The sequence below is a fragment of the Neolamprologus brichardi genome, chromosome 1 (genome assembly GCF_056152115.1).
Source record: "Neolamprologus brichardi isolate AB-2024 chromosome 1, ASM5615211v1, whole genome shotgun sequence".
Classification (NCBI taxonomy): Eukaryota; Metazoa; Chordata; class Actinopteri; order Cichliformes; family Cichlidae; genus Neolamprologus; species Neolamprologus brichardi.
Genome location: NC_142104.1, coordinates 20,629,188 through 20,751,083, shown reverse-complemented (window position 1 = coordinate 20,751,083; position 121,896 = coordinate 20,629,188). Strand labels below are relative to the sequence as shown.

At 39.6% G+C, this 121,896-nt stretch overlaps 4 protein-coding genes across 7 annotated transcripts; 3 read left to right on the top strand and 1 right to left on the bottom strand.

Moving 5' to 3' along the window:
* The first annotated feature begins 333 nt into the window (after positions 1-333).
* On the top strand, positions 334-8,272 carry copb1 (COPI coat complex subunit beta 1). The gene is made up of 22 exons (XM_006780194.3): positions 334-489; positions 1,480-1,632; positions 2,041-2,270; positions 2,405-2,574; positions 2,656-2,770; positions 2,887-2,979; positions 3,075-3,212; positions 3,353-3,472; positions 3,671-3,778; positions 3,895-4,041; positions 4,171-4,316; positions 4,475-4,571; positions 4,656-4,816; positions 4,922-5,042; positions 5,142-5,369; positions 5,849-6,028; positions 6,364-6,508; positions 6,614-6,733; positions 6,846-6,991; positions 7,156-7,245; positions 7,530-7,685; positions 8,021-8,272. The coding sequence occupies exons 2-22, from the start codon at positions 1,542-1,544 to the stop codon at positions 8,078-8,080; spliced, it is 2,862 nt and encodes a 953-aa protein (XP_006780257.1). The 5' UTR covers positions 334-489; positions 1,480-1,541; the 3' UTR covers positions 8,081-8,272.
* Positions 8,273-10,969: 2,697 nt separating this feature from the next.
* On the top strand, positions 10,970-39,029 carry rras2 (RAS related 2). Its single transcript, XM_006780193.2, has 6 exons — positions 10,970-11,492; positions 33,324-33,411; positions 33,622-33,724; positions 35,256-35,364; positions 36,947-37,065; positions 38,398-39,029. Exons 1-6 carry the CDS (start codon positions 11,391-11,393, stop codon positions 38,483-38,485), a joined length of 609 nt encoding a protein of 202 aa, XP_006780256.1. The 5' UTR covers positions 10,970-11,390; the 3' UTR covers positions 38,486-39,029.
* Positions 39,030-41,863: 2,834 nt separating this feature from the next.
* On the top strand, positions 41,864-102,818 carry tub (TUB bipartite transcription factor). Of its 4 annotated transcripts, none has more exons than XM_006780190.3 (12): positions 41,864-42,069; positions 82,587-82,638; positions 87,092-87,254; positions 89,710-89,847; positions 91,857-92,009; positions 92,841-92,962; positions 94,656-94,847; positions 95,027-95,139; positions 98,127-98,241; positions 99,027-99,125; positions 99,254-99,425; positions 100,360-102,818. In XM_006780190.3, exons 1-12 carry the CDS (start codon positions 42,014-42,016, stop codon positions 100,491-100,493), a joined length of 1,509 nt encoding a protein of 502 aa, XP_006780253.1. In that variant the 5' UTR covers positions 41,864-42,013; the 3' UTR covers positions 100,494-102,818. The 4 variants fall into 4 exon arrangements, with proteins under 4 accessions (XP_006780253.1, XP_035762317.1, XP_006780254.1 ...); XM_035906424.2 differs by having other exon boundaries at positions 91,854-92,009; XM_006780191.3 differs by lacking the exon at positions 41,864-42,069 and adding an exon at positions 72,160-72,846 and having other exon boundaries at positions 91,854-92,009.
* Positions 102,819-104,342: 1,524 nt separating this feature from the next.
* On the bottom strand, positions 104,343-108,938 carry ric3a (RIC3 acetylcholine receptor chaperone a). The gene is made up of 6 exons (XM_006780516.3): positions 108,744-108,938; positions 106,442-106,659; positions 106,246-106,321; positions 105,897-105,993; positions 105,457-105,614; positions 104,343-105,294 (listed from the first exon to the last, which is right to left on the bottom strand). Exons 1-6 carry the CDS (start codon positions 108,859-108,861, stop codon positions 104,513-104,515), a joined length of 1,449 nt encoding a protein of 482 aa, XP_006780579.2. The 5' UTR covers positions 108,862-108,938; the 3' UTR covers positions 104,343-104,512.
* Positions 108,939-121,896: the final 12,958 nt, after the last annotated feature.

Below are 121,896 nucleotides of genomic sequence, written 5' to 3'. Positions count from 1 at the left end.
TTATTTATTCATTGTGTTGTTTTAGTTTAATTTTAGTTAACTATAATGCCTGACTTACTTACAAAACAGCTTAAAAAAGTAAAAGTATCTGAACCATAGAAACAAGGTGACAGACAACATACATAACAATATATTCATTTTAAGTTGGCAGTAAAAGATTAACGGCCATTCTCGTGTTATTTTTAAGCAGAAAGAGAGGACCAGATTGTTAGATTTTCTTTTTGTTTACTGATAGATTTTCTTTTTTATTTATTTTTTATTTATTTTATTTTATTGCGTTTGTGTTGCACAGGCGTTTGGTTTGAGCCTTCTGGTGCACGGTAGCAGTGATGTGGCTCTCGGTAAAGTAATCTTCCACGTCACTAGGAAGTAGTGCAGAGCCGAGGGAGTGAGAGCTCGCCTGCGGGAGCTTTTGAGAAATTTTACAGATGTAAATATCTCAAACTGCACATCGAAGGTCACCTGGGAGGATAATAGTCCTGCAGATAGGTAGGTTTTGGGACTTATTTTTAACCAACATGAATGACATTTGTTTCGCTGTCTGGTGGTAACTCATAAGCTCGTTAGCTAACGTTACTGTCCTCCATTTCATTGCTAACCGAAGCAAAAGCTAAACTCCTGTCAGCTAATTCTTGATAGTCAGCAGTTGGTTCTGTGTTTTAACATAGAAAAAAACAGCTTTGGGGACAACTAACTAATAAAAATGAGCAAAACCTTGCTATTTTAGCATTTTTGTCTTTACGCATGTAACGCCATTTAGCCTGTTAGAAAGCGTATTAGCTGCGTGTCACTATTTTTTGACTTGTTAGCTTATGCTGTTTTGTGATGAAGGCAGCCAAGATTCTCCGTAAAAAGCAGCTAAAAACTTTGATCTGACTTTACTTTTGAGAAGTAATTGTCGTTTTCAGGTTTAATCCAGACGTAGACTGAACACCAATCACCTGGTTCTCCAGGTTTTAGATAGTAGTATGTTTCGCAATTCAGTTGTATCTCTATAGCTAAATTTTAAAGCAACAGAAGTTAGCACAAATTGCTTTACTGACACACTCATTTGGTAATACAGTGCAGCTGAGCTATTAAGGGACTGGACTGATGTGCTGTAGTTTCTGAATATCTACAAGAGAAATTCTAGGACAAATTTATCCTACCACAGATTACCAGGGAAATGCTATTTGGAAACAGAAAAAAATGTGTACAAAAAGACGACAACTTGATCTGACTAACTCAAACTACCACAGCTTTTATTTCAGATATAGATCAATTATAAGTATAGGACTTTATCAAATTGTGTGTATAAAATGTATGTGCTTTTATCTTGTGTGGAAACATGTTGATGTTCATAGTTAGCATAAACAAAGAGGAAGAACTGGCAAACGTATTCCATGAGATTAGGTTAGTTTTGACTTCACTGAGATTTTTGCACCAGTGTAAATGTTTTCTCCATCACTGACAAAATCTGTTCTTTTTCTGTTTTCATAGGTATTATCCAGTGAGCAACATACATTTGGATTCTTCTAATCTGATACAAGCACAGCAGCAAAATGACGGCTGCAGAGAACGTTTGTTACACTCTGATCAATGTTGCCTCGGACTCGGAGCCCCCTTCTGAAGTCAGCCTAAAGGCAGATCTAGGTAACCATTTGCTGTAAAGTTTAATAACTTACCTCAATATACAGTACAAAGGGAAAATAGCCTTTGTCCACTTTTTTCTCCATCTTAATGCATTTGTGATGTATGAGTGTTATTTTTATAGGCCATTATACAATGTCTGGTTTACGGGAAAAACAGTTCAAATCTTTTTTTTTATAGATTCATTTTGATTCAAAGAAGCATTGTTGATGTATGAAATCAAGCTTTGATCAGGATTGGTTTAACTGTTTTTGCATTAACATGCAAATAAGTCAGTGTCGTTTGGGGGGAAAACCTCACAACGTCCTTTGAGAGATTTTGGTGAAGTTTAGTATCAGATGAATTTAATTAGATGAAGACTAGTTTAAATAATAACTGATTGATATGCTAAATATAATAATCTTTCTTTAGAAAAGGGAGAGATCAAGGCCAAGACTGAAGCCTTGAAGAAGGTCATCATCATGATCCTGAATGGCGAGAAGTTGCCGGGACTGCTGATGACTATAATCCGTTTTGTGCTGCCGCTTCAAGACCACACCATCAAGAAGCTGCTGCTGGTTTTCTGGGAGATTGTTCCCAAAACAACTCCTGATGGCAAACTCCTTCAGGAGATGATCCTGGTCTGTGATGCCTACAGGAAGGTAATTTAAGTGTCTAAATATACACATCAGGTTACACTATTTATTACAGCATAACTATAGCAATGGGGGAAAACTAAAGGTTAAAAAAAAAATCAGTTCAGCAATTCTAATTTTAAATATTTCTTCTATTTCAGGACCTGCAGCATCCCAATGAGTTCATCCGTGGCTCCACTCTGCGTTTCCTGTGCAAGCTGAAGGAGTCTGAGTTGCTTGAGCCTCTCATGCCAGCGATCCGGGCCTGCCTGGAGCACCGCCACAGTTACGTGCGCCGTAACGCTGTCCTGGCCATTTACACAATCTACAGGTACTAGCTGCTAAATATTATAAAGTATAAATTTTGAACTGTATTCATCATGAACAACAACCAGCTCTGTTTGTTTTGTAGGAACTTTGAACATCTCATCCCAGATGCTCCAGAGCTGATCCATGATTTCCTGGTCAATGAGAAAGATGCCAGCTGTAAGAGAAATGCTTTCATGATGCTGATTCATGCAGACCAGGTCTGTAGCATATTGTCTGTTCTTTTCTTACTGTTTCTGCTTTTACTGTTAGTCATACAGTAAATATGCCAAAGGTCTATCTCACACCTTGTCATTCATGCATTTATATGTTGCAGGATCGAGCTCTGGACTACCTCAGCACATGTATTGACCAAGTTCACACTTTTGGAGACATCCTCCAGCTGGTTATTGTGGAGCTGATTTACAAAGTGAGTCACAGTTTGTGGTGGTCATATCTAAACCTTTTAGCACAATGGATGATTTCACATCTAAGTTCTTGTTTTTCTTTTTTCCCCTCTGTTAGGTTTGCCATGCTAACCCTTCTGAGCGTGCCCGTTTTATCCGTTGCATTTACAACCTGCTGCAGTCTTCCAGCCCGGCGGTTAAGTATGAGGCTGCTGGCACTCTTGTAACACTCTCCAGCGCTCCCACAGCCATTAAGGTACGTCATCAGTGTTTCAGTGGTTGTGTGTATGTCTTGTATCATTTATACAGTGATTTATACATTGTATTACGTTTAGATAGATGGATGTCTTTGCTTTATTAAAGCCTGTATGCATTCTGTGCTTTGTTGGACTCTAGGCTGCTGCCCAGTGCTACATTGATTTGATCATCAAGGAGAGCGACAATAATGTGAAACTGATTGTTCTTGATCGTCTCATCGAACTGAAGGAGCATCCCACTCATGAGCGTGTGCTCCAGGTACGTCTCATAATGGCTTTTATTAGTTTTTCTAGCACTTAACAAATAAAGTTGTTAGTGGCTCTTTCACTACAGAAACCATAAAAGGAAAGGAAGTCTTTTTGAGATCATAAAACTTATTAGAAAATATACAAAAATTGTTATGTGTCAGTACCAACTGTGTTAAAAATTGGGTCTCACTAATACTTTTTCATCCAGGACCTTGTGATGGACATCCTGCGTGTTCTAAGCACTCCTGACCTGGAAGTCAGAAAGAAGACCTTACAGCTGGCACTGGACCTTGTTTCATCCCGTAATGTAGAAGAGGTCTGTTGACATTTGCAGCTTTTGTGTATTTTTGTTGTTGCTTTTTTTGTTCTTGCATTGACACCTTGAAAAACTGGAATACAGTGTTAAAGTAGTGACTTCTGTCTGGCTGCTAGTTGGTGATTGTTTTGAAGAAAGAGGTGATCAAAACAAACAACGTAACAGAGCATGAAGACACTGATAAGTACAGGCAGCTCTTGGTGCGCACCCTCCACTCATGTAGCGTGCGTTTTCCTGACATGGCAGCCAATGTCATACCTGTGGTGAGTTTTCTCTTATTTCCTTTTAAGATTCTCGTGATAACTTTAGATTTCTAAATATACATTTTTATCATAAACGGTCTTTAAAATAAAACATTTTCTAAACATTTTCTATATGTTGATGTTTTACAGCTGATGGAATTCTTGAGTGACACTAATGAGGCAGCTGCTGCCGATGTGCTGGAGTTTGTGCGGGAAGCCATTCAGAGGTTTGACAACTTGAGACCCCTGATCATCGAGAAGATGCTGGAAGTCTTTCATGCCATCAGAACTGTCAAGTAAGTAATCCTGATGAGTCTAAAGAGCAGATGAAAGTCAATTCGTGGTTAAGAAACCATTGTTTAGGCTGTGCTTGCTAAAGGGAAATCACTACTTACTCTTTGATTGTGTAGCACTGTAATTGTTTATAAACTTCATCACAATTGTCCTGTTTCAGGATTTACAGGGGGGCACTGTGGATCTTAGGAGAATACTGCAGCACCAAGGAAGACATCCAGAGTGTGATGACAGAAGTCCGCAGGTCCTTGGGAGAGGTATGTTTGTTCATTGTTGTCAGAATTACAAGTAACGCACGCTGTTTTGATTAAAACGTTTATAATTGTCTCTCCCCGGGACAGATCCCAATTGTGGAGAATGAGATTAAGAAGGAGACCGGTGAGGTGAAGCCAGAGGATGAAGTGAGCGCAGCTCCAGCTCAGAAACTTGTGACAGAAATGGGCACTTATGTGACACAGAGTGCCCTCAGCTCCTCCAGGCCTTCAAAGAAGGAGGAAGACAGGTAAACACTGGACATCATGGAGGAAAAGCATTTCGCTAACACCATATACCCTTCATTGTGCTGAATTTTCCATCCACCTCGCTCATTAATAATTTGTTGTTTTAGACCTCCACTCAGAGGCTTCCTAATGGATGGAGACTTCTATGTGGCAGCTTCTTTGGCCACAACGCTAACCAAAGTGGCTTTGCGCTATGTTGCTCTTGTTCAAGATAAAAAGAAGCAAAATGTAAGTTGTTCTTCCTTCATTTCAATAAAAGCACTTTTAATTATTTTCCCCATCCTTTGCTTCCTCTGACCCCCTGCTGTTTTGGTGCCCCCCTTGCAGTCTTTTGTTGCAGAGGCCATGCTGATCATGGTCACTGTGCTGCACCTGGGTAAGTGCTCTCTGCCCAAGAAGCCAATTACAGACGACGATGTGGATCGCATCTCACTGTGCCTGAAGGTCCTGTCAGAGTGTTCACCACTTATGAATGACATTTTCAACAAGGAGTGTCGCAGATCCCTGTCACACATGCTGGCTGTCAGGCTGGAGGAAGAGAAGCTGTCACAGAAGGTAATGAAAGTTGACAAAACTCACCAACCTCGTTACACAGAAAATTAGCAAATTTTTGGTGCCAAATTTAATATGAAACTTGTTTATATAAATATGTTTATAAGCCAACTTTTGTTTTCAAGAGCCCATACCCTGATAGGTCTAAGGAGGAGTGTAGTAATATCACACCCCTAGATGATCATTTAAACCTGTTGTGTATATACATAAGACTGATGGAAAACTTTTTTTTTGTTATAGTGCACCAGTTTCTCTTGACAGCAGCATTGTCTCTGTCTTTCCAGTTTCTCTTAGTTCTGCACAATAACATCTGTTTTTATTCTTTTTCTGTTGAACAACTGTTTCTTATGTCTTTTTTGTAACTTGCTATGCTGTGTTATTTTCACTATACTAGACTACATTATAGATACTTTTGTTGTTGTTCCATTGGGGTTGTTATTTCCTCCAAAAATAACCACATGTGTTTCTTCTTTTGACTACAGAAAGAGTCTGAGAAACGCAATGTAACGGTCCAGGCCGACGATCCAATATCCTTCATGCAGCTCACGGCCAAAAATGAGATGACTTCCAAGGAGGACCAGTTCCAGCTCAGCCTGCTGGCTGCTATGGGCAACACTCAGAGGAAGGAGGCCGCCGATCCTCTGGCATCGAAACTCAACAAGGTGCACCATACTTAACCCCTAAAAGCTTTTCCATAAAAGGAAACTAGAAATTAATGTGAGAGATAATGTTGCAGTAGTGCTTTTGAACAGAAAAAGAGGGAAAGGGAATGATTATTGCTGTTTGCGTGCATTTCAAGTTTACGGCTAAGTCTAACTTATTTACTGTTCATATTATTTCATATTATTGGCAACACGGCAGCAACTGCTGCTGAAGCCCTTGTTGTGCACATGCTTTGCTTTTAATAGGTTATTAAAAGATAATAAACTAGTGTATAGGGAGTATTTGTACTAGGTTGTTTATTAATCATTAAATGAATGCATTTTGTCCAACTTAGGTGACCCAGCTGACAGGCTTCTCAGATCCAGTCTATGCTGAAGCCTACGTTCATGTGAACCAGTATGACATTGTGTTGGATGTGCTGGTGGTCAATCAGACCAGTGATACTCTTCAGAACTGCACACTTGAGCTGGCCACTTTAGGTTAGTGTAGTTTTTTCAACCTCTGTGAAAAGATGTTTTTTCTCTCATTTAAGCTGCACACATTTGGGTTTCTACTATAATGTAATTCAACTTTCTGTCCTGCAGGCGATCTTAAGTTGGTTGAGAAGCCTTCACCTTTAACTCTGGCACCTCATGATTTTGCTAACATCAAGGCCAATGTGAAGGTGGCATCTACAGAGAATGGCATTATATTTGGAAACATCGGTAAAATAATTTTTGACTATTTTTAGCGTCACATCTCAAGTCACACCTTTTTTTCTTTTCTAAATGCATTTTTTTAAATTAATTGTGGGGATGTCTGGATTCTTCTTTTCAGTCTACGATGTGTCAGGAGCTGCTAGCGACAGAAACTGCGTTGTCCTCAGCGACATCCATATTGACATCATGGACTACATCCAGCCAGCCTCCTGCACTGATGCAGAATTCAGACAGATGTGGGCAGAGTTTGAGTGGGAAAACAAGGTAAACTTAAGGGGTTAAAACACATTCCTGAAAGCTGACTGGTTTTGCAAAAAGTTGGACATGTTAAAAGTTTTCTCTCTCATTCTCTCTCTCTTTTTTTAAATGGGTTTAGTTGATGTACATTCAACTAACACTGAGCACTGATTGTCCTTTCTTTATTGTAGGTGACAGTGAACACCAACATCACTGAGCTGAACGAGTATCTCCAGCATATCCTCAAGTCCACCAACATGAAGTGTTTGACTCCTGAAAAGGTTGGTATGAGAACATTTTGTAAACCACAGACTAAGGAAAGTAAACAACCTTTTAAATCTTGGCAGCTTTCCCAAATACAAATAACAAGGGTAATTAAAATTTTTGGCACCAGTGCACATCGGAAAGAATCATTAGCAGCCGTATAGCAGGATACTTTCTTGTGCTGACTATATAAAGAATATATGTAAACATAAGACATGCCAGTGCTTCCTTATAAGATGAATGTGCAGATACTGTGATGTTGTTTGTTGTTCTTAACCGACGTTCTTCTCTCATAAACAAGGCTCTGTCTGGCTTCTGTGGCTTCATGGCGGCCAACCTTTATGCTCGTTCTATCTTTGGAGAAGATGCCCTGGCTAATGTCAGCATTGAGAAGCCTTTCCATCTGGGGCCCGATGCACCTGTCAATGGACACATACGCATTAGAGCTAAAAGTCAGGTAGGTCACAGCTGCCACACCGTGAACTCTTAAGAATCTGAGAGGTAAAGGCTAGGTGGACTTTATTTCCCCTCAGTGAAGCAATGCATCCATTTGTAAAAATATCACATGACTGATTTGATTTGAAATAGCTGATCAGTTCTGCAAGTATTTGCACAGTGACACAGTTTTTGCCTCTCTAAAGTACCCCAAGTGTGGACTTTCATCCTTAAATGCACGCATTTAACAAAAAATTTGCATTTATTAATCTCCAAATGCAGATGGATTTCACTGAATTTCAGATATGCTAATGTGTAGCATGTGTCGCAGCTAACAGTCCTTCATTTGTTCCACAGGGGATGGCCCTGAGTCTGGGTGACAAGATCAACCTCTCCCAAAAAAAGGCAAATGTCTGAAACAGCTGCTGTTCTGTGTCACCTAACTTACTCTTTGATCATCGTCATAGCAGATATGAACTATTATATGGTCAGTTACTTCTGTGCTCTATATTTTTTAACATCACCTCTTTCTGAAAACTACATCTCAGCAATGTGCTTTCGCTGTCCTGTTTCATTTTCAATAAATGTATTGAAATAATGTCCAAAAGATGCTCTGTGGTGTTTTCATTGAGTTAAGAGCCTTTTTTTCTTATTAAAACCTCATTATTTTTAATCAGTGTTTCTTTTCTTTCTTTCTTTCTTTCTTTTTTTTTCAAAATAGTGCAATTTACAAATGAAACTTAAGACAGTATATGCAAAAGAAAGGGAATTCAAGTTCAATTCAGTAAGAAAAGGTTAAAAAAAAATCCTCTAGTACCACCCAGAACCACTAAGGTTCATAATGAATTTGATATTCTTAAAGGTATAAGACGGAAAAACATCCAAACTAAACCAATGATCATTAAATAAGTGTTTGCACCCTTTTTGTAGGGTCAGTATAAGGCTTCCTGGGGTGACTGTTGATGAGATTTGGTGCTTTATAAATAAAATTGAATTGAATTTTGGAGATGGCAGGGTGGAGCAGTGGTTAGTAATAGGTTTGAATCAGCTGGCTGGAGCCTTTCATTGTAAAGTGTCTAGATTCTAAATTGGGCATAGGTGTGAGTATGGCTGGTTGTCTGCTTGTCCCTGTGTTATCCCTGTGACAGATTAGCAACCTGTGCAGGGTGCACCCCACCCACTGTGACAGCTGGGAGCATCTCCAGCACAACGGTAACCCAGAAATGTCGTTGGACTGTATGCCTTCTTTTGGAAAGTATGGAAAGTTGTGCTGTACCTGCCTTAATGTGCATGACAGTAGATGTTTAGTAATAATCTTTAAAGAAGCTGTTACAATTACCTAAAGGACGTTGTGCCCCAAAGTGAAGAGAGTGTCTAGCTTGTGATGGTAGCTCTGGGATCTAATTAGAATTCCTCAGATTCCTTCCGTAATATCTCCCACAGTGGGGTAACTGATTGGAATTTGTACCGCCAGTACCTCTAAACTGACGACATCACCTTGAAAATGTCTGTCTACATGCATAACCTGGGCAAGAACATAAATTCTTTTAACCTCAGGTAATATATTGCCAAGATTTGAATTGAACTCTCTGAGCCATCTGCAAGTTTCACTGTCAGCGTGATAATGAGATGGAGATAGATTAATGCTGGCACAGGCCTCCATATTCCACTCGCCCTCCAGTTTATTATTTATGAGTAAAGGGATATTTCTGGGAGTAGGCCAGATTAAAGGGTCACCACCCCAGTCATACATTTACAGTATCTGTAAAAATCTCCCCCCAGGGTTTTTAGATAAAGGCTGAAAGGTGGCGTTGAGGTCAGACCTTCAACTGTGAAAATAAACAGCCAACTCCAACTGCCGTGTGCACAGCACAGACTGTCTGGTTCGGGTATAGTTATTATGAGAATCACAGCTACACCTTCTAACACGAGGCATGACTTTAGCATTGTGCTTTTGGGTGATTTTCTTGCTTTGCCACATCAATATGTAGACACAAAGTGTTCATGCTAAACACAGGATCACTGTCACAATTCCTCCAAATTTTAAGAAGGTTTGGGTGATATAATATTTTGTATTTTAAAACCACTTGGGTACGACTGAAACTTTGACAGCACTCACCATGTAAACCATTTGGAGGAAGTCTTGATGCATGCTCAATCATCCAGGAAAGTAAATCTCCAAAAGTTGATTCTGGTTATCTGGACGTAGCGTTTTGTGGGAGAAACGTTTCGTCACTCATCCAAGTGACTTCTTCAGTCTCAGCTGACTGCAGGTTTCCCCAATCTTATAAACAGTACATTTGCATAATGACTTCAGTGGGCTGGTTTCAGTCATTATGCAAATGTACGTTTATAAGATTGGGGAAACCTGCAGTCAGCTGAGACTGAAGAAGTCACTTGGATGAGTGACGAAACGTTTCTCCCACAAAACGCTACGTCCAGATGAACAGAATCAACTTTTGGAGATTTGGAGGGAGTTTTTTTTAAGGCCCCGCGTTTTCTCTTTTTTGACACCGGGTGGCGCCACGGGTCCCAAAGCAATGTGGTGTTTTATGTTTTGTTTTTGTTGTTGTTTTTTTAATGCAGTTAAACATTGGATTTAACACGAAGTGAGACACGATTTACGCGCTGACAACACAAGTCGGGACCTTTGCGCAATGAAATAAAAGGTTGTAATTTAGACGAACTGGTATGAGTCCATTTCAACAAGGGAAAAAACAAAAAGAAAACACAAATCACAGTCCACCACTTTCAATTTCCACCTGCGTGATGAGTTATGACGCCGCATATAAAGTGCACACGTGCGCATTTTATCGCAAATTGCGGAGCAGCAGCAGGCGTGTGTGCAGCAAGCAGAAATACTCCTGCAAACATCACTTTTACTGCATTTTCTCCGTTTGCTTTATCTGTCCACAAAATCTATTTTTCCCCACTATGCTGGAAAAGTTTTTTAAAAAAATAATTGAATATTAAAATAAGTGAAATCTATCTAAAATTGGATGTAGCGCACAGCACAAATAAAATGTTTAAATCCGACTAAGCTGTGGAAATATTGTAGATAACATATCAAGAAACGTCACCCTGAGTTTTTTTTTAATTTTTTTTTACAGTTTTTATTTTTTTATTCATTGGACTGAAAAGTAAAGAAACTAGTAACTTCCAGCATGTTTAAACCATATTTACGACGGCCACGGGTCGCGTTATCACTGCGTAATTGGCTGTAATTACAGCGAGCAGACAGCGCAGAGCCATTTGAGGACAGGAATGTGACTGCAGGGTGCATGATATTAGTGTCAGGGCAGAGCTGCAGAGTGGGTTGAGGTCTACTTGCGTCGGTGTGTGTGTGCAGGAGGGTGTTGAAGCAGTTTGCAGACTGCCTCTAGAAACAGCCCCTAGCGTCAGACATCAGTATTAGCCTGGCTGATTACTCTTAACTATCGGATCAGCATCTTGAACGGTGCAGTGTTGGCGAGCCCGAAACGCGGTCAGGCGTATGGACAGGCGGTGGTAGCTCCGATCGGGATCCCTCTTCGTTTACATCCCTACAACTAAATAAAAAAAGAAAGGGGGGCTGCTGCACAGGCGAGACTGTTTCGGCACGTAGCTGGCCTCTGTATCTGCGTTCCGGTGCCTCCAACTACGAGGGCCTCTTCAGTTTACAGGGGGAAAAGTGGGTGTTTGCTGCTTCACTGGTGTTTCGGCAGCGGCAGCGGCGGCGGTGTCCTCGATGGCAGGCTGGAAGGACGGCTCGGTGCAGGAGAAGTATCGCCTGGTTGTGGTCGGAGGAGGTGGCGTCGGGAAATCAGCCCTGACTATCCAGTTTATCCAGGTCAGTAGCGGTAAACCTTGCAGTTGAAGCGAATGTAAGCCTCGCTCTGATTTCCACGCTCGCCCGAAAAAACACGGCCAAACAAGGAGGGAGAGGCCGGACACGGGTATCCGTCCGTAAACGGACACCGGGGTCTGTTTTTCCTCACTACTTTGCCGAGGCCTGCGACTGTCGGACGGATGGGGAGGTTTTAGTGCGAGATATGGAGAATTAAACGTCTGTCACTTTAATGCGACGATTTCCGAGAGGACCACTTCCACTTTGCAGTTTGTACAGCCGCTAGTCATAAGAGAAAGGAAAGTGGGTCTTTGGAGCTTAAAGAGTTGTCCTATTTTCTTGTACCTAAGTTTCCCTGCAAAGTAAAGCAGCGGATTTAGAGTTCGTGCTAAGTTGTTAGAAGTCCTGTGATTTTCTTTGAGAGGGGGTGCACTGGCCCACCAAGCCACACAATGTAATACTTCAAATAGAAGGATGCAAAAGCTGTACAAAGTTGGTACATTGGTGTCTCTCTGTGTCACTCTCAAGAGGGAAAAGTGCGTTTGAGTTCTTTTTAAGTGCCACCAAAACGGATCCTCCAGATCTCACTGGAAATATGTGAACTAGACAGAGAAAATCCGTTCAGGTTGGGTGACTGTAAAATAAGCAGCAGCTGCACAAAATGTCCATTGAGAGATGATTAACTTTTGTGCTCTGATGCAGAGTCTCACCAAGTCTGCTGGTTAACCTCGTTTCAAGCTGAAACCAAAGGCAAGCAAGCGCACTAATATAGATAATCTATAGAAATGAAAGGTTGCTTCCACCACTCTTAATCAGTTTTACAGCAGCCTGCTTGAAGAAAACTTGCTGGGTGTCACATATAAAAGGCATGTAAACAGTTTACCTCCCTGTAAAGCCTGGTTGCATTCCAGCACAGTGCAGACACTGCTCTGACCTTCCAGGCTTTCATAATCGCCATTTAGGAGAGGGCCCAAACACACACACACACACACACACACTGTAAGAAAGAGATGACATTCTTTGCCCTTTGCCTTGTGTGTGTGTGTGTGTGTCCCCACCATGGTGTCACTGTGTTACTGATGCTTGCTCTGGATTGCAAGAGACAAGACAGGCAGGCAGCTGTGTGTCTCCACACTGACAGACAATAGTTGGGGGGGTGGATTGTGAAGCTTGTGAGCAAATGTGTGTGTTGGGTGGGTGGGGGAGAGTTGTATCCTAATGAGGGTTCAAAAAGCTCATTAACTGCATACCAAGTAGGAAGGGATCAGATAGACCTGAACTGGGTGGAAACACTTGAGATGTTATGGTAACACCACTGGAATAACGCTGATAATGTCATTGTGAGTTTTCTCATTTGTAGTTTTGCTTGTCATATGTAATAATCGTTTAAAGCGTGCTTCATATATGCACTAGGTGGGCCTGGATTTAGTAATAAAGTTTTCTCTAAGGTCTCACAGACTCATTTTCAAATCAGCTAACTGACTGCTGACTGAGGATTTTGCTTGGATGTCCCCTTTTATATGTATCTTGTACTCAGCAGCTCCCTCACTTAATCACAGCGTGTGTTTTTCTTACTGCCGGCTTGCACGTCTTGTGCCGTGATGGTGATAGAAATAGTAGGTGGAGAACTGACAAACTCTTCAGAGGTTTCAAGAAGTCGCCTGCTGTGCTGTGTTGGGGTGGACCTGACAGCTGGTTGTGAAGTCGAGGCGATACTCAGAACTATGCTGAGTGTTGTGAGTTTGAGGGTGTGTGTGTGTGGTGGTGGGGGTGGAGGGGTCAGAGGGTGTCTGAGTCAGCCTGGATGGGTTAATGGTCACGGAGCATGTGGAATTTGGCCCTTTGGCAGAGGAAGTCCCTCTACTGCTGCTCTTAGGACCTCCTAGTTCTGTATGGAAAAACATGACCTGCTTCCTGAATCACTGGAATTCTGTGCACGTGTGCGTTTGTGTGTGTGTGTGTGTGTGTGTGTTAGTTGTCACTTTGACTAGTACTAATTTTAGTTTTATGTGTTTTACCAAAAACATAAAATACTCGATGAAGTGACTGCAAGTGTCTCAAGTCTCAATATATCCCAAATACCCTTCTTTGGTTAGATTTCTCTTTAGCAAACGCTCTTTTTCCACTAATAGATTTTTCCTACATTGCTCGTTATTGTGCTTTTAATCACCTTTATGGTATGAAATATTGCTCATAGTTTTAGCCTCAGCTGCTGGTGAAACAGGTTAACGTCATTTATTATCTTGTCAGTAACCCTCTGAGGTCAGAGTCGTCATCAGTGACAACTCCAACCCTAACCCTGACCCACATCCTGTACTATCAGAACTTTTTGTTCTACGGTTTCAAAAAACAATTGTTCCCTCAAGTGTTTGGAATTGGGGAACAAAAAAAAAGTTTGGATTTCTTTAGAAAAGTGCGGTGGGTTATGGTTAGGATTGGGAGTCATCACAGATTAAGACTGTGACTAGAAGATCTACTTCTAATAAACCAGTAACAATGAGATATTTAAGGTATTTTGTTATCTACTTCCATTGGATCCATATATCTAGATCATCCTCTTGTGGCATCACAGTTTAGAATTTTGTTTGTGTGCTGAAATGTTTGTCGTTGTTGTTCGTGTGTTGGGGTGGCTGTGGGTGACCACAATGCACCAGCACAGTAGGCATTTTTAAAAGCACTTCGTCAATGTGGCCAATCATCTGATGCCAGCTTTTTTAGTTATTCCGCGAGCACATTTTAATCACTTGCTAGTCCTAAGGTGTATTAGCTAATGTTGATCTTGAGGTTCCCGAGCAGCTAAAATAAAAGACTTCTTGGGGAGTCAGAACATGAAAGATGATGTCGCTAGCAATAACAAAGAGTGGCAGGTCCCTGGCTGCTGGCCACCCTAATGCCAAGCATTAGACTCAAGTTGAAATAGCGTTAGGATGACATAACATTGAGTCATCTGACAAAAGTTGTTGAACACTGCGTGTTGTTTAATGTGACGTCTGCGGGGCAGGAAGCATCCCAAGTAAGGGAAAAGATGACTCACATTAGCCATGTGAGCACTGCATGTGGGTTGCGTCTGTGCCTTTTTTGTGCCTGAAATAATGGTATATTAGAAACCCTTCTCAATTTACTCTGGGTTACCAGAGAAGCCGCCAGCATGAGACAGCTCTAGAAATGTTGAGGTGAAGCGTGGTGTTGTTTTCTCACATGCTTGCTAATATTAGCATGATGGCAGCCCCTGGCCATGGAGATTCATAAATGAGAGCAAAACATCCTGACTGATCAAGTCCAGACAGATTAGCTGAGGATTTATGTAGACCTCAGCTGGATTTACAGCTAAAGCACGTGTTCTCCCAGTTTCTTTAATACACACCCTCATTACATGCATCTCTCATAACTTCTAAAATGGATTTGATTAGTCAGATATGAAAACTTTCAGGAGACATGTTGCCAAAAGTAGCAGCTCAGTAGAAAAAAAAGGCTGGATTATGAGGGCAGCAGCCCTGGTTGAGCATGTGGAGGCAGGATATGGCTGTAATAGTAGTGTTTGAGTAGAAATGTGGAGGGTGCCGTTTCAGAAACAGCCACAGGTGTCTGGGCAATGGCTTTGCAACAATGTTTTGGTGAATGTGTGTTTGATGTCTAGTTTTGAGAGATTGTTTTATGTATTTCCACACAGTGCATGCTCTCAGCCCATTTTTAAATACGGGCGGTTTGTAGCTTTTTGTAGGGCTTAGTCATATGCCAAATACCATACCAATGAGTGCAAACAGCTCCATTCACTGGATATTCTGACTGGTGTTTTTTCTTTTACAAGGAAGTTTATGTCTTTTCGTTATGTCTCATGCAAGCTGAGGATTATATTTGCTTTCAGATGCAGACACGGACACCTGCAGACACCAGACGAGTAGTTATTTCTGTCTGCTTTTTCAAAGACCGCTTGAAATTTGCCTAATAAACTCCACTCGGCTTTGCTTTTATGAACTTTGGGATGGCTCCATAGGCAGAGCCGGTCATCTATCAATTGAATAATCGATAGGTCAGCGGTTTGATACCCGGCTGCTCCAGTCTAGACAATTAAGTATCTATAGGCAATAAAGTGCTGTAAGTGTGCATGATTGCATTGGCTTGTGGTAAAAAGTTCTTTGACTGCTTAGTTAAAGTAAAAAAGCACTTTATACAGGGAAAGTATAACATTCTGCTAAAACTGACCAGTATAACAGTAAACTCATTTTAAGTGTAGGATGTGGCAGATGTGTGTGTGGGGGTAGGTGAGGAGAATAACTGTTTGTTTAACACTATTGAGTGGTCACACCTTGGCTTCTCACAGAGTAGAGCCTCAGCGAGAGCAAATAAGCCCCTCAGTAACTTTCACCATAGACTCAATATTGAGTCATCTTATGTCACCCACTGGTTTGAGATGGCATTTTGGCTGTTGGAGTCTCCATTTCGGAGCTTGAAGTGGACATATTAATAGAAGAAGATTGTGATAACTTGCTAGCTTGGTTAGCAAAGCTAGAGGTGGGAATTACTAAAACCTGCCATAAGAATGTTGCAATCTGTTCAGTCTCCTTGCGATCAAAAGTAGTCATGAGTGTTCAACACGCAGAAGGTCTGGGCAACCGTTTAGTCACTACAAGTTGGAATTGTTTCTCCAGCCTCCGGATGATGCCTCTTATTTTTAAAACCAAATAGAAATGTGTATAAAATATTAGCAAAAGAAAATTTATCAGAAAATGACGGACTTCAAATTTCACACAGCACTATCCCTCAGAAGTTTAATTGTAAACAATTGCCATAGACCTACTGTTTTTGCGAGCGGTTTCACAGCCTGTTTGTCTATGAATCATCAATCAAACAGACAATATTTGTGTTGTGTAAACAGCAGGCTGTGTGCACTCTATATCATAGCTAGCTGGAAAGAAAAAAGAATTAATAGTGGGTAGTTGTCATTCTGGTGGCTTACTGAGAGTCAGATTACTATAAGCGCTCAGTGCTACACTCACATCAATACCTGTTTCATGTTTATGAGTTCCAGTAAGATTTAGACTGCTGGGTTTAAAGCAACAGTTTCCTTTCCACCTTCTCTGCTGTATTTGAATCTTTTGGTGCTATGTTATTCTCAGTCTTTATCACTTTTCCACTCAAATTCTCTGTTAACACTTTCCACTTGCTTGGGGTCGTTCTGTAAAGATGGCAGATTTCATGTTTTTTAAGGACAGTGGAGCAATTCTAATATGGCACCATAGCCAGATGTGCTCAGGTTCTTCCAGTGTAACTTCATCCGCTGCCCCTTGCTGATCTTAAGCGGTCAATTTGTATTCTGCACTGCCGCTCTCCTTCACTCATGTGAAAACAATATGCAAGTCTACATACTTAATTATACGTCTTAATGTATCTCACTTCAGTGAATATTAAACTCTATCCAGGTATAACCTGTAAGGCATACAGTTAATTCATAAATGCTTTTTTTTATGTGACCAGCCAAGTATGAATTCAGGAAATCATGTCATTTGTGCCTTTGTAGCGCTGCAAGAACACAAGTTGTAGTGCATAGAGAAAACATAACTGTACACATGAATGCCAGAGGTTCTTTGACACAGAGAAACATCAGTTGTTGTTGCAGTGCACTGTTGTATGTCAGTACATGCTGGATCGGCATATGTTTACTGATGCTCACCGATGGCTGAGCGTCAAGCTGCAAATTTGTGCTGTCCGATTTGTCTTTGTGTCGTAGGCTGCTATGAGTATTTCAACATCAAGATCCCCTAAGTAAGACTTTAAATGCAGGGGATGAACGCAATCCCATTGCTGAGGTAATTTAGCTGTATCTGGCAAAATGCCTAGCAACACACCAAAGGAATGTACACGAGAAGAAGTTCAGGATCCATAAAGACACTCCCACCCATCTGGGAAAGCTCAAGAGACTAGTAGGTCATTCCCTTTGCTCCACGCTAATGAGAACCTAATGACTATCCAGGGAGGAAGACCACTGTTAATCAGTAAAAATTAAATGGGCATCACAGTCATTAATGCATTGTGCAAAACAATAGGAGTAACCTCTATTTTTTGCACTTATACACTTTTGTTTTATTGTCAGGAAAGACCTGTTGTCAGTTACAATAACAATAACAGGAGTACATTTACATACATGGGTCACACACATAGTTTACAGCCATGTTAGTTTTCTCTAGCTCAGGTTTTTGTGGGCTTTATCTTTTTAACACATGCTGGCTGGAATCCACGTCCTCATGTTCCACACATCGATATCCCCGAACAATGGGCATCACTTATCTTCAGTGGAAAGTGTGCTTCCTCATTCTGCATGCTTCTTCTGTATATAGTATGTGTTTGTTATAAAGTGCTTCTCTGTTCTCGTTGATTGTGTGACATCGAATTACTGCTCAGTCAAAGAAGAACTTTGTCTCAGGGCCGCACATATGATGCGAGTTCAAGAAAAATGCTAGCATTCTCTTACCTAACCGAGATCAGTCACACCCTGAGTCATTTGTTGCCTTGAATGTGAGAGTAACGGAGTAAATCTGCGTAAGAAGCGCTGCTGAAGGTCTCAGTGAAACGAAATCAACAGAATATGTTACATTGTGCCGATAATGTGGGAAAAAACGTTGCGTCAGTGATCTAATCTTTATTAAGCGGCTCAATGTATCTATTTGGAAGTACCTGTTTTGCACACAGTTTTTAGTTGGAGGCAAAGGTGTGATTTAAAATGTTCCACAAAAGGCAACACAGATTTGAGATCAAATAACACAGTTCTTCTTTCTGTCTCCCTCAGTATGTCCGTTTCTCTGTAGCAGCAACAAGCAAGAACCAAACCATAAATCCCATTAATGTGGAAACTAACAAAAGAGCTATACATACATACATACATACAAGATTTTTAAAATGATATTGGAAAAGAGAAATTATGGGGGAATTAGTTATAAACTCCAACAATGTAATTCATAAAATAGCATGCAATTATTGTTATGGTCACATTAGGAAAAACAGCGGTTGGAGACGGCAGCATGACCAAAGTTATTGTGATCGTACGCAGTGGATGCTGCCTCTGAAATGGTCACTTCAGAGTTGTGCAGTTACCATCTCATTACCTTTTTATTGAAAAGGTAATAAGATGGACTCAGTCTTCTCTCAGTTTGTGATTGAATGAAGTCAAGTTGACAATTATATGCAGTCTTTTTGTGAAAATATAAAGATTAACGTCAATTTGATTGAATTCAGTTTTTTTAATATGCAACATCACAACAACGGACGCCTCAGTTTGCTTTATATTGTAAGGTAAACCCCAACAATTAGACAAACCCTATGAGCAACCACTTGGTGCGACAGTGGGAAGGAAAAACTAGGAAGAAACTTCTGTCAGAAACAAGTTCAGGGAAGGGCAGCCATCTGACACGACAGATTTGGGTTGAGGGGAGAAAGACAGGACAAAGCTGCAACTAACTGTGAATGATTGTGATAAAAATGCAAAAGTCGCAAATTTGTTGCCATCTGCGTACAGAGAAAGCTACATTAAAAGTAACTACTTCCATTCAGAGTCCAGCCAGAATCTTATACATTTGAAACAGAAATTCCTTGACTGGAAGTGATTTGAATGGCAGTTTAACTATAAAATGACATAGGCACCCAGAAACCTTGATTTAGGTATGGGCATACAGATAGAATGCAACCAGGTTGCCACCAGCTGAGTCGAGTCCCCAGTTACAAAGAGATGCATTGCAGATGAGTTTCACTCATCAGCACAGACTGACTTAGACTCGTTGCAAATTGTTGGCAAGTTTGATAATGATTGCTGTCAATCCACGAAGAACCACGATTGTTTGGAAACATTTTGCCCATCTAACTTCTGGGCAACCAGTTTGCCACTGTAACTACTTGCAGCTGGTTGCCGAATATGACAACTGAATGCAATCACTGAGCAACCAATTTTTCCTACTCACAAGGATGTTACTGCCCTGTCACACAGACTTAGTGAACAATTAGTGACACCTGGTCACCACAGGTCACTAGGGAAAAGTTGCTGACCACTTTGGTTGGTTGCTGGTAGTGGCCGGCTTAAAAAAGGATTTATGATGCTGGACCAAAAACCACCTGGCTACTGCTTTTGTTGCTCGCAGATTGCCAAGGTTTTCCATAGTTTGTGACTTATCTGCTGGTGGCATAACTGTGGAAAACAGTGTTCAACTTCAAAGTACAAGTTGTGCTGTTTGAAATGTGTTGCCTGAAGCTTTTCCTTTGAAGGCAAACATTCCGGTTTGTGTCACACGCTTCCAAGGTTTACTTCTGCTCAGTGGTTAGTTGCCAAGTGTTTCCAAACAAATTGCTGGTTTCCATGCAAACTACAGGTGACCAATTGCCAACCAGTTGTGGACTTCACATTTTTCCCTAGCAGTTAGAGGTTGCCAGGGGGTTGCTGACTAGTCTCTTACTATAAAGACACACTTGAGTTTGCGCCACTGTCCTGATGTCTAGTTTGTTAACTCCACCACTACAGTCAGGGCAACATCTATTATGAATATCTTCAAGAATTTAAAAAGTACCAGACGACAAACCAGCTTTCAAGTGCATGATGATTTCATGGTTAAAAAAAGGATAATTTGCTGTTTTGAATGGTGATAATTACACTATATAGTGACAAATAGTCCAAAAATGCAGCATAATGTTCAAAAATGTCAAGGAGGGTAGGATCAAGCAGGTGACAGCTATGATTACTGTTGACAAATCATTACTAATAATGAAAGCAAGTAGGAGTTAGAAAACACGTCAGCGTAATTTGCAGGGTGTAAATATGAAATCAGAACAAAGTTTGGCTGAACAAAGTAACTTCTCCATGCAGAATGCATTATTAGTATTTCCACTGTCTGTAGGCCGGGCATCAAGCTGGTGTAGGACGTGTGCAACGAGCCATTCACACATCATCACCAGCAGTGCCATAAATGACAGTCATTTAAAAACAGCTAATGTTGGTATGTTGGCAACCATGTCCACCCCCATGGACTTTGCGAGTAAACGCTCGGAACATTGTCTCCGATTTCACCTCAAAGTTAGTTTCCTTTGTTAGGCTTACAGTTTTAACGCCGAGAGATCTGAGCAAACAGAACCCACCTGCAGCCTTATCTCAAGTTTGTAATGATGACAAAAAGGCTCGTGCGTCCAAGTTTTGCTCGGTGTGATTCTAGTTTTTTTTTTTCATTTTCAAACTGTATTCAGTTTAGGGCTGTGCGATATGACCAAAATTTCATATCCCGATATAAGACATCTATCGCCGATAACAATATAAATCACAAAAATTTAACATTTTCTGTAAATTCTGTGAATCTACGTGTTTCCAGCTGGGCGTCGTGTACCTGGAGTCAAGTGTTTTAACCGATGCCTGAAACTATATATTTTTAGACATAAGTTTTAACGGCCGCCGTTTTCTTTGTAAGTATTTATTATATGGCGTGCTGCGGGAAAAAGCCTGTTCTAATGTTTGAGTCTAAGGTTTATTTTTTAGCACCTGACGGCTCTTTTTTGCTTCTCATCCGTCAATACTCTGCATACTATTTCACGGGATTTAGTTTATTTTGAAAAGTCTCAACAGGATCTTGAGCTTTATTGTGAAAGGTTTATGTGGAAAATAAGCGGATACGCGATGGTTTTACCGTCGATTTTGCTAATGACAACACATAAAAACAGGTGCTTGTCCGTCTGTTATGTGGTTATATTAAATATAAGAGAAAGAGAGAACTTTAGGAAATTAATATAGCCACTACAGTGACCATCAAAACAAAAAAAATATTGCGGTAAACAGTTTATTTTGCGACAAGATGAAACAAACGATAGCATAAAATGAAACGATAGACGTTTTTATATCGTCATCCGATATAAATCGTTATATTGAACAGCCCTAATTCAGTTGTTTACTTCCTTGATTTATTACCATTTTTAAAATTGCATTTGCGGTTGTCATATTGATTGAAAAGCTGCATCGTTTCCAGGTTTTATTTCTACAGTACTGAAGATCATTAAGACAACATTCACTCTTAACTTTATATCATAAGATGTTAACTGAATTTTTTCTTATTTTTCATGCAATGTAATATCATTGTATAAAGCCAACAAGTGACGGATATGATGTGGAACTAGAAATCGCAGTTTTCCTTTTTCAGTTTGGTCCAAGCCTAAATTTTCTACAAAACATGCAGTTATCCATGTATATTTTGTTGGATGTCCTTCTAATAGCGGAAAAAAATTGAAATATACTCCCTTGTTTTCTAGTCGAAGCCCCTCACATAGTCAGACAGACAGAGAGGACGGCGGGTTCGTCCGTGTTGTTTTTGGCTATTGTTCTGTATTCACACATCTGTCTGTTTCAGAATAACTACTCACAGTATCAGGTCTCACATCTCAGAGTCATATAACAACAGCTCTGGCTATGGGAAACCAACATGCAGGCTGCTTATTTTAGCATCCCACTCCACCACACCTTTTAACATTTAGCATTTCAAAGGTAAGTCATCTTTTTTATGATAGGCTTATATTTATTAATGGTGCTACAGATGATTCTGCTGACTTTTAAATAGTAAGCAGTGTTGATTTCATTATTGGCGTGACTAGTTACACGGCTAATTGAAGCGTCTTTTGTTGTTTGCCAAAATTGGGGGAGACATTTTTCTGAACCTTAGTCAACAGAGCGCTCTGAATGGTTCTTTTTATGTCCGTGTGCTTGTCGCTGATGCCGTGCTCTGAACTGCCTGCCAGGCAGCTGGTGGACATTTGGCACATCTCGAGCAGACAGTGTCCAGAAGCCTGTGGGGCACCTGCTGTCCATCAGGGGGAGGTGAGGCACGGAATGAGACAACCACTCAACAGGTGACGGTATAGCACTACTCACTGTCCAAATGTGTCTGCGACAATGGCCAATTGGGCCTCGTGTTCTTTCCCCCACTGATAAAATGCAAGTGGACGATCAGAGAGCGTCAGGTATGCGCGTAGATACACTCAGGAATATCTGAATTTGGTTTGCGACGCAGCTGTTGTGTGACTGCTGCACTGATCTGACACACAGCAACTGTATGCGACCGTGTGCGCGACACCAGTTGGTGTCGACTAACCCGAATTTTTATTTGGCACACACCAGTGCGCACAAAGTCAACAGCTGTGTAAAAAAAAGCGTGCTTAGTATGTCTAACCAAAACATTGTCGTCTCACAGGCAAGCATCTTTGGATTTTAGTTAACGAATGTGACACTCTGCCCCCTGCACACAAAAAAGACAACCGCCGTTTTGATTTTAATGATGGCACTTTGAAATATACAGTGTCAGTTGAACAAAAAAAGAAAGAAAAATCACTATGGGAGGAGTTACCAACATAAATGGCTAAAAAGGTGCAGAATTCATCATTTTGCCTTCATAAAACACTGTCTTCTAATAGCATGGTGATACTGTGACTTCTGTGCTGCTCCTGCGGTTATGGTTATAGGCAAGCATGCATATATCGTGGTCACACTGCTTGACATTTTGCCCCCTTTATGTATATATATATATATATATATATATATATATATATATATATATATATATATATATATATATATATATATAACAAGTTATTGTCAGATACACAATTGTTGATTCTGATACGGTGGTTAGGGTGACAAGATCAACAGAGAGGAAGCGGGAGAAGGTGAAGCGCAGATCCATTAGGACTTATTTATAAGAAGGCGCCTGTTGGAGTAATAACTTTTCTGCTGCCTGTGATGTAGGGCTGCTGGTTTAAAAGCACACGGCACTAATGCTGCGGCGTCTGACATGATGCCAGTCAGTGGACCCATTTCCTGTGACATATCACCCCATGCTAGCAATTATGGTCTCCAGCAGAGCACACCATTGCAGAAATACACACTAAGCGCTCGTCCCAGTAGGGAGAAAAGGGAGAAGATGATAACACACACACACACACTCAGATGCAGTACAGTTAAGGGTTTTAGAGGTATCTGCCTTGTTTTAAAGCAGATAATAAGAGACAAATGTTTATTGTAGCATTGTGTGTCAGCTATAAGCATTCAGTTATAAATAAAACTACGGCCTGTGTATTTTACGTCACTGATCAGCGTTACCATTATTTGGTCAGTCATACGGTTTTCCCGAGAACCATAGACTGCGAGACGCACTCCACTGAATGACTTTGTGTGGGGTTTCTGAAAGTCACACAGTAGTTTCTCTGTCCTCGTAGCCACTGCGGTAGCTGGTGTCCTCTCGCTGAGTTGTCACAGTGCCGCTTTGTCAATGAGCACGTGTGCAGCGCTACTTCTGCACAAACACAAGCAGAGGAAGAAGAATTGAATAAAGCCCAGAGTGAAGCAAGAACATATGTAAACATGGAGCTGTATTACATGTCGGGTAACCAGCAAGGCTCACACTCAGTGTATCATTACATAACTCGTGTGTACATAAACTAGGAGGGTCTGTGCCTAAACAGATCATAACCTTCATTACTGTTATGTGATTACTGTTTAGTTTTAAGTCGTAAAAAAAAGCATTTTGGATTCTCTTTTGTCGTTTAATGCATGATGTCGTTTAACGCATGATGTCAAGCACATTTATGTCAGCACCTTTCACCTGTAAATGATCGGATCTTTCCAATTTCGTTTGTGAGTTTTGAGGCAACCTCGCATGGGTCTAGTTTTTTCCCCAGCCTCCACAGAAGAAGACATTAAGGAAGAAATGCCAAAACAGTCAAAGGGGCTCACTGTGTCTTTTTTAGATATTTTTCAGGTTTAGCCTTTTATTTTCTGTTCCCTCCAGCAAAACAGCAAAAAGCCGAAAAGGGAAAACCGGCGTCGATGAACCCATCAGTGACTTTAGGGTTTAGGGTTGGCTTAATACAGAGGGAGAAGGAGCATTAGTGAGATCGCATGATCACCTAGAACGTCTCTGAATGACACATGCGTCTGCCACGCGTCTGCTTATGATTCAAGAGAATGCCTTATGAAACTGAGATAAAGAAACAGTGTGCTGTGTAGCCACTATAGAGCAAGTAGGTGGCTTTGTGCCAAGTGATCTGGTAGAAAAAAGGCCTTTAAATGGCACCGCTTTGATTCTGCGCCTTTGAGCAGGTTCAAAAGTGTTCAGTCCGGCACGCATTGATATTTAGCAGAGTGATTGAAGTCTTAATGCCAGAGAGGTTAGAGGAGAGCAGGGGGTTGACTGCACCAGGAGTTGGCCTACTTGGTGAGACATTTATCCTGTGCTTTATTCTCTGCATGGGTGCTGTCCCCATATCTAAAGCCATGAGCGCAAGCTGGCCATTCAGCTCGCATAGCCTACTTGACTTGTTTTATCCTAACAATGCGTCCGGAATAGTTGTAATAAATCAATGTAGCATTCATTTATGCCTCATTTATGGCTACTTGGATGAAAATAGTCATTGTTGGGCGATAACAACAAGAATTAGTTAAGAAGGAGTCAAACAGTGCGAATAACCCAAGCGGGGAAGGAAACCTACATAAAAATCAATGAACATGTCAAAGCAAAAATAATTGTACTTATTGAAAATGTAGGAGGTCGAACCAAAATGTTGGGTTGTAGTGACTTCAACTAGTTCTCTGAAAATAAAATCAGTGTTTTATGTTTTATTTTACTTTCTTATGTGTGCTCCTTAATTGTGAGGACTTTGTGGATATCTTTGCTGTGGAGTGTGTGGCCATTGGGAAATTATAATAGGTATTAAGTTGCACATTTAAGTTCTAGAGTTAATATTTGCAAGGGACTGTTTTGACCTCGTTAAATAAGTTTCAGACTAGTGATCATTCCAACACTACTATTGTACTTTTGTGGGAAAGTTGGGACTTCAATATCACAGTACGGAATTAATAAAGGCATTTTCATAAAATAATGAAGTTATAGTTCAAAATGAATGCTTCTGCCAAAAGTTTTTCCTTCCTACTCTTGTCAAGTGCTTGCTGATAGGGGTCGTCTAACTGTTGGGGTTTTCTCTGTATTATCGTAGGGTCTTTACCTTTAAATATAAAGTGCCTTGAGGCGAACACACACGCTCAAATATAGGAATAATAATAATAGAAATCAAATATTATAGGAGGGCCGCAGAACCAAGGCTATAAAAGACTTTACAGTACATGAAAAAGATTAAAGAGGAACTTGTTTGGAGTTTTGAAAAAGAAGAACAAGAGATACACTCACCTACATCTTTACTAAAATAATAAGTGCATGAGTCTGCCACCACCCATATAAAACTGTCATGCATCAGTGCAACAACATTACTAGCTTTCCCCACCTCATCGAGTGATGATTGTTTAAGGTCATGGGTCAGGACAGTTACCACTTTTGCCATTAGACAACTGTAGCGTGAGTCACCTGTAAATTTCTATGTTGTGTCATGTTTCTCTCTTAGAATATTTCTGATCTAATTATAAAAGAACCACCATTAAAGACAAAATCAATGTTATGTGCTTTATTTTAAACAATTTTGACCTTACGTTTTATCGTTCTTGCCATCATTTCAGTTGCCTATGGGGAAAAAAAGATGGCCGCCCCTCCCTGAGCCTGGTTCTGCCGGAGGTTTCTTCCTGTTAAAAGGGAGTTTTTCCTTCCCACTGTCGCCAAAGTGCTTGCTCATAGGGGCTCATATGATTGTTGGGTTTTCTCTGTATGTATTATTTATTGTAGGGTCTACCTTACAATATAAGGCGCCTTGAGGCGACTGTTGTCGTGATTTGTGTAAATAAAACAAATAAAATTGAATTGAAGTGAATCTAAATTTTCAGTAAGGTCACAGTGCTGGATAGATGTGTGTGTTATGCCGAGGGTTTGCCTGTTGGGGTGGGGCTTCACTAGCCTGCTGGCATTTAAGGACAAGGCAGTGATTAAAGGAAAAAGACTATTGATCTGTTGCGCATTAGGAGGAAGAGCGCTTGTAGGAGTGATGTGCAGGGGTTCATTTAATTCGGCATTATGCCAACGTTTGGCGCCTGTACCCAGACCGCATTCTCCAACTGTAAACATTCAATGTAAGTCACATTACTATGGATGCTTATTTGGCTTACTTTATAGCAGGGATGTAGGGCTTTTTGAAAATGACCAGCACTGGGTTTTTTGTTTTTTAAAATGTGCGAGTATTTCTCTGCAGCATTGTTTACGGTCTTAAAGCTTTCCCAGCTATAACAGAATGCTCCCCCGTGGCCCTTTAAGCCAGTGGACACATTGTGTGCTTTCTTTCTCTCCATGTGTATTAGGTATTGAATAAGTGACCTTTCTGGTTTGTATGAGCTCATGGGAAAAGTGGGTGTTTCCACAGGAAGTTAATGCCTTTCCCTCCCCCTCTTTTTTTCTCTCGCTCTCCCTCTCCATGTAGCTTACAGTCTTACTCCCCCTCAAACCTCTTCGTTCTCTGAACGCCCCCCCCACCTCCCACCCTATTTTTCAGGCGCTCCCAGGTACTCGACAGAACAATGCTCCTCGCGGCAATTCTTGTATCACTTGTGTGAAACTTTGTGAACCACAAAAAGAAAGGCGATAATGGAGGGGGACAGGCAGGGCAGAGATTGCAGAGGAATTGGTCTTCATTTCCATCTGTTTAACATTAAACACTGATGGCAGCTATTTGATTGCAGACAGCTGCTCGCAGCCCCGGAGGGTCCACAGAAGGTTAAACCTGCACGGTTTTTCGGACAGGAAGTGATGCCCACAGTCAAATTTCTCTTTCCTTAGACGGCAGTGTTGCCCTGCCGGTTTGATGTGTGATGCTGAGGTAATCGAGACTTGCTTGATCGAGTATTTGCTTACCTTCAGATTGAGTCCCCCCAATATTTATGCTGTTTTGCCTTTTTGAAGCCTTTCATTAGCATGTGCAGTGTATGAATTTACCATGTCTGGCTATGATGTGCTGTCAGAAACGGATCTACACATTCTGTCTCACACTGTAACTTGGCAGGCTCCAGGCTGTCTGGCGTGGGGTTTGTGTTCTTAATCAAAACTGCTGAACTTGGCTCCGGCCCACCGAACAAGTCTTACAAATGGCATGTCTCACCTGTCAGCTGGGGGGGCACGCCCCCGCTTCATGTAGCGACCACTCCTGTTCTACTCCTCGCTGCTGATATCTCAGTCCATCTAGCAGTTTGTGCTTGCTCTGTCAGCAAAACAAAGAGCATGGGTCAGTTTTGTGAAGTAAGCTGAACATTCACTGTAAAGAGAGCGATAGCTTTCCCTTGACCGTGCCATATAGCTTTTCTGGGCCAAGCACTTTTGATACATTTGGCAAAAGTCCTGCAGTGTGAATAAGAACTGTTTTCATTCACTCAAAGTGTGGTCACAAATGCTCTGAATCGACAAAGCTTGCTCAATTGGATTTGCACAAGTCCTGAGGTTTGCTGCTCACCTTCAGCTCATTCTGCAAAATGCACAAAAACCACGAGCGGCTCATTTTCACGCCCACCTCTTCGTGCAGAGCTATTTTTCTTTTTCTTTCTTTTTTTTCTTTTTTTTTACTTTTTCGTTCATTGAGCACAAAACAGGCGTTTGGGTGACGATCTAGTGAGCATTAAGAACTCAAAGCCAGCTACGTTGACAAAAAAAGAAAATACAGAATCGCGTGCTCAAGATATAAACAGTTTGTTACATGCGAGGTCACAATTCCAGACATATCACAAGAGATAGTTTTCTTATAAAATGTAAAATGTTTAGTTGGGGAACATTTTGTGGTAGGCTTGCGGTGTGCTGGAGCGGGGAATGAGCAGTTTGGGGAATAGTGCAAATCTGCATATGCTGACTAGAATAACAAGATTTAATGGTATTTAATCTACATTTTTTTTTCTTTAATTAAAGAATATCTACGGCTGATGATTCTCAAAGCTGAGGTCTGGGAATTCACATTGGGCATTAAGCCATATGCAGAAGGTAATTAACTCCCAACTGTGTTGATGACTATTTGTTTTAACTCCCTCTCATTATGACAGTCTTGTGAGCGGGTGCACCATGTAACCTACATTGGGTGGGTGTTTTTTTGTTTTTGTTTTTGTTTTTTAATGAAGTTTTTTATTATGTAGTAAAAAGAAAATCTCAGTTTCATCTCTGCTGCTGCTGAATCAGTGGTTTTATGTTCTGCGTAGATAATGATGGTAACAGTCAAATCTCTAACCAAACAACCAAACAAGCAGGATAACTGAGTGAGATGGAAAAGGGTCTATATTTAGTGTTAGCATAGCTGTTTGTGTGGGGAGGAAGTGGGCGCATAATGCAAGCACTATGCTGATTACACGCCTACACATATCACCCATTCTTGCGTCGCTCGATGCTGGCAGCCAGCAGTCGTAACAGTCGGGATTAATTGCTTTATTTCTTCACTTGTTACAGAGCACAAACTTCACCAGGTGCTTTGGTGTTTTATTCCTGTGTTGAGCAATGAAGTGGCTTAGACGACAAAGCACCTACACGCTGAATTAGCGCTTTTTTTGTGTGGCTCGTGTAGCAAAGAGGGGGGGGGGGGGGAAAAGCCGTGCGTCTAAATGAATCAGTGCATCATGTTTTTCTGTTTTTTGCATTTCTTGGATTACTGAAAGGATAATTAATCTACAGGAATTTGCGCAAAGACTTGGATTCTTTTTCTCTCTTTTTTGTCAATTATGCAAAAAACAACAACGAAAAAAACCTCTTCCTTTTAAGAATCTGTTGATTCTCTTCTTCATGCTTTGTTTGAACATTTTTTATACATTATGTATTGTTTTGAAAAAATATAATATGAAATTTTAGAAAAAGGCATTTTAAGAACATTGAAAACCATTCATCACCGACACCCAAACAAAAGAAATTGATCATAAAATAAGCAGATCAGAAATCAATCCCTTGTTGTAGCCTATTTTTTAAACCCTTTCCTTGACTTTCTCCTTTATATGACAGCTTCTTAGTTTCAGCCCAGAAAACAATCTGCCTTTGTTTCACAATCATCTAGATACAGAACGGCCTCAGCACACAAAGCCGCACTGCTGCTGAGCCTCATCAACCGGGCCTCTACTCGTGGCCTTTAATGTTTTCCTGGTGTGAGCGTACATGCGCTTTGTGTGTTTGTGTGTGTGGCTGGGATGTATAGCTAGAATGCTGGAGGAGGACTGAGCCACAGGATCAGACTTTGCTGGAAAGGCGGGGTAGGGTAACATGTCATCTGTGACATCACCACCACTCGAAGGCTCGACCGGGCCAGCTCCGTGCTGCAGAGGTGGAGTTTCCTTCCTGTGGAGCTGACCAGGGCTGAGTGTGGCTTGACCCACCTTACCACCGACAGCTAAACTAGACTGGATTTATTTTTTCGTCATACAGTGTGTTGTTGTGTGCCCACTGTTGTGCTGGTTTTCTTTCATATTGTTAAGCTTTAGCACCTTTATTTGATAATTTGTGTCAAATAAACCAAAATTTTGTCCTGCTGCTGAGTGGAGGTGAAACCAAATCATGATGCTAATAATGCGAGAAATAATTATTTGTTCTGCTGAATTTGTTTGTTTACTCACTTACGAAGAAATGAGCAGTCTCTAATTTTTATGTCATTGTAGTGGGGGGAGACAGAATATAACTCCTCTTTACACAAACTCTCTAAATCTTTTAGGTTTCTTGGCTGCTGCTTCTCAGCTCGAAGCTTTAGCTCCTTCCACAAATTGTCTAAAAGACTGAGATCTTTGAAGACTGGCGAGGCTACTCCATGAATCCTGGTGTGCTTATTCTTTAGCCGCTGCTTTTTTGCCTTGGCAGTATGGTTTGGGTTATTATCATACTGGAAGACTCAGTGATGATCCATCTTCAGTGTTCTGACTGAGGGGGGGGGGGGGGATTTTACACGGCATGGCCTCGTCCATTGGCCCCTCAGTGCGCTGCAGTCATCCTGTATCTTTAGCAAAAGAAAGAAAAACAGTCCAAAACATAATGTTTCCACCTCTGTGCTTGACTTTGGGATGGTTTTCTTTGGGTCACAAGCAAACTAAAGATCCTGCTGGTGCAGAAAGATTTCCATCCGTTGCGCTGTAGTGTATCACGAATGGTGTTCTTTGGGATTGTGGTCCCAGCTGCTTTCAGATCATTACCACTTCCTCACATGTATCAGTTATGGGCTGATCCACCACCTTTCTCATGATCATCCTCCCCCCCACGAGGCAAGATCATTTTTATATTTCTTCCATTTCTGAATAATCACAGCAACAGTTGTCACCTTCTCACCAAGTTTCTTGTCGATGGTCTTGTAGCCCACCTCCAGCAGCCTTATTTTTTCTAATGCATATCTTGCAAACACACACGTCCTGTTCTGGTTTATTAAAGATTTATTACACAAGCTGGTATACTGTATTTTATCTCAGGTTTGCAATGTTGCTGCAGAAAATCTTTAATGTCAAAGCTTTTGACCTCATCTGAATCCGTCTAGTCTTTTCATTTCTGTCTAGTCAAGTCATAATCTGCCTACATTGTTGAAAAAGTATTTTGCTTATCAGTTAATTTATTAATTGTGCGTTGTGCTCATAGCTGTAGGTTTGACATTTTTAGATGAAATACAATATGACAGCTAAAAAACAAAAGTAAAAGAGAGCCGAGAGGCAGTCAGCACCTTAAGGATAGTACCTTTGTGGTGTGTGGTGAGCGTCTGGGAGCTACTGTTTCCCAAAACCTGCAGCTGTTCTCGTACTCGACATGCAGCAGATTCATTTCGGAGGAGCCTGTTTCAGCTGATGAAGTTGTGGACCAGCATGAGGATTTATAGGCCATATTACTACCCATGATTCATGCTGGCACATGTCATATAGTTATTGGTAGCCCTCCTGTCATGTTGCACTTTCTCACCTAGCCCATCGCTTCGCTGTGGCCCAGCTGAAAGCCAGCCAGGCTGGGCTACAGCCCTGTTAGTGCTGGCTCTGGTGCTGCTGGCACTGCAAAACCGCCTCATCTATCACGGGAAATGGCAATGAGACAATCGGCCAGAGTGGAGTGCAGCATCTCCATCGCCTGCTCGCGCGGAGGAGGGAGAAGGGAGGAGCAGCCAGGGCAGAGCGATGCTCATCGTAGCCCGAGGTTGACAGAATAGGAATAAGAGGTTGACGTGAGGCCGAGGTCACATGCTGAAGCTACAGCTGGGAGAGTGCTAGAGGTGGTGGTGGGCAGGGACAAGAAACATAAGCAGCATTTTTTTTTAGTTGTTGGGGTTTTTTTCTTAACCCCCTTCCTCTCCCTCTCCCTCTCTCTCTCTCTCTCTCGCTTTCTGTCTGTCTCGTCGTCTGAAGGCAAACTGTCAGTGCAGGTTTGCAGTGTGCAGCAAGTTCTAGGATGCACAGTAATACTGATGAATTATTGAACAGCGGTGAACGGATGTGACACAGGCCAGTCTTGCTTCCACGCTACACGACAGGAGCGTGCGATGGAGAAATTACCTGCATGTGCAAAAAGCTGCAAGAGACAAAAAATATATAAATACAAAAATAAAGTACCCTATAACTTAAACAGAGCTTGACTGAGGACTAAGAAAGGCTCTATAGAGGGCACGAAATCTGATTATATGCAGTATCAACTAGAGACTTAAAGGCATAAACATTTTGATCCCATGAATATATTTGAGCATCCCAAGATACAGTATTCATGGATCATCCGCGATGGAGCTGCAGAAATGATCCAACAGGCTAAAAAGAGTTTTGATAGCATATATGAGCCTCTCGTAGCTTTAAGTGGTGACGTGCTTTTGCAGTTTCAGTGCCACCATCACTTAATATTTATCGACTAAAATGTTTCAGTCCCTCTCAAATCAAAATTACGTTGCGTTAACCGCCTCCGTATTACTCAGAGATGTGCTACAGACAGCACATAAAGCAAGAGCTCTCCGTCTCCTCAGCTGCCAGCTAACCCCAAAATAAGTGGGATTGTGTGTGAGTCATAAAATAACATACAGTTTCAGGCACAAACAACGCCACTGCAACTGTAAAAGTTTAATTTGGCCTATTGTTAGAATGACAGGGAAACTTGTCTGGATTTTTATGTCCTCGTGATCGCGCTGCGTTTTAGGGTGTTGGTTTGACATTCCCCGAGCACTCCCCTCAGCTGTCACCGCTTAACTAGTCCCCGAGGAGAGCGAGAACAACAAAACATGGGAAAAATGTAAAAAATGCACAACTCTGCCCCCCCCCCACCTCACCCCACCTCCAACACCGCCCTGGCCCCACCCTTCCAGCTGAGGTTACTAAGAGACCAGATTTTGGCCTCGGAGTGAAAGAATCAAAGCCTACAGTGGTAACGGAGGAAACATCTTGTAAATGAGATATTAGCGTGAAAAGCAGGCTGCATTCAGAGCCTAAGCGGCTTTTTTTTTCGTGCAGGTGTCTGCACACAGTGTGCTTACCTCCTGCGTGCAGCATGCTAGTAAAGGTAGAGGTCAGTGGAACTGTAGTGTGTTTAAACCTAAAACAAAGTTTTGAAGCCGCCTGATCAATGCACACAGTCATTTTTCAGCAGCGTTTAAGCACACAGTGGAGAGAACAAAAGGGTAAAAAGTTAACTCAGACTTTATATTTTTAAATGTGCTGTGGACATGCTTTATGAATGGTGTTGAAATATAAACACACTTTTGTATAAAGACGTACACAAAAAGACATCTTCTAATAACGTCACTTTATTTCATTTTATGTTTGTTTTTAATGTGAAATCTACAAAGTAAATGCACTGTAGGTTGGATGTAATGTTGATATGTCTAACCCGACGCAGTTCCAGGCCTCGGATGCATTCACAAATTCATTATTTCATTTGTTACAAGAAGTGGCAGATAGAAAATATTATCCACCTTTAATGTCGTTTTCTTTGCCTCCTACAGTCGTACTTTGTCACCGACTATGACCCGACAATTGAAGACTCCTATACCAAGCAGTGTGTGATCGACGAAAGGCCGGCCAGGCTCGACAGTAAGTGCACTTTGCTGAATAAACACGACCAGTGCAAATACGCAAGTACAAAGACGCACACGTAGCTCCTTTGTCCTGAAGTCTATTGCACTTGAGGAACTGATTTCAGAAGTTTATTTTGCTGTTAGCTACCCTGTGCGTGCGTGTGCGTCTGTTTGTGTGTGTGTGTACTTTTTTTTTTTTGTCAACGCACATGTTCATGCTCTCTAGTCCTCGACACGGCTGGACAGGAAGAGTTTGGAGCCATGAGAGAACAATACATGAGGACAGGGGAGGGCTTCCTGCTCGTCTTCTCAGTCACTGACAGAGGAAGGTAAGTGACAGTTTTCGTCATGTGCAAACACACACACGCACACACCCACAAACACACGCCTTGCACATTTCTGTTTACAGTAACATACGCTTGTGCGCTGCTCCTCCTCTATCTCTGACTCTAAAGTAAAACCATAAATCTTGCACCGATACTCTCACTTGTTGCTTTTACTTCCGGACCTTGTTATTGCTCTTGTTGTCATATTCTTTTGTTCTTCGCACTTACCCCCCTATCCTGTTCTCTTGACTTCACCTTAGCTTTCTATTTAAAGCCTGCTGAAACAATAGCGCATGGGCTCGGAGAGCATTATACAAGTTGACGCTTAAGGGAGTTGACAAGAATCCCGTAGCAATCCCTGCTGAATTCCATCATGTATACAGTAGAAACAAGCACGTATGTATGTACTAACAACACTCTGAGGCACAAAGAGTCCTTTAACTTGTTAAACCCTAGTGCATAGCACCCTGGGGCAAAGTAACACTGTCACGGACCTTTAATTTAAACTTTAGTCCACACCTTCTAATTGGTTCTGATTTTAAACAACATTTAAAGGATGTCAGATTTATTTGGTCACCTTGGTAAAAACAAGTGTCGTAAATCAGCTTTAAGCCAGCGCCAAGCAAATTCATCTTTTGGAAAAGAAGACAGGCTACTGTAATAGTGAAACTACAAAGAAAAAAGGGTGTTCCTCCTGTTTATGTAGATAATCTCAGAAACGGCAGGCTCCACCAGTTTCAGTAAAAACCAACTGATGCCATATAGCAGCATCTAGGCTTCCTCTCTTCACTAATACTATTGAATAGAAGCAAAAAAGTAATAAAAAATATGCAGATACATCAGCATGTCTCTGTATGTCCCTATGTCTCTCAGTATGTGTCGCAGCTTACGCCACATAAAATAGCGTTTTATGTGAAACTTTATAGAGTTTATGCTGTCATCTCTGTGTTTCTACTCATCTTCTTCATGCCTGTGTCCCTGCCCAGCAGTGCAGTGAGCTGCATTCCCCTTGCCCCCACAACCCCCTCCCAATGTTTATGTTGTAAACAGCCTTTCCTTCCTCCATTTATATTAGTGAAGTCCTTCCAGATTTACTATGTGCTCACCAAGCTGTCTGTGGGCCCGATGCTGGAACGCCGCCCTGGGTGCACTGTTGCATTCTGGCCCCCCACCTCCTCCTTTTTTTTTTTTTGTTGGGTTGAAACTAGCCCTCACATGCTATCTTTATTGTAGTGGGTCAGCATTCAAGTCAGCATGCAGAAGAGAGCCTTAAATAAATGCATTCGACATTTTTTATATTCTGACATGTTTTAGCCTTTCTGTCTCATGCACACTGCCGATGACCCTTATCTCTGGGTGATCGCTCTGTTTGCGTGGGTGTGGTAATGGTGGGCGTTTTTAGCTACATTCCTTTTGCTTTGAAGTCTGTCTCATGTACATTTTTAGATGAATGCATTCATCGATACGTGAGAAGATATTGCACAACCTGTTTGTTTAGGGAACACGACCTAACACCACATACTATGATTTACAGCTTTGAAGAAATCTACAAATTCCAAAGACAGATTCTCCGAGTGAAAGACAGAGACGAATTCCCTATGATCCTTGTAGGAAACAAAGCAGATCTGGAACTACAGAGACAAGTAAGTCCCACAGATTGCACTGACAGACTCACATGTACCTGGTTTGATCATCTGAAGAGATAATACGAACCAGTCTGGAGGATTTTGCATTTGCATACTTGAAAGTGGTAGCGCAGCAGCTGCAGCGTAGCTGCTGAGATACAACAGGATGTGAGTGAAAGAATAAAAGAAGCTGCAGAAAGGCTGGTGTCGAGGGGAGGATGGATGGAAACAGGAGTGTGATGAAATGATGAATTTTCAGCCGCTGGTGTGCAGTCAGGCCTCGCTCCCTTCGGTAAATCCACACCGCCCCCTAATGGTGAAAAAGAATCTTGAATCTTGATATAAATAGGTTGAATCCACTGACATAGTTTTGTAATATAACAAGCCTGCGGTAGCATAAATGTATGTTAATTTTCTGCTTCTATTTAGATTTTCCAATTTCCTTATAATGCCCAGTGTTAGGTATAATGATGAGAAACTGCTCCACGTGCCAAAATTTCAAAGACGGTAGCTCAATACTTCAAGCTTCAATTTAAATCCTTAAACCAGAAGTATGTGGTACTTTATAGTTGTTGTTGTTTTTTTACACTGATCTGCCCACGTGTGACTAACATCTACCAGACCTGACAGAGATGGTTCCAACTCGTCTTATGCTTTGCTGCTATATAGTTCATCCAGAAATGTATTTCTTTTTTATTATCCAGTCCCAAATTAAATGCGCAGCTGTGGCGCAAAGAGGGAGATGGCAGATTTCAGCAGTGTCCCAGATGCATTCTACATAGTAATTACATTTATTCATTTTTGTGTGGACGGGTAGTAATGAATAGGAACCATCTCCACAGGAATTGGGGAAAAAAATGTGAAATTATACTGTTTGTACGGCTTTGGAGAATCACTGATCGGAGGACTTTTTCTGAACCATCGGACACATTTCAGAGATGGTAACAAGAAAAAAGGGAATGCTGCATATGTGTTTCTGAAGTGAAAGGTAACCAGATCCATTTAGTGTTATGAAGGATCACTTTCATTTCAGTAGTTTGAACCTGTGGTGCTCGCATTGTACGCTGAGTCATGCTGTCTTTGATTCTTCTTTATTTATTTTCCCATTGGGCTGATTATTAACATTTAGCAGCGCGATTGAATAAAATTTAGACTGACTGTTCTTAGACGAGTAGAAACTGGCTTCAGTGAAATGAGTCACAAGGTTGTGACACTTCAGAAATTTTTAACTGTGGATCCATAGACAATATTAAACATTAAGCCAGCAATCCAACAGGAATTTAATTGCTGACCTGTGATTCCTTTTTGACTCCAAAGGGAGTAGGTATTGTCCTCTGTGAATGCAACTTTGATTAATATAGATAGAGCAGCAAAAGGAACTGGTCAATGTTGCACACTATACTCATAGAATAAAGGCAAGTATGTGACAGACATATTTGATATTTTACAATATTATGACATTTGTAGCTTTTCAGTGAGTAATAACATTGTTTTTATAAACACAGTGATTGCGTTGATGGATTGTAGAGCATGATCCTTCCCGGACTTCAGTTTACATTGAAGGTTCACGACATTATTACCATCTTTCTTTTTGCCTCAGGTAACCCAGGAAGAGGGCCAACAGCTGGCCAGACAATTAAAGGTCACGTACATGGAGGCTTCAGCTAAAATACGAATGAACGTAGACCAGGCTTTCCACGAGCTGGTTAGAGTAATCAGGTAGGTGCTTTGTAAAAGCGTGTTGTTTTACATATCGTCCACATGTCAGTCTTTTGTGTTGTATCTGTAAACAGTGTGGAAGCTTTAGTGTTGAGGCATTTTGCACATATTGCTTAAAAATAATATGTCTAATCCTCAGAGTGCCCTGTTAAACACACTGCAGGATCTCAGGGTGAATGTTTACAGGAGCAACATTTTTTTTCTTAAACTGTTTTGTTTCCTGCCTAGCAAATTACTATAAAAACAGGGACAAGCTATGTCAACAGTTCCTGTAACAGATGAGTTACATTTCTTTGTTTCTGTCTATATTCTTTGAATTTTAAAATATAAATTCCCCACCACTCAAGTATAAAGTCATAGAAAATATTCCAGAAGGCTTTAGCATAAAACAACTGTATCTGCATTCTGCAGGGAGCAATAGGACAGTATTTCCTTCATTTATTGACAAGGAGTGCTAAAACAAAGCACACAATCTCTGGCTGCGTCAAAGAAAAAATCATATTAGATAAATCTCAAAGGAATTTAAACTTTGGCTCACCAATAATTGTGGTAAAGATGAAGAAATTAATTATTAATTAGGTCACATTTCACTGTATGTGGTCATGGAAGTGTCACAGTCAAGGTTAATTTAAATTTAATGTAAACAGTTTCCATATGTACTCAGTAACAGAGGCCACGAGAGCAGTCCACAACCCCCTGACCACCTCCGGTTGCTAGGGAAAAATATGTACTCCACAACCAGTTAGAAAGTGGTTGCTAGAGGTTGTTGGCTGTCGCTAGGTGAAATCAGTTACAAACTAACTAACTGTTTCTTGACTAGAAACAGTGGGTGACTCTGGTAATCTGTTAGCACCCCTGAGGAGGTTTTCAATTTAACTAAGTGACAGCAAGCAACTTCCAGCAACCGCTCCCCGTGACATGAACGTAAATGCTCCAGTAGTTCAGAACACAGCACCTTCTTCCTGTATTTACTTTTAATGTTCCCACCCCAAACACATCTGGACAATAAGCGGACTGAACATTCTCACGTGGTTTGTAGTGATGTGCTTGGGTTTGCTTGTTTTTTTCTCCATGTAAAAAGAAAGTGAATCATGTGAAAAAGCTACAAGTTTACAAACTCATCAACAGATTCGGACCAGAAGAAATGAACGATATGTGTGAAAATGCCCTGAGTTATAAGGAAGGAGATTTAAAGGGATATAAGGTGCTTTTGGTGGATAACATGTTATACATGATAGTTTAAAGACCGATTAAGTATCTCTGGCCATAATTACAGGTGAAAAAGTACACACTGGGTCCTTATAGCTATGCTCTATCTCTTCCAACTCCCAGGAAATTCCAAGAACAGGAATGTCCACCGTCGCCAGAACCTACAAGGAAAGAAAAAGACAAGAGCGGCTGCCACTGTGTGATTGTCTGAGTTGGCCTTATCACTGTAACTCATGCAGCTACTCTACCACCCCACCCACTCTGCCTGACATCACATCCTAAGTGGATGACTGACCGCTGCCTTCTCCACGTGCATGACTTCAGACAGCCTTTTCTGAAATACTTTGACCAGGAACTGCTGTCCCCAGGACATCGCTATGGACAACTGACAATGCCAAAATTTAACACCACTCTACCTTCAGCAGTAATCTTAATTCACACGAGAGTCCCAACACTAAACATTGCCTTCTAAATCAGCCTGACAAATTAATGTTTCGTACTCTGAAGGACTTCTCTTGCCTTGTAGTGACATTTGTACTTGCTACCGAGATTGAATGAAAACTATGTATCCAGAATGTTAATGACTTTCTTTAGTTTCCAGTGTCTGACCAGAGCAGAGAGATTATCTTATGAAGCTTTGTGTATGTTGTGCCATATCCACCTTTACTCCCATGTGCTAATCTGCTACTGTACATATGTGACATTTGTTGTGATTTTGTATTTCTAATGACCTATTAAATCACCACAGTACAGTGTGTGAGATTGAGTTTGGTTTTACATATATGAACTGAATATATAAGTATGTATATAAATATAATGATAGCCCTTAAAGCTATTATGAGATTAGAGGTTTCTGGCATTTTGCAGTGAATTCTTGATCTTTTTTGTGGTTTCTGCTTTCATTTTAGTCAAAAATGAAGTGTCTACTGTATTTTTTTTTAAGTCTTACAGATCGAAGGATTGTTAAAAATCCTACACTTGTCAAAAAGTAGCAAATCTGTCTGAATTTCTTTCCTTGAAGGTGGCGGTTAGGTCAGCATTGGACATACTACATATTTTTTTCACATTTCTAAGAAGCAGTAGAAATAAAATAACTGGTAGCGCTTTGTGTAGCCTTGAAAACTAACCCGATTTCAGCTCAAAACACTGAAAACTGTACGTTCTATACTCAGCCTTTGACGAGCAATGCTAGCAAATCCCTTTGTTGCAAATCAAGCTTTCAGAACTCCGTTCAGTCTAGATCATTCCAGTGCAAAGCATCTTTTCTGTCAAACATTTAGTCCGTGATGTAGATCAAATAACTGTTTCACCATTCCAATAACACAGTGGCAATGTGTTTGTTCCCTTTGTCTTTGAATTATTCTGTAACACGGCTTCCTCCCCCCTTCCCGATGGTCTGCCAGTTGGAAAATTAGGACAAATGGAAGCTTTGAGATGCACATCGTAAGACAACCCATCTGCAGTGGGACATGAACTCAACGGACCTGCCACCTGTGGAGCTGCCATCGCCACATACCCAGTATAATGTTCTGCCTTCCCCTCCCACTTGTGTACTTCTGTTCAGGCATTCAAACAGAGTACTGCAGTTTGTTTTTCACTCCATCATCTTGTAATATAAACCACAAAAATTAGACGATTGAAGTAACGGACTTGATTAAATGTTTCTACTCTACTTTTATACATTATTTTCTTATCAGACTAGTTGACAAGTATTTTTCTATGTTTATAAGTGAATACATGTTCACAGCACAGCTGTGTGTATATGTAAAGAAGAATATTTAATTCTCTCGATTATTTTAAACTGAAGATGACTGTTGGCCCAAAATTGCAAAATTGGATTCGTCACAAACATGTGACCAGGAAGCTTTTTTTTTTTTTTGCATTTTTTCTTTAGTTGCTTTTTAAAAAAAAATCTTATGTGGCTTAGTTATGGAGAGTATATTTATTATGAGGTGTTCATTACCAGCACAGAGTGGAGGAGAGTTTGAGAAACTTTACAGAGGAGCTTTAAATTATACAAATGATTATTATAATTGCTGAAATCTCCCATCTTATTGCAAAACCTAGTGTGAACCCCAATCATACTGTTTGTTTTTTCTCTTCAACATCAGTGTCCTTTGCCCTGTGTCTAGCTTTTGGTGCTAAAATAAAGTCTGTCATTGAGCCTGAAGGGGTAGAGAATCTTTTTTTAGCTTTAAAAAATGAGATTGAACTGAAAATTCACTATTTACTCCAGATCTGCATTACTGTCCTTTAATCTGCAGGGGACTTCATTTTGGCATGCTTTAACTGAGGCATATCAATTTCCAGACACCTTACATAATAATACACATGTTTATTCTATAAGTGTTGAAATAAACATGTAGTCTAGACCTAAAACAGACAAAAAGGGCCAGATTCAGACAGATCAGTCGTCTTTTCATTCTTTCTTCTCATTTTAACAGTAAACAGCTACATGCATGTATTTGAACCACGGGGTAACTGTTTGACTAAGGGGAAATGCTATTAAGTACATGTACCAGAACATGGTCAAGGCAGTGGTTCTCATCAGATGATCATCAGATGATACAAAACACCACCCAACCCACATTTTTTTTTCGCCGATAGAAAAGAAATGACCCAAATAAATTATTGAAATAAAGGTCAGTAAGATAGGATCAGTAAAGTCTTACTTATAGTAGCTCTGTGCCTCCAAGGGAGGTCTGCCTACACTGTTTGAGAACCACTGGGTTTATATAGAGAGCACATAATACAGAAACATAAAGCTCGATGACAAATTGATGGAAGGACTTAGCTCTTAATAAGTGTTAGCAAAAATAACGGGCTATCATAAACAGCTTAACAGCTCCTTGGCATAATTCCTAGTCTACTGAAAGAATTTACATCATTCGTTTAGAATAATTTAATGATATTTAGATTTTATAATCACACACACTATGCCACTATTTGTGCAATAGGTTCTAGAGAGTAACAGTAATGTCAAAATTCGAGCATATGTGATATTTGCGCCTGCAAAATAGCAGAAAATGAAAGTTGCTCATTAGTGCACTCTCAGGCGCCTTCCTCCTGAGATTAAGTACGAGGAAATGAGAAATTTGAAGGAGTTTGTATTTTTATTTGTTGGCATAAATGGAAGGCTATTACAGGTGAAGCTCAAGAGGATTTCCTGCTTGTCTTTCACCCCAATTTGCACCTTTACTCCGTGGATTAGTTTGCCAAATGAGCATGTCCACGTGTGTGACCAGTTATTCATTTATTTAAAACAAAAAAGCATCACTCAGCAGTGAGCTGATACATACAAGTATCTTTTACTGTGCAGTTGTCAGCAAATGAGTAAAAAAATGCTTATGCGTTCATGTCCTTGCATGCCAGCAATCAAAAGAAAGCGTAGTGCCATACATCGGTACGGACTCGTTAATTAGGGTGAAGTGTATGCAGGGCGCAGTCAGTCTGTATACCTGATCAGCGCCGTAAACGACTTCCATCTGAAATTGGTAGATGCGCGTGCACCGGAGCTGACAGCGCTCGCGCTCGCTCCCCTCTCTGTAGTGGTATAGTCCATAGGATAGCGTCTGGCTGCGCGGAGCCATCCTGCTCATTCACTAAACGGCGATTCCATTAGTTCGTCTTTGCCGTGGCAACGAAGAGGAGGGCAGCGTTTGCGCTTTGATTTTTTTCCTTTCTTTTATTATTTATTTTTTTATTTTTTGCCGTCTCACCATCCAGTCCAATCCCTGCCATGGAGGGAGTCAGCAGCAACAGGAGTATGTCTTACAGTAGATGGAGTTATGACAGGTAAGCGAGCTTTCCCATAATGCCAATTGTAACCAGTATGAGGTGTGATGCGTTTCGCATGTAGTGTCACTCAAGGGCGATATTCTTAAGGTTTAGGCTGTACATCTTTGAGGACCCCCTCCCCTGCGGAATTAGGTTAGTTGGCAGGTGAAACCGAGCAGGAAATGTGATAAGAGTACATCAGTAGCCTGAGCATCGTAGTGTGTTTGCTGTCTGCTACACCGGATGTTTGCTTCACTCTGTTTTGTCATGATGTATTCAGAAATGTCCTACCTTCCCAGGCAGCCCACCATCACCAAAACATTCCCCTGGGAACGGCTGAAGTGTTTATGCTTAAGGCTGTTTCTGTCCACCTATCTATCTAGCTATGCTGGAAACGTGACTTTGTTCGTTCATTACAGTGATCCCAGAGCTTCACTTAATTAGGCAGGAAGTTGGCAGACTGGGTCCCAGTAGGGGTGACTGTGATCAAAACCTCACATTTTGTTAAAAATTAAAACAGGCATGTGGAGTATGAACACAGAAAGCATAAAAGATACACCCACCCTGTACAGCCACTGTTCCTCTCAGCTTCACCGTAGCAGTTTTTGAAAGTGTGTGATTCATGACACATTTGCATGCCATAATAACAAAAATATTCATTTGGTGTGTGTGGGATGGCATTGCCATAATGTCAGTGGTAAGTGTGAATGAGTCAGTCCTTCTGAATGGCCTTGACCAATGAAAATGACTCCAACATAGCATGCTTTGAGTGTGCCAAATTAAAAAACACACTCTGTTACATGTTTATCTATATATGCTAAAAAATGCTGGGTTATTTTCATAACTCAATTTCTGGGAAGTCGAAGGGTTGTAGGTTGGGTTAGTAAGGCCAAATATCGGTTAAAAAGTCATGACTCAGGAGTTGGGTTGGCGATGTGCCGGGTTCTTTAACCTCTTAAGCCCCAACGCCCCCTGATACGGGGGCAAAAGGCAGGAGATCAGGTAGGCTTGGGGCTTAAGAGGTTAATTAACTCCACAGCTGACTAATTCTGTTGGGTCATAGACTCGGTAGCTTTGATCAAATATTGGGTTAAATTTTACCCAATTGGTTGGGTTGAAGACAAGCATCAGAAGAAGGCACATTTTTCTTCACAAACCGTCATTTTCAACTAGATCTTATCTTATCAACCTGATAATATATCACTGGACTTCTCCTCTTCCATGAAATAAAACATGGTAAGTAAAAGGTGAATTCTTACAGTTTAAAGTGACAGGGTTATTTTTGATAATTACAGTTTATTGGTTTATTATATAATTTTACCTGCTTATGAAAAGCCTTTTACCAGATAACACAAGCTAGCTTGTGATGACAAAAGCTACAGGTATTTCTACTTTAAAACATGATACGAAGCATTTTAAGTTATTATTTGAAATTAGGCTTAAGTTGCTCTGTTTAGAGATCACTGTATCTGTAACAAAGAACGTATGAGAATAGGCGTTGCTATACAGCATTTGTTGAAAAAGGTTTTAAAAAAAGAAAAAGGGGCATAGTCAATCTAAACGATTTAATTATTTAATTTATCCTAAATTATTTATGTTGGTAACATAAAGTCTTTTCATTATAAAAGCTAAAGGCAAGGATAACCGATCCTGTTTAGATTTTTAAAAAAAAAGAAAAAAAAAAGATAGAGGTTGCTAATAGTTTGACCCCCTTTTCCCGGGCATCGTTCACTAGACCGCGCAAAGAGCTGCGCTTAGCTGGCTTGTTACTAATCGAAATGTGATAGTGAGCGCGACGTACGTGAGTATTTATGCTACCAACACACCACCAATATTTAGTAGGGCATGCTGTTTACGTTTGCCTTTTACTTTTATTAAGTGTCAATCATAGATCGGCTGTACTCTTATTGTAAGTACAGTTGTCAGCACTAGTCAACTGCCATGATAACAGTTAAGTCGAATAGGACGTCTATGTAATTACATTTGATATTAGCACAACACCTGTTAATGTCAGTTATTGTAGCGAGACAGCACACTTACAAGAATACCTCTCTCCACAATATTCAAGCATGGCTCAGTCTAAATTTGCAGTGAGCAAAAGATAAAAATAACGTTAAAGGAGTTTTTGTCACTAAAGATAGCTACCACCATAAAGATTTAAACGAAGCATAAAGCAGCCCGACCTTTGAAAAACATATCTGCAGAAACTTTAGTCTGTAAGCTGCCTTGCATAATCCTACAAAGTGCTGTTTCTATGTGATAATAAACAATTGGGGGGCGGGGGCATCTTCTTAAGAGAGACTGGCCAAACGCAGATAAACTTTTAGAGGAGTTTGCATTAGCCTCTGAACCATTTTAAGGATTTGAATCACAATATAGACAAATGAAGTATTTCACCCAGTCTGGATACACTGTTCCAAAAAATAGTAATGTCAAAGTATCTTACTGTATATTTTACAGTTTTGTACTGTCTTTCTAGAAGATCATGTCAAAGGTAAAATAACATAACACCACTGTAAATATAGTAAAACACAGTTTACTTGTTTTTTAAATATATTTTTTCTGTACATATGCATATTTAGATTGTAAAAATACATTCACAAATGTATCATGATTTCACAAATATCTGTCCGTTATTTGAAAGATTGAACTGTTGAATTCAAATGTAATGCTATGGATTTGATTTGATATACCTTTATTAGTCCCACAAGGGGAAATTTCATAAGGCTGCCGACCTATTGCACGCAATGGCGACGCCATCTTACCCTCCGACCATACATACATTACACAAAACATCACATGGGGAAGACAGGTCAGAGAGGTATAACAATGGAAAATGCACCACATGAGGAAAGATAAGGAGAAAAAAAATAACTCCCCCCAGACTGAGCTCCAACAGGGAGATCAGTTTGAGAACAGAAAAAAACACCTCTGCACATAGCACATGAAAAAAACTCTTAATACACCAAAGAAACACATGACAAGCAACAGGGGTGGGTAAAGGGTGAGAGACAGCCGATTTAGACAGTACATCCGGGCCTGCAGCCTGTGCGCTGGTCTCCTTGATCCACCGTCAGCATTGGAAGGGAATAAGCGTCGAAGGCGTTTGGAAAGGGAGGGGGAATGAGTGTGTGGAAAAGTATATAACATGATTCCTATAAGCTTGTGTTACATCACGTAAGTATTATTATCATTGTTATTTAGGGTGATCGTGGCTTAAGAGTTGGCAGTTTGCCTTGTGATCAGAAGGTTGCCGGTTCGAGCCCCGGTATTGTGTCCGTGGTAAAGACTCTTCACCTACTGGTGATGGCCAGAGGGGCCGATGGTGCGATATGGCAGCCTCGCTTCTGTCAGTCTGTCCCAGGGCATGCAATCCATTATTATTTAAACCAACTGTTAACTGTATATTTCTGTACATTTACGTATTATGATTCATATTGCCACATTCATTGACCTTGTTTATAGGTAATTTCATTGTTTGATCACAATGTTCCTAATTTAATGTCTAAAAGCACTTGGAAAATGCAAAATCCCATGTAAAATTAGCACAACAAACTCTATTTTCATTACTGAAAATAACTGTATTTTCATGAGAAAGTTATTTTCTGTTATTTTACGGTAGTATTTTGGCACCCCAGCTGCCGGGATATTACTGTTTTTTTAAGATGTTTTTTTAACTGTGTACTTCATACAGCCAGAAGCAGTTCTTTTCCGTGGGTTTTCCTATATGCAGGAAATCGATGGAGAGACAGGGACAGTGAAACAAGTAGCAGTATGAGACACCTTCCAGTATGTTTCTCTGAAATCTATTTTGAAAGTCATTCTTGAAAGTCCAGGAACAATGGAGAAAATGAAAAAAAAAAAAACAGCCCTTGAAGATTTTACAGATGAAACATTCTTTGCAAATACTCTTCTTCTTTCTGAGAATTTGTCTATTCTATTAGCACTTTACAATGATGATTGTGAGATGGTAAATCCACTTGGATCAAAACTATCAGTCCATAAACTAGGGTTATATCATATATCGCTATATCATTAAGTGCATGCCAAAATAGTTTCTTGCTAGTCTAAAAATCTCACTTCTTATTGGCAGTAAGCAAGACTGATGATGTAAAAACCCATGGAATAAATGCTGTATTGGAGGCAATTGTGAATGAAATTACATATCTGGAAATTAATGGCTTTCAGGTGGAAATCCCACAATTCGAAGGGAGTGTAAATGCTAGAATGGCACAGGTCTGTGGGTACAGCGTCAAACTCAACAGCATACTTGGCTACACAGAAAGTTTTGCCGGGAACAGTGTGTGTAGATGGTGTCGGATACACAGAGATGTTCTGAAGGTACAGACAATTGAAGGTCCTTCAGCAGTGTGTGATAAAGAAAACTACATCTCAGTCTCTCTTCTACATCACCAATTTCAAACTGGTATTAAAAGAGATTGTTCTCTTAATAAGTTGCTGTTCTATCATGTCACTGACAATGTTGCTTTCCAATATTATGCATGATATCCTTGAAGGAGTTGGGGATTGGGAAATTAAGCTAGCGCTAAATGCATTGATGGACCAAGAAGTCCTGACCATTGACTGACCAGTTTTGACTATGGGGGTTGTGATAGTCGCAACAAGCCATCTGCTATCAAAACTCAATGGCTTAAAAAATCCTGATTCTGCATATAGGCAAACAGCGACATAGGCATGGTACTTACTCAGACTGCTAACTCTCATTATTGGGGATTTCCAGAGGGAAACCAATACTGGGAGTTACTCATTTTATTGCTTAGCCGTATGGAGTTGATTTCTTTCTCCTTCATTAACGCAAGGAGCAGTAATCTTTTTGAGACATCTTATTCAGGAACACCACTGTCTTTATTTGGAGCTCTTTCCTCTTAGACACTTGAAACCCAATCACCATTTCATGCTACCTTATTCTGGAGCCATCAGAAAATTGGAGCGCATAGTTCATTTCTGCTCCATGACTATGAATTAGTCATGTGTACTGCAACTTTCCGAAGATTTATAAAACCCAAGCTTACAGACATCAAATAATGATGTGCTACACTCTTCTTTCTGGCCAGATGTTCTCTCATCACCTTGAAGTTGAGCCAGGAAGCACCAGGCTGCTTGGTGCTGTAGATGATTTTGAAAAAGTGACAAGTGGATTTGAGGGAATTTCTGTTTTCACAGAAGGGTTTTTGCCATCTTGGATTGAGTACAAGGGTACAAACTACAGATCAGGAATGACACTATTGTTGTCTCACTCTGAAGATGGGGAGCCCCTGTTCGGAACCGTTAAGAGCATTATGACAGTAAACTCCAATGTCAAATTAATTGTAAAAGATTAAAAGGCTTTGAAAGGCATTTCTTTGCCTTCAGTGTGTCCTATTTCCGAATTTGCGGCACTGGACACTGAATCCATTGATGACCATCACCCCCTCCATGCTGTGAAACGGCGAAAGGAGAATAGCAATGAGTGTTGCATTTCTTTAAGATGTATAATTTTTTAGACATTGGAAATTATTTTGCGTAAATGGTTTACAAAAGCTTTTTGTGTTTGTCTTGATCTATGAACAAAAGCTACTTTTTTCAAATTCAATAATAGAATTCTAATTACATCATTTTGGAGAAAATCAGCAGTTTCCCATTGACATTTACATTACAGTGGTAAGTGTAACCAGTGTTCATAAAGGTACATGAAATAAATGAAATAATCTGAGAGGGAGTTTCCCTGTTGCCATTTTTCCAAAGTGTTGAGTTGATTTTTTTATGTTCTTAAAAAACCAAAATCACCACTTTTTTAATGATTGAGGTTTTTACATGTAATTTGTTTGAAAACACAGCTGCATTTGAATAATATTATACTTTTACTCTGAAAAAAAGTTTTACTTTTATTGTTTGATATATTTTGTATGAATTTTGCTGTTTATATTCTATGTATCATATGGCAATAAAAGTACTTTTTATCTTGAATTCTCTTAAATTCATTTTTTATATGCGGAATTTAAAGTAGGTACAAATCTTTAGATTTTACCCAAATATGAATTGTATTATAACCTTTGTGATGGGTTATGATTTTTTGTAACCTCAGCTTTAAACATTGGTCAATTTAACCCAACTTTTGGATAGTTATCCTAACCCAGTATGCTGGATCAAACCAATAATCCAACCCTGTTGAGTTGAAGCAACCGAGGGGTGGCTCGGCCAAAATGTGACCCAGCACTGGGCTACAAATTCAGTTATTTTTAACCCAGCAGTTTTTAGTGTGTATCAGCTACAAGCACGGTTATTACACATATCTTCAGTAATAGTCCCTGGCACGTGTCCTACAACTGAGTCCTACCTGCTGAATGTTGGCACTACCTGTTCTGTATATTTCCTATAGTTGGACTGTTAATCCAGCCAAGGCAGATGATCCATCCCTCTATTCATCTATCCATCTGATTTTCTTCCACTTATCCAATTCAGATGGAGCTTGAAGCCGATCCCAGCTGGAGGGTGAGAGGTGGGGTACACCCCAGACAGGTCGTCAGTCTGTCACGTGGAAGAAAGCACTGCTGTTGTTTTTAAAAGTTCGATTAAAAAAAAAGTGATTTGACATAAAATCTTGTTCGTTAATGAAGCAATTCCTCTTTAGTTCAACTCAGCCAGCAATCTAAAATACAAAATCAATGGTACTGTTGCTGTATCATTGATCACAAGCGGCACAGACGAGGTCATACTGTGACAGCAGTAGGGCTCAGACAGTGAAATTAGTATTCTAAATCTGTGCTTGGATCTCCCAAGAATCTGTTGTCAGAGCCACTGGTCCCTCAGCCTGCTACAGTTTGTTCTGTAAAATTATATTTATAGTGTTTTAAAATCATTGGTTTATAAGATGTGCCAGAGTCTGTGCTTTAAAGGATGTGTTTTGGGTTTTTTTTTTGTGTGTTTGCAGCAATTTCATCTCATGTTTTTCTGCCCTGAAGCCATTACTTCAAATACAAATGCATTGTTTTGGGCGTGCCCAAATGAGGAGCCTCTCTGCTAATGAACTGCTGCAATAGACTGACCCTAGAGGAGATATAGCCAGTTAAGAGTGATTGCTTGTGTGATGTAGATATTTCTTGCCAGCGCAGGACATCAGCATCAGGGGTCAAATTTAGGTTACTAATATATTGCTGAATCACCAAACCCCAAGTCTCCCCCTGTGAGAGCCATTTCTTTCTGGTTATTAGTCTAGAAAAATAGAAGAGACATGCACCTGTGTTATGCACAGACTCCCTAATAAAGAGGGATGGATTATTAATTCTCCAACTGATTTCTGATCAATTTGTTTGTGTAGAAAAGAAAAGTAAGTACACAAAGATTTTCAGTATCAACATAAATGTTTTATTATTACAGAGATGATATGGGCTACCATTTTGGAAGCTGCCAAGAAAAATAAACATTGCATAATAGCGTGAGGCTTATTTGATTGTTTTATGGTGACAAAGATGCTGATACGTAGAAATTAATTCTCACTGTGTTTTTACTTTAATACTGGGTGATGTGCAGATGATTCAGTTCTATCATTTCTATTCAGTTTTTATTTATACAGCGTGCATTTCCCAAAAGACCTCACAACTGAACAGTTTCTTTTTGGAAAGATATTGAGGAGAAAAATAAAAATACTCCCTGTATCGGTAACAGGAAGAAACCTTCAGCCAACCAGGTTCAGGAAGCCCATCTTTCAAAATTGGTTAGAAAACAAAGAAAAGGGGAAAGAAAAGCAGCAATCTTTAATATAAAACACTCAGCAGGTTGGTGGGACCATTATCCAGAGATCAGGAAGATGCATCATGGGAGTCAGTGATACCTGTGGGGAGTGCAAAGCACAAATTGCAGGAGAGAGAAAGGACAAACCTAATGACATGCAATGGTTGTATATAAAAGCCAAGAGAGGGAAGGACGGTCAGAGAGGAAAATAGTTTTGATTGCTGTATCAATGGGAGGTCCTACAGTAGCCTGAGCCTATAGCAGCATTACTGAGGTTGGGTTCTGGCTGACGTGACACAGCCCCTACTCCAAACTTTATCATAAAGGAACCCTTCAAATCTAATTTTAATAGTAGAAGAGGTGTCTAATGTGCCTCTACTGTGCCTCTCCAGTTATGTACGACAAGTACGCCTGCACATTGAGAACAAAGTGCTCTTTTGGAATACTGTGGTACTATGAGATGTAACGGGTTTGTTCCTCTGTGGATTTGTAGATGACCGAGAGGTCTCTACCCGGACAATCTGGAAACACACTGCACGCAGCCAATCTCTGGTTTAATGGGGCTGCCAGGCGGCCTGCCAAGACTCTCCTTCTCCATCAGGCTCATTTTGGCTGGCATCACGTGCACTGGAAGCTGAACATGGGGAGGAGGATGATGTTCATCCACATTCTGCCTACAGCAGTTGGATTGTAAGGTGCAGAGAAGGTGCAGAGAACGCTTTGCTGATTGCTGGCAACTGCTGTTCATGCAGAGTGACCAACACAATCACATTGGCTGACTTGTGACAAATACTGGTTGAAGAATGGATGCCATGCCCTAGCAGTAGATTACCAAACTGGTGACCACCATGAGGAGGAGGTGCCAGGCTGTTCTGGTCATGTAATGGTTCTTCCACATGAAACTGAAGTCCCAGTTCGTTAAAGGAATAAACTGTTAAACTTTCGAAATGTCATGTTTCTTCAGGCTTCAGTCATTAAATTAAATCCAATAAATGATACTACACAAAAGTCAATAGCAGAATAAGCTGTTTGGCATTGGCAGAGAAGATTTGGCAAGTTTTTCATGGGCGCAACATACATACTCAGCTCTGCGGTTCAACCCACAAATGCATTTTCCTTACAAATGCAGCATTTAAAGGAAAATAAAAAGCCTTTCAATGATATTAGACCTACTGTGAAGAACCGTTGTTATAATAAAGAAATTATACTTTTTGTACTAAGCTTTTTTGTTGTTGTTGTATTAACAAGCAGTTGAACAACTATTGTTGAATGAATTTTGCATCCATGGGAGGATTTTCAGAGAATTATTGGAACGTCCTAAAAATAAAGAATTTCAAAAGCTTTTTCCACTTTGTCCAGCATCTCTTTGAAATGAGATGGTACTAATTTTGTCCAAATTGTGCAGATGAAAGAAAGCATTCCTAGAGCTTTCTTTCTCACAGTGTTTTTGGACACCACCATAACGCTACCCAGGGCATTTTCTGTTTTCATTTTGCATCACTGATTGGTTGAACATATTTTAGAAAAAAAAGGAAGAAAGAAAGAAAAGGACGTAGATATACACCTCTAATTGGGTTAAACACAGGTTCTAGTCTATAGGTTTCATTATGGCAACCTTAAAAGCCTGTGGTTACAGGAAGAGAGAAAGAGAGAGAAAAAACATAACAAAACAAAAAAGATCAGATCTTGGAGCCATTTCTGTAGCTGTAGCTGTTGCTCTTAATAGTATGCCAGGGAAAATCTAGCTACATTTTAAACAAGTCATTTCTACTGAAAGCTGAAGGAGTAAGTGGTTTCTGGTGATGAAGAGAAACTTGGGTGTTTACTGCATTTGACTTGAATTTGCTTTTTACGGCTCTCCTACGTTTTGTAGGTGTATAGGCGTGTTGTGTGCATGTGCTTCTGCTGGTATGTCGTGGTGGAGCCTGTTCAATTTTGGACCTACATGCTGAGGACACATTTTGTTCTTACACCTACTCAGTGAACACTATCATAGAGATGAAGGGTCAAGATGGCCTGATAAGATGCAACTCGGAGCCTCCAGAGCTCAGTTTCCTTTCAGCTCCCTTGTGTATATAGAGCTAAATAGTTAGGTATAGCAAATTGGGGAAAATAGCTTATATTGTGTATGTAGATTTCTTCTTAGTTTCCCCATTTAACCATTTAAAGCCATGGAGGCTCTTCCCTCATCTTGTTTTGTTCTTTTTCTTCAATTTTGTCTGTAAAATTGGTTGTAACATTGAAATGCTCCTTAGATATTTTATTTCCTAGTAGTTTGAAAGACTTCTCAACACACTGCTGAAAGCTGGTAACGACAGCAGTCTAGCCGGTGATTATCTGTTGGACAGAGGAGAGCAGACACATCGGCCTATTTCATCTGCATGAATGTGTATGTGTCATTGAAAAACAATGTTGATGAGGGCCACGTAGGAGTAAAGTTGACTCTTTCTTTTGCCTTTAATCTCTGATCACTCATCACAAATGCAGATCATGCAGCACTGCTCTATTTATATTGATGAGTATCCCACCAGCTGTTTTCTGAGAACACAACCAGACATGCAACTGTTGTCCTCAAGTTTCTTTGTTTTTTGTTTGCAGTTGTTGGCAAAACATGATGCATATTACACGAATGTGCCATGAATCTGTATTTTTTGGAAGTCTTTGTTGCATGGTTGAACAGTACTGTAAAGGTTGTAATACTGTGATGGAATTTCTTGAAAGTTTTCGATTCCTGTGCCTGTATTCGATCTGGTGCGTTTATCAGAGGTGTACACAAACAAAACTAAAACAACTACATCAGACTCATGTGAAATAATAATAATAATAATAATAATAATAATAATAATAATAATAATAATAATAATAATAATAAATGGTATTTATAGGCGCCTTTCAGACCCTCAAGGTCACCTCACAGTAGCACGTAAACAATACCATAAAAAACATAAGAAAAATGTATATATAGCAAACATGGTAGATACAATTTAGACATAAACAGTCATAAAAGTATAAAAGCAAATATAAAAACAGAGCAAGGTAAAATGGCCTAAGACAGGTCAGGTGTATGCAATTCTAAACAGATGGGTTTTGAGTAGTGATTTAAAAGTGGTGAGACAGTGTGTGGTCCGTAGAGCAAGTGGAAGTGCATTCCAAAGTCTCGGGGCAGAACAACTAAAGGCTCTGAGTCCAATGGTAGTCAGGTGAGCAGGTGGAACTGACAGAAGGGAAGCTGAAGAAGAGCAGAGTGTACGAAGGGGTGAGTATGTATGGAGAAGATTGGATAGATATGGAGGAGCAAAGTTATGAAGCGCTTTGAAAGTGAGAAGCAGGATCTTGAAATTGACACGGAGGTGAATTGGGAGCCAATGGAGCTGTTTAAGAACAGGTGTTATATGTTCAGTGGATCTAGTTCTGGAAATAATATGAGCAGCTGTATTTTGAACCAACTTTATGAGGTAAACCATAGAGAAGCGAATTACAGTAATCCAGATGAGATGTGACAAGAGCATTGACAAGTATGGCGGTACTGTGTGGTGTGAGTGAGGGACGAAGACGGTTAATATTACAGAGATGAAAGTAGGAAGGCCGAGTGATATTATTTATATGTGCTGTGAAGGACAGAGTGCATTGTTTAAGCAGTGACGCCCCCATGTAACTGATTCACAACTCATTCTAGGTTCGACCGCAGTTGATCAATTTGTGGCCAGGAGTGTGAAGTGCCCATATCATTAAATGCTGACACTCGGTGTTTATGTGTGCTCTCTTTTTAAGCTACTAGTGTAGAAAGCATGCCATGAATTTCTAGTGTCTAAAGAATAATGGATTTCACTTTGTCGCAATCAAAGTCTGTGATAAGTGCCAGATGACACTGGTTTGAAATATACTGAGAGCTTCTGAAGTGGGAATCTATTGTGTGCTTGGGTCATTGTGGGTGGCTTTAAAAATGAGTCACAAAAGAAGCGTGTACTTTAAATGGGAACCGCGAATAAGCCAACAAAAAGGTTTGAGATTGATTCATCAGTGTCCATGTGAGAAGGCTGAATTTTTCCGCAATAATAATAACAATAACCAAAAGAAATATAACAAACTCAGGAAATTAGGGTGCATTGAGAAAAATGTGAAAGTGGTTGTCATGACACCTTAATTAGTGTTTGTTGAAATATTTTCCTGTGAACGCAAGTATTACATAGACAGAAAAAATGTATTGTTATTTAGCAAATACTAAAAATGCTAAAAATACTACAAATCGGTGATCCGTATGTTGCTGAATAATAGCAGGTTACTGTCATGGCTGCCATCATCCCAACTCACTACTTCCAAATTTAGGATGAGGTCCTTAAGACGCTCCTTTGTTCACAAGAGATTGTTACAGCAGGTAGCTCCACATGTTTGATTTGGCAGATTTTTACACTTGATGCCCTTCTTGACACAACCCCAAAGGGATTTGTTGCTCCTCCTGGGATCAAACCAGGAAATTTATGCTTGTTAGGCAAAGGCAAAAAATATGACCAATACTGTGTTTACTGTTGCACACTTTTTGCAATATTTCACCAGCCAGGTGGACCAGAGTAATTAAAGACACCAGACGCAAAACCAGACTAGCACTGTCAGGACCAGTGATGGGAATAACCGTGTTACAAGTAACGGCGTTACAAGTAACAGCGTTACTAACGGCGTTACTAACGGCGTTACTAACGGCGTTACTAACGGCGTTACTTTTTTCAGTGACGAGTAATCTAACTAATTACCATTTCTATCGTTACAACGACGTTACCGTTACTAACAAGAAAATGCTGTGCGGTCGCGTTACTATTTTTCAACAAACAGACGGTTGAAGCTGTGTTCAGCTTACCGCATCTTATGTCAGTTGCACGGAAGTAGCTGTAAGTAATCAGTGCGCTACAGCTTTAGCAGCTCCGCGCGCTCCCGCGGACAGCAACCACTTTCTTGCAGACGATCACTTTCTAGCACAACACCTGGAGCTAAGCAATTGCATGAGTGCTGCTGTTTGACTGAGGAAGAATGTAGTAGTCGTTGTAAGCCAATCACATGACCACTTCAAGATGACAAAGCAACAAGGTGATATAGTTTTTAAATTGTGTTGATAGGCCACGTAAAACCAGAGTCACGATAAACAATATATACATGTGTTTTTTCCTCAATAGTTTCGTTGCATTTACTGTCTAAGCAGTGGTGGTCCTAGCCTGTTTGGCGCCTTGGGCGAACATTCCCTCTGGTGCCCCCCCCCCCCCCCCCCCCTACACACACACACACGCACGCATACACATATGAAGAGAGAGAGTATGCATAGTATGCAAACGGCTACCAAACAGCCATCATAATTCGTCATACAATAAGAATAGGACAAATCAAGAATTGACAGTGACTAATTAATGTTATGCTGAACACAGTCCAAAAGATTCAGTAAGCTACATTAGTGTCTACTGTTTACTATCATAGCCAAGAGACTAACAGACGTTTTCACTATCCCTACTAATTGATGTTATCTTGTTGTATCTCTGTTTTGGTCAGTGCTATCCTCTATGCTGTTGCATGCTGGGGCAGCAGGTTGAGGGTCACAGACTAAATTAACTGATCCACAAGGCCAGCAATGTTGTGGGGATGGAGCTGGACTCTGTTAGGGTGGTGTCCGAGAGGTAGATGTTGTCCAAGATAAAGACAATGTCGGATAATACCTCCCACCCACTCCATGACGTGCTGGCTAGTCACATAAGCACATTCAGTGAGAGACTGAGATTACCAAAAAGCACCACTGACCGACACAGGAAATCATTCCTTCCCGTGGCCATCTCCCTGTACAACTCCTCCATCTAACACACTGTGAACCTTGCAATAGTTACACCCTTTTTACACACGCTCTTTTCTACTCTGGAATATTCTTGTCAATTTTCTTGATATTTATTTATAATCACCTTCGTTAATCCTTGATATTTATAATTGAGTGATCTGTATATATTAGTGCTATTTCTTAAATGTGTAAAATCTGTAACATAATGTATTGTTTGGAGTTTAGTCTGTTACTGTTACTATTTCTACCATTTCTTCTTGGAGCAACTGTAACCCACATAATTTCCTTAGGGATTAATAAAGTATTCTGAATATGATTGTTTCAGGATGACCTGCCATTATCCAATGACACATCTACTTACCTGTATCATTTGCTCATTTCTCCTCCTCTTCTTTTCTCTTTTTTCTAAACTGAGCACCTGATGGCTTTGAACTTTTCTTGTCCATCTTCCATTGGTTTAAATTTTGCACTCCAGTATGAACACCCATCCCCCAACTCGAGGATCACCACAACATAACCTAATAGACCTACACCTTAGTTCACAGATTTGCTTTGTCTAGGGTTTATTTCTGGGATTTCACACAACCCAGGATTCAAATCATGAATACATAATGGATTTGGATTTACAACATTATGAATGAAATGTGCTCTATTTAGAAGCAGCAGGGCCCCCCTTCCCTTTCGACAGGTTGTGTGTGAGACTTTAAATCATCAAACTGTAAGTTATACATTTTAAATTGTTTTTGATCCCTTTACCCCGAGTCCTAAAGTGTACATTTATTTTCTTACTCTTCTTATATATATTGTTTGTTTACTTGCACTGCTGTAACTGGAGCCTCGTCATCTCTCTATATACTGGACTGTATATAGAGAGATGATAATAAAGTTTACTTTGACTTCAGCAGCAAGCAGGCGCACCGATGCAACGCTGGCATGACGTCGGGGCAGCATGAGTACGAGTAAAAATATTTTTTGCTGATGCCCGTGATGCCCGCCCCCCACCACGATGCCGCCCCGAGCAACCGTCCCTGTCGCCCATCAAAAACCGCTACTGTGTCTAAGGACAGCACTAGCAAGATCTCTGCTTATGACCAAAAAATCCCTGCCCTTTCATGTTAGTGGAAAAATGCACCATGTCGACCAATGAAAAAATGATATGGCAACATGACATTTGGTTGTTTAGAAAAGGGGGAAGACCGCGAAAGAGAGAGAGAGGGCAGAAAAAGCGAGTGAGCGAGTTTTGAGATGTGAGAGATTTGTGACGTTTAGCATGTGTGTAGTTAGTGTGTAGTGTTGTGGACAGTTTTGTGTTGTGTGTCAGAACAATGAGGCGACTGCTGCCTCCAGGTCAAAAACAGGATGAGTGATACAGCTGCTGCTGTCAGGCCTGCAGGCATCAGGCTGTGATGTTCTCCTTTATAGTGGACAGAAATTATTATTTTTTGAGTGGCACAAATAATTTGTGTGGCAGCTTATTGAATGCAGAACCCCTGATTGTTATGTAAATAGTTTGAAATAGTTATATAAAAAAAGGTAAATGGCTGCAAATAACTTTGTTTGCAAAACTTGTACATAGGATTTTAAAATTGACAATTTATATTTGCATTTAAAGTTATGAAATATGATTCAGTAAACATGTTTGTGGTTGTTACAGTAGAAATATCACTTTTTTTACTCAGATTTTATGTTTTTTGTCTGATTTTAGATCAATTGTGTTAAGACAGTATGTCAAAAAAAAAAAACATAACTGTAAATTCAGACACATGAGGTTGTGCTGAAAAGAATGACACCAAACAAGGCAAATTAAATAGTTTTTAAAGGTGAAATGTAGATGGAAAATCAAAAGTAGTCAAAAATGGCCAATTATACCCTGGACCCCAGAGGGTTAAAAAAATTTTTTTTAAAGTAACACAATAGTTACTTTTCAAGTAATTAATTACTTTTAGAATTACTTTTTCAAAGTAACTTGCCCAACACTGGTCAGGGCTGATATCAGAATTGATTTATACCTACTACTTGTACTGATAGGGTGATAAAATCAAATTCTTTATTTATAAGGTATTTATGCACTTCTAGGTGCATGCCTATATGCTGAAAAGTGAACTGTTTTTGAGGTCTTACTAATCTAATTCTAGTGGCAGTGAAAATCAAAGATTTTCTCAGTGGAGATCAGAGAGTGTTTATAAGGACTGCATGGCACAAAGCCAGCCTATTCCTTCCTCTGCAGGTAAAAAAGGAAACTCAGAGCCAGCTGACCAACCTTAAAGTAAGGACTGACACCGGGTGCAAAGGTGGAGAAGCTCTTCCACTGACATCTTCCTCTGTGTGTTGGCTTGCTGTTGACATGTGGAGAGCTGTCAGCATGTCCTCTGGTGATGATGCTTCAAGGCTAGGAGCTTTAAACATTGCCCTAATGTGAGGCAGAGACAATCTGGCAATTACTGGAACTTGTGTAATTCCCAAAGAGGTGCTAATCTGATTAGAAATGTGGACAGTTATACAATATAAACATGCAGAAAGATGATTGAGTGGATGGTGAATTGTTCCAACAGCTCTAGAGCACACACTCAAAATTGAAAAACTAGAAGTTAAACATTTTTCATTAAAATACAACCAGAAGCATTGAAGAAAGCAACACAGCGGCATTAGTTTCTTGCCTGAGAGCTACACAGCAGAAAGTAAAGCTTTGAAAAAATAAAAAGCAGGAAATAATTAAAAGACTAAAGCAAGTGGTCAACACTTAGAGTTTCTCTCTTTGAGCTGCCAAAGACAGTCCCAGTTTCTTACATGGCCCCCTGGGGTAAATGTATTTACCAGCTCGGTTTATGCTAAAAGTTACTGTGTAGCATTTCAGAAAGGTCTGCAGTTATGACGTATCTATGCTGTAGATACTAAACAAGATGTCAGAAAAGCACTAAACAACTAAACACGAAAGGCAGGTATTTACAGTAAGGAAAAAACACAAAATAACATGAAACTATATAAATAAAAATCAAAACTGGAACCAAAACTCGATAAATAAAAACCAAAGTAACCCTTGAAACACTCTCCAAGGGTTAAACCAGCCGCCACTATACCGCCTGCTTATCTCTCACCTGCCAGGGACACCTTATGGGAATTTTTTAGGTCAAGACTATTGATAATGTAGAATCTGCAAAGCAAACAGATACATTTTTATTGGATCTTAAAGATTAGTTATGGTCTGATTGTGACATTTTGTGACGTGCAGTTAAATATAGCTCTTGATCTAGATTTATGAAATGCTCACAAAGATGTGATGCTATCAGAAATGTTTTTATTCGCTTCTATTTACTGCCCGCTATGCTGTCCTACCACAGTCTGTGTGTGTGTCTAGAAAACACTATCAGCTATGGATATAACACCTTAAACCTCCCCCACTGCTGCTTGATGATAATCTTTACTTTGAAGTGTTTAAGAAGCCGATCGAAAAAGAGCGAGAGTGTGCTGAATGTTTGACAAGGTTTCATTATTTTCTCTGTAATGTTTAATGTAAAAAGAAATTGATCATATTTATATTTAATGTTTAAATATTAGATTGGTTCCCAGCCTTTAGGCCAAATGTCTTATTCATATACAGCTTATAGGAATGTAGACTGCATATAATAGTTGCAGTTTCTCCTTTAAGGCTCCATCTGGTTGAAATTTTGATTGAAGAAGCAAATTTGTTGTAGCTGTGTGCGACTTTTAATTTCAGCAACTTTCCGAAGGCTCTTTTCCCTCTTCATTGCTCCACATCTCCTCTGGTGGATTCACATGTCAAAATGACGACAATGAAATATATTCCTTGAAAACAGAGAGTGTCTTGTGGCAACATGACTCTTACACTCAGTGAAGAACTACCTCAGCTTCACATCTCTCTTGAAATTGGCTGCCTCTGGCATCAACTGTTCTGTTTTGTGCTGGCTTGTTAGTCTGAAGGTTCAGTGTTGGTGCACCCTTCTGTTTTGCTGTTTCAAGTGTGACTACAGCCACAACTACTCCTGCCAAAATGTAGAATATGAAGAGTTACAGGTCAGATTCAGATGTTCCAATGGGCTAGATTTGGCCTGCAGGTCTTTAGTTTGACATACACTCTAAAGCAGCATTTGATTATGAATGGATTTGTCTCTAATTTTAAGCTTCCTAATGTAAAACAAAGAACCTTTAGAAGCATCTAAACACATTTCATAATGATCTTTTATGTTATTATTATGATCATATTTCTTTTGTACAAAAAACCCTTTAAATATGTGGACTTTTATTGTCAAAGGAAATTAATGCACGTATGACTAAGTTCTTCATTTTTAAATCTGCTGATGTAAATCAAGGTTGTTGTTTTTTTTGCTTTGTCAGCATCACATTCTTGAAATGAACGGCATTCTTTCCTTTCATAAATCATAATCACTGTTAAGTGGCACCAGTCTGTTTGTAGCCTCCTCACTTTAATGCCTTTGGTGTCTTATTATAACAGGAGATGTTACTGGTACTTCTTTACATCAAAGTGGATTTGTGTTTACCCTTTCAGCAGCAGGTGTGCTTTGGAGCAGGAATCAGAAGCAGCATGACAGTCCAGCTGTGCCCCGGGCATGAAAAGATGGTTGCTACGAAGAAGAAAAAAATTGCAGAATGCCATTGTCTTGGAGATTGTGCCAAGGAGGACACACATTTTGTATTTGCAAAAAAACAATAACAACAACAACAACAAAAAACTGCATTCACAATGCATTGTGAAAGGGATAAGGGTGTTTAGGTGAAAAATGTTGGTGTTAAAAACTACTCTGAACACATAATTATACAAACGTGACCTCTTTGCATTTGGATGTTTGCTGGCTTTTTTCCCCTCTTCTCATACTGTTTCAATAGCGTTTGCTTTTACTTTTGCAAACTGCAAGGGAATGAACACAACTGCACTTGTCATGCAGTCAGAGTATTATAGAGGACACTTAACATTTACACAATACCACACAGTGTCTTCTTCAGCCAGCAACAGCTATGATACAATTTCAAAACGATTCTGTCTAGCCATTGACTTTAGACTGTGGAGTGGTAACAATGTGATATCAGCAGCTGCCTGAAAGGGGCTACTTGTTTCTGTTCCAGCTGGGAAGGCTTTGCCCAGTTATGCCAGATGGCCCCAGTAGAAATTTGTTGCAGCGGTAATTCACCTCTGCTCAGTGTAGTTATCTTCATCATTTTAGGGCTCCCAATAATATTGGTCTTGGAAGTAAATTGGCTTATTTTCACCCAGCTGCACGAGGCACCGTGGATAAAATCACGCTATAGTGTTTAGAAAATAAAGGTAGTTGAAGCTATGTAGTTGGTGAACTTTACTGCCTTTAACTACAGAACAGTTGGCATTGCAGAACAGTTTTTCCACCCCGGTGCAGAGGGGAAGAAAAGAAAAATCTGGAAAGATACATTTGCACTGTGGATTTCTCGTTTGCATTTGAACTGTATTCTTTGCAGTTTTTCCTGAAAATTGGTTTAAAAGGCCCAGAAAGATAAAATATGGTAATTCTGCTTTCTCTAGCTGGTCTCTTTATTCATTTATGCTTCCTCACTTCCATAGCTCTGCACCACTGGTGAATGTGTGTGGGATATGCCCTGGAGCTGGTTGCTATGGTAAAAAACCATGGCGTAAAATATGAAGTTTTTGAGCAACAAGCTTGTGTGTTTGTGTAACAGCAGTGTAATCAGAAATCATGTTTTAAGGCCATATCCATACATACTGACATATACATATATTGTGTATATTCTCATTTAATCTCTTTCCAAGTTTATAAAAAAAATGACATCAGATATGTGAAAATAATTCCTGTAAGTTAAACTTCACTGTTTTAATGCTTGACCCCACAGCTTTTATACTCCTTGATCAGTATGACTTCAAAAGGGACAGTTGTCCTTAATATGGTGATTTCAAACACACAGTGGCTGTGTGCACAGAAGCACCACCCAAATGCTGCTACAACCAAATGTTTTCAAAGGACAACTAGTCAGAAAGAGAGGTGAACTACGATGACTTGATTCAGTTGATCTAACACCAGAGTTCTGAGGTATCTTGAACATGCCATAGGGCTTTTCAGAGCCAGTATAGCTCATCACTGGGTTGAGCAGACAACCCATGTGGCATAAGGCCCAGGTTTGACTCCACCCTGAGGCCGTTTAGTGTTTCTGTCTTCTCTCCACTGTTTTATTGCAATGAAGGTTTAAGAGCCAATTTAAAAACAGTAAAGATAAGAACCCAGAAATTAGCATTATTAGTGGAGTCAGAAAAATTCAAAATGACATCAAGGGAATGGCAGCAGCCCTGGCAGCCCCTGGCAATCATGGTCAAACACTCGGTAATAGCAATTCCAGGGTGATCCTGAGCTCCTGGTGAATGGGTTCAAGCCCACAAAGGTCCATACATGGGTGGCATGGTACTGTGTAATTATGCAACCCTCATCCATGAGCAGACCGAGTGTGAGCACGCAGTCTTATCTCAATCTGTCCTTTCATCACCTTCATCATCAACATATAGTTGTTTATAGCGATTATAGTTTATAGCGATGTTTATAGCGAACAACATATAGTTATTTATAGGTTGGACTGTAAGTCACTAACTTAAGAATAAAGGTTTAAACTCAGAAGATCAACTCAAACTCACCTCAGCTGCAACCCCATGTGGGAATGAAAAGACTGAACTGGAAGTGAGTTCAGTCCTTATATAATGTGTGCCAGGTGAGTTCAGGGTAGTCCAGCGTCCTCCCACAGTCCAAAGACATTCAGCTAGTGGGGTTAGGTTAACTGGTGATTCTAAATTGCCCATAGGCGTGAATGCGAGTGTGAAAGGTTGTCTGTCTCTCTGTGGTCGCCCTGTGAAAGACTGGCAATCTGTCCAGGGTGTACCCCACGTATGCCAGGTGGGATAGGCTCTGGCCCCCCATAATGCTGAATTGGATAAGTGGAAGAAAATGAGTGGACTGAAAACTATATATATATATATATTAGGGGTGCAATGATACAACAAAATTCACGGTTCGGTTCGGTTCGATACTTTGGTGTCACGGTTCGATATTTTTTCGATACAAAAAAAATGTTCATGCCTTTTTATTAATTTGTCATTTATTAAATTTTCACGGCACATTCTGCACCACATCTCTGTGCGTTCATCATTTGTTTGAAGCCAGCTCACCTCCTGCAACCACTTTTCCGAGAACACGTGCTTCTTTTGTGGTTCGGACTCCTTCTGACATTTCTTTGGAGGTGGAGGAACATCACAGTAATTGCTTAAAGGAGCTTCTTCGACATCTTTAAGAGTTCTAAACAAATGTCTGTCCTCCTCCTGAAAATCTTATGTACGCAAACACGCGTTGCAACTTCTTATCTTGTGCGGGTTTTTATTTTGACAGCGAATGCGCACCTGCGGACCACTTATGTGCAGCCCTGGTTATTTAGCTCGTCATATTGCAGCCACAGAAATTCGTTTGTCCATGAAACCATAAAGCTGCACTTTCTTTTTGCCTTATAGTCTGATTTGTCATAACCTTTCCGTTTTGTCACTTCTTCACCCTGACCTGTCTTATTTGGCTCAGCAGAACTAAAATATATATCCTGCTGCTTTTACACACGCACTAACATAACGCTCAGCGATTCTCTGCGCGATCAACCTCTCACATGTTTAAGCTGCAGGAGATTTCACTTGTCATGTTTGCATAGTAAGCTAACGATTGATAAGACGATGTCAGAGGAATTGGTGCGCAAATTATCATCACTCACCAATCAGTACTGTCGCTTTCTATACACAGTTCACGCGATTGCAAAGTGAAAGCAAAAAACAAGCGCAAATTCAAACGCGATTTCAGTATGTCACATATTGACAGTGGCCGATGCCAATGACATAATTACCCAGCTACATTTCCGAAAGAATGCAAAAGCATTGACATATATTTTTCCTTCCTACGATAGGCCGACGGGCAGGGCAGAGATAGATTTTGGTAGCCCGACTGGAAAAAAGCCCCAGGACGTCGGGCTAGCGATTTTGCGAGCCCTGTATCTTAATGAGGAATCACTCATCTTTGGAAAAGAGAGTTTATTATGGAGAAATGTCTCTTTCCAAAATAAAAGCTATACTATACGCTTCTTCTGGGCTATATTCTCAGCAGCATATTAAACATATCAGGTCCCCATAAGGAGAATCATGTGCTAACGGCTGTCTAAATGACTCGGGTAAAGTTTGTAGCATGCGTGCTTGTTTTTGTCTGCTTCCACTTGTCTTTGCACTAGGATGATGTCGGAGTAAATGTGCAGTCATATTGGTTGTGTTCCCACTAGTGCTGTCAGCGTTAATCTGAAATGACGTTAAGGTCACAACACGGCAAATCTCCGTTAACGAGCTACCGCGGATCGCCTCATGAGTGGGGCTGGAAGACGTCAACACATTAACGAGCTAACTGCGCTAACACACTAGTTCCCACCAATTGAGCATTGCTGGCACATCCAACATACTGTTTTACTTTTGTCCATGACACGCTTACCTTCAGGGTCATACGTCACATGAAAACCAAAATAGTTCCAAACGCCAGATCTGAATGAGGGTGGGGGAGGTTCAATTTGCCATGTTGCAACGAGCTTAACTTCTGTCTAGCTAGCTTGCCCTGCGCTCAGTGAATCTGTGTTCGACTACTCCGCCTAGGCTGCACTGTCGAGCGCAGATCCACTGAGCGCTCAACACAGACAGCATCGTCAGAAGGAAAGTTGATAAAATAAATTAAAAATGTTGTATTGTTCGATACATATGCGTACCGAACCGAAAACACTGTATCGAACGGTTCAATATCGATATGAGTATCGTTGCACCCCTAATATATATATATATATATATATATATATATATATATATATATATATATATATATTTATTTATTTCTATTAACCCTGCTTTGTTCACTTTGTTTATTAATCTGTCTTTAACTGTGTTCCTGACACACACAGATGGAAACTTGCTTGGAAGCACAGTATGTTTCGTAGACCAAGTGATTTGTTTTGTTCACTCCAGTTTTTAATGTGTGATGATGTTTTTAATGTGTAATGAGATTCTCACTGTACCGATTGGCTGAAGTCCAAAGTACAGAATGGTTTTTGTTCTGTAATGATTAAGGGATGTAAAAATGTTTGGTCCACTGACGTGATTAGGTTAGATAAAACAAGACCAGTCAGCATTTCATACTGCTCAGTCTGCAGCACATCTTTTTTTGTGTAATTACAACTAATTTTAAAAAAAATATTTTTACATAAACCAATAGTTCCAAACTTTTTTCATATAACATACCCACACTTCTTTTTGCTACTTTTAGCTGTTTACCATATCTGATATTTTTCAGATGTCAGCTCATCATTTACTCTTAATGAATATGTTTACAGGACCTAAACATTCAACAATCACTGTAAGCAGCTTTAACTGTTAATGCTTAACTTTAAGGTTGATTATTTCTTGAATAGCATTTTCACTACTTTTAGTTACTAGACCTAACAGTTGTTAATTATGTAACAAGAAATCCCAACTTACTGTCCATAAACTAGCATTTGCTGCTCATTTTAATCTCATATTTATGTTTGTATCTTAATCCCTAGTGCATTCCTATTGTCTGTCTTAACTTGTGTAGATTAATCTAATTCTGAAAAGATGTAATTTGTATATTTCAGGTAAGTCAAGTTATTAGTACCCACACTTACTTCACTTGCACTCCTGTACTTGTACCCCTGCGTGGTAATAACTGCTGTAAATGGTAAAGAGTAGGGAAAATCCCGTAATGGCAGCAGATGAATGAAGATATATGAGTGGAAAGACCTGAAATTGATATGGTGAGTTGCATTATCAACGACCGATACCACTGAAATGCTGTTGAGAAAGACCTTTGTTTTGTTTTTACTTTTATGACCTTCATAAAATAGAAATCCTACATTGAAATTTAATGTCACTGACTTTTATTGCATTTTCCACAATTTTCCACAACTCCAGACTATAGTTGATATTACATTTTCACTTCTCCAGCACTCTAAAGACACCCTAATACTTTTCTAATGGGTATATTAATTATTTTAAGTTATGTGACGCTGGTCAAAACCATATGGAAATTTGCAGATTCTTCAGGCCTGCAATTGAAAAAGTTGTGCTATTCTGCAGCACCTCCATGTGTCCACGATTCATCACTACACCCCCCTGTCTGAGTTCGGCGAGTCCCCCTGTTGGCCAAGAAAAATAAACCCTGCCACTGACTGCAGCATCTCAGTAATGTGCACTGCAGGCTCAGCCAGATGTTAATTAATCATAGCTATGGCAACTAGCGAGGTGGTAATGCATTTGTATTTGAGTTTGTGCGTGTGTGTCTTTTCCTGACGTAGATATTGTGGTTAAATAGCCTAGCAGTGAGCTTTTAAGTGGTAATTAGTCTCAGCTGTTGCCATGGTCACAGGAATGAACCAGTGGAGGTGTGTGTGTGTCACAGGAGGCAGTGTGACAAATAGAGAACAAGAGCATCTTATGCCTCCTCATAAAGATGCTGAGTTAGGATGTGATGTGTTCACAGCAGTCCTCCAGTTTGTGGTTTACATACACAGATTAAAATCATTCATAAGGACTGCCAGGAGTCACAGTGACACAGTCAGCCTTAGTTTCCATGGGAAGGCATTTCAGTTTGAACGCGAATTCAATGTGAATCAGCTGACTGTTTGTTCATGTGTTGCTTATGAGGAGCAGAACAAAGGGCAGAAGACAAAAAAAAGCGCTGCCATTTAAAGCTACAGTTCCTTTTTTATTTGATTTGCAGCATCATGTAGCTCACCATTTCCTGCTTTTATCTACAGTAAATTGCTGTATTTAATTACTGGGGAGTGGGGGTGGGGGCGGGTCTGAATTAGAAGTGATGGCACTGCAAAAACTAATTTGTGAGTGAAAGATAAGACCTAAAGAAGAAGTGGGAGCAAAAAATCGCTTAGAAACGGTGAGTCACATACATTTAATCTGCTAAAGATAGATACAGGACTCACACACTGTATAGCACCTGACAAAATGACAATCTCATTTAACATCTCTGCCTCTCTGCTGTCTTTCTGTCAGCAGGGTGTGAGGTATGTGCGCACATCAATGTCTGTGTGTGGGATGTAATTCCTATCACACTGTTTGAACCAAGGGCAGGGCTTCAACCTCAGACAGGAAAAATCACAGCAAAGTCATACCTGGGAGTACGCTTTTCTCAGCTTGGGAAAAATTCAATGACTGCACTGAAAGTGTAAGAGCTGGAAAATCACACAGAGGAAAAATGTAGGAAATAACTCATCTGTCCACACTGGGTTTCGTGCCTCTTATAAGCTTTGCATCTCTGTCTGTATCCCTTGGATACAACACAGTTTAGCAAAGCTGGAGACATATAGTGTGAGGGATTTGTTTGATGTCTGGGGTTTATTAAGGCAGCGTTTGTGTGATCTTTAGCAAACATCTCAAATGCCTGTCTGTTTTGCTTTGGAGCTTAAAACTTTTAAAAAACATTTTTGCTACATTTTTCTTGTTGGTTTCTTTCACAGCGGTGATGCTGGTAAACCTCGCTCCATAAAAGCACAATAGACAGGGCATCTAACTGATGCAAATTTGCAGCTTCCACCCATGCTTAGTCAGACAGACATCTTTTAATACATAATAGATTAAGCTACTATTTAGGACTTCTTTTTCTTTCTTTCTAAAATGTCCATTTGCATCCACAATGTGCACGTGTGCATGTATTTACAGTTTACGAGTGCACAAATAAAGCTTTTCTGTGGTTTGGAGGATGGAAAAGAACTTTAGTGTATTGAAGCAGTCCATCTGGTTCCCTCACTGGGACACTGGGACACTGTTTCATCCAGCATGACATTTTCTAATCCAAATCATGTTTTATGCATGCCCTCTGATGGCCACTGAACAATGAGATAGAAGGACTTATGTTGATACAAGAACTGTGTATGTATGTTTGTGTGTGTGTGTGTGTCCCACATGCTGATTCCCCGGTGTGTATCCAGTTTTACACTTCCCTAGTTCTAAAGACGCAGAAGAATCAATACTAAAAATGTTGCTATTATAAATGTAACCAAATTATGAAATTGTGAATTTAGATTCCCCTACATTTTACATCTACGAGCAAGAAAACACTGCATTGTTCCCCTGCTATTGCTTTTGGGGAATCAATTGAAGGTGCATATTAGATTCAGTCACAGCTGGGCGCAAGCAGTTGTGCTCATTCACTTTTTATTCTTTTCATGTGTAAGCTCACACACAGTTTCTCACTGTGTTTCTGAAGCCGTGAGATTTACTTTTCAGTCACACTCACAAACACACACATAGTCTCTGTTTCTCTCTCCCCCTCTCTCCCTCAAAGATTTACAACACCCCTTAAAAGAAAGATGCCACTGTTTAGACAAAATGCCTCACAGCAACCTTCAGAGGCAAGCTTTTTTGGTTTTTAGCCGCTTGCTGTCGCTCTCGATTTCTTTGAATATTTGTAGGAGTAAAAAAAAGAAAAACCTGAGGAGTCTCCATCTACATCCATCTATAAATAATTATATCATCCAGCGAATTGCAGCTAAGCGTCAGACTGCTGCTGATTCGTATCAGGCCTCGCTCGGCCTCTTGCAGAGTGCAAGAGGGAGTTTTCTCTCAGTTAGTTAACGCGTGTAGTCAGCTTTTCCGACAGTGTGTTCCACAGGAATTATCCAGCGTTTTTTACTGGATTTATTGTAAAATTGAACAATCAAATGTTATCTGATTATGACTGAGATTTTTTCTCAAGTACATGGAAGTAGCTTGATTATGCTATTCGCCCTCTTCCATGAGTGATAAGAGGGAACAAAAGGTTGTCTGCTTGCTTTCTTGCAATCTTTTGTTAGAGCGATTTTCTATTATATGCACTAATAGAAATCAGTTTGTTGTAGAGCTGTTTTTCTTCTGCCAGTCATGCCTTCATGTGTAAATGCAGCATTGTCCTATTATTCAGAAGCTCTTGACAAAGAATGGTTGACAGTCAAGCATGGCTGAGCTTCCGCAGCCCTTTCTTTCTCTGCAACATCAAGTTGTACTTACTCACAAGATGTTGCACCATCCATTGAAGGCTTGTTACTCTACTGTTTTATCTTGCATAATCAAAGCTCTTAATCCTGATGCATACAGTTTTTTTTAAGTTTACACCAACATATTGGCTACACAATCCCTTGGCTCTCAAAAATGTGGCAGCTCCCTTGTGTGATGACATAATCTGGATCCACTCAGTGACTCACTCCTTAGCTGAGGCCTAATTACCGCCTTCGGAGCCCTCGATTCAAGGCTGACTACGTCATGAAAGTCTCAAAAAGCTGCTGGAAAATATAGCTTTCTCTAGTCACAATCTGGAGGGCTACAAACGCTGCACAGCACAGCACAGCATTTTTTTTTTGTTTTTAATGGTGCATCAAACAGGTCCTGGGCTAGATTTTTGTGATAAGGTTATCAACCACTCCTGAACGGATCGCCTCTAAAGCTGGACAAAACCACGTCAGTTTATAAATAATGGAAACCAGGCGTGACCTCTGTAACATGCTGTTATGTAACAACTTGGAGAAATGATTTGCACAGTGAAAATTTAAAAGCATAAATTTGCCAAAATACTTGTCCACTGTTGGCAATCAACTATCACCTATGCTGTACATTCTACACATTCTTCCCAAATAAACTCGTAAATTTCCAACTTTGGAAGTTGTACAGTGCACTAAACACTTTGTATTTTTGGGAGGATAGGAATGCAACTGCTATGGTTGTGTACTTTGGCGCCAGCGCAAGGACTTAAATCTCAAAAGTGCTGAAAACAGCCCGATTCTCTTGCACGTTAGCAGCAATGTCTTCACTGCATTCAGTGGTTCATGGAACTGTTGCATTTGAGCACTGTGCTTTTTGGTTGATTGTTTCTGTCACTCATCAGTTAACTTATGACCTGCACGGCTGATGATCAGGCTACTATATTATTAAGGCTGTGCACTCCGCAGCTGTGCTTCAGCCAGTCTGACGAAGGCAAGCAGATACAGGCCAGAGATCCATTTTCACATCAGTGTGCCTTCTATGCCAGGACCATTGTTATAATTACTGATACTGTCTGGCCTCCTGTTACCAACAGAAAAATGCCTCCGGGAAGAACTCTGCACAAATTCTGGACTTAAAAAATTTAATTTAAAAAGAGGATCTTATCATTTGGTTTTTAATGCGGTAATGGTTGTAAAGCCAGGGGGAAAAGATGAGGAACATGATGGAAGAATGGATGGAAGAAGGAAAGAAAGAAAGAAAGAAAGAAAGAAAGAAAGAAAGAAAGAAAGAAAGAAAGAAAGAAAGAAAGAAAGAAAGACTGTTTGCTGTAGTCACTAGGAAAGTCAGGCCTCTCAGGACCAGCGCCAGACTTCAAAGTCTTCCTCTCAGCATCAAATATTTATCACAGTCCTGTGCTTACACCTGTTCCTTAGTGGGGTTACTTGTTTTATTTACTTCCACTTTTATCACACCAGCTGACTTGCAGGGAGCACACCATTAACCACGGAGTGAATTAACAGTTCAGTTTATTGACTGTCTTTGACATTTACCTCCTTACCAGGGCTTATAATGCAATGCCAGTTTGCCATACATTATAAATCTCTTGTGCGTCATTCTTGGACCCGAGGTGTATGTGAGTCAGTGCCTTGCTCGTGGGCACAGACAGAGCTGTTCCATTACTGTGTTGTCTTTCCACCAAGATACTGTTACCAGGAAGATAATGCAGGCTGGCATTCTTGGATATTTTCTTTCTTTCTTGAGCTACCTGTTATGGAAAGAGAGAAGGAAGAAGAAAGAAAAAGAGGAGAGGAGAAGGCAGAGAGGAAACTGGGAGCAACCGGGGACCAATGCAATTACAATAATTGTATTTTCAAATGAATTGCAAGACTCAAAACCCAGCGTCTTGTGGGCTGTGAGGAAAAACTACTACTACTCGCTCTTTTCTCTTTAAAAGAAAAAGACCTTGGAATGATGATTGTGTAATTTGCAGAAGAAACAGCATCAGCCTTACTGCCCAATTCAATATAATTCAAACAGGCAATGTTTCACCTGGTGGCTTGATATAGCAACATGTCACTGCTTTTCCAAGGCCAAATAACAAGCTTCCATGTTCAACAGGAAACCAGAATTCTCCTTTATATTCTCGGCCTTCATAAAAAGCATACACAGACGTTTTGCCTACCATTTATTTAAACATTGTTTGTGGTTTCTGACGCTGTTGGAAACGACTACATAAGGGATTGATATGTGTGGAATTTTCTGAAAGTTGATATATTTTACTGTTTACTGAAACATAAACAACAGGCAAGGTGAACCACCTTTGCAACATGACATTTTGGAAAGGCCATACCGTTACAGAATATAATCAATCTTTTCATTGTGCTTTCAGTAAAGCAGCCGCAGTGTGCTTTGATGTTATTGGCTGTACAAGAGGATCAAATATGTATTTATTCATTTATTTGACTGACCGGTTGTATTTCAGACTTTCTGTCAGTTTTAGTTATATAAGGGCATGCTGTTAATACACATGCTGATTTTTGTCACCCCACTAACTAATGTTTCTTTACATGTAGAAACACAAAGAGTGAGAAATCATAAGCAGAATTCATGTTGTAATAACAAGCAGGGTGTTGTGTTTGAAGAATATTAAATCCAAGTCATTCATTTTTATTTTTCAAGGAGCCAAATTCTGTCAAAATTATTTTTAACGCATCTTTTGTCATGGACTTATTTCTCAGCTGGCTTTTTTCCCCCTACCAGTATTCAGTGTGGTGTTTGTTTTTACTTGCAATGAATAATTGAGGGACAATGCTTGAAAGCCTTTAAAAGTAGCTGCGCTCTTTGTCTGTCTTTGAGTAACACTTTGCACAATAGTGAACTGGAGCTTGAGCATGTAACAAAGATCTTAGCCCTGCATCAGCCATAAGTTTGTGTGCGTCCCACTTCCTGGCTATTTAGGAGGGAGTCAGTAGAAGGCAAAATGGTTTCATTTGTACCCACTGGAAATAGATTCTCCCCCCCCCCCCCAAAAAAAAAAAAAAAAAAAAATTTCAGGATTGCTGCAGGTCATTTTCCACATGGCGTCTAAAAAGAAGATTTCTGCATTTTCATACTAAACTCACTCCTGCACCAGGTTCGAAACAAAGAAGCCACTTGGTTTAACTGTCTATCGATGGACTCCTGAATAACCCTGGGAGCACAGTGAGTGATGTGTGTTTGTGTGCTGACAGTGAGGGGCTGCAGACGGAGGGCGGAAGCAGATGTGTGTGAGAGAGGTTCAGAGCTGTGGCACTATCACAGGGTGCCTTTGTCTGCCCGTAGAGAGCGTTGAATTAAAGGCTGTTAACACTAGTCTGCACAGTCATATGCTAATGCCTCTTACTCTGAAAGAATAAATAAATTATGGGCCAGAAAAAAAAAATCTGAATGCCTGCTTATCATGCCTCATACAACACAGATAGTGTGCAAGAAAGATACAGGGAGTCTGCGTAAAGAGAGAGCGAGAGAGACAGTATGTGTAGGGCTGCATTGGAACGAGGGGGTGGCACTGCACAAAAATAGCGCTAAAGGAACATCAAAGATGCAAGACAAAAGGGATTCTCTATAACCTTTCTTACTTTTTGAACCTTTGACTTTGCACTCACTGCGAGCGTAGGTGATGTTGCACGAGCAATAATGAGCGATAGATTGGGCAAAGAGGCAGAGATCGAGATTTGGACTGAGAATAAGGAGGGGAGGGGGGATTTAAAGGGAAAGAAACAGAGGGAGATTTAGATAGAGCCTACAGAGTAAGTGCGAGGGAAGAGAGCCAGCGCAGAGAAGGAGCAGAGGGAGCGGATGGGAGAAGAGAAGAGGAGAGGCATTGACTGGAAGCATACACATGGAAGAGAGAAGAAAACGGCTATTTCATGTGTTCACTGTGCATGACTGAAGAGTGCGGCTGTCTGACTGGATTGTTAGTCATCTGCTGCCCCACAACTAGAGGACGTACAAAAAGCACACAGGCAGGCTGGGAATATAGAGCTGTGTGCAGAGGATGAACAGGCGGTGTGGGCTCGCTGGCTGTGATCGCTGTCCTCAGACCCCATAGCCTCTTCCACTGGTGCTGTTGCAGGCCGTTAGCCTTGCAGTTAGACAGCAACAGTCATAAATACAGAATGAGCTCCAAGCACTCCTCCGACTGGATTCCCTACAGGTACTGTACCACATTCCTGAGAACACACAGAGGGGGCACAGTGTTCATCTTTTGAAGCATGTGTGATTATTTGAGCGAGTGTTCAGAGATCAGACTGATTAACAGTAACACTGAGCCGGTATGACGACAGAAAAGCATAGAGTAATGTTTTTTTTCTTTTTTTTGTGCAGGGGTTTAATTTTTTTTTTAATTTTTAGTTTAGGTGCCGAGTTGTTGAAGAATCACCAAAAAAAACAAACAAAAAAGAACAATCCCAAAATGTCAACTGCATCAACCTCTGATGATCTCATATTGTTTCACAACTGTCCATAATGTGATTCAGTGCTGTCTCTGATCAGTTTGGATCCAGTTTGATTGCTGTGCATATCAAAGATAGAACCACGTTCACATTTGTACATTTATTAATGTCCACTTTTTTAATCACTGAGAAAGTTCCTGATGTGTAAATGTGCATGTTTTATGTCTCCTTTCTTCCTGCATGTGCCAGTATGAGCTTCACTGAGCCATGCTGGTGGCAGTCATGCCGTTTTGTAGCTCTAAATCTCCTGTTATAAAACATAAGCATTTCAAGTGTAGTACCAAAGCTGGTGGCTCCTTCCTCTAATTGAATGCCCATTGCCATGGTTTCCCTTGCTTGCTTTGAGACCATTGGCTTATGGTTGCTATAAGTTACGGTGGCAATCCGCAAATTTCAGAATGAGACTGCATCAGGACAACAGCAGGAAGCAACCTCTGTGGGTTTTATTTGGAATAAGATTCCTCCTACTATGGCAAAGTTGAAACAAAAGCATTTAATGAAATGCAGTAAATGCACAGACTTAAATAGCTAGCCTAGCAGTGCAAATTACAACTATCTCTCCATGGCCTCCTTATCACTTGACCAGAAAAGCTGTTAACGAATGCTAGGCAGCAATATTAAATACTAACTAGATATTAACCAGTAAAAGTATCCATTGCAGTAACAGTACTTGTATATACTATTTGAAAGAGGTCATGCCAGTGAGCAGAATTTTGATTTCATCTCATGAAGCTGACATTAAAAATACATGGGCCTCTTTGCAGGGAGGGTTGGATACAGCAGCACTCTGTAGATCTGTTAGTTAGAGGTATACAGCGCACAGAAAGCAAGTAAATCAAGGAAACATGCTGCTCAAACATCCACATAGAATTGGTGATGCTTAATTTGTTCTTCTCTGTGTATGAATTATTCATCAAATCAGGATTGTAGTTTTTTTCCTCTCATGTGGCAAAGAAGAAATTATGTTGTCAAAAATCTGTTAATCGTCCGATTCTATTTTTTTTACATGACCTTTTCAGAAATAACCAATTTAGTAGAGCAAGACATGGTGTCCTATACCACAAAAGTACTTAAAAGCTTTATTATTTACATTCCCACCTGCAAGGTCAATCTACATCTGCACAACGCTCATGAGATTCATTTTCCAGAATTTCATGCATTTCACCATGCAAATGACAAAAATAATCTTGCTTTTGTGTCTCCATAATGGATTGCCTGTAGTGTTGCACACTGCTGCTGCAGATTCATCAGCCAATTACTGTCACATATTTTAAACCTGATGATGCATGCAAAACTATTTTAAAAATATGAGGGTCTCATAACTTCTATTCTGTTCTCCATCCAGTCCTACATTCAACAGCAGCTAAGGCGTCGTTCAGTTTATTTATTTATTTTTTAAAAAAGGACTGAAAATAGGCAAGCTATTGTTTCAACGAAAATCAGAATCCTGGGCAATGTAGCATGGTATGTTGGTATAGATGATTTGAACCCAGCTGATTTATTGGCAGCCGATATTATCTTGCCACTCTATCAGTATTGACATGTTTAATGGTTAATAAATGAAAAGAAGAAGAAAGACCTTTCAAACATGTAATGAGTGCATTGTCTGTTCACCAGAGTGCACTCTGCAACTTGCCCGTTAGCTACAGCTGATCCAAGCAGAGCCTAAACGAGTAAATAAATAACTACAAATGAGAAATGTTAGAGAAATCTGTTTATGTTTTGTGCATCTGAAAGAAAAAAATATTGAAAAAAATATAAGAATGTTGGATTTGGAAATCACCAGATATCTGTATTGATATTGGTCTCAAAAATCCTGTATTGGTCGGGCTCGACAGATGATTTCGGCACTACTTCCACACTGTTAGCAACAATACTTTACAGCATAAATATGTAAATATCATACATTTGATTTCAGACACAATTAATTCTGATGAATCTAGGTTTTCTTTATTCATCAGATGGCGCTAAGGTGCCTTTTTCCACCTTAGTATTGAATCAGTCCAGCAGCCAGTCTATCAGTTTAAAAACCACAATAAAAATACTGAATTTATATGGCAACAAAGACTTTGCAAACTTGCATGCAAGTATTCAGGGATAAGCTTTTCATTTCTTTTTAAGAATTGCTGAGGTGCTTATTTTGCACCTTAGTTTTAAATTATATTTTATAGGTTTTGTAAAGGTGATTTATTGCAATGGATAGACCCGGATGTCAGTGCTTTACCTGGTCAGTATACACTACAGAGGTGTGTTAAAGAATGACCAGGCTCTCCACATAATAATGAGCTGTTTGACCTGCACTACAAAAGCACGTGTTTGTGCCATTATCTTTCAGTCTGATGCCTATTCACACTTGATCAATAGACACGGAGTGCTTTGTTTGTCTGTATGTCTGACAGCGTGTGGGAGGTAAATACTTTTTTATTGCATCTGTGTGGGCATTTGTCATCAAACTAGAGTCGGTGGCACAGCGCTATCAGTTTATTGAATGATTTTACATGGTCCACATTCAAGACTCCACTAATAGGATTCTGACACATGAATGAAGCGTGTAAAAAGGTAAAAAGGTTCATCAACCATGTTCATAAAGGAACATTAGTTTATGCTCAATTACTCTATTGTACCTTCATGCAGCCAGTCATAGTGGGTGATGGAAAGAATTTCGTTGAAGTTGCTGGTAAGCAATCTGAGAGATTGGTTAGGGAAAAAACGAGACGAAAGATTTAAACTGAAATACAGGATTGCAATTGCTTTTAAATGTTGTAACTAAAAAATAATTTCTACTGAAGAAGAGATCAACCAAATTATGCACATATACGTGCCTCATCATTAGTTGTGTGTCAGGAAGACTGGACATTTTAAAAATTTACAATTAAAAATGAAAAAATTGCGATATTTAGTCAGAATGTGGGTAATGTTACTATCACAGTAGGGAAAATGGTGGTGCAGACCTCGACAAGAACCAAATTATTGGGACCATGTGCAATGAATGATGATTCGAAGATGGGTGGGAACCAGGTCTGCAGCGAATTGCAGCCATCTATCTATCTATTGTGAAAAGTGAAATGACCTAAAAAGCACTAACCTGTAACCTTTTACATACACAGAAATTCACATGAACTACTTGCATTCAGAGTCCGGGCAGAACCTCATAGATTTGCAAACTGACTCAGATCAATTGTAATGTGTTTGCAATCTGTGCTTATAAATGGGAAGCCAGTTATTTACAAACCTTCAAATCTGTCTGAGAGTGATTGCAGCCAGTTTGTGTCAGACATGTTTAGAGAGAGGTTGTTTCCCACCAGGGGACGTGCACAATTGCCTTGCAATGGAAAGTGGTTGTCCAGACGTTGAGGGTGTTGCACACTCAAAAAATGCAAACAGATTCAGTGTAGTCACAGAGCAACAACAGATCTTTTTCTTTCCCTTTTTAGTATTATTAAAGCCATTAGAGACATTTCGAGGAATTTTGAAACACAGTATTGACTGTTATTGCAAGGCCAGAGTGTAATCGAAAGCTCCAGCAAAACTTTACTTCTTCTTGATCAAAAATGTCAATCAGAAAGACACTGATTTTGTGTAACCTTTCAACAGAAACAAACTTTATAACCCCGTAATGATAGTCGTAGTCATACTTTGAAAAATGCTGCAGGGTCATTTCTATGACAAACTGAGCCTGCTCCTGCTACAGGGTCTCCAGGTTAGGAGAGATTAAAAGGAAGCTTGAATAAAGTGACAGAAGAAGTATGTTTTTATGTTTATAACACAAAGCGATTTCAATCACAAGAGTGGAACGCCAAATCTGAGCTTTGATTCATCAAACATCAGAAGCACATTTTCCTCTCTATCCTTCATCATCTTCTCTTCTACTCTTCTACTTTAGCTCATTCTCTCAAGCTGTGCTGCAGGAAATCTCCGATTGCCCTTGAATTAGGAGCCGTGGATGTTTGTTAGAGGACTCTTAGACGCCCGTCCAAGAGCTGAAGGAACAATCAGTGAGCCTGTGGTCAGTGATTAAAAGCTCTTGCGGTAATAATAAAAAAAAAAGCAAAAAACTGAAGACTCAATAAAAAGTAGAACCAGCTAATCACTGGTGCTGAATGAATCCCGTAGCTTAGTAGTTAGTAGTTAGTAGGAGCTACTATTTTATTTACTTTAATACATTATTGGTATTGGAGAGTATTGGAGAGCAGAGGAAAAGGAAGCACAGCAGGAGTAACAAGTTAACTTGAGTGGGGTTTGATCTTCTCCAGCAGTACGTATGAAGTCCTGATGCCTGTCTAAAATTTGCCTCAAATTTGCACAGTGTTAAAAATGTGTGATTAAAAAAATCATCCTGTCGCTGTCTTGGAGAAAAACGTTTTACAAGAGCACAAATGAAAGGAAAGGTCAAACAGAATTTAAGTGCTGTTGGCCGGCTACGAGAAACAATGTTTAACAATGTTACCGAGAAATACTGGCATCTGTCAAATTATAACTTTGTTTGTAGAACACAAATTGTCACAAATACATTCATAATTGGATCTGTTGTCATTTTGCTTTTCTTGATCTGTAGTTGTTTACTCTAGTTACGTAGTGCTTTATGTAACAGGCGGATGGACGGACTACAACACCGACACAAGCATTGCGGGTTGCTTTAAATTAAAAGCTGTCGAATCATAAACAGGCAGTCTACAGTTAATTGCTGTATAAATGCTAAGTTTATGACTTGAATTATAAAGCATGCAACTATATGTCCCTCGCAAAAGGAAAGCCTTTTTTTTTATTAGCTTTATCTAAAAAAAAAAAAATGCACTGTCACGTCATGTGGACTTAATTTCAAAGAATCATCAGATTAAAAAAACAACAACTAATGGACATATTTTAAAATATGTGGCTGAATAGAAAGTTTTACATTGCATCTTCCTCCAGACCCATGGCATACGTCCATACGATAGTCAAATAGCTCTTCTATTTTGAAGCCCTCCCGAAGGACCAAGCTCCTCACGCTATCTCTAAGGCTGAGCCCAGTCTCTCTATGGCGGCAGCTCATTTCTGCCACTTGTATCTGCATTCTCATCCTTTCACTCACTACTTTAAAGCTTGTAAATATAGGTGAGCGTGGGAACGTATATCGATCCAGATACTGACAGCTTCACTTTCAGCTTGAGCTCGTTTTTCACCACAACAGACCACATCATTGCTGATGGCACACTAATCTGTCTGTTCTGGGTACACGAGACATGAAAACTAGCTGTTTTCATTTACAAAAACATTAGGAACCTAAACCAAGAAGTTCGTAGACCCCCTTTTGGCTGCAGTTATAATTTCAAATTTACAACCTGGATCATTGTTCGATTTAAACAGAGAGCATCAGTGAGCTTCTATCTTCAGGTTTCTTTACAGATGTGCAGTGCTGTGTAAGTCTGGCCTTTGGTTGTAAGTTTCACAACAGTGTTATGCTAAGAGAACTTGGAGTTTTCTTTAAGTACTCCATTTTACTCAATTCATTCTATGCTGTCAGCCTCTCTAAGCCTTCTGTGGAGAAGTAGAGCATCTCAATGCTGCCAGCCCCATGCTGCATCTAAGGAATGGTGTTAGCCAGAACATAAATCCTGTTGGTTAAACTGTTGGTTCCTTGTTTACCTCACAGACCAAGGATATCTGTGATCAGTTACAAAGTTTGTTTCTATAGTCATAAATCTAGGAAAATATGTATTTATAGTCTTGGTCTTTGTCTGGATGTCTGTACGACCTCTCTTGTGTCTCTTAGGTCATGTTTTGGAATTGTTAATCTGTTAAGGATTTTTGCACCTTGTGGAGTTTGGCTTCCTGCCTTAGTTCTACATTCAGCTGCATTTTTCCTGAACGTTGACAAGAAACTAACTGCAAATGGTCACAGACTTCATCCCCATCTTAGAAGCAACCATTTCAAAGGCAACAAACTCAAAAGTTAATCGCACAGTTTTGATTGTGCCGTGGCTTCCAACCATTAGCGTGACTGTAGCATAAACAGTGCAACCGTTTGAAGTGTCAAAGCAAAGATCTGAATAGTTTCATAAAAGAGTTCAGCTTTAAAGTAAAGAATATAAAGTAAACTTGTTAAGTAGATTTCTTAACAAAAGCTTCCACTTTGTTTTAATGGGCCTTACACATTAATCTTCAGGGAAAACTGCAATACAAAATATCCATTTAAAATCTAATTTACAGCACAACAAATTTCTGATATTGATCATTTTTCCTACTGACAATAAGGGAGAGGAATAGGAAAGTGATGACTTGCAAGTAACCTCATTCTTCTGTATCTCCACAGTATTGCGTAACCTCGTCATACTTGTGTAACAATGCTCTCCACATTTTAACTAGCACTCCTCCTTTTTTTCCCCTCCCTAAATGTCGAGTATAATCATGATAAGTGAGAAGTCAGCTGTTTGATATGAATCGGTTTTGTTTACGATTACTAAAGTAATACACATTGTTCAAATAAACATTGTCTTCCCTAACGTAATTATTACCTGGCAATTAGTTTTTCTACTTTTGGTCAGTCATTACTTTAAGCTCTAAATCATGATGTGCATTGCCAACTGTTCGTAGTATGAAATGTTATTAGGCTGATTAGCAAAGACTAATCGGAAGCTTCAGTCCTCTTATCATCTTATCAACAGTCTTTTCATTTTACACACTTGATTGTGATTGAAGTGGGTTATTTAAAGATGAGTAAGTGGTTATTGGAGTATTGGTGGTAGATATAATATTAATAAGGTTTATGTCCATCCATCCTCTTCCAATTATCTTTATCGGGGCTATGGAGTCAGGGCGTAGAAAGGTTTATATATTTGCAGACAAAGTGATCGGAAGTGACTGTGCATATTTTTTAATCTAAAATTAACAATGCAGGCGTGTATTTTGTGCTTTAGAACGACACAATATCCCAGGGTGCCCATGCTATGCTGACCTTTAGGCATTTGCAGATGGCAGTATGTCATTATGTCACGTCAAATATTGCTCAAGTGAACTGTGGCGTTCGTGCAGACAGAGATACAGTATACGCCGGCGCTGCTGAGGATAGCTGACTGTTCAGCAAAGCATGCTCAGAGAATCGTTGGTGCAGGACGAGGTCAGGCGAGTGTGTAGGTTATTGTGTGGTGTGTTCTTGCAGTGAGCTCGTGCGACTTCCTTTTGTCCTTAGGGTCTATTTGCATTGCATCAGATACCAAATTCGTTGCAAAGGACACAGGAATGCTTTTGAGAGATATAAAACATTTCAGTGAGCATGGGGATAACAGCATCCTCTAAAAGACCAACACAATACCCTGGTGAAAGGCTCATCTACTAATTGGACTGTGACTAAAATACTGTAGCTAATAGGGAGACTTCTTTATCTAGTTTGTGGTGATACAGGCAACACAAAGCCTTTCACTTTATTGAAGTCATTTAGTAGATTCTATTAGTGTCCAGCTTCTGGATTGCCAGAAGCTATGGACGGCAGACAGATGCAGCAAGAGACGTTTCAGTGATTGTCTCCACTGTGAACAATGTGGTCAGTGTACCGGTGACTGCCTTATGTTACCTTTAAGGGTCAACTGGTAAACATGTAATGCTGGATCTGAAGCAATTTCTGTTTCAGTTTTATTTATGTAGCAGAAAAATCATCAATATGCCCCAAACAGCCTTTAAAACCCATCATCCTTAACTCGTCTGTTTTTGCTTTTCTTGTGGCAGACGTTCCTCTCCATTTGCTCAAGGATACAGTTCCTTACGTGTTCTTAAGTTTGAGCCATGGATTCAACAAATATCCACAGAAATGTTGTTTGCTTCAGTAGCACTTAATCTTTGTTGACTGAGCGGAGTAGCTGTGTGTATGTGCGTTCAGTCGCTCAAGCTGTGTTATGCTTCCTCGTCACAAAACATTTAAAGCTCTGCTACTGCTAATTAATTTATGGAGATTATATTGGACTTTTGCCATTTATATTCTGTCCATTGCTAGGAAAATCAAAATGCATCATCAACATCACTTTGAACAATATTCAAATGACACCTCTGTTTATGTTTCTGCTGTATTCGCTGAGAGACAGCGACAGCTTTCTAATAACTCCCCTGACAGTTATTATTGTATGGAACCTTTTTGAAAAGTGATTTAAGTGCTTAGTATGCTGTTATTTAACTGCTGCATGGTGTATCATGATAAACCACCCAGAGGATATAAGTATCTTTATCTAAAATGCTATGACACTGTTAACTCAGCAGTGCCATCTCCTTTATACTCGTTTTGCTGACGGGTGCATTGTTACTATGCTTTGTATCTGAAATATTGTTTTCATGTACTCTACACATTCTCATTTGGGCCGTGTCCATATTCGGTATCTGCAGCAGATACAGTTCTGTGAAAAACAAAGATTTCACAGTACTCTATCCAGTTCTGTGAAACATTAAGTACACTGCATGATTTAGTAGCTTGTAGAGCCACTTTTGGCAGCGGTTACTTGAAGTAATTGTTTTGTGTTTGACTTTATCAGTCTCTCTCATGATTGTGAAGGAATTCTGTCCCACTCTTCTTTCTATCATAGCTTCACTTAATTTACATTTAAAGATATTTGTTTATGCGTGGCTGTCTTAAGGTCTGACCACAGCATTTCAATCGGGGGCTGGACTTTGACTGGAACATTGTATCACCTTGATTCTTTTCTTTTTTAGCCATTCTGTTGTAGATGTACTTCAGTGCTTTGGGGCATTATCCTGTTAGATGGCCTAATTTGGGCCAAGCTTTTGTTATTGGACAGATGGCCTCACATTTGACTTTAGAATATTTTGTTACACAGAGCAATTCATGGTCGACTCAATGACTGAAAAGGTGCCCAGACCCTGTGGCTGCAAAACAAGCTCAATATCCGAGTATTGCTAAAACCTCTTCTTTAAGAGGTGCTTGAAGTTGCTGATGACCAGTTAATCAAATGTATTTGATTAGCAGAGTATTCTTAGTTTTTCCTAAGTCCTGTCAAAGCTTTCTTTTCCATGTGACTGTAAGTGAATGCAGTTTTCAATAACAAAAAATGTATGCATTATTTTTGTATCCTTCTCTGGTAAATGGTGCCCAAAGCATAATAATTATTTACATGAATGATTAGATTTTATTTTTCAGAGAATAATGACTTGTATTATGTATTTTTATTGTGAAGAAGTAATCACAGCAGAGAGGATGATATAGCTCATGATGTGAAAACAAAATACCTCGAGGCAGAAACACATTCATTGTTTTGTGAAATTTGCGAGAAGCTTCATTAACATATAGTGTTTTATTAGGTAACAAGCTAAGACTTTAAGATTTCATGTATTTAATGTTCTTCGCAATTCCAGGGAAACAATTTAATTGACTTAAGTAATGTCATTATTCTATTACAGATATAACAAAGAGCTGAAGAGCAGTTTAACCTAATCACTCCTCTTTCTTTGCTCTTTCTTAAAGCACTTTAGATGATGAGGGCACCAACCTCCGCCAGCAGAAACTGGACAGACAGGTAAGACTTTTGTTCTTTTTACTGTACTGATAAAAGAGTCACACCAAGGCTAAATCAATTATGGGAGGGCAATTTTTCGTGACACTAACTTCTGCTGCTGCATCAAGGGACCACAAATAGCCAGCTAGAACTTCTTATTTCTCTAAGTGGTATTCTATTAGTTCTCCCTTGTTGGTACCAGGTTGGGCCCAGTTTTGATCGACTTGAACAAGGTGCTGGAAACATTCCTCAAAGATTTTGGTCTATACTGATATGAGAGCGTCACATAGCTGCTGAAGATTTATCAACTGCACATCCATGATGTGACTCTCCCATTCCACCACATCCCAAAGGTGTGCTGTTGAACTCTGAATACAGTGAACTCATTGTCGTGTTCAAGAAACCAATCTGAGATGATATGAGCTTTGTGCCAGAACACGGGTACACTGTGGACATAAAGTGAGGGACATATGTAAACCCTAGAGATGGTTGTGTAGGAAAGTCCCACTAAAACAGCATTTAGTGAAATACTCAGAGTAGACCTTTCAGGCACAAGCAGCCATGATATGTTCAGTCATTTTAATCCCCTTTTCCCCCATTCTGATGCTTTGTTTGAACTTAACTTTCTTTTAATGCACGGTGCTTTAAGTGCAATATAGATTCTGTGCAGTTTTATACATGCAAACTAGCTGTACCTCATAAACACTACACAAGGAAAGTTACATCAGCACAAACTGTGTGCAGTGTGTATTTGTTTAGTAAGAGGAAAAATGTATAATTATGTTTTCATACTTGGCCTTAATGTGCTTCTGACGTTGTTCTAGAATTACAGATAATAGATTACACAAATTAAATAACCAGTTGGTCCATTCATCACCAAGAATATTAAATTAGCGACATTAATTTCACAAACTAGGGGGTTTACACATTTCCTTCATAAGGCTGTGGGTCAGTGACAGATGTGAACATGCTGAGTGTACTATAATGTTCAATGGAAAAAGTTTAAAGTTTCAAAAATCTAATCTGCCAAACAGCAAAAAAACCCCATCATCATCGAAAGCCCTAAGTATACTAATTCTAAATTTACATGATTCGAAGTTTTCTGCAGCATTGCTCTCTTGTTCTGTACCAGTGTCGCCCTTTGTTGTTTTTCCCCCCACCAGTTGTTCTGTGATAATGTCTCTGACCGAAGTAGGTCAGTTCTGTACAGAAGAAAAAAGAAATGACACATCAAATGCACCCTTTTATGTGAGCGCGCACACAGCCTGAAGCAGAAAGCCTGGGTTAACAGAGAAAGTTGATAACCACCTTTGTGATACCCATTATCTCTCACTGGGGTTTTAGGTTTTGTTAAGCCAGCTCGCTCAAAGAACTTACTTCGCAGCACGGCCCTCGGGATCCTTAAGTCAAAGTGATGTTTGGCCATTTCACACTCTGCTAACTAATACTGCCGTTGCCATTGTTTGTTGTCAGCAGCACTGTATCCAAACAAAACAAACACTCAGGCTGCAGTCGAAGCATTTTCAGCTCTTATCTATGCGTAGTGCAGTCTGCTGCTTCTGACGTCCTGCTATTTTCCTGAAGTGGATAATGTAAGTGGAGTGCTTCAAACGGGTTCTCGTTCCGTTGTCAGAGCAGCAAAAGCTTGCGGAAGCTTGTCATAGTTCATCAGTGGGTATAAGGTTTTATGTATTCTGATTCATTCTGAAGTAAACTGCTTTTTATTCATGCGTGACTAAATGGATGAATGAATGAATAAAGAATATAATTCTTAATGTCACTCAGTTGAGGGCTTCAGGCACGTAAGCATCATTAAACAAATTGTTATTGATTGAAACATCGTGTAGAGGCTGTCTAGAATCTCATTTATCCAGGGAAGGAGAAGATTTCTGGACTTGTTTTTGGCCCTTGCCTTACGCCTCTCATGCTAGAGGCTTTCTCAGTGCCTGCAGCTGGTGTGCAGCTCCAGGTATTCATTTAAGGCTACCAGCGAGTTATCGTTCGCACAAAATTCACACAAAGGTGCGTTGCCAGGACTGTTTTGTAATTTGCTGACAGGCGTTGTTGTAAATCACATTTCCTGTTTAGAGATGGTATTTCCATTTTAACACAGATGGCTTTTTCCCCCTCTCCTCTCTCAAACCATGGCTGTCCAAATTGTGTACATTGCTGCTCTCAGGAGAGTGCCCCCAATCCTTTTGATGCAGGTGTTCGCTGTATATATTTCTGTGCACCCTTTACCGCATTAGGCTGCATATATAACATTGCTCAGGTTGTGTTTAAGTGTTTTATCCTCTAGGCGTGTGTCTCAGGAACTTCAGTTGGGAGAAAAGCCTTTTAAGTTACTCAAACACTCTAGCCACAAGCAGAATGACAATGTTGTTATGCCCGCTTTTTTCTTCTTTTTTGATGTTGTTGTGTTGTTTTTCCATAAATCTCTTTGACTTGATGTTCTTTGACTTAATGAAGGCCCAGATGGGATAGCCACAGGTTTTAAGTGCTTTCTTCAGACGTCTGTGCTCCTTTGTTCCCTGTGCCTCTCCAGTTCTAGGGAACTGTGGCAGTCCAAGCGTAGGTACTGGTCTGTGTGTGTAGGTTTTTGGTAAACAATGAAAAATATAAACTAAAATAAGCAATTTGTTTTACCTGACATCCTCCCCTGTGAACTTCATATTGCAGTCACAGTGAACTGATAATTCTGCAATGGCTTCTTCTTAAGTTTAGATTCTGACCCATGCTTTCCCCATGTAGCGATTACAATGGCTGACACTAGTGAAGCCTTGGCATGGCCATGCTTTTATCTGTAGAAACTAATTTTTCATAGGTGGTTGTAAAGCAGAGTTCAAACAGATCTCATCATGGATAACGAGCAGAAACGTGTAGTTAACAAGCAGAACCCGCTGCATAAGGAATACGCAACACTCCTTTGAGGACAGACACATGATTTAAGAAAGGTGAAAGAAGTCTGTGTGATGTCAGATTGCTCCGATATGGGAATAAAGCACCTAAGGTCTGCCTGTATTTCAGTAATTTTCAGCAATTTTGAAGTCACCTAAAGTGAACTATAGCCTGCTGTGCACTACATGAGAAAAAAAAGAAAAATCCAGCATGCTGGGGACATATTAGGGGAAGAGATAGAAGCATGCACAATATTGTGTTTTTCAAACCTTTTATACTAAAGTTTGTTAAGTGCTTTATCCACAGGTGAGACCATTAATCATTAAATAAATTCACTGTGTAAAATGTCTCTGCTAGCTTAACCACCACTGCCTTGGAAAAGAAGTGAGCTTTGCAGGACACAGCGCTCCACTGCTCTGCAGTCTGAAGTTTCCACTAATAGAAACCTTTTTAATATTTGATGAGCTCTGGTTTGAAGACTTGCATAGAGCTGACAGTTGGGCCAAATGAAAAGCTTTATTCAGCCTCTGGTCATACTGATTTAGGCAGCACATTGTTAGATATCCAGCACTGATCTTTCTATGCTCTTTTATCATCTCTGTCATATCTGCCAAGTACTGTAAAAGGGAATAAAGGTATATATTTCTGTCTGTGGTGCTCTTAATCAGCAGCTGAATCTTTACAAAACCGCCAACTGAGGTAATTTTGATTTATATTTCAGTAGCAAGGACCTCAACTTTAAATGTTGATGGCAAATGTTTTTGTTTATGAAGCAACAGGCTAGGCCAGAGGCTGCGGTTTGAGGAAGGCCTCATCGAGCTCCCAGGCCTGGCATATCTCTGAGGTTGACAACCAGAGAAAAAGCAGAGGGAGGGTGGGTCGCAGAAATGAGAACAAATGGATGTGTGGCACAAGTAGACATTTATAGACGTATGGCCGGAAGAGGAGTGTTTGGAGTTGTGGTCCAGCTCCTGAAATTCAGATAAATTATCTCACTACAAATTCGATATGGCAATAATAGCTCTTACTGAATCACTGGCGCCAATATTGATATGTCTATGTGCCTACTCTAAATGGATTTCCCTCGCCAATTGAAATCACTACTTAATGACTCCTTGTGGTGGTGCTTATTAAATGAATGAGGATAAAGTAAACGGAAGTAACTGGTAAAAAAAAAAGGAAAGATGATGCTCAGCAGGGAAAATGGCGGAAAGCGGGGAAAGAAAATGAAAGCTAATGAATTGAAATGGCGCATTGTTAAATTTCACTACTAATGATGACGCAAACACATTGAGACCATGATGGACTGACAAAACATATCATTCCTGCTTTTTGCCTTCGGAGAGGTTCTTTTTTCTTTTTTCTTGACACCAATTTAATAATGAATTGCAAATGATAATCTTCTACTGAAACGATTATCTACCACTTTCAGACATGGCATGCTGGTACTCAGTCACGGTAAACATGGCGACATTTGGTCTCTAATGTCATTACTTCAGTGAAGATCAGTAAAGATAGTGACTTTTTCTATTTGTTGAAACTCTACCTTTATTTTTCCATTTGCTTGAAATGTCAGCGAGCACTCCTTGAACAGAAGCAGAAGAAGAAGAGGCAAGAGCCCCTGATGGTCCAGTCTAATGTGGATGGGAGATCACGGACCCGTCGGACCAAGCAAAGTGAGGAACAGGCTCCACTGGTGGAATCCTACCTCAGCAGCAACAGCAGCACTATCTACCATGGTAAAGCTTGCACTCCTCTCTGGCTGTGTTGATTCAGAAAGCTTAAACAGAGAATTAAAGAAAAACATCAGCTGAAGAAATAAAGAAGTCACACTGTTTGTTTAATAAGTCTTTCTTATTTATAAAGAGTATTTGTTCTTCCTGGCATCCCAATTAGAACTATAAACCAGACATGAAACCATTTTTTGAATGATTAGTGTTGCATAGCTGTAAAATTTACAGCTTTAAATAAGACATCATGTAGAAGGAATACAACACACTGCATCATCTACTGCAGTGCTGCAAATCAAACCACACAGGAGCAGAAACTGTGTTCCCTTTCAGTCGATTCGAAGTACAACACATGTAATGTGGGATATCACAGCCCCGCAAATCTTGGATGAAGACTTCTTCTGTTCACTGCGTTAAGGCACATGACTTGTGATGACATAGGTGCACGTGGGGCTGTACATATACACCGTGTTATCACATACACCCCTTATTTCTTACGTTCTTTACCTTGCCAAGAAAACCTCTGCTGAGTCGGGCTAGCTAGCTACTGCTAGTTAGCTCTGCTGTCTGTGGCTTGAAGTTAGCTTAACTGCGCCTGATTGTGTTAGCCTCCACTGGTCACTGCTTTGGATTTCGGTATGAGTAACCAAAACCAAAGCAAGTAAAGCAGAAATCTTCTATTCAGTACTGTCTGCAGGGGACAGTGGGGATTGTCCACGCTATAAGAATGTTTACTGAAACCAAAGCCTGTGCGTTTTGTCACCAATGGTGTATGGGATTCCACCAGAGGAATAGCAACCTTATGGGCCCTTTTTAAATTAATTAATTTTTAAATTAATTTTTGTGCTGCAGCTAGTTGGTCCATCATCTGGTCTGTCTATCATTTGGGCGTTACATCCTCTTCAGTCGCTCGTTAAGCACTAAGGTGCTGATTGTCTGTATATTTATGTATGTACATATGTCCCATGCTGTGTGTGTTGTACTGAGTAAACCGACTGAAACAGAATGAGTAGATATGTTAAGAGGAACAAGGTACAACACAAGGTTGCCCCTTGCCTGGCTCACTGAAGAGCAGCTATTAAACTGAGGGATGACCATGACGAATCCATCCATCTAACTAGTGCGTGATTTTAAAACCAGAGGTGATCATGCTTTTGAGGTTGTAGCGCCCAAACTGTGGAACACCCTTCTGAAGTCAATCAGTTTGGCTCAGTCTGTTATTTGTTTTAAGCGAATGCTGAAACTCATTTTCATAGGTTAGGGTTTCCTTTATCCGTTCCCCTTTATTTCATTCATGTACACGTATAATCAGTGTGCAGCTTTTATTCGAACTTTGAAGCACTTTGTAACTTGATGTTTTGAAAAGTGCTATATAAATAAAGTTATTATGCAATACTTTATATTTTGTACCTAGTTACTCTCCTTCAGGGAACAGAAGTTATAGACATAACCATTTGTTATATCTGGGGCCGCTGAAGTCTTCTTATTTACACACAGAGGCCAGGCAGAGCATTTTTATTTATTTAATTATTTTTTGAGGGTCAGTTTCTGGGATTAAGGCCAAGAACTGTCAAATTTCCTGTAGAGAGAAGAGAAAGATGTTCTTCTGCCATATTCTTTTATTCTGATGCAAAAAAGAGAATAATAAACCATAACAATGCTACGGGAAAATGAATAAAAACATTCTAGCCTTCGTTCACAGTTAGCTCCACACTTTTTCTAAGCTGGAACCTCTGGACTGTAAACCTGCAGTGATTTTAGCTACAGATTTGCAGCCTAGTATTAGTCCCACATTGAGTAAAAAAATGATCTTACAGTCACTTACTGTATTTGTCAAAAATTGAACATTTTGATTGCAATAGGTTGCTGTGAAAAAGTATTTTCCATCTTCCTGATTTCTTATTCTACGGCATAGTTCTAGTGCACCACAAAAATGACCCCAAAACACATCGGCAAGTCCACCTCTGACTGACTAAAAAAAACAGATTAAGGTTTTTTCATGGCTTCAAAGTTGATTGGGATGCTTTGGAATGACCTTAAACAGGCCATTCATGATATAAAATGCTCCGGTGTGGCTCAATTTAAACAATTCTGTAGAAAGGATTGCTTCATATTCCTTCACATTGATGTGAACAACTTGTTTTCAGTTATAACAAATGCTTTGTTGCAGTTCTTGCTGTCAAGTGTGGCACAGCCAGTTATTAGTTTTAGGGGTCGAATAACTTTTTTTGCATTGGGTCAGGTAGGTCTGGATAGCATTTTTCCCCTCAATAAATTAAATCCTCATTTAAAAACTGCATTTTGTATTTACTCAGGTTATGTTTATATTAAAAAAATAATCTAAAAGGGGCAAATACTTTTAAATGGTATTGTGTATTACACTAAAACCTAACGTAATGTTTAATGTGAAAGACATTTATTATAACCCATCATGTGCTTCAGTCGTGTTCATTCCTGTGTTCAGTGCAAGAAGCTGAACAGGAAGAGGTGAAGGTGATGTCGGATCCACAGCCACCACGCTCAGCCAAAAAGGGCAAAGCATCAGCCAGTTCCACTCCACAGACAGGCAGTGAAAAGAAGGAGAGGAAGGGGAAACACAAAGGTCAGTGTGCTGGTTCAAATGGTTAATTAAACTGTGTGAAAAATGGATAAACATACTGTTCGTGGCCATTTTTAAAGACCAAATAATCAGCTTTTAGAAACGGTCCCCTGTGTGAAAAAGAGAGGATCCAAAATCCTTACTATTCAGCAGCTTCAACAGTCTATCCAAGCTCTGTATGCCCTCCTCAGATAACGTTTCCCCACTGATTTTTTTGAGCCACAGCTGGCAACAGCACAACTGAGTGAAACGCGGCTGCCCTCTTAGCTCCTGCCATGGTGCCAAAGTCGTCAGAGCTCAGTGTCTGTGATGATGTATGACAGAGTGACGCACCACAAATGAAGACCTACATTAGAAGATTAAAAGAACTACAATTGCTGTCATTGTTTCCCTTATGCTTCCATGCCGTTCAACCTTCAATGTGTGTTATTGCAGACTCAGCACAATGAAATATAATAGCAAAGGTGTTTGCCAAAAAAATACATAGCTTGATCAACAATATCTGACTTTGGAGACATTTGGCATCTGATATACTGCAATACAGCAGATGCTTGCCTTTGGAATGACTTTGTCCCAGGAAAGTGAATTGGATTCAACTGTGGTAAAAGATTATCCAGGCCAGTAGTGCCAAATTCACCACTTATTGATCTGTCTCACTTCTTCTTCTGTTTCGTGCTCTGATTCGTTAAAGCATAAGCAGAAATGATGCAGTCATTAGAAAATGAGCTCTAGGAAGATCAGAGCTTGTTCATTTTCAGTTTAGATAATGAAGACATGAAAATGCAGCCTTTTACATACTTTTATAAAATAAAAATAGGATTCTTGATTTTTACACGCATATCTCTGAAGGAAAAGAAAGACAGGGGACTGAATAAGAAATCAAAAGATAAGACTGACCTAATTTTGTTAAAGCAGCATGTTAATATATAACATATATACTCAGTAGAATATGCAGTCACGTCAAAATGACAGCTGTTACAGGATGTTATGCAGCTATGTACATTCATCATCAGCAAGTGTGAACATTTTTCTAAAACCAACATTTTTTGCAGTTAGTCTGGAGCTTCCGGATGTGTGTTAGCATAATGCCACCCTCTTCCCTGAGTAGACTTCCTAGAAGTTTCACCCCAAGGTCAAACTGTGCTCAAAAAAAAAATGTTCAAGTTTATGTCAGTACAATCAGAAAAAGTCTGAAAAAGCATGACTTGTTTGGAAGGGTTGCTAGGGGAAAGCAGAACATGACAATATGGCTTAAGTTTGCATCTGAAAAAAATACTACAAGACAATAGAATGGAGCACTAACCTTTGAACAGATGAGGGCAAAGTGATGATGTTTGGTTATTATGTACAGCATGATGTTTGGAGAAAAATGAACACCTCATAACAACTGGCAGCACAGCAGTGGAGGGGAGATTTGGACAACTTGCAGTCATTTAGTTGACCGTGAATTTCTGTGTATAAGGTTTTCTAGAGTGAAATGGGAGGTCATGGGTCCAGCAGCCAAAACTTACACCCAAAATGAGTTCATGCAACAGAAGAAATGAATTAAGGTGCTGCAGTGGTCCAGTAGAAGTCCAGACCACAATATGATTTAAATGCAGTGGTGGGACCTTAATAGAGCTGTAAATCTGAATACCTGCAAACTCTATGCAATGTTTTCTTTTTTCTTTTCTTTTCTTTTTTAATTTTTTTTTTCATAGGATAAGTGGAGAAGTGTTCTTTTTGCCTGAATGCACACTTTAGAAGTTGATTGAATATTGAAGACACAGAGCAAAACAATTACATAAAACAAAATGCCCAAAAGTGGAGAAATGGGAATGTTGTCAGATTTACTCAGGCTAGTTGACAATGTGATTAATGCACACATTATTGCTGAATGACCTGCTCTTGTTGTACTTTGCAGTGGTTCATTTAGACTTGAATCTTACGACAGCATGAAATACTGATAGTGGAAAAGAAGTGAGTCATTCTGAAAGAGTTTGTTTTTCTTTTCTGGAATTTTGACTCAGCAGGGATCGATGGCCTGGCTTCCCAGCAGGATGACAGTCAGATCCAGATCCTGACAGTGGGTCACCCCACCTCAGAGGAGGCCGAGGCAGAGCCCGTGATGAGCTGCACTCAGTCTCAGAGTAAACAGGATCTTCGCGTGACCATGCTCAAAAAAGGTACTGACAGCGCTCAAGAAAGCTTCTGCCACTGCTTCTGCAATAGCACAACTACAAGTCCTTATTTACACCCACGGCATTCTGGTCTGCTGCTGCGTTGTGTTGGTGGGAGGATGAAAAACACTGACTCATGTTAAAAAACACACAACTCCAAATAAATAGGCCATTTTAAAATTCAGCGCCTGAATGAAAAATAATATAATTATTCGTACTGTAAACACTCAGCGCTAACACACATCAATTGTTCCATACATAATTAACACAAAAACTGTATAATCTACATGCAGCAAAGGGAATTTTTTGACTACGTTGACCGGTATGTGAGCTGTAATTTACAATCAAATGCACTGATGCAAAAGTGTAGTGGAGAGAGTTGTAATAGCGCACGTGCTTCCTTGATCCATTATGACAGTTTTTCATCACAGTGTACTGGGTAGCAAATAGAAAGTGGAATTGAGTGATGAGGGTTAGAGTTCAGGTGCTTAATTGGGTTTAACTTTGCAAAATTAAAAGTAAATAAAAAGATTATTTTAAGTGGCAAGAATGTTGTTTTAGCCGTCCCAGCATGAACGCTACGCTTTCTTCTTGTAAGACATCACAATGCTTTAAGTAAGATACATTTTCAGCAAGTTTTATGTGCCAAAAAACACAACAAAATTGCTCATTAAATGAGACTGTAATCAGTGAAAACACACCAGATAAAACACAGCCACAAGTGGATTAGTCTGGTATTTCTGGTATTTAAGTCTGATATTTAGCCACAGTTCCAATTTAATTTCTTTCTTTTGTTCTTTCTTCCTCTCGTTCCTTCTTTCCATCCTTCCCGTGAAGGTATATCGAGCAGCATGAATTTTGATGAAGAGGAGGATGATGATGATGAAATTAGCTCCAGCTCTTCACAGCTCAACAGCAACACAAGACCAGGCTCTGCCACCAGTAAAAAGTCCAGCAAGGTAAAATTAATTTCACAGCATGAATTTCTCTGCATGTCTTTTTGCGCAGCACCGAGCACCTTTTGACAGTAGCTAATAAAAAACAAAAATCTGCTATTTTATCACCAACTTGGATAGTTTCCCAGCTGAAAGTAGAGTTGCAGACAATTATTGTTTAATTTAAAACAAATTAAGTATTTCCCATATGCCAGGGGTCTCAAACCTGAATACAATTAGTAGGTCGTTAGCAAGACTCTATAGAACTTGACTGTATGCTGATGTGGCAATTCAGCCATTTGATTCATGTTACAGCAGCTCAAGAGTGAATGAACATGGTGCAATAAAAGTAGTTTTAGAAAACAGGTTTCAGAAACAGGTTTATTTTTTCCATATTTTTCTAGGACCACACATTGTACTCTGCTTCTTACTAGTCTTGTGGATGCAGGTGTGCTGTCATGTTTTGGGGGGAGGACCCATACAACTTCAATTTGCTTGAGGAAGACTCAATAACAGAAATGTTAACCAGCTCAAGTGATTCCTTTAAAGCTATCATTGTTCCTCAGTTGTTTTCTTAACTCAGTGAGCCTTTTGCTTGATGGCCACTTGTAAGAAAGTAGCCAAAGTACAAAAATGTCTTTGTTTATAGAAGTCTATTTATAGAAGTTATAGAAAGTCTTGAGCCAACCTTCATTTTTTTGTAATCTTTGCTTCCAAGAAGCTAGAGTTTCTAGTTTTTTGTTTTTAGCATGGTATTGGGCCATAGTGCCCTAGCCTTTCAGCTTTTCTTTGGATATTAACTGCTTTTTGCTAATGTTCTGTACAGTCCTTGTACCTGACCATTATCAGAGCCTTTTTTTTCCTTTTTTGCTGAGCCATTTAAGCCTGGCCTATGAATCATTCAAGCATAAAACTCAAGGGATTAACCAGTGTTGTATTCACACATAAAAGACAGCTTAGCAAAGATCCAATTCTGAAATGTCACGTCTTTAAGATATAGGGGGAAAAACAGAAAAGGCATGTCACAGGACAGAGATACATCTGGCCCTTTAGTTGATCCATCTTCTGTTCACTGAACCATCATCAGAAATGGTCTCAGTGGATATGTGGCTTTCAAGAAGCCATTCTTAAGGAAGGGAAACAAGGAGAAAAGGCTGAGGTATCCCAAAGTACACAAGAATTGTACTGAGTATCAGTGGCAAAATGTCTTATGGAGTTAAAAATATAAATTTGCATCTGCAGCATATATGGAGGAGTTCAGGAAAGAGGGGACAACTCTGTCATGTTTTCGACCAACATTTCAGCCAGTGGTGTTGGGGGTCTAGCTGAACAGTATAGATGTTGATTCCATATGTAATACCATCTGGAAAGTGTCTGATTGGCAATGACTTCCTTTTTAAGTGCAAACACACTGTGAATGCAGCAAAAGTATAACTAGGTAAAAAGGCACAGAATGAAACACACAGTTATGGACTTCCCAGCCGTTGCTGTCTCTTTCCCCTTTTGATAACATAATTTCTCTTTGCTCTTCTTTCCACTCTAATTTTTTTCCCCTTCAGTCATTTCAATGTTCTGTCTCTGCTTCAGGTTCTTATTTTAGACACAGTGTGCTCATTCTTAATCCCAGTGGACAATTTGATTTTCAGACTCATTACTCTGCTTTAATGCTCATCAGTCCACCATTTCACGAGGGCTCTTGCCATATTTGATCCTACAGGAGGTGGCCTCAGCACCCACTCCACCAGTCAGTGAACCTGCCATTGATGTTGATGACCTTGAGGAGTTTTCGCTGCGCCCAGCACCGCAGGGGGTCAGAGTGAAGTGCAGAATCACCAGGGACAAAAAGGGCATGGACAGAGGCATGTATCCGACCTACTATCTCCACCTGGAGAGAGAGGATGGCAAGAAGGTGAGACGAGTCTTTAAGGTTTAAAAACATATTACACAAGATATCTGTCAGGGAATTTTTACAGTAAGTTGTTAACATCTGGACTCTAATCTAACTTATATATATTCAAATAATGCAGCTTTGTGGTATCAAACCATGTTGATTGTCTGTAAGTGTTTGACAATATGGTTTGGTAACAGGTGTTCCTGTTAGCTGGGAGAAAGAGGAAAAAGAGTAAAACATCAAATTACCTCATCTCCATTGATCCAACTGATCTGTCTCGAGGTGGAGAGAGTTTTATTGGCAAACTGAGGTAAGTCCTCAGTGGCTTTGTTGTATTAAACACTTTAGCAGCTTACATTAGGAATTAGATATGGCATTGGCAATGTTAATCTATATGGCACATTTCATTATATCTAAAGTCAATGTGCTTAACACAGAAGAAAGAAGTGCATTAAAAAAGTACAATACCTTAAGGTAGTGAAAATAGCTAAATAAATCTTTAAAAAACACACACAGCTATTAAGTGTAGGTCTGTGTGAGCAGCTTGTTCCAAAGAACAGGACCACAGTAACCAAACACTCCCTCAGCATACTTGCATCTGAACATTTAAAAATTCTGGACCTGATGACCTGAGAGATCTGACTGGGTTATAAACAGTGAGCAAGTCAGAGATGTGCTCAAGGGGCCAAACTACTAAGAGCTTTATGAACTAATAAAAAGCTTTTAAAGGTAATTCTGTATTGCACTGGGAGTCTATGAAGTGACTTCAACATTGCATGGTCAAATTTGTGCGTACCTGTAAGGACTCTGTTGCTGCATTTTGAATAAGATGAGAGTCGGCCTACTGATTATTTGTGAGAGTCCTGCAAATGGAGCACCACAATAATCTAAACTAATTTCTATGAAAGCATGGACCAATTTCACTTTGAGATAAGAATCGTTTAACTTTTCTAACATAAGAAAAGCAGTTCTTACTAACCTTATTGATGTTTTCATTAAACCTGAGATCACTGTCCAAAATGTTGCCATGGTTTCTGACTCGCTCATTGTGCTTCAGAGGAAGGGATGATAAATATGAACATATTTTTGACGATAATGGGTAAAACTATGTATCATCTGTATAAGAATTTCAAGATAATATTATGATTCTTTATGATAGTACCAAGAAAGAACATAACATCTATATCCTCTTTCGGTATGATGAGAGCAAATCAAAAACTTGACCTGGTAAACCAACTGAGTCATTCAGCCTTTAAATTAAAATGTCATGATCAACAGTGTCAAAAACAGCTGTGAGATCAAGCAGAAGTAAAACTGCAACTCTCTGTGAGTCACTGTTGATCTGCAGGTCATTGATGACTTTAGCAGGAGCTGCTTCTGTGCTATGATTAGATCTGAACCCTGATTGGTACTCATCATAAATGCTGTGATTTGAAAGGCATTCATCCGGTTGTTTGTAAACTTTTTTTTTTTTTTTATATATATATATAAATATATATATTCTCTATAATCATTACCAATGACTCTAAGTTGTTCTTGTTGAGTAGCAGTGTGATTACAGCACATCTGAGAGAAACAGGGAAAATTCCAGTCTGGAGAGAGCTATTGATAATATGATTTGTAAAACAACGAGACACAGATTTGAAGAGTTTGTTGGGGATGTTGTCAAGTAAAGAAATGCAAGACTTTAACTGTTGAATAATTTCTTCCAGATCAGAGTACATAATCTGAGTAATTATGCTAAGTGTTGGATTTCTTATTTAACTTTAGTGCTCGCACTACTATTTCTAATCTAATTGTATTTTTTAAAAAACAAACAAAAACAAAACATGATTGACATAATCATTAGAAACAGCTTCAAGGCTCCATGGAAGCCCCTTTAGAGTTTAATCAAATATGGGCTTGTGCAACCTTTTAGTCTTTGGACCACTGGTCGATGTACCGCTCAAAGCTTTGCGCTGTCCTGCTTGAATGATGGCAGTCTAAATTAGAACGAACAGTGACCTTTCATCAGTCCTTGGCCTAAATGAGATATCTAAATGAGACGGCTTTTAAGAAGCATTTCTAAATGGCACCACCTACACCACACAGGTAGGTGTCAAGTCAAAGTTGTTTAAAATACATTGGATGAGTATAACCGAGAAATGCAAATATTGTTCTCCAATATTAGATAAATGGTTATTTCATAGCTGAAATTGAGTATAGTTGGACAAATTTTCCTGCAGATTCTGTCTTTATTGCCATTTACTGGTGTGCAGTGCAAGAACTAATGACTGACAGTCTAAAAAGTATAAGAACTAATTAATGATTGATTGAACAGCACAATACATCAAACATCAGCGCTACAGTACAGCGAAGAATATGTTTTCTAATTCCTCATTTTATAGAAAAAGGTTTCTAAGCGAAAAGCGAGTGCAAAATATGAAAGTAAATGTGGTATGAGAAAAAAAGATCGAGTGGGGTAGGGAGGGAGAAGGTGGTATGAAATTAAGCAAAGGTGCTCTCGCTGGGAATCGAGTCAAGGATGTTGTATGCCATAATTTGTCAACTTTTCAGCCAGTGTTCGCCTCATGTAAGAACTCACTTAAAGACAGAGCACTAGCCACTTGCCTTGTCTGTCAGGATTTAGATTGGACCACCCACCTGCCAAAATCCAGTCTATCAATCACTGCTGAGCCATAAACCAACAAGGACGAACTCGAGTGGAACACAATTATATTTAGAGGGGCATGAAGTCAAAAGCATGCAGTGGTTTGCAAACACTGTACTCTGCTTTTATTTCCCTTTCAGTTTGTATCCACAGACAGTATGTAGAAGGCTCTGGAAAAATCACTCCACTTATGATTTTATCTGTGAACACTTTCTTGACGATTTATTTATGATCTCGTTCGCTACCTTAAGTCTTACTGAATACAACATAATTCATTTTGTAAGGTGTGGTTTCAGTTAAAACTAAATGAGATGATAAAGGGAGTTATACTCCAGGGAGAGCACAAAAACACAAGTTTTACACCAATGACAATTGTTGCAAAGGAGCTCAGGTCATATTTCAAAACTCAAGCGATCTGTTTTCATTATGTAATTAAACCTGGATACCTGTTATTTCTAGTTATTTGTTTTTTATATATTTAGCAGGGATAGCGCATGTTAGTGGACATAAGTATTATGAAAAATATAACATGTAAACATGCCAGATTATAGCAAAACTGCTAATTTACGCAGGTAGTTTGAGCCCCACCACTGGTGTTTGTTTTAAACAGTCATTACATTCCTTAATGTGTAATGTTTTGTTTGCAGATCAAACCTCATGGGAACTAAGTTCACTGTATATGACAACGGTCTGAACCCTATGAAGAGCACCACCAGCCTCGAAGCTAGCAACTTGCGTCAAGAGCTAGCAGCCATTTGCTATGTGAGTTCATCAAAATGCTAGACTATACTTGACTATACTTGTGTTTTCATGTTGCTGAAAAGATACAGCATTATTATTATTATTTAGATTTTGTTAGAAATATGCTGTAATACTACTGATTTAAAATAATGCATTTTTCCAGTAACCTGTTTAAAACTGCATTAGGCAGAAATGGAAAAAAAGTTGCAGCAGAATTGTGAATGGAGCAGCTCTGTCCTCCCTGTCTAAGCCCTGGCAGCAGGCAACCACTGTGCATCCTTTATTTGCAGCCCAAGCTGTGATTCAAGCTCTAAGTAGCTACATAAACAGGAAATTAAAATAGCCATAGTTAGCAAATATCTTAACTGTCAACATAGTAACTGATCATCTGTTTTCATGAGAAATGTACTTATATGATCTGAAAAACCTCCCACAACAACCTTATACATGACAGTACAACGCACTGCAAAAATTCAGATGCAGTGTTTAAAATTGAGATGTGGCCATGTCTCCCTTGAAAAAGAGCGTCATGGTTAAATAAAGGTTAACTAAATGAGATACATTTTGCCAGGTTATGGTTTAAAAATAGGTCAAAAATGAAATGACCTGGACGTCAGCCGGTCGTCCTACGATGGCAGTGAGCAAAACGACAAATATTAGCTAAAGCTAAGGCTTTGAAAAGTAGAGCTTTATATAACTGCATCCAGAAATAACATTCAGTAATCCACCTTAGGATAACATTTGTTTAAGAAAGGGCATTGAGAGGTGATCTGTTTGTCTTTTTTAATTCTTTTTTTTAAATGTAGGAAACCAATGTCTTAGGATTTAAAGGGCCTCGAAAAATGAGTGTCATCATTCCCGGAATGAACATGGACCACGAGAGAGTTTCTATTCGGCCACGAAATGTATGTGTTGCCCAATTTCTCAGTAGTCGCAGCTCCTCTGACCAGTTCAGCCTCTTCTAATACTTATTTAATCGATCCAATGCATATGATGTCCATGTCCAAGGCTTTTCTATTCTTCTTCATTACAGGATCATGAGTCACTGCTGGCCAGGTGGCAGAACAAGAACACAGAGAGCGTGATTGAACTTCACAACAAGACGCCTGTGTGGAACGATGACACACAGTCCTACGTGCTCAACTTCCACGGCAGAGTCACTCAGGCTTCCGTTAAGAATTTCCAAATTATTCACGACAATGACCGTAAGCTTCCGTCCACACATAACATTTCTAAATATTTAACAAAGGCTAAAGACTAAGGTCTGATTCTGTTTTATAATCTTGTTTCACCCAATGACTGTTTGAGACAGCCACATAACCTGATACTGTGGATGCTATTAAATTAGACAGTATTATTTTTAACTTGTTACATATAGGTACTTCTCAGACAGATTTAGAAAATAACTTTATAAATATAACAAATATAACATTTCTTCATGTTTATGGCTCTGTACACTAATGGTGAAAAATTCCCCTCATTTTTTACATCTTGCAAGTAAAAATGGAAAATGTGTGCAGTTATTGACAAAAAAGTGTGCAAATTTGCATGCAAAAACAAGATATAAGCAAAAGTAGAGTCTTTATCATTTGAACAAGTTTGATTGAAATTAAATTAATATTTGGATATTTCTTATGACCACCTGTGTTCTTTAACACAACCGGAAGTCTCTTTGGCAAGCTTCCTTGTAATTTCTTTCAGGGGTGTTCAGGAATAGTTTTCCAGGTTTCTTGAAGGACTCTCAAAGCTCTTCCTTGAATGTTGGATGCCTTTTGTTCTGTTCTCTGTTGAGACGATCCCACACTGCTTCACTTGCTGGCATAAAATACAATTTTTTGCCCATCAAACTGTGTTATATTTGGCTTTTTTCATAGTTCCAAAGAAAGAAACAAAAACTGGATTGAAAATGAGTGAAAAAGCAGCCAAAGAGAAACTACAGAAAGTTAGTGGAACTGTTGCTGAGGGGCAGATTATTTTACACTATACTTTACATCATACAGTTTATTTTGTCAGTTATGCGTATTATTATTGCCATAAAGAAATAGGTATTTATGAGTTTTGTGAAGAAACAGTAAAAAGGGGAAATGTTTCAAATCAACTTAGACATAATCTGTTTCCCACTTGTTTGTCCCTCTGCAGCTGACTATATTGTGATGCAGTTTGGCCGTGTGGCAGAAGATGTGTTCACCATGGACTATAACTACCCAATGTGTGCCCTGCAAGCCTTTGCTATTGCCCTCTCCAGCTTTGACAGCAAGTTAGCTTGTGAATAGACTCCAGCCTGAAGTTCAGTGGATAACAACTCCTCCTGTTGTCTCAACAAGGGCTGCTTATGTATCACTGGGGCTGATTTGAGATCACCTGTTACCTTGGAAGTCCCACATATCCTGAAATGCTTTATGGGACTTAAATTATGTGTACGTATGTGTGTGGGGGTGGGGTGGGACCTCAGGATGGTGTTTGTCAGTGGAAGAAAACAAGCACAAAGAGTAATCCACTTTCCAAATCAGATTCATTTGTTTTGATAACTATAGTCATTTTGTACTGCACTGGCATTATAAATATGTTTCTTTATGTAGTAGTTCTAGTAATTTAACATTTCTTTATCTGTGAACTATAACTAACCGTTATACATCAGTAAGTTTTAAAAAAAAGTTGACTGGGTTTATGTAGTCTACCAACACAAAGTCACACGCTTCCTCGAGCATGGATACTGCTTATATACTTACTGAATTAATAATAACATGCATGTCACAATGTATTTATTTTATTGACATATTTATTACCTGCACATTTTATGTTCTCTGCTGTCATTTGCAACAAATTCTGCTGTAATCGCTCCACGGAACTGCAAGCACATTAAATGTCATGCTAGGAAGATCACTTGTATCCACAGTAAAAACAAAAAAAAAATTAGAGGTATGAAAAGGGGAAAGGCATGTTACACAGTGCTGTGTATCATATACAATATTGTGTCACAGTGTCATATACGTGAATGTGTAGGATGATGGTGCACTTTACTTTGAAGTCTGTGGTGGATGAGCTATAGCTGTACATACTTTATTGTGCCTTTGAAGACTAATTCCAGTGTTACACCTTGGCCGTAAAAGGAGCTGAGCTTGAATTGGTCTTTGCGTTTTTTGCTTTCCTCACATACACCGAGAGGATTTCTCTGTAGCTACTTAAATTTTTTTTTTTCTTTAATGAAAGTTCATTTCGACTGAATAACAATGCCTGGGGTTGCACAACATTCAGAAGATAATAATAAGTGTGCATCTTAAGATTTTAACTTAAAATTATATTTAGGGTCCAGAACATGTTGCACTAAATAGATGGCTATTTATTTACACAATACTGTAAATCAGGCAGCAGATATATAGCAGATATCTGAGGTACTCAGGCCTAAGTGTCACGGTCCTGGCTCAGTGTTTTTAGTTATTCATTTATGTTCTAGTTAAGCTTATGTAGTTCATTTCTGTTATGCTAGGTTGCTGTTATTGTTCATTGTTTAGTAGCTTCCCCTTGTGTTTTGGCACCTTTGTTTTAGTCATTCACATTGTCATGTCTGCGTCTCGTCATGTTTTCTGTTTATTTTGAAAGTCTCGTTTTCATGCCCGTTGTATTTAGGTTTACATTTTCCTGTGGCATCATTATGTTCATTCTAGTCAGCTGTTTCCTCACGTGTCTCCACTTCCCCTCATCACCTCATGTGCACATTTAAGTCTTTTGTCTCTTACTGTTCGTTGTCAGGTCGTCTGCCTGTGTTCCCCCATGTCAGTCTTAGTCAAAGTTATAGTCTTAGCTGTCGAGTTAAGTTTTTTTTTTTCTTTATTTATGCTTATCTAGTCCTCCTCTCGCTTTTGATTCTTGTGTCAGCCCAAATGAAAGCTCGCCTTTTGTTTAACTTTAGTTCAGTTCTCTCACGTCCGCTTTTTGGGTCCATACCTTAAACACACCAGCTGCCCAGCCGTGACACTAAGGTTGTGCTGGTATCTTCTGATCTCTGCTTGGAAAATGTACCGAACAGAAATTGACTTACTGCCAACAGACATACTCGTACAATGTGAAACTAGCTTCGATGCATCTTCCATCTTTTGCTTTATGTATTAAATTAGCTCTGTGCTTCACTGAGATGGAGTATGATACATTCCTCATCCGACTGGCAGTAAGTTTCTATATCACGTAGTTTATTGCTGTTCATATTTTTACTCAAACTATTATTCCTCTTGCTCCTTATGGGGCAGTATCCTTTCTCAAATATATGACGGTATTTTGTATTTTACGACCATTAAAAAAAAAAAATGCTGAATGGAGGTGACGAATAATCTCCACTATTGTTACTGTGGGTTCTGAGCAAATCTTTATCAAATGTGCTATTCTTGTACTCAACTGTGTTCTAACTATTTCAAATTTCTATTTTAAAACTGTTGATACTCTTGCTGTAAAGTCTGCTTTTCATACATGTGTCCAAGAGCCAGAGGTTCTGTCACTTTGTTTTTCGTGCTGTCATTGTAATGTACAGTAAATGGTGTACAATTTACTTTGGTGGTACACAGTCCTTTGTTCATGAAAAAAAGAAATAAAATTACATAAAAATACTCCAAAATATGCTTTCTGTTTCCTCAAGAATCCAGATGTTTCAGAAGTTAGTACAGCGATCATAGAATATGGTCATGTGTGTTTATTACAAAAAAGAAATAAACACTGTTACAGTACTTTACTTTTCTGGTTACAAATCCAGGTGTGTGATAAAGCTCAGGCGTAAGTTCAAGAAGGAATATCTGCATTCACTCATCTGTCTGCTTCCTCAGGTGTTTGACTGCTATTCATTACATCACTTCCACCTTCCTGTAACGTAAAACGTTGTCGTCCAATCATCTTTCTGCTTGCTGTCTTCGGCATACCTTAAGTCGCACTGCTCATCTTTCATTAATTTTGCTGTAAAGGGCCATCAGAGTCTAATTGGCAAATACCATAATTGAATTGTATATATCAATAAATCGTGTTGAGTTTCTTCTAATGATCTTGCTTTATAGGACCAACTTTTATTCTAATCAACCTGGATTAGATACTCTAACCAGAAAACCTCTGAGTACACACCAAATATTTCATTGTAAATCATTAAAAACATTAGTAAAAACATTAAAAACCCCAAATACTTGCTGAGATTTCCTGCTACATTGTCTTTTAAAGTTTATGTTAACAAAGTTGTTTTAAGAAAAAATCCCCAAATTTAGCATTTTTACTGATGCAACTGAAAAGTAGAGTGACCCAAATATGCATAAACAGGTGCAGTCAATACAAATAAAACATCGTAAAATGACTGAATCTTGTATCACGTACTCAATCTTTGTGTGCTTTGCTCTCTTTTTCACCTCATCACCAACAGGTCACGGCAGCTGGCTGCCCCTTTTCGAACCTGGCCCTGTCTGTAATTATGTCTGTAGCATCATTCAGCATGACTGGTGTGGTGGTGCGTCAGTGATGGTCTGGGGAGGCATATCCGTGGAGGGATGGACAGACCTCTACAGACTAGGTAACGACACCCTGACTGCTGTTAGTATCAGGATGATACTTGGACCCATTGTCATCTGTGCGTCTCCATGTTTGTCATTAAGCACACTCTCATTCTGGAAACATGCAGTGGAAACTAAACACACACTTAGATAGAAAGCTTCACACTGTGTGAAACAAAATGTTTCAGGTGCCAAGATCAAGATTTAATTGACCTCAGTGTCTGGAGACTTGCCCTTCAGTTCTTTAAATTAAAGGCTTTTCACACCCACACAGATGATTAAATTAACCTGACTGACTGAACATTTGGGTGAGCACTGTTATAGAGATCTCCACTGACCTAAAAAGTGGTTTAATCAGGCAAAGAAGTGAAAACAGCTGTGAGGGTGAACACCGTGGATGTGGACGGCTTTTAAAATTATAACAGGTTAACACAATGAATGTAGCGTTTATCATATTGCAAATGTACTGAATAGGTTTTAAAAGAAGAAACCGTGAAATTCTGAATGAAAAAGTACTATTATCCCCTTTAAATCTTTCATAGGGGTGTAATTGTTCTGGAAATGTGAATGTAAATAGAAAACAAAATGCATTGCAGTCATCTGAGGTGCTTGTGGTAAAAGGAAACATTTATTTGTACAAAAGTATCACTTAAGAACATAACTGCATGCCTCTGTTTAGTTTGGATTTTATGGTTTAAACATATAAGGAAGTAATAGTAACACAAGTCTGAGTTCACTGTCTGTTTTCAAACGCATTTCAGAAGCAGAAAAAGTCCTTATGTCTCCCTCCTGTTCCGCATCCTCAGGCCGCTCATCCCGACTTCCTTGGGTGTGTCTGCATAGATTCGACCCTCCCCCTCCACATTTGCTGACATTAAAATATTGCCTTCTATATCCTCCTCTGCTTCCTCCTCTGGGTTTGAACTGCCATCACAGCTGAACTGCAGGCTCTCTGCCTCCATCACTGGGTCATCTTCATCAGCTTCCTCCTCGTCTTCCACTTCTGTGTCCTCGTCCTCGTCCTCCATCTGATCTTCCTTGCCCTCTTCCCCATCCTCGTAAGTGTCCTCTTTAGGGTAGTGGAAGACATCCTTGTGTTCGCTGAAGCTGATTTGCTTCTTCCCGCTATTGTTACACTGCAGCTCTTTCTTCACCTCCAAACCAATTCTTGTTGTCGTTCTTTCAGGACCCGGCTGGGATGATGGAGGACGGAGCAACTGCCTTTTCTCTGCCTCCTCCTCCTCCTCCTCATCCTCTTCCTCATCTATGTCTTCCTCTACTCCCATAACTTCTTCTATTCCCTCCTCTTCTTCTTCTTCCTCTTCATCCTCATCATCTTGTGCTTCTGTGTCCTCCTCCTCCTCCTCCTCATCTTCCTCTTCCTCTTCCTCTCGCACTATGGAAAGTTTCCTTGCCATAACCTCTTCCTCCTCTTGCTCCATCCTCTCTGCTAGGGCCTCAGCGGTGGGCTGTGTGGGGGGTTCCTCTAGTTTAACCGTCTTAAACCCACGTCTGGGGCAAGGTTCATCATACTCTGGGTAGGTCTCCTCTGGGTAACCTGCATTGGTGTTCAAAGAGACTTCATCAGATTTTTATTGTGAGGATTTGTGAGATTAAATTTGATCTCAAATTTAAAATGCACTTCATTTCACGGCTGTAACAAATTGAGCAAATGCAAATTGTGCAAAAAAATGGGAGCAGTTCGACATTTCAGATGCACCTTCCCAGTCTGCACCGTATGGGACCTCCTCGGCCTCCATCTCTGGGGAGGCTCCCTCCAATCGGCTCTCTTGAATAAGCTGTGTGATCTGTCTCAGCTGCCTGAGTAATTTCTCCTCCTTTTTCGACGTGGTGGTTTTACTCCTCCTTCGTCTACCACTAGAGAGCAGCACAGAGTGAAGTAAAGTAACCCTGCCTGTGTATATCACTCTATACACGATTAATGAACAGGTTTTTTAAAGTTACATTCAGTTACACATCCCTACGGTGCATACAGATTTCTGCTTTTAATTATTTTGTCCAAAAATGACAAATGTATTTTATGACTACATATTCTTTATTTGTCTTTACTTAGTTAATTCATCACAGTTTCTTTGTTGTTGTGGTGCTACTGGAAGTAAAACACAAGCAGATAAAAATAAATGAATAAATAAGTCTCACCTCCCAGAACTATTGTTCCTCCTGGACACAATCCTCTCCATCATCTCTTCAGTTTGGAGAAGTCTCTCCTGCAGCCTGGCAAGCTCATTAGCAGTGACTACACAATTTACACGGGACAACATTGTTTTGATGTTAAAATATAATGCACTAAACACAATGCACACTTGGACACGTCAAAAAACTTACCCCCCTCAATCTTAAAATGGCCTATAGCTTAAATTCCTATACTATAGCATTTTTTTTTTTACCTTTGGTGTGGTAAATTGTATTAATGTCAGCTTGTCAAAGGTATCAGAAAAAAGTGTTCGAAGTTACACGAGAAGAAAATGATTTCTCGTAGTTCTCTCACTTATTGTGTTCTTCCTGGTTCCCACGGTTACTGCAGAGTTCTTCCCTGGTTTATTAGCCTTCCCCCTACATGTCAGCTGTGAACATAAACATGATTATAATTAGATTAATTGAGTATACAGTTACATTTACCATACTATAGCTCTGCATGAAGTTAATAACAAATAGTATATAGAAGCTCTAGAAATGAAAATTACCTTATGTATAATGTAAAGGATGTAAAGAAGGATCCCAAAGCCATATAAGGGTATCACTTGAGTCATCAGGTTGTACTTTTTGCCTCGTCTGATGCCTTTTACTTTTGCCATTGCCTCCAAACTGTGTGTCATTGAAAGCGAAGGGTCCACGTCCCACTGTTCTGGGTCTTCTGGCACTGTTAGCTTGTGCATGGCGGGAGGGTAGAACCCAGGTCCAACTGCAAAAATAGTCTTTCATTCAATTAATAAGAATCAATAAAGCAATTTCCCCCCGAAAACATATCACGGGGAATGTATCCTCAGCCAATAAACTTTTAGTATCTTTAATTAGATTTTACTTACTTTACGATTATTTAAATGCTATCATTCTCTGGATTAATTTGATAATATTTATCCATGAAATGTGTCTTTTTTTTTCATAGTTAGGCTTCGTTCTTTTTTTCTTTAGTAGTCAGATAAAGCAGCCAGAACATTTCAGTGTTTTATAATGATAATGTCTAATGCCTCTTAGATTGGCCCCTAACTGTGCATGGACCCATGGACACATTCCTATGATGCCCACTGGATGGTCCAGCCCAGTTGGGGACACTTTTTTCCTCTATATTAACTATTATTCATAAAAGAGATCCAATTTGTAACAAATAAAGTGAAGAGATTCATGGGGATCAGATCAATATTTGAGAACAATGTCAAAAGCATAAGAAGGTCAAAGCAGTCAGGAAAGCTGAAATGCCTACATTTGGATTTATTTTTATTTATAGTTATTGCTTTTTCAGAAGCCTGTTTCGAGAATGTTGACACTCCTCTGTGCAGTAACACAGACCTGCTGATGCTTATGCTCAACATGTTTCAGCATTTATGTCAAATCAAGCTCGCTGCTGCTCCCATCTGGGACTTAACTAGCACTACAAGTGGAAGATGTGACTGGGACGCTGGTTAAAATCGGCCTGCGGAAAAAAAATTGCAAAGTGAGAAGGTACACACACACACACACACACACACACACACACACACACACACACACACACACATTTGGTTCCAAGAGAATGAGGATGTTAGCATGCTCTGGTCTCACCTGTCAGAGGTGAAAACCGGACACAACACACTGAAAAACTAGCAAACAGCTAAATGTTTGCGTCCCCTAACACTGGGCACATTTAAATGTGGCTGTAAAGAAGTGAGAGGGTCTCTGTTTGGATTAATAAGGTAAGAAACTGTGTGGAAAGTTTGCAGCTTTATATTCGTGTGCTAGCACAGACTGTACTGTTTTATACAGTCAGTGGTTGCTAGCAGGCATAAACTGGCTCAGTTACAGCAGTTAGGCGAAACACAGCACAGAGAGTAGTCTGGAAAACTGCCATGTCAATATCTGCCTGGGAACATTTTGAAATATTTAGTCTCCTTGGGTTGTTTGTTGGCCAGCATTGGTTACTGTTTGGGTAAATTTCGTAACCACCCATTGCTGCTTTTAGCTGAAGACAGCCAGTGAACCTAAAGCAAGTTGTAGTTATTAGGCTGTGAAAATGTGTAAGCAAAGAAAAGCAAACTGTGCCCTAATGTCTAAAACCAAATCACTAACCACATTCCTTGTTCTCTAAATGGCTCATTCCTCATATAAATAATATCTAAGAATAACGTGCAATCCACAGTAGCTTTGTATTTTTGACTGTAGTATGTTCACATTTCGTATAAGGTCACCAATTTTCCTCTTATTAGATTTGAAAATTCCAGTTGTTTATGGTCTAGTGTGAAATCACCACCAGTTTATATCTGATAAGATGTCCCTGCTGTGATGACTGATCCGTTTTGACAGCACCTCTGGGTGTGTGCTCGTGACTGTGTGAAACTGATATCAGGCTAAAGTCAAATAACAAATAAGTCACATACTGTGTTTCTTGTGAATGTTTTTTAACTGCTTCAATGAGACGTTTTGAAAAGGCGCTGTCAGAGTCAATGCACACCTGTGTCTGTAAACACAGCAGCTCATGCTTAACATGATAGGAAACATACAAAAACACATCACTTGTTTCAGATTTAGATAAATGGTCAAACTGATTCAAATGTGTTTTAACAACCAAATTATTTGTTCTTCAAAATATGGTGAATGCAGTTTTTCTTTTTTAAAACTCGCTGTACAGTGTAAGATTTCAGCTAACTTGTGTGGACTATGAAGGATAGGGCCTCTGTGCCTGGCATGGTCTGTACTGAGTAACAGCTGGCATTAACAACAGCAGCACTGACACAAAAAACACTGGAGATGGAGCAGGATGGGGATGGATGATGATCTGATAAGCCGTCTTACCCTCAGGCTGCCCCATCTCCTGTTTCGCTCTGGGCAAAAGCATCCTGGGTAGAAAGAGAGAAACGCAGAGAACAGAGCATGATATAAGAGTAACCTTCTGGCAAGTTGTTATCGACATTTTCTTCCAGAAAATGACAGCAACGCGTTAATTTCACTTGAACGGGAAAGCTGGTATCCACAGATGTTATTGCTCATCTGGTGATGGCTGCTGCCCAGATTAGATCAGATTAGAGCAGCTGCATTCAAGTGCTGTTTGAAAAAGTGAGCAGCAGATGGGTTGAAATTCTCCAGAGACTGAATACAACCCCCCTATTATTATTATTATTCTCATTAATATTAATATTGTTATTGTTGTTGTTATTGTTGAGTATCTTCACCTACAGCGTTCAAACATAGGCCCAGATCTCATAAACTGACAGACTGGAACATCATCTAGGTTTCGGATCTGCATCCTACTAAACTAATAACAAAAAAAATATACCTGATTTAAGGTAAGAAAACACAGTATGTCATTGCTTATTGTTGGTGGTATAGTGAGAGTCCAGTCAGTGCTTTTCTAATTGAGGAATATCAGGAAACTACAGTTCCAATTCCCAAGAAGTCAAATCAGAATGATTTCACAGCAGAACATAGAAAACATATCAAATGTTTAAAGTGAACCATTTTAGTATTTCGTGACAAATATTCAATTTTTAAAATAATTTAATAGCAGCAACACATCTTAAAAAAGTTGGGAAAGGGAGAAATGAAAGGCTGGAAATGTAACTACAGGGGGAACATTTTACAACCAGTTATGTTCACTGGCAACAAGTCAGTAACATGATTGGGTGTGAAAGCAGCATCTTAGAGAATTTCTCAGGAATAAAGATGAGCAGAGGTTCATCAATCTTCAAAAACCTGTGTCTACAAATTATGACAATTTAGAATAATGTTCCTCAATGTGAAGATTTAATCTCATCACTTATATTAGGCCTACATATCATCATCAAAATATTCAGAGAATCTGGAGAAATCTCTGTCCTTGTGATTTTTGGCCCCTCAGGCAGCACTGGATTACAAACAGGAATAATTCTGGCATGGAAATTACTGCACGGGCTCGGGAAATCATCGTCTGTGATCACAGTTTACCGTGCCATCCACAAACGGAAAGCTTTAACATGAAAAAAGAAGCCAAACGTGAACGTGATCCATCTTCTCTGGGCCAAAGCTCATTTAAAATGGACTGAGGCAAAGTGGAAAACTGTCCTGTGGTCAGATAGGTCAAATGTTTAAATTCTTTTTGGAAAACACAGACGTCACATCCTCCAGACTAAAAAGGGGAGGGACGACCCGACCTGTTATCAGCACTTAACTCAAAAGCTCGCATGTCTGATTGTGTGGGTATGCAGTAGTGCTGATGCAACTGGCAGCTTAAACATCTGGGAGCTTACCGTCAGTTCTGCTGCCATGCAGACAACGTGTTCGGAGAACGCCTTGTATATTTCAGCAAGACAATGTTAAACAACATACTGCATCTATTACAACAGCATGGCTTCAGAATAGAAGCGAGCAGCTGCTGCCTGCAGGCCAGAGCTTTCACCAACTGAATACATTTGGTGCACTGTGAAATGAAAAACTCCACAAAGAAAACCCAGGACCGCAGAGCAGCTAGAATCTGATATCAGAGAAGAATGGAAGCATTCCTGTCGACTGTTGGTATAAGAAGCGAAACTGTTTTGTAACATGTTGCTGCCATCAAATTCAAAATGACCTTATTTTTTTCTTAAAATGGTGCATTTTCTAACTTTAAGCACATGATATTTCTTCCTCTGTTTTATTGCGAATGATTTGCAAATCATTCCATTCCTTTATAACATTGAAATTTTATGCAGTATCCCAACAGTTTTAGGAATCATGGTTTCAGTTTGTGTTTCCAGCCATGTTTTTGTATCCCATATTTGGTAAGAGTGGCAGACTGAGAGAAGCAAGCATAAGCTTACAAGTGTTTTGCAGGTGCGCCACGCTTGATCATCGATATTGATCTAGTAAATTCATGTCATGGTGTTACACTGCGGCAAATGACACTGAATCGGTATGTTTACTTCACTTGACTGCCCTCTATTTTTCAATAACTGTGCCTTATTCCATTAAAAGTAAAGAGTTGAATAAAAACAAAGAAATAAAACCACACCACAACAAGAGGTTACACCCCTGATATGCAAAGCGCCAAATGCAATTTATTACAATATTGAATAATTATTTCCTAATGAAAGCTTTAAATGCAAAACTTACAAACATTAGTTTATTTGTTTGGTCTTTTTTCCCCGAGACAACTCACATCATTTATCAACATTACTTTGAATGTTCCAGATGTTAAATCAGCCATTAAAAGCAATAAAACTTAAAAGAACAACATTTGGAGCCATTACTGGAGAAACCAAGCGAAACAAGGATAAAAAGCTTAAGAGAACAGAGCAAAGAAAACACACTTATGATACAAACAGCAAATAGTAGATACTGTTGAACAAGAATATTGTACAAGCATTATTTTTAATGCAAAAATAGTAAAAGCAAAGGGGGCACATTTACATCGCAGGGTTTTTCTTGGCTTAAAATGGGTCTTTAGGGGTGACTCTGCAGGTAAGCACAGCTGTTATTTTTTGCCATTTGATAAACAAATTTGTATTTTAAACTGAAGTAAATGAAACCACTCATTCCCTTTGAGGAGCATACAAAACCTCTTTTAGCCTCGGACATTTACTAGCAGTAACCCTGGTTTTTGTTACACTTTAGGCCTCATTCCAGGCCAATATGATTGGGTATACATCAGAACTCAGGGAGGGTGATCTCTGTGTGTACAGCTTACTTTCAGGGCTACCCTAAAAAAAACCTGAACCTGGTCTAATGACCGTCAAACCACATCTTCACTGATATATCCTGATGTGTAAAACCTCTAGATTAAGGGTACAGGGGAGGTCATCGGGCAATGAGTTAAGGGAAGGATGCTCCAGAACTGGGAAGCTGGCTAAAGGATATTTTCTTCATTTGAAAACAAACGTCTCATCTCATTCCTGATTTTTTTTTTATATCTCCAAGTCGTTTTTCCGAAATACGAATGTAGTAAATAAAGGAGGTGCTAGTCCTTTAAGGATTTAATATATAAATAATTTGAAGGTTAGGTTTTTACAATAGAACTTGAATGCAACACATGACCTATCACCCCACCCACTCTGCAGGGCCTCTGGTGTGTTTTTAAATCATAAAGCAGCAGATGGCAGTGTAGGCTCAGGTACAAAGGTATGGTACGTGTAAGACAGGAGATCAGACTCCCAACTGTCATATGATATATAATTATGTTGTTCAACAGATTTGTCTTGTAATTTTGTAGTGACTAAGGAGGATTTATCAAAATTGATTTTTTTTCCACCCACTAAGTCCATGTGCAGGTTTACCACATTTGCAGCTCAGTGCAGATGGTTCAGCTCGTGTGCTCCTGCCGACTCTAGCAGGGCATCGCTTTACCACTGGGAACCCTGTTAGGACCGTGTTAATCGAAACCTTGCAATCGTTGCATTTTTATTATAGCTTTGTTTTGTATGCCTTTAATAAATTATATTATTGGGAACTTAATTGTCCGCAGTGCGCAGCACAAACTAAAAATAAAACAAAGAGCATCATCAACCGAGTACAAACTGAACATTAATGACTCACATGACAGTAAACAAAGCACAAGGAGGCACACGGTATTCTAATTAGATCCTGTGATATTATACTCTAATAGTGAGAGAGCTGCTTTATTGTGGGGTAGAAGGGGTGGGGGTATTTTTGTCTCAGTCTTTCAGTCTGTTGGGTTTAAGATTGTAAATTTGAAAAAAAAAAAGCAGGACTGATTATTAGCCAATGATCAGCTACACTGACTTATGAATATTTTTCAATGATTTCTGGCTTTAGGTTTAATTCATACTGCGATTTTACCAGTTTAGCTCTTGAAGTCACTGTAGTCAGAAGTATTTTGACATTTTTTTTATACAGTTCTGTATTTAAGCACATTTAGGCTCTATTAAAGGCTTTAATTAGTAGGTTTGGGTGAGTATTTGTGTAAAAGACATATCCTTTCATTACATGTTGCTCCAAGTTCAGAGCTTTAAAAGTTGCTAGGCAATTACCACGAAGTAAAGAAAAATGCAATTTCATTTTTAGCTCATCTGGTCAAGGCACCAATCAGCTTATGCCTTGATGAGTTGTCCTGCTGTCCATCTGTCTGCAGTTCATAAGAATTGTTACTCATCCTACAGTATTTGTCAGAATTTACTCAAACTTACACCCAGTGGGTCATCACCTGAAATCTGCACAAGGTCAGGGTCACATTTGTTGTTTTTTATGGGCACTTTTCCATTTTCAAAAGAGTCCATGCTCCTTCTATGGCAGATTTTGGTTAAAATTTGCACACAGTGGTTAGCTAGTAGGTGTTCTTTTTACGGGAAATAAGCTGTGAATTCTGAAGAATTATGTACTGGATAAGCTACTACACCATCGATGTTCTGGTGTGGACTTTATGCCTGCGTCATTAGTCAGTACCCGTCTGTATCCCACAGACATCGCCCAACACTGTGTATGCTCAGGGGTGATGTTCAGACCAGCCGTTGTCAGCTCTAGCTTGTCATGGAGTCCCTCTGTCTTTTTCAGATCTTCAGCAAGTTGAAGGCACCCAATTTGATCGAAATCTTTGCAGTTGATTGGACCAAATGGGGATGTTCCACCTTTTTAGCCTGAAAAGCTTTGTTGTTTGTCTTGCTGAGTTTGGCTCAACAGAATACTCCTGTGTACCTCTATATTCATATTATCGCTTTCTTAATTAGTTAAAATCATCAGTAGGTGCTGGTCTGCCAGCTCCCCTACTTGTCCAAGCTATAACAATAACAGCACCATGTTTGACAAATAACATGGGATGCTTTTGGTCATAATCTCCTTATTTTCTCTACTGGCATTTGCCCTTGCTTGTCATTAATAATCCTGGAATGACACATAACTGCTCATTTAGTTTCCTGTGTGGCAGTACACTTTGGTCTCAACACCTCAAGTCCAAGCTCACACACACATCTGAGTTGTGGCGCAATTCAGATTAAATATACAGAGGACAAGAAAGTGTCTGAAAAACAAATATATGTGCAGCTGTCTGAATACTGTTGTGTGAGCTGCATGTTTAGTTATAAATTTGAGTTGATTTGGATGTTTTCGTATTGTTGATGCATTTACACACAGTTTCAGGCCCTTTTTTTTTCAGAAGATGGAATGACACACAGCTGAAAACAAGGACAACAAACCCGACTGATGATATTATTGTACGCGGTGTGTGCGTAGAAGAATAGGTCGACTTTGTAAAACAGATGGCTAACCTTGTTAATAAGGGTTAAAAAGAGAAAATATGCAGAAACAATATCACTCTATAAGATCCACACAGAAGTCAAACTGTTTATGTTAACAAGAATCAAACAGCACAAGGCTGCAGAGTGCAAAGAGTGTTGGAATAAATACTGAATGGACGTGCACAAAGGTCAAGTAGTGTAGGAGGGACCTATGGGACTTATTAGCGAAGACCATTGCGGAGATGATCCCACTTCCCATCGTTCACAGAATGCTTGATCAAGAGTTTAAAGGGTTTTTTTTTTTTGTTTTTTTAAGATGGTGATCAATGTGTTAATCCCTTCAGGGGCCAAATAAATGATTTATGGTATACACTAATACCCAAAAGTTTAATTCACCTTTTTCATTAAGTCTCTTACTTTTATTCCTCAAATGAGCTGCAAATTGAATGGAAAGTTTAGTCAAAATAATAACTTAGTCTGTCAAATAAGGCATCGGTCAGCCTTGTGGACCTGCATAGCCCTCTTTCTGTCTGTTGTTTGAAGTAATCAGGAGACATTTGACTTTGTCTCGTTGAAGTATCTCACACTAGGAGTGGCTTTATGGATACTTCTTTCTTAAAATGTGGTTAGATTGTACCTACAACAGCTTAATGGAATTAAGATCTAGTAGAGGCACTGGCCACACATTCATATACCAGCTGACTGTGTCTCTTCTAATTAGTTCTTGCATACTTTTGAGGTTTGCTTTGGTCCCTTTTGTAGGAGGAAGTTAGCGCCATCAAAAATCGTCCACATGGCATAGCATGGTGTTGAAAACCAGACCAGTAGCTGTCCTTGCTGGATCCCTTTATCCCGTACTAATCTTCCATTTCAGCAACACCAAAGAACCCTGAAACCATCACATTTTTTCCTTGAAAGATGGTGTCATGACCTCCTCCCGCATCTTTTCATTTGTCTTAAGTCTCACAAATGTTTTTCTTTACGACCCAAACACCTCAGACTTATATTATTCTAGCAACATCACTTTTTTTTTTAGCTTATCCAGGTGAACGTCTGATGAGCTTATGCCATGGGGAGTCTTTCCACATTCACACAAATCACTACTCACCAGATTTTAGTGAAACTTGCACAGACTGATCACCTAATAGGTCTTCACCCACACTGTGCTCAAGGTCAAGGTTGTGTTTGTTGTTTTATGGGCAGTAATCTGTGAATAATGCTGGATTGTGACCTGGATGAGCTCCTGTGTCACTGATGTTATGGTTTTCCAGTCTTCCCATTGTGTGTGTTCTTTTGCTTGTTTTAATTTCTCTCTGACACATCCTGTGGGGCGTACTATGAAGCAAATTCAGCATATTTATTCACGCTAGTTAGGCTGATTTTAGGTATCACGTCAGTGGTTAACAGCTTTCTTTGTTAACCCATGTTTCCTGCTTCAGTATCTATGTGGGCTCACGTAAAACAAGGTGCTTGTATGTTTATCTCAAGTATGTTGAGATAAACATGCTTGCAAATAAGGCAACTGAGAAATGCAGCAAAAAAATGTTCACTTCATGTATTAATGTAATTTTTTTAGCACTCAGTGCACTCTTACTGCTCTGTCTTTTTTTCAGGTGACAGTTGCACATTAGAGCTGTTAGCTTTGAAATTGATCATTTTAAACACGATATTAAAGAACTGCATTCAGGTCTGATATTGGCATAAACTTCATTTTTGGACAAATAAAAGTGAAATTAATTTCCTTAATTGAAAGTATTAATAAAAATTAGTCAGTTTTCTAATCTGTGTGCATTTATTTAGATCTCAGCAGTGTAAAATGGGGACATGCATAAAAACATTTATGCATATTCTACGTTAAGTAAACGCACATTCATCCCAGGATCGATGTAACCCAACAATTTGTGCTGCTGTAACTTTTCTGCTTGGCTTCATTCATTGTAAAACTAACCTACACATTCTGTCGGTCTGTATCTGTGGGAAAAAATGATCAGAAGCTTGTTTAAGTAATTTTAATATGGCACATTTTATAAAAGTTTTCAATAAAACCCTGAGGATAAGCTCTTCAGGAGAAGTTACCATAGTGATGTAGCCAGGTTAAAGAAAAGCCACCTTCATGACATTGAAAACTGGCTGTAGGTCTAGATACTGTGGTAACCCATTAATCTTGTTACACCACTCAGGAGTCACCTCTTGACTGTTGATGTTGAGACTGTGTGTGTGTGTGTATGTGTTTTTTTTTTAATGGTAACATTTGATAAAGGCTCTTGGAAGCAACTTTTTCTCAAACTAGAGCCTCTCATGTTCTTGTCATCTTGCTCAGTTGTGCACCAGGCCTCCATGTCTCTTTCTGTTGAAGGAAGCAGTGAACATTTTGATTTCTAGCATGGAAAAATGGGTTAATATCTTAGAACTCTGATGAGTTTCAGTTTCCTGTCATACTTCATTTATTGCGGATCACTTATTGCAAAATGAAAATAATGGTTTTAGTTAATTTATTCCGAATTTTGTCTTCACCAAATGGAGAAGAGCAACATGCTTAAAGTAATTTGATTCCGGGACAGGTTTTGATCTGATTTGTTGACCTCAGTAATGTATTCTGCACTGCTAATCATGCAGTCCTTTTAACTATTGTTGGACATGTCACTTGCTCTAAAAACATTTAGGGTCAGGGTGTTGAGGGCATATGAAGCTTTTCTGTGCCAATTTCAGTTCTCTGTTGAAAATTTAGGCCATTGCACAGACTTATTGTCAGTACTTTTTATTATGCAGATGTTATGCAGCTCCACCTATTATGCAATTCTAAAAACCCACAGGGGTTTGACTGTCATCATAACCATCTCGGAGACATTCAGAAGTGGATGGCTCAATATTGAACTGAAGCAGGGTAAAAATTGCACTGAAATACAGTATTTGTCATTTCTAATGAAAATAGAAATGTGTTACTTACATGTTGATTTACTCCCACACAGTATGATCGTATACTGAGGAAAACATGGCATATTTAGACAGGACAAGACAAGATTAAAAAACACAGAAAAAGGCAAGGTTACATTCAAGATTTAAGCACCACCTTTATAAAAATGGGGATGCTGCTGTTTCCACTGCTTTTTAATTGTTGGGGTAAACACTTACAAAGCTACCCCTTACAAATTCTTGAATCCCTTTACCGGGGATACAATTGATTAGAATTACAATGAGAATTGATTTTTGTGTGTTATAGATCCATATAGCCAGCACATCTCTTGGGGAGGTAGTGTGAAAGATTGCCTCCCCAAGTTTGACGAATATGTGGTAGCAATTGCGGCTGGCAAGGAGCCAATTGCTAATTAAAAAGCTATTAAGAGGTGTTTAAAAATGGGTGTCCTGTCTGTTCCTTGGTAACCCAGAGGAATCTGTGCCTGTGAACCTTTAGCTACACTACACAGATATTTATTTATTTATTTATTTATTTATTTATTTTCTAGCTGTAAGTGCGGTACAGATTGAAGCATTGTTTGGCCTAGGGCTGCCACAAACGATTATTTTGATAGTCGACTAATCAGATCATGCATCCATTGGACGTAAAACGTACAGCTTATTGCACCAGCATGCATCTGCTCTTATATAACTATCATTAGCTTACAGCTTTAAGTGTTTAAGGTATGTGCTAACTAAAAATAAAGACAAGATGGTAGTTTATTCAATTTTAATGAAATTTGTAGATTGTTTCGGTGAAGTTTAATAAACTCCTTGCTATCTAAAATATAACGGGACACCGGAGTATATTCTCGAGCATCTCACACTTCTGATAATCAGTTGTCTGCTTGACGTTTATTCAGCTGTGTAAAAACTATAACTTTGATCTCAGCCAAACCGATTTACTCAGGAACAAATAAAATACTAAAAAAAGCCAAACAATAACATTTTTAAGTTATCTAAGTGACTTATATATGTTTAACCTGAGTAGCGAAAGACAGCGGTGGGTTTGAAAATCATTTGCCGGGAGTCCGGTGTTCTCATGGGCTCTAGTGAGCCTTGCCCCCGGCTAGCTATTGAGCTGGTGGGTAACAGACGTCTCCGAAAACGTCGGAGCGCTTTTGAAAATATGTGGTGTCTTGATAAACTGAGCAGATATTTGAGGTTTGCACAGCTACATTCTCGCCTGAACATATGTTAAATGTTTATTTTGTGACCCAGAAAGAATAATAAGAGTAATTTTAAAACTAACTAGCTGCCGCCATTGTTGGAAACTGAGCTAGGCTGCGCTATGAATTCTGGGACAGAGCTACTTCTTCTTCTTCGGGGTTTAACGGCAGCTGGCATCCTTGTACATGCAGTGCTGCCATCTTCTGTTTCAGTCCGTTATTACACTCTTAAATCCTACTACTTATTCCTGCGTCCTTTGTGATCTTGCGAAGCTTCAAACGACGCGTCGACTATTAAATCAGTCTCGACGTAATCGTGACTAGTCGACTAATCGTGGCAGCCCTAGTTTGGCCTACAACTTGTTTGCGATGCAAGGTTATCCGTTTTATCTTTGAGATAATGCTCTTCACATTCAACAAGTTTAATACAGCTTTTATATATTTATATACATATATATATGTAACAAGCCATCGTCTGATTGGGTAAAGAAAGCAAGTTATTTCAATATGGGTTTCTTGTCCACTGGTGTTCAAAGAAAAATTACCAGTTGTCTACCAAATAACCTCAGAATACAACATTTCTTTCAGACTGTGCAAGACGAGATTGACATGAGTATGATGATAAAATAGTCCACCGGCTCTTACTTATAGCTGTGTAAACATGCTTTGCAATAGTTTCAGTGATGCAATCATTCTTTGCTGCTGCTGCCTGGTTGCCTCTTGGTAAACATTTCACTTTTTTTCCTTTTTAAAATGATAAACTGAAGCAACTTGAGGACTTGTGAAAACATTTTAGTCATGAATGTTTTGTTTGCCAGAATTTTTGAATCAAGATTGCAAATGATGATTCTGGGGAAAACCTTTGACCAAATCTAAGTTAGGTTGACGTCGCTGTTAGCGATATATTATTAGGAATGTGAACAGCACTAAAATTCTGAGAATGTGATGGTACTTGGTACTTGAGCGATTCTGTCTCAAGGCCATCAGATGGCGGTAGCTCTGGTTGCAAAAAGACTGAAGTCAAAAGATAAATGACTTCATGACTTCTGTACATACATTCCTGCTGAGTTTATGGACTCATGGAGGTTTGTCTGTGATGTGAAACTGCACATTCACTGGCTAGCCATTAGCCAAAGACTAGCCACAGTCATATCTGCCCTTTTCTTGTTGCGTCTTTCTTTTTCCTACCAGTTGGAAATGCTCAACTTGGGGATTGAAAAACAGCCTTTCATAAACCAAAGGCTGATGTCATGGTAGCTATGGTAGCCATCTTTTATACTGCCAATGATGACAACAACTGCAGCTACTGCAGTAGGCCTGTCTCACTGATAAGAAAGGCAGTAAGAATCTACTGTGTATCTATCAATCTATGTTATTCAGTCGGCATTGGTACAGCTATCCTGACCTATATATTAGATTAATGACTAGCATCAGACATGGAAATATAAACTATTTAACGCAGCAGGAAAATATTTGAAATTAAATTCCTAATAAAAACCACCAGGAAAAGGTACTTTTACTACCACTCAAGAGCAGCCCATTAAGGCCCAAGTAGTAGCCTGTAGTGTATCACATGGATTGACTTTACTGCAGTGTCAGTGTTAAAACTATAGTTGGTGTTTGCAGTTGTCTTCTTTGTTCTCACTAACGTATTTGTTCAGCAGTGTAGTGTGGTTTCATTTCAGTCAAAGAAGGGTCATAGATCTTTTCTATCTTGTACTAAGGCCTGGTGACCTTCAAACTGCAGCTTAAGTTAGCAGTGACTATTTCCTTAACACTTATGCAGATCCCCATAAATTTGTCACCAAAAGCAATATTTTCCTGACAAAATATTTTCTTTTGATTTGAAGTATTGCGTCCGTTTGGTCCCTGTTCTGTGTCCATATACTTCAGATACTACTTGTGACTTAAAAAAGAATCCTGCATCAACAGTAAAGCTAAAAATTCTGACATAGCTGGCATGGATGAACATTATTGGCCATGCCATACACCCTCCATAAGCTTTTAATCCTAGGAAACAAATATGCATTTGTGTACCCTCTCTGGATGAATGGATTATAGATTATCACTGCCAACCAGCATATGATGCCAACAGAGATTATGGCTGCTGTATGTAGAATAAAGCAGATACCACTGTTTGGGAAATTGTGGCACCATAAACTACTTCAAGGTAATGTGGCCATGCTTCAGCATTTGACACATTGAGGGTATTAGGGATTTTAGCTGTAAGGATTCTTTCTCATAAACCGGCTGGTATTTTAAAGACAGTTGAGTTTCGATTTGCCATTTTCACCCTTGTTCCCTGTTTCTGTTTTCTATTCCTATTATTCCAGGCAACTCAGCTGTGAACTGACTCAAAATGTATTTCCATATTTCCCCATAATTGCAGCATTGTTGAAATAAGACTTTCATCGTTCTCATGGAAACCCCTGAGTACACATCAAGCTGTGCAATTACTCAAAAAATAAAACCCGCTAATGTCAGAGTGGTGAAAATATCAGAGTGCACTCCCATTCCCAAAATCCAGCTGGGAAGTATTAAATTTTAACTTTGACCATGTGCATATTCACAGCCACAAGCTCTTTAAAGAAATGACATACAGCCTGTTGGCCTATTTTGGGTGGTGTCTTTGATGCTTTGTCTTCTTTTGGTGAAGCTATACTGGAGGTATGTCCAATTCACTTCCCAGTTTGACAGCACTGTAATACCAGCATTGGTCTTTTATCTGTTTACTGTGCCACTCTCTTATCAAACCTTTAATTACTTAATTATTCTTCATTGGGTTCAATTAAAACACAATGGACTCTGCTGCTATAAAAGTCAACTACTTCTGCTCTTGCACGGCAAGATATACAAAGAATGGGAGATAGGCTGTTGCAGTTGGCCTTCTATTATGCACTTGGAATAAATGAGATTCTGTTATTCTTTGGATGAAAGTCTGGCCTTTCTGATTATTATGCTAACAGCAAATATAACATTGACTTTTATAAAATGTTCAGGCTCCTCGAGTCGAGTGAGGAATAGATTCACATACATGGCAATCAACACACCTTTCCCAAACAAAATTACTTTTTAGAAATAGAAATCGTTTTCTTTCTCTATTCATGCAAGTGATTTGTTGCGCAATGTCACCTCACTCAATAGTAGCGAGCCAGGTTTACATCAGTTTTTTTCACTCCTCCCTGGGCCTCTATCTAAATCAGTCAATTTATTTCCAAATTGCATGTCGAGTGTAGGAGCAAGGGCTTATGGCAGTATATTAAATCACAGCACTCCTACAGTATATATTTTGAGAAGGTTTAATTTTTTCCTCTTTTTTCTGATATTGATGGGGAAGCACCTGGCTTTGAGTGTCATGAAGGACACAGTGTTACAAATTTGAATCCGGTATATTCATAGAGCAAAGACAGTTGTGAAAAGTGAATGAAGTGAATTAATGGAGTCGAAACATGTTTTACAATACGGGCCAGACCTTGACTGTCTTTTAGTTGTATGGTTGCCAGTCTGCACACCTTAATTTATTAGTATGAGAAGGACAGACAATATCACTAAGGGATGCAATTTAAATTTGTGTTGCTTTTATGGACTGGCATGAAGAAAACTTCTTTCTCTGGGAGATTTGAATGTTAGTCCTTCCTAATGAATGCACGCCAGATGAATGCACGTAAGTTTGCAGTAATTAAT

Excerpts from the sequence above, each read along its gene's own strand:
- ric3a (XM_006780516.3), bottom strand. The coding sequence starts at position 108,861 with ATGTCGATAACAACTTGCCAGAAGGTTACTCTTATATCATGCTCTGTT. Across the intron at positions 106,660-108,743 it reads GGAGATGGGGCAGCCTGAGG|TTGGACCTGGGTTCTACCCT; the intron begins GTAAGACGGCTT and ends CTATTTTTGCAG. Across the intron at positions 105,615-105,896 it reads AGGAACAATAGTTCTGGGAG|TGGTAGACGAAGGAGGAGTA; the intron begins GTGAGACTTATT and ends GCTGCTCTCTAG.
- rras2 (XM_006780193.2), top strand. The coding sequence starts at position 11,391 with ATGGCAGGCTGGAAGGACGGCTCGGTGCAGGAGAAGTATCGCCTGGTT. Across the intron at positions 35,365-36,946 it reads ATCTGGAACTACAGAGACAA|GTAACCCAGGAAGAGGGCCA; the intron begins GTAAGTCCCACA and ends TTTTTGCCTCAG. Across the intron at positions 37,066-38,397 it reads GAGCTGGTTAGAGTAATCAG|GAAATTCCAAGAACAGGAAT; the intron begins GTAGGTGCTTTG and ends TCCAACTCCCAG.
- tub (XM_035906424.2), top strand. The coding sequence starts at position 42,014 with ATGGAGGGAGTCAGCAGCAACAGGAGTATGTCTTACAGTAGATGGAGT. Across the intron at positions 89,848-91,853 it reads GAGGAAGGGGAAACACAAAG|CAGGGATCGATGGCCTGGCT; the intron begins GTCAGTGTGCTG and ends ATTTTGACTCAG. Across the intron at positions 92,010-92,840 it reads CGTGACCATGCTCAAAAAAG|GTATATCGAGCAGCATGAAT; the intron begins GTACTGACAGCG and ends CTTCCCGTGAAG.
- copb1 (XM_006780194.3), top strand. The coding sequence starts at position 1,542 with ATGACGGCTGCAGAGAACGTTTGTTACACTCTGATCAATGTTGCCTCG. Across the intron at positions 6,734-6,845 it reads CATTATATTTGGAAACATCG|TCTACGATGTGTCAGGAGCT; the intron begins GTAAAATAATTT and ends TCTTCTTTTCAG. Across the intron at positions 6,992-7,155 it reads AGTTTGAGTGGGAAAACAAG|GTGACAGTGAACACCAACAT; the intron begins GTAAACTTAAGG and ends TCTTTATTGTAG.